The 144179-nt window shown below is 49.6% G+C and overlaps 1 protein-coding gene, 1 long non-coding RNA gene and 2 other non-coding genes across 6 annotated transcripts; 2 read left to right on the top strand and 2 right to left on the bottom strand.

Moving 5' to 3' along the window:
• Window positions 1-34011: 34011 nt before the first annotated feature.
• On the bottom strand, window positions 34012-138173 carry SYNDIG1 (synapse differentiation inducing 1). Of its 3 annotated transcripts, XR_009496793.1 has the most exons (5): window positions 137902-138173; window positions 88281-88838; window positions 67260-67397; window positions 34924-35161; window positions 34017-34812 (listed from the first exon to the last, which is right to left on the bottom strand). XR_009496793.1 is itself a non-coding variant. In NM_001076263.1 (4 exon segments), coding segments are annotated over 3 exon segments (777 nt in total). In that variant the 5' UTR covers window positions 88761-88838; window positions 137412-137711; the 3' UTR covers window positions 34012-35002.
• Window positions 35521-38400, top strand: LOC112449290 (uncharacterized). The gene is made up of 2 exons (XR_003037796.2): window positions 35521-36164; window positions 38137-38400. It is a non-coding gene; the product is annotated as an uncharacterized lncRNA (long non-coding RNA).
• On the top strand, window positions 108978-109050 carry TRNAC-ACA (transfer RNA cysteine (anticodon ACA)). The gene has a single exon. It is a non-coding gene; the product is annotated as a tRNA-Cys (tRNA).
• TRNAG-CCC (transfer RNA glycine (anticodon CCC)) lies at window positions 110325-110397 on the bottom strand. Its single transcript has one exon. It is a non-coding gene; the product is annotated as a tRNA-Gly (tRNA).
• Window positions 138174-144179: the final 6006 nt, after the last annotated feature.

Genomic DNA, 144179 nt, shown 5'->3' with positions numbered 1-144179 from the left:
TGGAATGGTTTCTGAGCTGGGAGGTGGCTGGCTCTGGACTCCTGTGGCTGCACCAGGTGTGATTTCAAAAGGAAAATCCAACAAGCATCTCTGTGGTCGTGGGAGCTGGGGCTCGTGGCTGTTCAAGCAGTTTCTGGAGAGGTTTTTTTTTTTTATGATCTTTTGATTTTGCACATACATTCAGGCCATCACGTTCAAACAAGGGCAGTAAGACACATTTCCAAAGAAATTGAGGCCTGTGTCTGGTGGGGAGGACAGACTGGCAGATGGAAACCTGCTGGTTGGGGTCTTGTGTGCCCAGACTTTCTGCAGCAGGACAGCAGTGCCAGGGGTCGTGTCGCTCGGGTGTTTCAGACGTGTTCAGGGTGACACCGAAGGGGACGGGCTGGGGCGTGTGGGGGAAGGCATTCACTGTAGCAGAGGTGTCCATTTACATTTACGTGGTGCCTGCCGTGGATAAGACACGTTGACTTCAGTGTGTGCAGGGCTCTGCTTGAAAACATAGTTCTGCAGCTGTAACAGTAGAAAAGCACTGAGGTCATGTCCTCCTCTCCCTTCATACCAAGGAACCAGAGGCAGAAGAGGCTCAGCTAAGCATATCACCGGCCGGCCGGAGAGACGGCGACAGACATCGGCCTCATCCATGCCAGTCTGGCTGTTACTCCGCCAATTGATTGTCTGATTAAAACTCGGCATGCTCACTTGAAATGGGACATTGACCCCCCAAAGACATACTGTTCAGAAGGCGTGTTAGGGTCAGGGCTGGCCTGGAGCCCCACCGTTTCTGACAACAGGGTCTGTTCTGTCCTCTGAACTTTCCATAAATAGAAATCTGTCCTTTTTGGACTTTAGCCTTTATTTGTTTGAAATGAACTGGAAACACCTGCTGTGTCTTTTCCATCATCATCACCAGCTCGTTTGCACAACACCTTAAGGTTTGGAATGGCTCTTGCAGGGATGACCCCTGCTGGGGTTAACAGCTCCACGATGCAGGTTGTTAGGGCCTCAACGGAAAGAGGTGGAATCCAAGGTGACTTGTCTAACTTTTCTCCACCTGTCAGTGGTGGGGGCTGCTGGGGTGGAGGGGGTGGCGTGTGCCCTAGATTTATCCCCTGCTCGATCCACGGCCAGCGGAAAGCTTGCTCCTATAGGGTTGGCTATTCCTGTTGGTTCTAAATTCATCAAGTTATCTCTGGTGTGTCTGTTCCATGTGGGCAATCTTCCAGACACCAGGGGGCAGCAGAGGACAGAGCCCCCGAGCCCAAGGGTCTGGATGCACCCAAGGGTCTGGATGCCGAAGTGAGGGGCGTGGTGGGGGCGTCTGATCATCAGAATACCTGGTTGCCTGTGTGGATACCCACCCACATTTAACCACCAAATTCGAGGCCCCAGGGTGCCCTGCCGTCTTTTCTATTCCACTTACCTTGCTATGGAAGGTCCCCAGGGGCAACTCGTCTCTCAGGATGGGTATCTATAGTTTCTTATGCTTTTGGCCTCACTGCCTGTCTGTTTTACTTGAATTTTAGAAATCAGAGAGGGTAAAACAGCTCTTGCTTTCTTCACCAGCTCCCCCTTTGCAGACTGTAGGTAACGCGGCAACACTGTTTCAGGGGGAAGCCAGTCTCATCTGTCTTTGAAAGACAGTCCCCCAGCTGGACGCCCGTCAGCAGCTGAGCGCTCGTCTGTGTGCCTGGGATGCCACGGGGGCTCCTTGCTGCTGTAGGATGTGAGGCTGGTGGCTCCCGGGTCAGGGGCTTCAGAGCTGATGACACCAGCAGGAGGGGATACATCTGGCCAGGCAGAGGAAGGGTGCTTGCTTCTCATGGAGGGTGAGGTGGCTAAGCAGGGATCTGGACAGAGGCTGGGGGACCCTGAGTAGCACAGCAGCTCAGCCTACAGTCTGATGGCGAGGCCCTTCTGGTGAAATGTGTGTGGCTGAAATCCAAGACGGTAAACCAAACAGGAATTTGGTTCACTTCACGAGTCCAGATAATTGTACTTTGAAAAATGTTTCCAACATAACGTTAATTTTGACCTATATGTGAAATGTGACATAAGTGTGTTTTTAAAATGGATATTCATGCATGACACATTTCCATTAGCACCTTATCAGATTTTCTGAGTTGCTGCTGCAATAGATAGGTTAGGTGTTTAAAATAAGCAATCAGTTACTTTTATGCTTCTGCAAGGACAGGTTATGGTGATTGAACAGAATTTGCTTTTTCTTTTTTCCCTTCATGGAGCCTCAAAACAAAGGCCAGGGGAGGGTGGTGGGTCCTGCCACCTGGACCACTCGAGGCAGGGTGGGGGATGGAAGGGTGGAAAGTGAGGGAGGGGCCTGCAGGTACTCACTCCTCATGTCTGATGGGACTGGCAGCTCTTTCCTATACCCTCTGACCTTGAGATCTCCCTGGGAAATACCTAAGACCCAGGCTAAGATTTATCTGTGGATTCCCATGGAAGCCACCGGCTTCCTGATTCAGAACATCTTCCCTTCTGCCAGCACCATCCCGGCCGAGGGGCGGAGGGGCAGGGAAATCGGGCTATCTCCCCCATCCCCCGTTTCTTGTTGGCTAAGGTCTGCTTCTGGGAATCCACCCTCTGTCCCTTCCTGCTGGGCCCCATGACAGGAAAGCCCCTAGGCAGAGTCTCTGGGCCACACAGGGAACTCTGTGGATATGCCAGGAGCCCTGAGAGCTGGGGTCTGTGGCCAGGGCGCCCAAGGTACCATGGTTTGCATTGGACAGTTTGGGAATATGGTAACCAGTGTAAAACTTTTTGGAATTAATAGAGAGGAGAATCTATTTAGGATGGGAAGAAGTATATTGCCTGTGCTTCTAGTTAACTGGGGGACTCAGGGACTAGAGGATGGGATAAAGCTGTGTGATCTGGATTCCCATTTAACAGAACAAGCTTTCGTAGTGCATTATTCTAGCCACCACGTTCATTTTTCAGAATCACTTAGCAGCACTAATACCCTTAATTGCTAAATAAATATGGTTGCTGAAAATCGAAAATAATACATTATAAACTCTATTTAAAGTGGTAAAAGAATTCACACTATTAGGAGCTTGGGGGAAATCAGCTATCTTTAAATGCCTCGGTAAACAAAGACTGTGCAGCACTTTGTAGGCACAAAAATTGCAAGGAACTGCTTGTTTGTTTCAGAGGAGAGACACGCAGCACTGTTTGGTATTCAGGTGTTTGCCCACAAGTGTTTAGTTGCTTTGTGGGAGGGAGAACCTGAGATCTCTCCACTGAGAGGCAGTTCTGGGTCCGGCGCATGCCTGGAGGAAAAGAACAGAGCTGGAATCCAGTGAGAATTCTTTCCGTCTTACATCACTGTGTGCACTCGTGTCCCTCTTTCCGTCCTTTCTGCACCCTGGTTTCCTTTTCAGGAACTACGTTTTCTCCAAAGGGCTGGCGTAGCAGACAGTTCAGGCCAAACCACCAGGTATTCCCACTATGGTGTTTGCATCTCGTGCCAACAGTGGCTTCTGGGAGAGACTGCCCACTGCAGTGAGTTTTCATTTCTCTCCTGGTCTCTGAGGGACATGTCCCCAGTCTTGCTCCTGGATCTATGGGCTTCCTATACGTTCTGGTGAATTCTCTGGGTTGGAGCAGTTCTTATGAGCACAGTATTCTAGCTGATATACTTCCCCTCCACCAGCTGCTCTTTAACTCATGCCGTGAGTTAAAGGCCCTTCCCTCCTCCTCACATCTTGTCAACAAAGTATGCACCGTCTGTGACTTACTTTTGAGGACTCATGTTGTGCCAGAAGCTGTTGGGGGCCTGTCCTTACCCCTGCAGCTCATGCCAGCCAGACTTCATGGTTAGCATCTGCATCTCTCGGTCGCCCCGATCCCAGGCACCCCAGATGATGTAGGGCAGAGACAGCCAGCCCTGCGGTGCCCTTTCTGAAGTCCAGGTACTAAGGCACCACAGAGGCCATCCTGAAATTAATGGAGTGAAGCATGATGGAGTGGTGCTTCCCACCGTTAATTTCAGGCTGACTGCTGGGCTGCATTGGCTACTGGAACGAGGGTAGAGGGATGGGAGCTGGGAGCATGGAGGGCACCCTTGATTCACCCCAGGATGAGCCAAGGCCAAGGGGACATGGGACGGAGTGGAAGCCCCTGGTGGGAAGTGGCCAGGCTAGACTGGGGCTCAGAAGCCACCCCAAGGCATCCACAGGAGTGAATGCAGTGCCAGCTCTCTGTGCATTTAGGCTGTTGAGAAAGACTCTTACGACCTAGGTTCTCATGAACAAGTGGGTTAATAATTGTCCCCAAGCTGCAGGGTTGCTATGGGGCTTCCACTGAGTGACAAGTCCTCCGGTGCACGGTGTGGGTGATGGATGTGGCCATCCTCACTGGTGGTTCCCTTTCTGCTCCTTCAGTGATGATGCGGGTGTGATTTCCAGACACTCCCTGCAGAGGCAGTGCCATCGACCCTGGGACCCTGGAAGCAGTTTGGGAAAGAAGGCTCTGCCCGACTCCCTTGTAGATGAGGGTGGCAGCTCATCTACACAGAGCACAGAGGTGAGGGGCTGGCCCCAGCACAGGGCTGGGGACTGAGGTTTCAGGTGTTTCTGAACAAGGGCTTGTTCGTCCTGAACTGTGAGCCGAGAGATGCTCAGAGGCTGGGACATGACAAGCCCTCACTGGGTGGAAACTGGCGTGGACTCGCATCCTTAAAGTCTCCTCCTCTGGGCTGAAGGGTTGGCCTTTGATAATGTGCAAATTCAGCTATCTTCTTTTGTTGGTACCTAGTTTATCCATTCGTGCAAATATATATTGGGTAGTTCCTAGGGGCTAGGAAATTTTCTGGGTGCCTGGGGAGAAAGTGGTGAGATAAAGGGACAAAATTCCTTGTCCATTCAGAGTTTCATCCCAGTGAGAAAAGAGGAAGGCTGTGGACAAGACAGGCAAGAACATGGCACAGGTTGTTGGGAGCTGGTGAGTTTTAGGAAGGAGAATGAGGAAGGAAATGAGACCTGATGATGGGGGGAGGGCAGATGGGGGAGGGACAAGGGTGAAGGATGCAGTCCAGGCCATGCAGCAGGGATGCAGGCGCGCCCCGCCCCCATCCACTCCCCCAGCTCTGAACAGAAGTTTGGGAAACTTCTCCAGGGAACTCCAGGGAATGGACCACTTCCCCCTGTTCATGGGGTGGAGATGTCCTAGGAAGCTGAGGGATGGGTTTCAAGTCACCACTGGCATCCACCTCTCACCCAGCCGGGGTGGAGAGAAACTATAACAGCCAGGACAGAAGCTCAGCAAAAGCAACCAGAATTTTGATGTAAATGCCATTTTGGAGAACTGATTAATATGTCAAAATATTCAGCTCCCAAGGTATGTGATAAAAATAACCAATTTCATGATTTAACATTCAAATGAATGATTTAAATTCCATTTCATCAACTGCTTTTCAAACCTGTCCCCTCTTTCCAGGGGTTTTGGGGTGGCTTCTCTGCTGGACTCTGAATTGATATGGGCCGGAATTTCTGGGGAGGGGGAACCACAGGCTCTGGAGAACTGGGGTGGGGGGCTGTCTGTGGGTTATCCTGACGGGAGCGATTTGCCTTTGTACTGGCCTGGCCTTTGTGTCCAGCAGGGGGACACAGGAGGAAGCAGGGGATGGAGGGTGGGGGACAGTCATAGCCCTGTTCCTGGCAGGAAGTGACTCCCAGTACGGGGTCACTTCTTGGTGGCGCCCATCCTGGCCTTGGCTCCCTAGAAAGCAAAGCCTGAGACACACAGAGCCTGTGTTCCCCTTTTACAGGGAGAGGATTACGGAGGGGTGGAGTGGCGGGCTGGGGAGTGTGATCCTACAGGAGTGAGGCAGTCGGGGTGAGGAGGGAAGGTGGGGAGCAAGTAAATGGACCACTGGGTGGGTGGACACCTTCAGAGAGGCCTTAGAAACTGCGGGGAGGGGTGTGTACCCCATTTCCCACTGCCCATGGGTCCAGTTACCGTTCTGTGTCTTCAGGGAGCCTTGTGAGCCTGGGAATCAATACTCCTTACTCTAGCCACCCCGCATCTCCAACCCTGAGCCTCCTCGCCTGGCAGCTGGAGAGGGGGCGGGTGTGGGTGCCAGTGCTGCCCCAGAGCTCCGGCCAAGGAGGAACAGGGGTCCTGTGGCAGCCTAGGGGGCTGGTCCAGGTCCACCTGGCCGGAAGCACACAGTCCAGGGGCGTGAGGCTGCTGATACGCGACCTTAGAAGGACTCGTTAAGGAAAGGTCAACCCATTGTAAAGTAAAAAAAATAAAATAAGATAATAAAAAAATAAATAAAAAATGAAATGAACTTCAAAAAAAATAGAATAAAAACAGAGGTAATAAAAAAAAAAAAAGAAAAGGTCAACCCTCAGGATGGAAGGAACTCCTGTGAATCAGCACCTCCCTGCGTGGCCCACAGTGGGGTTGACATGGATGCTGTGAGCCTGCACGTGGAGCCATGGGGCGGGGCCAGGGGTGGGCAAGGCCCTGTGTTCCCTTCATCTCTGGGAAGCACGGCTGAGGCTGCGTCCCAGTCAGGGAACATGCTCTGCACACAGGAGGCTCACCCCCATACTTGTGCTCATGGAAGGCTCGGGTCAGGGTCCTTATTTAATCAGCCAAGGCCACAACATTTTTCCAGGGACTTAGGGGCTGAGGGGAGAAAGGGTGGGGTGCTCTCTATGGACCAGCCCCCTAAGGAGGCTGCAGGAACCCCCGAGTGGTGGTCCTTAGAGGGTCCAGGTTTACTGCTGAACTGATTGCAGAGGCTGCCCTGGGAGAAGTCTGGGGCTGAGCACGGCCTCCGATGCTAGACTAGAGCTGGGTGATGTCACCCTCTCGCCCGGGGCTGGCGGAGAGGGCCTCTCCCCCAACTTTGCCAGGCCCCAGCCCAGAGGCTGCTAATTTTTCACTCTATTTTCTTGCTGCCCAGGTGGCCTGGGGTCCCTTTGCAGCAGTGCTCCAGGTGGCTGGCATCTGTGTGGCTGTCAGGAGCCTGGGCTGCTGTCTCTTAGGGAAGCTCTTGTTGTCTCTTAGCCAAGGAAAAGCCAGAAAAAGCATCCATGAGTCAGAAATAGAAATTGAGGCCATTAAGCAAATGTCCAATTATCTTTCGAGACGGGGCCTAAGGACTGTCTGCCTGTGGCTCGGCAGGCTTTTGGAGCAGCCAGCTGCCGGCCCAGGCAGGGACTATCTGGGGAGGGCGGTCTAGACAGAGCCCTTCTCACTGTCCTGGCAGGTGTACATTTCAGGGCGCTAATGTGGACACAGGCGCTTGCTTCCACATGCAGCCAGACACGTTTTATCAGCATCTCTCTTCCTGCAACAGCAACATTCCGGTCTTTGTAGACCCCAGCCTGCACATTACGAGGTGATTACCTTGCAAAGCCAGGTGGAATCTGCAGGAAGGCCCATGACCCGCCCGTATCTGGCTCTGATGGTGCTTCTGTCCTTTAGATGTGGCCATTAGATGGCCATTTTGTGGCAAGCAAGCACTCTCCCAGGAAAACCAGCAGAGAAAATAGGCGGCATCACGCTCGCTCATCACTAGCGAGATGGGGAGGCACAGGGAGGCTGCTTCTGGGGGACAAGCATGGTTGTTGGAGCCTTCAAGTGGTGCCACCAAGGCTGACCTCACAGCATCAGGACGCGGGCTCAGCGTCCTTGCCTGCAGGGACCTCGGGCCAGGCTTCTTCCTCACCTGCTCAGAGAGGTTGCTGCCCTTGCCATGTGGCTTGTCCAGTACCTACTGTACAGCAGGTGGTCAGCTACGGTGGCAGTGGCCCCAAGGAATGTGACTCTTCTGTTGGGGTCCTGACCCCAGCCTGGAACACGTCTTATAAAGGAGTTTGTGTGGTTTCCCGAGTTCAAAGGTCTGTCCGAAGGATGCTGTTTGGACTTCAAAATATTGGTTAAAATTTCTGGGAAAATGGAAGATTTGACACGGGGCCTATTTTTAAAAGTCCGAGCTGACTGCTGCTATGTACACATGACCCCTGTCATCATTGCTACAAATAATTGGTAAAGCAAATAGCCAATGTTTGTTGAGTACACACAAGCCAGCCTGGGTCACAGGCCTGGCTGAAGTGGCCTCATCTGAATGAGGCGTTTACTGTGTAGGTGATGAAGCTGAGGCTTGGATGTGAAGTCATGGTTCAAGTTCAACCAGATGTGAGAGGAAGACCTGGAGTTTAACCCAAGTGTCTGGCTCTAAACCCAGATTTTATCATCCCATTATGAGATCCCTTTCCTTCCAAGAGTCGAAGGTTAAAGGAATCGGTCCACAGAAACCCCCTGGGTGCTGCGTTTCACAGCACAGTGGAAAATAAGTGCCAGCTGTTTCCGTATCACTGTCACCATCGCTGTTTCTGGAGTAACTGAGGGGGCAGAGAGTTAAACCTGGGCATTTTGCCACAGGGGAGGAGAGTCTGGCTGAGAAAATGCCAACACAGATGGACACAGAATTCTCCAGGCAAGAATACTAGAGTGGGTTGCCATTCCCTTCTCCGGGGTATCTTCCTGACCTAGGGATTGAACACAGGTCTCCCACGTTGCAGTAGATTCTTTACCGTCTGAGCCACGAGGGAAGCCTCCTCATAAGCCTCACCCATCCAAAAAATGAAAAGACAAAGGAGCTTACTGAGTTCCTAGAGGCAGCCATGCCTGGGATATCCACTCCTGGAGTTTTCAGTGCTGTGGGCCACTGCATGTGTGCTAAGTCACTCAGTCATGTCTGACTCTTTGTGACCCCATGGACTGTAGCCCACCAGGCTCCTCTGTCCATGGACTTCTCCAGGCAAGAATCCTGGAGTGGGTTGCCATTCCCTTCTCCAGGGGATCTTCCCGACCCAGGGATGGAACCCTCACCTCTTCCATCTCCTGCTTTGGCAGGCAGGTTCTTTACCACTAGCCACACCCTGCGGAGCCCAGGTGATATAGCCAACTTGACTTGGGGTCCCTTCACTTACAACCAAGAGTTCTAACACGTTCAAGCAGGAACAACCTCATCTTCCCTACAATTCCCACAGCCTATGTCTGTCATATATCCCTTGAAAAGCTGGATTTTCTAAGTCTGAAATCATGATCGATGCTTTGACACAGAGTTTCTTTTCCTGACCTGAATGTTTCATTACAGGAAATTAGTGGTTTATTAAAAAGTCACCTTTCTGAAAGAACCACTGTTCGCTGAGTGCGCGCACTGCAAACCCAGAGCAGCTTAGCGCCCCTCGGCCACAGTCATCGGCTCTCTCTACATCCCCCTGAAGGGACCCGTGTGCCGGCTGATTTTACCTTCCTGGCTGCAGGCATTGCACTGGGGTCTGCGTCTGACTGATTTCTGTGTTCCCCATGGTTACATGTAGTCCCCTAAAAGGCAGGTTTTTGGTGAAAGTATTGATGTACAATGTTGGTGTGGTTTTCTGGGAACTTCTCTTAAAGCACGAAGTCCAAAGACATCAGTAGATTTTTTAAAATCGGCTTTTCTAGACCCTAGAAACACTGAAAAATTAATTAAAGGGGCACAGTTCATGTTTCCCCAGCTGGCAGGAGCCTAATGCACAGCTTAAGCATCTGATTTGGAGCCAACACCATTAACCTCTAATTAACTTCTATCCTCCTGACAACCATAATGATGTGATGATGCTAATACGTGAGGTTATTAATTATACCTAATTATTCAATTAACGAATAGCAAATACCAGTGGAGATGAAAGTTTGTTAATGATTAACAAGATGATTCCAGTTTGACAGGCTATGAGCTGCTTAGCGGCAAGAGAGAGGATTTCTGGGGCTCTGAGTGGCCTTCAGGGGAGGGAAGGGTGCTCACCTGGCCTCCCTGGAGACGGAGATTTGAGGCCTGGAGACCCAGGCTGTTTGTGGGCTCAGAGCTTGCCCTGCCAGGCAGGGTGTGTCTCTCTCTCTCTCTTAGCTAGATCTGGGGTGCCCTGGTCCCAGGCCAGATCTCCCTGGGGGTGGGCAGGGCTTTCTGGCCTCTTAGCAAGTGGGGCTTGTTTTTAATACTCAGTGACTCTGCACACAGTCCCTGGATGCTGGCTGGGCCTTGAATAAGATACTGAGAAAGTCATGGCCCAGAGGGCAATGCGGACTCAATGTTAATTTGGGGATAAGCAGCAGATGTGAATTCTCACCTGGGCACTTGCACCCTGGGGCACATAGACACAGAGGAGAGATTCCCAGATCCTTAGCCTCCACATGCTGGCCTCTTAAGTTGACTGGGGGGCACGCAGGGCCCCTGTCCCATCCCCCACTCATGGTGCCCACTGATACCTCATCTCTCCTGTTCTGGAAATCAGGGCTGCTGGAAGATGGCACGTGAGTGTGGGGACCCTTCCCGCATGAAACTTGCTCTGTCGGGAGAAGTGCTGGAAGGGTCTGCACCCAGAGATGCAGGCAGTGGAGCAGGGGCTCTGCACGTATAGCCAAAGTCAGCATTGCTTTCAGGGAACAGTCACGTGGGAGTGAGGCAGAGAGATTACAGGTAAGAAGCACTGAAATCAACTTCTTTCATGAGTTTAAAAATATCAGCTTTCTCCCTGACTTTGTCAGTGCTTGTCATCTGGATATGTCATTTGGCTGAAAGACAAGTATCTTTGAGCAGTGGAGCAGGGATGCTTATAGCTTAATAAGATTATGGTTTTAAATGTATTTTGAGTTTAGGGAGCAATAACCATGGTTTTCAATATAAACACAGGCTGAAATTTGCTGATTAAAATTTTGTGTGCATTATTTTAAAGGAAGCTAAAATCCATTTTTTCAAATCATAGAATGAAATGTTTATTTGAATTATAGTCAATCCTCATCTTTATCAAAATAAATATTTACTAAATTTATAAATTCCTGTTTTCATAAAAAAAAAATAAAATTGTAAGCAACCAACAGACCCTTAGATTTTTATCATTTTCACCTTCTCTTTTTCTTAAATATAAAAAGAAACTTGGGTTACTATGTCGCATAAGGTAGATAAGGCTATTTATGATTTTAATAGATTGTGCTAAATTATTCTTAAGGATTTTATAATATATTTTATTTCATAAATAGTAATTTTTCCTACATCTGACATTATGACATTGCATATGACAAATCCAGTTATGAGAAACAGCCTTTAGACTTATTTTCACAATCTATCATAATATGAATTAATTGTATTAGTTTTTGCATTGTTTTTAGATATACTTTCAAAATATTATACATTATACCTAAAACATGCATTATTTGTGTATCATGGTGAAACAAATGTAACATAAAGTTTGCCGTCTTAACCCTTGTTCAGTGTGCAGCTCAGGGCACAGTGACACACGTTGTGCCACCATCACCAGCATCCATTTCCAGAATTTTTTCCATCTTGTAAACCGGAAACTTTGCACCCATTAAACTGTCTCCCCGGCCCCTGATCTCCAGGCCATGGCAACCACCATTTCACGCTCTAGAAATAGAAAGTGAAAGTGATTCCGGCTACGGGCACTTAGTGTAGTGACGTCACACTACCTGTCTTTTTGTGGCTGACTCATCTCACTTAGTGTAACGTCCTCAAGATTCACCCACGTTAGAGCAAATGGCAGAATCTCCTTTTTTATAAGGCTGCATAAGTCACTGTATGTATGGACCGCATTTTGCTTCTCTATTTACCCATCAATGGACTCTTAGGTTGCTTCCATGGTTTTGCTCTTATGACTCATGCTGTTATGAACGTGGATGTACTAATATCTCTAGAGGTTCTAAGAGATTTCAATTCTTTTGGGTATAGACCCAGAAGCAGAATTGCTAAATTGTATGATGGTGCTGTTTTTAATTTTTTGAGGAACCTCTATACTGTTTCCCCCAACAATTGTATATTTCACAGTCCAACCAATGTGCACACAGATTTCAGTTTCTTCACATCCCTGTCAATACTTGCTTTTTTCTGTTTCCACCCCTCCAATACTAGCCATCCTAATGGCAGTTTTGATTTGCATTTCCCTAATGATCAAAGACTACAGATCTCTTCAAGGAGATCCCTCTTCAAGGGAACATTACATGCAAAGATGGACTCGATAAAGGACAGAAATGGTATGGACCTAACAGAAGCAGAAGATATTAAGAAGAGGTGGCAAGAATACACAGAAGAACTGTACAAAAAAGATCTTCTGGAGAAGGAAATGGCAACCCACTCCTGTATTCTTGCCTGGAGAATCCTATGGACAGAGGAGCCTGGCAGGCTACAGTCTGGGGTCGCAAGAGTCAGACACGACTTAGCGACTAAACCAACCAACCAACCAAACTGAGATGAAAGATTTAAAACAGTCATTTCTATGTGGTAGCATTATAATAAAGTTATTTTTTCCACTTTCTGTTATTTAAAAAAAAAAAAAAAGATCTTCATGACCCAGATAATCACGATGGTGTGATCACTGGCCTAGAGCCAGACATCCTGAAATGTGAAGTCAAGTGGGCCTTAGAAAGCATCACTACGAACAAAACTAGTGGAGGTGATGGAATTCCAGTTGAGCTATTCCAAATCCTGAAAGATGATGCTGTGAAAGTGCTGCACTCAATATGCCAGCAAATTTGGAACACTCAGCAGTGGCCACAGGACTGGAAAAGGTCAGTTTTCATTCCAATCCCAAAGAAAGGCAATGCCAAAGAATGCTCAAACTACCGCACAATTGCACTCATCTCACACTTTCCTGGAGAATCCCAGGGATGGGGTAGCCTGGTGGGCTGCCGTCTATGGGGTCACACAGAGTTGGACATGACTGAAGAGACTTAGCAACAACACATGCTAGTAAAGTAATGCTCAAAATTCTCCAAGCCAGGCTTCAGCAATACGTGAACCATGAACTTCCTGATGTTCAAGCTGGTTTTAGAAAAGGCAGAGGAACCAGAGATCAAATTCCCAACATCCACTGAATCATGGAAAAAGCAAGAGAGTTCCAGGAAAACATCTATTTCTGCTTTATTGACTATGCCAAAGCCTTTGACTGTGTGGATCACAATAAACTGTGGAAAATTCTGAAAGAGATAGGAATACCAGACCACCTGACCTGCCTCTTGAGAAATCTGTATGCAGGTCAGGAAGCAACAGTTAGAACTGGACATGGAACAACAGACTGGGTCCAAATAGGAAAAGGAGTACGTCAAGGCTGTATATTGTCACCCTGCTTATTTAACTTCTATGCAGAGTACATCATGAGAAATGCTAGACTGGAAGAAACACAAGCTAGACTCAAGATTGCCGGGAGAAATATCAATAACCTCAGATATGCAGATGACACCACCCTTATGGCAGAAAGTGAAGAGGAACTAAAAAGCCTCTTGATGAAAGTGAAAGTGGAGAGTGAAAAAGTTGGCTTAAAGCTCAACATTCAGAAAACAAAGATCATGGCATCCGGTCCCATCACTTCACGGGAAATAGATGGGGAAACAGTGGAAACAGTATCAGACTTTATTTTTTTGGGCTCCAAAATCACTGCAGATGGTGACTGCAGCCCTGAAAGTAAAAGACGCTTACTCCTTGGAAGGAAAGTTATGACCAACCTAGATAGCATATTCAAAAGCAGAGACATTACTTTGCCAACAAAGGTCCGTCTAGTCAAGGCTATGGTTTTTCCAGTGGTCATGTATGGATGTGAGAGTTGGACTGTGAAGAAGGCTGAGCGCTGAAGAATTGATGCTTTTGAACTGTGGTGTTGGAGAAGACTCTTGAGAGTCCCTTGGACTGCAAGGAGATCCAACCAGTCCATTCTGAAGGAGATCAGCCCTGGGATTTCTTTGGAAGGAATGACACTAAAGCTGAAACTCCAGTACTTTGGCCACCTTATGTGAAGAGTTGACTCATTGGAAAAGACTCTGATGCTGGGAGGGGTTGGGGGCAGGAGGAGAAGGGGACAACAGAGGATGAGATGGCAGGATGACATCGCTGACTCGATGGACGTGAGTCTGAGTGAACTCCAGGAGCTGGTGATGGACAGGGAGGCCTGGCATGCTGTGATTCATGGGGTCGCAAAGAGTCGGACACGACTGAGCGGCTGAACTGAATGATCAGTGATGTTGAGCATTTTTTTACATGCTTATTGGACATTAATATGGCTTCTTTGGAGAAATGTCTATTCAAGTCCTTTGCCCATTTTCCCATTTTTGAATCAGGGTTTTTGTTGTTGTTGAGTTTTAGTTCTCTCTATATTTCAGATATTAATCCCTTATCAGATATTATCATTTTAATCTTGACGGTTGTTAGTAATCTTTTTTGTAAGATACATTTCACAATTTATTTCTCAATGATTTTCATACTGTTTCTTGAAACACACATTCACACGCTTGTTTGAGTTGAGAAATGTCTTACGCCATCACTGGGAGAAGTCCTGCTGGCAGTTCCTTGAGCTGTTTGAAGCCACAGCGGCTGGCTTTCTAAGCACCTGTGGGTGGCATACCCGTATTTGGGTTGGCTGAGAGATTTAAGCCTATGATAAAACAAAGTCTAACTCTTTCTCGGTGGCTTGGACCAAGCGGGCAGAACTGATGGCCCCCTGGGAGTCTTATAATGGGGCTTTGGGGCAGACTTTCCAGAGAAGGAGTAAGAATGATTTCACTGTCAGGCCAACAAATCCCTCTCTAAGGCAGGTGCTTTCTGATTCTTGGCTTCCAACAAAGTCAAAAGGAGATTTAACTGCTGTAACCCAGAAGGGGTTCCAAGCTGGGTGATGCTGGTGGGAGAAGGAGGTGTGAGTACAGTTCCTTGGTGCTTACAGGTGTAACATAAAACCCTGAAAACAAAAGGTGACGATAAAGGGAATGCCAAGCCTGCCCTGCTGATTCCAGAATGAAGCAATATCCGCCTATAGTGAGGCCTCAGCTGGAAAGACGACGACAGGACCCCCAAGAAAGTGGATTTGCATTGACATGAGACACAGGAGAAGATGCTCGAGGGGCTTCTCCTGTGTCTCATGTGCCACTCCTGGCCTCATCGCAGTGGGTACAGTGGGCACTGCCTCCAGAAACAGAGCAGCAACTACAGAACCACCATCTCGTTTAGAGACGTTTTCCCAGCACAGCCTCACTTTCTCCATGTAATCACTTATCAAAATCTCTACTGTCTTGACTTGCTCAGTAATATCAATAATAATCATAATAAAACTCAAGGAAAACATTTAAAACACCTAGACCTTTTTGATCATAAGAAACCAAAATAATTTCCATTTATACATGTGTTTCTATTGCAGGATTTTATGAGAATGATAATAAAGCATGTTCAGGCATAAAATTCTATAATATTAGGATAAAATTCTGTGAGAGCAATGTAATGAAACTATATTTAAGGAGACAAGAGGAAGGGGTAAAAATTCTAACTCCTGGAGTAGAAATTGCCTGTGTAGTAGTATTTTTCTCATGTATGTTTTTTAATACTTAATGTATTTATTCTTAAGTATAATCTTCTTTTTAAAAATTATTTAATTATTCTCACTGTTATTTTATTTACTTTTATATTTTGGCCATGTGGGATCTTAGTTTGCAGACCAGGGATTGAACTGGAGCCCCTTGCATCAACAGGGCAGAGTTGTAGCCACCAGACCACCTGGGAAATCCTGCTCATGTATGCTTTATCTTTTATTTTGTTTTATTTTTTGGCATTACTGACTCGATAGACATGAGTTTGAGCAAGCTCCTGGAGTTGGTGATAGACAGGGAGGCCTGGGGTGCTGCAGTCCATGGGGTCAAAAAGAGTTGGACATGACTGAGTGCCTGAACTGAACTGATTTTTTGAGTCTTTGTTGCTGTGTGGGGGCTTTCTCTAGTTATGGCGAGTGGGGGCTACTCTTTTGTTGTGAAGCTTCTCATTGGAGTTGTTTCTCTTGTTGCAGAGCACAGGCTCCAGGCTGGAGGGCTTAGGAGTCGTGACTTGTGCGCTCTGGAGCACTGGCTTCAGTAGTTGTGGTGCATGGGCTTAGCTGCTCCTTGGCATGCGGAATCCTCCCAGACCAGGGATCGAACCTGTGTCCCCCGCACTGCCAGGTGGATTCTTATCCAGAGAAGTCCTCATTTATGTTTTATCAATCGTGGTGGGTCTTACATTGATGTGAAACTTGTTTTCTATGATGTACATTCTAAAGAGATTTGAGAGTTTTACATGGAAATAATTTATAATATATTAAAATTTTTTTATATTTAATATTTCTATAATATATTTGTATGTTTTATTTAAATATTTATAATTATAATATATTATATTTTATATTTACAAATATGAAATATAAATATACTTATACACTACGGTGAAAAGGCACATGTAATCTTAAATGTATATGAGGGGAGCATCACAGTTTTGTTAAGACAGTTGAGGAGCCAGTGCAGCGGCAGATGCACTACCATTGTGGAAGCTGCAGCATGGCCTGGGTGTAGACAGTGGGGTGTCCAGCTGAGGAGGGGAATGGGGAGCCCTGGGGGGGGAGGGGGGAGTCTCTAAGTCCTCAGTGAGGAGCCGTGGGAGTGTCTGGGTGGCAGGCTAGCGATGGTGGAGGCCATGGCAGGCAGTGACCGACCGCGTGTGGGGAGGACGGCGGATCAGGCCCCAGGGGCTGAGGGAGGTGGAGGACCCAGGCCGGGGCGGCAGCAGCAGGAGGGAGGTGGCAGCATGCATGTTTGGCAGGCAGAACTGACAGGTGCTTGTGACTCACAAGGAAGAGGTGTGGGTGGGGCGGGTCCAGCCTCAGGCTCGTGACTCATCTCTGGGCACAAGTGGTGCGGGGATGGTAGCACAGCCGGAGTCCTCAGGTGACACCTCCAGCTCTCCTGGGCCTAAAGAAGGATGAGGTCTCATCACAGCCACCAGCATTTTGCTGAATGTATATGAATGTTCTTTTTGGTCTCTGAACTCTACTCTCAGTGATGGAAGTGGGAGGAGAGGGCTGGACAGGTCCCTGCCTGGGCAGGCATGCAGGTCTCATTTGCAGGTGGGCTTGTCAAAAGAATAGCAAACATCCATCCAACTTCTTATTTTACAAAGGAGGGAGCTGAGCCAGAGGGTAATGTGATGGGCAAGGTGACCAACTAGGTGGGTGGCAGTTTTCTTGAAGATGTCTTGGCAAAGGAGTAGAACAGGCAATCGTTTATGCTTCATGGGCAGAAGGTAAAGTAAGGCCCCTCTTCCCGTATCTCCAGTTGGAGACAGATTTGTAAATGGGCCAGACGTTCCAATTAAAAGGCTGAGATCGGAAGAACAGGACAAAAACCATGTTCCAGTGATATGATAACTAAGAAAAGACACACTGGAGATTTCAAGACACAAATCGATTGAATGGGAAAGGATGAGAAAAGAGATTCCCTGGAAACAGCCACCCAAAGAGAGCTGGAGTAACTGTACTAAGAGCAGACAAAAAAGAGTTTAAGGCAACAATTGTTGCTAGAGAAAATTAAGTAATTTTATAATGAAATAGAAAATCCATCAAAATGACACAGCGATGATAACAACAGAGTCCCAGATATATGAAGCCAAACAGGCAGATGTAAAGAAGAAATAGGCAATTCAAAATAATAGCTGGAGACGTCAATAGCTCATTATCAATAATGTATAGGATAGCTATACAGACATTAGCAAATAGACTTCCAACATCAGGAAACAATGACTCCTCACAATTGTCTGTACAACACCCCACCCAACAATCGTAGAAGACACATCCTTTCCAAGTACATTCCCCAGATAGACAATTTATCAGGCCACAGAACAAGTCTTTGTGCGTTTAAAAGGACTAAAGTCATACAAAGGATGTTCTCTGATCACAATAGAATGAAATTAGGAATCGATACGAGAAGGAAATTTGAGAATTTCACAAAAATGTGGAAAATAAACAGTATACTTCTAAATAATCAATAGCTCAAAAAGAACTACAAGGAACTGGCAAATATTTTAAGATGAATGAAAATGAAAACACAACATACCAGAATTTATGGGTACGCTGAAAGTAGTGTCAGAACAAAAATTATACCCGTAAATGCTTACTTTAAAAAAGAAATATCTGAAGTCAATAACCTCACCATTCATCTTAAGAAACTAGAATAAGCAGAGCCGCAGTAGGAAGTAAATAAAGCAGACAGAAACACAGGAAATAGAGGATGGGAAAACAATAGAGAAAATGATGCACAAACCCTCAAATCGGTTCTTTGTAAAGAAGAACGAAATTGACAAACCTGTGTAGCTGGACTGATCAAGGAAGAAAGAGAGATTCATATACTAGATCAGGGATGAAAAGGGACGTTGTTACGTGCCCCGGAGAATAAAAAGGATTGTAAGGGGACACTGTGAATATCTGTGTGACAACACATTAGGTGATTTATAGGAAATGGACACATTCCTAGAAAGACACAGACAGCCACAACTGACTCGAGGAGAGACAGAAAATCAGTCAATTTATAACTGGAGATTGAACTGGTAATAGAAAAGCTTCACACACACAAACCCCAGAACCAGATGGCTTTCCTGGTGAATTGTTGACAAGTCTGAAGAAAAATAAACAGAGTGAGCGTTCATTTTAGGCAAAGAGGGGGAAAAACACCGAGCAAGACAGGAAATTAAGAACAATAAAAGCAGGAACTGGTGAATCTGAAAATAGAAAATGAGAAGTGAAAAATAATCTTAAGTTGAAGATACACGTGTGTGGCACTCACAAACTCTGTGTCTGCCACGCACACATATGTACACGTGCAGACGCTCGGTAAACTCAGCCTCAAAGGACAATTCAAGATAAGAAAGTGTAAGAAACCACAGATGCAGAAAAAACAGTCAGATTCAAATGGAAAAGGATACTTTGCTTCACTCTGTGGATTAGATGACTGATGCCAAGAGACCCAGGAAACTAAAGGGTCAGTGGCCACGTCTGAAGCTGAGCGGTCCTTCAGATGACCTTCAAGAGAGGGGCTGTGAGAGGGGGGACCATGGCCAGGACACATCTCCAAGGTGCCCTGTGAGCTGCGGTAACACGGCACACTGGGGAACGCCCACGTGTAGTGTGTGCGGCCACGCCTGTAACCTGAGTACACGGGCACGCTGGGCACCATTGTTTTCTGGGCACCCAGGGTGCAAGCCTGGCGTATTGAGCTGGGGCACTCACATGTGCAGGTGGGAAGAAAGTGATTTCCACTGCACATCCTTTTGGTCCAGCTGGCTGATTTTTACCACTTCTTATCATTTACTAATGCAAAAAAAAAAAAGGGGGTGGGGGGAAGTTCCATGGAACAATGCCAAAGAGATCTCTCCATACCTTTTTCTGATAAACACCCTCAGATACAAGCCTCAGGGGAGCTTGGGACATCAGCTGAGGGTGCAGAGTGTCCTGACTGGAGTGTAGATGTTGGTCTCCTGTAATGACCGATGTGTCTCACTGGCCAAGTACTCTGTTGGCATTGGGAACACTCCAGGCTTGTGGCCAAGGTCTCTTGGCCAGTAGCAGTTCTAACCCATCCCTTCACGGTGAAATGATAAAATTGGGTTGGCAGAATGGTTTCTGAAATGAGAACGGTGATGAATGCCCACAGTTGTCAGTCTTTAAAAGAAATTTGTCATATTATACACAGAATTAAATCCATCCTCCATTAAAAGTATGACAAAAAGAATTAATTCATTTTCAATGTAATGACTTAAGCAAGCAGATCTTGCATAACAATGAGGGTTTCTGAACTTCTAATGAACTGTTTAAAGCGTTCAAGCTGAATTTGGTTCTCTGATAATAATTTCTAAGATCCAAGACTCCCCAGTTGGATGGCATTGCCGATTCAATGGTCATGAACTTGGGCAAATTCCAGGAAATGGCGAGGGACAGGGAAGCTTATTGTGCTGCAGTCCATGGGGTTGCAATGAGTCGGACATGACTTGGCAACTGAACAATGAAAAACAACAAGACTCCCCTAAAGGAGCTGTTTGGTGAGACACTGTCCAAGGGAACTGGTCTGGAGACAATGAACACAAGTGAAAAACTCAGGGACTGTGGCAGGCTGCTTTATCTGTGGCCCCCATGGTGGCCTTACTCCCTGTTGATCTGGAGGCTGCCCATGTGGTTGTTCAGGGTGAGGTATTAACAACCATGAGCTTGCTAAGTGCCATTGTGTTGGGGTCTGTGTTCCTGGGACACTGTTTTGTGGAAGTCACCTGCCATGTGCCAAGGCCAGTGGCCTGAGGCCACCTGCTGTCAGGAAGCCCAAGCTGCCCTGTGGTAGGTCACACGGAAAGAGCTCTGTGCCATCAGCTCTCGGCTGGGTCAGCTGGTCTGGCCGAAGCCCCACAGCCCAAGTGTGTTAGTTGGAGGGAAGGACTGCCCAGCTGAGCCCAGGTTCAAATTTTTACTGTTGCTCAAGCTGCTAAGTTTTGAAGCATCTTGTGCAGCTTAGGCAAGGGCTGGGGGTCCGAGGTGAGAGGCACCTGGAGAAAAGGGAGCAGGTGCAGGAAATAAATGCACCAAGAGTGATCATCTGTTATCGTAAGGCGGTCAGAACTCTGCTTGCTTCACAAGGACTCTCTGGGTGACAGCGTAGCCAAGATCCATGTGACTCAAGTGTGGTCCCCACACCGTAGCGCTGACGTGCTCTGGGAGCTTGTTCATTTCTTAGAAAACCCCAGACCTGGGGCCCTGCCACGAGGAGGTTCATGTCTCAGAGGCCTGGGTTCTGGGGTTGTGAGCCCCGGGGTTGCCACACTCTCAGCAGTGAGCAGGTCATGATCATCTGCATGCAGATGGATTTCAAGATGTCCATCTCCCTGGAGACCTTTGCGAAGGAGTGATTCATCCACTGAAGGTCTCACAACACCACCCCCCACACACCCCCCGAATAATCAGCCTTCACGTTCCCAACCAGAAGCACACGTTTCTAGGTCATGTGGCCATCCTCAGAAAAGATCAGTAAGAGGGGGCTTTGTTCACTGCCAGTGCAGAGGCACTGTGTCGGCCGGGAAGGTGATGACCTGTGAGGGGCCTTGGGGAGGCGGGTAGATGGCGAGGGTTCCACGTCTCTGAGCCGCTGGTCACGCAATGGAAAGGCTGGCCCAGTGGCCCCTGGAAGTCTCATCGCTGGTCAGAACCCAGAGGCCAGGCCCTGCCCCTGCACCGGGGGCTGGGGTGGACCCGAGACTGGGCCTGCAATCTTGACAGGCAGTTCCGGGACCATCCTTCCTAATGTAACCTGAGCAGTAAGAAGGAGTGTGCTGTGAACCGGCAAGGCGAGATGGAAACAACCCACAACCCCGCTGCCGAGCAGTGTCCCCTGATGTCTGCCATGTGGACACTCTGACCAGCACAGACTCCAAGCCGCCAACAGCTTAACCACCAGCTCCCTAAACCTAGCCTGTCAGAGCCTGGGAACCTCGGTTGGATGCTCACAGAGGGGTGGGGGTTGGTGGGGGTTGAGGGGTGTTGAGGGACTGGCCCACCCCCTTCCCCTCCTGACCACAGCTGCCGGGCAGATGGGATGAAGGCAACCGAGGCTAAACTCCCACCCAGGCCCGGGATGGGTGTCTGGGATGGAGCCCGGGGCCCCGGTGGCCCTGGCCTAGGGAAGATCCCCGGCACATCTTTTCCCAGAGCTCTAGCACCACCTGGTGGCGGGGTTCCCAAGTCCGGGTGCATCTGGGATCCAGATGGTACCAACTTGGGCATGTCCTGGGTGAGCTCGGATCAGCGGGAGAGGGTCCCAAATAAGTCCCAGGAGGCCTGTGCCCCCTGCCCAGCCTCAGGTCCCACTGCCTCACTGCTGTGTCCTACAGGCGCATTTCTGGGGAATGTATCAGAGTGAGGCTGTTGTCCCAGGCTCTGCTTTACAGGGACAGAAATTGAACCCAGTCTTGGTCCCCGCTTGTGCCCCTGTGCTGCCTCCCCTCTCCCCAGTGGTGATGTGGGGCGTAGGGTCCAGTGTCCTTGCCCTGGCCAGACATCCGGGCCTGAGCACCCCGTCCTGCGGCCTGACCCGCCTCAGGCAGGATGAACTCCAAGAGCCGGGCAGCAACAGCCCTGATCATCCTGAGAGCCCAGGGTTAGAAAAGTGACCAAAACAGGAAAGTTTTGCTTTCTACAAACCTTTTAACATCTTCTCCAAATCCAAAATTCCCATATATATATTTATTATAATATTAACATGCAACATATTCATATATTATATAAGGTTTCCCAGTGGCTCAGTGGAAAAGAATCTGCCTGCGATGGAGGACACACGGGAGATGTGGGTTCAATCCCTGGGTCAGGAAGATCTCCTGGAGAAGGGAAATGGCACTCCACTGCAGTATTCCTGCCTGGGAAATTCCGTGGACAGAGGAGCCTGGCAGGCTGCAGTCCATAGCATTGCAAGGAGCGCTCTGTACCCTGTTACCTGCCCTGAAAGGGGCGCTCTGCCTGCCTTTTGTTCCATTTGGCACGTTGGCTGTTTGGCTGTTGTCGGCCATCAGGGACTCTAAAGCCACCTGAGAAAAGCCCCTGTGATGTTTGGACCAAGAGATGTGACATAAGGGGGGCCAGCAGAGGCTGAAGGGTGAACTGCTGCCCCCGGCCTGTAATGCCTTCCTCACCCAGTGTGTCCCCACAGGCTTTGAGCTCAAGCAAAGTCATCCTTGGAGACACACCCGTTGTTTCAGTTGCTATGGCTTCACAACAAACCAGCCCAGGCCTCAGCAGTTTTAAACAACAGTGTTTGTTGACCTTGAGCATGTGAGTCAGGAATGTGGACAAACACAGCGCTCTGCACATGGTCTCCAGCTCCGAGGTGGAGGGGGCCGGCCCCCATGTGGAGGCCATGCCCCAGGAGAGAGAGGCGGCTTAGCCTCGGACGTCAGCATCATCTCCTGTGAGGGGCACTGAGGTCGGATGCATTTCACAGCTGCCTTTAGAAATTCATCATCCAGGCCTCCGTTTCACAGAGATGACCCCAGCAGCTGTGCAAACTGGACACTCAGGGACCATGTTGCTGGGCTGGGATGGAACAGGCTGGGGCCAGGGACTATGCAAAGGGAGGACCCAGGGTGTCTTGGAGAGGCCTCGGCCCACCCAGGCCCTGGCGATACCCCAGGGGGATACCAGGGGGATGACTGGAGGCTCCAGGCAGGGGAGGAAGTGGATCTTGGTGATGAAGGGCCCCCTGTTGCTTGTGGATCATCAGTCAGCCAGTGGCAGAGGATGAAGAAAGGGAGTGGGTAGGGAGGGAACCACACCACCAAGATTGCAGCCAAGCTCTGTAGCTGGACGCAGGCAAGAGGCAAAGTTTCCATCAACCCCGTCTCTTAGCCCAGGGAGTCTCCCCACACCAAGAGCCATTCAACAGTGAGCCTGAGGCCTTTCTGCTGGGAGGACAGACTGGGGCCTCTAGCAGCCCTGTTGGGTGGAGAAGGCTGAGGCTCTCCTACTTGTCTGGCGTCCAAGGAGATGGTCATCTCTCAGATGAAACTTGGGTGGAGGTAGGGTTCCTGAGACTACAATCTCCCCCGCTCAGATGTGGCTCCCAAAGCTAGGGTTCAGGGCTTTTTCCTGAGATGGGACAATAAACATCCCAGGATTTCCGCCCCCCACCCCCATTTTTCCCTTCCTTCAGGAAGCCCTCCATGACTTCCTGCAAACAGGGTTCCGGCCTCTGCCCTGAGCGCCCACTGTTTCAAGGTGAGCATGTGGTCAGGTCCTCCAGGCACTAAGTGCTGTCTGGTCCACAGCGGAGCCCAGACCCCCGCACAGGCCTTGCTGGGTGGAGAGTGCAAGACTGTGGTTACCATACCACAGTATGGGGGCGGGGTGCTGGGCGTGAAGGGTGTTGTGTCCTGCACACCGGAAGGGAAGGGGTAACGGCACGTGTTGGGAGCCCGTCTGAGCCCTCGGCCCCTGGCTCTGGTCCTGTGGGCAGGAACACGCTCATCCACGTCCACCCAGGGACAATGGGGCTGCGGGCTTGGTGGCTGTTACCCCAGCGCGTGGGAAGGAGGCTTACGTAACTTGTAACCTCAGCAGGGCAGACCCTGGTGGGGAGAAACTGTGGCCTGGGTTCGGAGGAATAGCTGGGCTGTTTCCTCCTGGGGGAGCCCCATTCCTGGGCCAGTTGCTGCTACTTACAAGGGTACCAACCTGCCTGGCTCTTGCCCTCGCACCCACTGTCCCCACAAAGAGCTGCCCTGCTGGAGCCATGGGCATGGCTTCGGCTTCCCAGTTGGAGTCTGGGGTCCAGGTGACTCCTTGGAAGCCCCACCTGCATCCTCAGTGTCACCCTTTGATTCTGGTCTCCTCCTCCTGGGGTTCCACACGCCCAGGCTCACTGCCATCGTTTGAGGGGGTTTTCTGGGGCTTAGCTTCTCTTTCCACTTGTTATGCATCCTCAGGTGACTAAAAGGGACTCTGTCTTGGAGCGGGTTTTGTTCAAACAGAAGGTGACTCTTGTTCGTGATGGAGAGATGGGGGCACCAGCATGACCTTGAGGCGGCAGTTTGGAGGCTGAGGTAGGGGCAAGAATGCTGGTGGGAGGCGGGAGGAAGATGGGGGCATGTTAATACAAGAGGGCTTCTGAGTGCACCCCATGCCCCCAGTGCTCAGGAGGCTGGGAGCAGAGTCAGAACTCCACCCTCAGGGTCAGCCTCCACCTAGCACCCAAGCCCCGAGCTGAGCCCAAGAGGCTGGAAAGGAGCCTGTGTGAGCCACAGCCCTCTCTGGACATGGCTCGGGGATGTTTGGACTCTTAATTAGTGTGAATGTTCTTTAATCATCCTTAGATGGAGCTCCTGATGAGGGTTGCCATGGCCACAGGGCTCTGGTGAGTAAAGGGCCCTCCACACTTTCACATCAGTCACCTCACCCATGTGGAGCTCAGGCAGCTCTGCTCCGAGCCTTGGGCGCCTCCAGGAGCTCCTGGGAGCTCCTCCTTCTGTGGCACCCGAGGTCCCTGGGTGCTCCTGGTAGGAACACATCACCACAGGCTACCACATGGTGTGTCCTCTGGGCCCTCCCAGTAGTACCACCGGGGGCGGTGGAAGAGGAAGCAGGTTCACAGAGGGCCAGTGACGTACCCAAGCCCAGTGATGACTGTCCACGCCCTGTGCCGGGTGAGGACGTGATGACAGTTCCATGGCATCAGGTGAGGGCTCGTGGCCTGAATACCAGCAGCCTGTGAAGTAAGTGCAGGTAGCCATCCCTGCTTTGTAGGTGAGGTGAGCGGCTCGGAGAGGCTGAGTAACTTGCCCCAGGTCACGGAGCAAGTGAGAAGGTGAGGTGGGCTTCTGGCGCTGCCAGTGTCTGCTCTCGGTAGCAGAGGCAGGGCCCAGGGTTTGCTGTGGTTCCTGGGTCTTCCTGGAGCATGGAAGTTATCCCTTCTGCCCCCTCCACTGGCCCTGTGGTGGCCCCGAGGGCCATGGCACCATGGCATGAGGTGGGGAAAGTGGGGGTGATGGGGTGCTCCATGCATGGGCACCTGCAACCCAGGGTGGGTTTTAGAGTTCAGTGTCCCATGGGGACTGTCCCCAGCCTCAGCCCAGCAGCTCCCACAGTCTCCTTCAAAGGGGGCTGATTCTTCCTGGCTCCTGCCAGCGCACACGATGGTCTGGGGGCCAGGCCAGATATGTGACGCATCCCATGCCAGCTGCGGACAAGCCAAGGGCACGCGGTGGGTGGGGAAGCGAGCGCCTGATGCCCTCCAGAGGGGTGCTGACAGCTGGGTCCCTGTCCTCGTCATGAATGTCCTGAATGCAGGCTGCCCTGCTGTTCCTGGTCTCCTAATTAGAGTGAGACGTGGTCATGTGCATCCCCTGCAGCTTTTCCGGATTGTTTTTCACCCAGCTGAGCAGAGGCAGGGCTGTTAGTCCTTGTCACGGTAGATGATCATGGGTCACGCGTGGTCAGATGTTTGTTCTGGGAAGTTGGGTCTTCAGAGTATGAGACTGTCACCTCTCCCCCTTTTCCATGTTCTGGAGGCTCCTAACCCGCAAGACTTAAGGAGGCCCCAGCGCCCTGGAGGGCTGCTTCTCCTACCCCAGGCGTGTGCCTTCCTGGACTCAACCTGGTCGTAGGTGTGCAGTCCTCTCTCCTCTTTTGAACGCCTGACTTTGCTCACACGGGTGGGTCTCGCGACAACCTTCTCCATGAGACACTCTGCAGGTAACCCAGGTCTGTCTCCGTGGGGGGCTGTGGGCTGCTGCAGCAGAAAGACCAACGTCCAGACTCTTAAGCATGGACGTTGGTGCTCATTCACTGAGCAGGTTGGCAGGTGGCTGCCTCCATTGGGAGGCCCCTCCTGGGGGTGCGTTCTCTGTGTCCTTTGCCCCTTCTGTCCCTGGATCCAGTTGCAGGTGGTGAGGAGCGTGGGGAAGGTACAGCCACTTCCCAAATCCTGGACCAGGTGCTGGCCGGCCTCGCTGGCCCACGTCTCTGGGGTGAGGATGCAGCCGTCACTGCCACCTGCAGGGAGGTGGCAGGTGGTGCTCTGGGCGCCGGGAGGAAGAGGGGACGCAGCCTTGAGGGGCCTCGGGAGCAGGTGTGAGTGAAGAGGGGGACTCCTGGGGCCCGGGGCAGGCCTGTCCTCAGCACCTTCCTTGCATGTTCTCCTTCTTTGTGACCCGCTAGGAGCTCGTCCCAGACTTGGCCATCTCCCCAGATGTCTGGCCATTTCCAAGCTGGTTGTGCGTCAGAATCACCACGGTTCTCTGGAGACACGGACGCCTGGCCCCAGGCCCCACAGTGCTGCTTCACAGGCCCAAGGTAGGACCTGGGCGCCTGCAGGTAAAAAGGCCCGCAGGTCCAGTGGTCCCAGCCCCTACGCTTGGCCCCGGTTCTGCCCCAGGTCCAAGGAGAGGCATCCACGGCCCATGTGGAGGCAGCGCCGTGGGTTCACTCCCCGCCTGGCTCCCGCAGGATCTACGAGGGCCCCAGGGCAGAGTGGAGAGGACATGCCCGCCTTGGGAGACAGGAGCTGGGAGATGTGATGTCCCCGTCAGGAGGCACAAGCTGCTAATTGCTTTGTTTCGCGTTACCAACATCCGCGGGGAGAGAGCAAATGCCGCCACTTGCCCAGCCTGCTGTCCCCAGAGGTGACCACTCTGTGGAGTCCAGGGCTCTTGGCACAGAACCTGTCAGACCACAGCCGAGCACCCTGTCCGGCTGCCCCCGTGTCCTTGCTGCTAAGACAGTCGCACCCACACGCTGCCCTGAGAATGGGCACTGTGGTGACTGCCACTCCTTCCTGCAGCAGCACCAGGAGCATACTTCTCTCTCCTTCTCGAAGATTCCAGGCGGAACCTCTCAGCTCGGCGCCACAAACTGAACGGCTCCACCAAGGTTTCTCTCTCTAATTTTAAGGGCACCTTTCCCCCCAAGCTGCAGCTCTGGGCTCTCAGAGGATGCTGGAGGGCCAGAGCACGCAGGGGCGAGGGGTGGGGGAACGACTAGGGTCTCCCTTACAGAACACCTTGAATGTTTCTTTTTAAGTGGGTGGGTGGGTTCTCAGATGCAGAGAAAACCCACATCTTGGTTCAGTGGCCGTCCTGTGTCCCTTGTAGGAAGAGGAAGTGCCTTGTCTGCTGAGAGGAGCTCCATTCAGCCTCTGAGCCTCCGTTTCCCTGTTTGTGAAACCAAGAACTAACCCCCCTGCAACTGCATCATAGGGTTTTCTCAAGAGGATCAAATTTAATCAGGTTCAACAAGCTGTGTATTAATACAACATTTAAACTGCTTCCCAAATGACTGGTGCTGAGGGAATACACGCGTGCATAAAATGAGATGTCGTTCTCAGAAGAAATGGAAAATGCAGAGGAAGGCACACACATCAGCAAGCAGGATGCAGGGCTGAATTAGTGATCATGGTTGTCCCCATGGCAACCACGGCCCCAGGACCCCTGTCTCCATAGCAGACTGTGCCCTTGCTGGCCTGTGCCCACCCTGCCCCCAAACGATGAGGGTCCATCACATGCCCACAAAGGGGAGAACCCAGCCCGTCCTGTTGGGAGTGGAGACGGTGACCCCTGGGCACAGGGGCTATGTCTTTTGAACCTCCTGGTGCTTCAAGCCCAGCAGAGTACCTGGCACAAGCTCAACCTCTGAGCTTTTTTTAACCATGAAACAAACTAGAGGCACAGTGACCAGTATAACAGTTTGAGAACAACAGCCCGCCCCCGCACCCCACTTGCTTCCCATCTTCTTCATCACCTAAGGAAGCGTCACTACTGTTTGGCTTTTCTTCCTTTGAACCAGGTCTAAATGGATGTCAACAGGCATCTTCTGGGACGTGTGTTTCTGCTCTCCACCGTATTGAGACTCAGTTAGTTAATGTCCCCTCTGGGGCAGGACTGATGGTGGTGGGTGCAGTCAACGTTGCTGAATGCAGGCAGGGGCTGTGAAGGCAAACACCGTGTGCCTAGCCGAGGAGGAGAGAGTTGGGAGCCCGCAGGAGACTGAAGGCCAGGCTTGGCAACAGCTGCACTGCCTGGACCCTGGAGGGTGTGCCTGTCTCAGCTGGGTGCCTGTGTGGGTGGAGCCGGGGGGTGTGGAAGCCGGGGCCCTGCCCAGATCGGGTGCGGAATGCTGGGGTATCAGCAGGCAGGGGCAGGGATGGGCCTCCTGGGGCCGAGGCCGGAATCAGTCCCTGAGCACACGGCTGCCCCCACCTCTCATCCTCAGAGGAGGCCTCCACCCGGAGTAAGGGCTGAACTGCCCATGCCCACTCCCCTCAGTGAGCTCCGCATCGCTGGATCACAGCATTTCTAGGTGGGGCTCGTCTGGCTGTCTGCTTGGCCTGGGTCGTGTCCAGGTCCTCGGCCTTTTCCCATCTAAGACCTTTCCAGGATGCATGTCCACCAGATACAGATGGACAAAAACTGCAGTGGGCCTGGTCCAGCTAGACCAAGCATATCCCTAGATCTGACCTCCTTCTGCCTTGGTCCCCTGAGGGCTCCTCGCCGTCCTTGTACGTGGTAGGTGCTCAACAAACTCCTGTCTGGCAGCCCTGAGATGCTGCACCTCGGGTTCGGTGCTGAAGCGATGTGGAAGGACCCAGAATAGATACGTCCTGTGCTGACCTGCTGACCCGCGTCCAACCTGGTTTTCAAACCCCTCCCCACTCTTCCTGGAGTGGGGAAGGGATGGCACTCCATCAGGGCCAGCTCTGGTCATGGGATCTGACATCCCAGCTATGAGCTACGGGTGGAGGCGTGTGGCCCCAGGCCACCTGCCTGAGCCCGAGGCCAGGTCTGTCCCCTCCCCGCAGGTGACATTGAGGCCAACAGCCTCCGTGATCTCCATTTCCGTCTGAAACTGTGGATCTGACGGGCCTGGCACAGGACTGCTGTGGGTACAAAGTTGAGTCTACTTGCCACGCCCTCTTCAAATGTAAGGGTCGTGTGATTTTTAAAAGACCTGGGATCTGAGAGCCCCCAAAATGCCAGATGGAGGGCTGCTTTGGGAACGGGACCAGCTGGGCTTCTCTTTGGGCCTGGGGAGCTCCGCCGTGGGGTCCTAACATTTCTCCCGTATGGGCCAATGTGAGGGCTAGGGAGGCTGAAGTGGCCTGAATCTGTTTCTAAATCTGACACTGTTGTTGGACACTGATCATTTCCAGCTCCTCTTTCACAGGCCCCTATGAGTGAGAAAATGTGGCTGAGCTGGGAGGTTTTATAGCCTTCACTCACCTCATTCCTGGGGCAAGAGCTCCATCCACTAGGAAACTCTGCTCCCAAGGCCAGAAAACACACACCTTATAGAAAGTGCTGCGGCCACATCCAGGGAACAAAAACGTCACACTAGGTGACTGAGAAGGTGCTCAGTCTTCCCCAACTTGTCCCACCTGCGAGGAGCTGGAGCCCAAATATGGATTCTCTGGTGGCGGTAGACAGACAGCAGCCCGATCACTGTACGCTGTTCAGCTGAGTCATAAGCTGGACTTTGGTGACCTGAGGAGTCACAACTGAAGGCCTGAGGGAATGGAGAGCCGCGTGTCATGCTAGGATTTTGTGGGACCCCCCCCCCACCAAAGACTTGCAGGTATTTTATGTATCGTCTATCTACCTGTCGTTAAACTGGCCCCAGATGACCTGGCTCCAGTGGAAACTCAGGTCCCCTAGAGGCCATGGGGTAGTGAATACCCTCTCTGGCATTTCCATGGCCCCCATCGAGCACCTTGAATTCAATCAGTCTCTGCTGGTCAGTAGGGTGCCTGGCGGAGGCGGAATTCAGACGCATGAACCTCTCTCTCTCTCTGGCAGGGACTCGCAGCCCCCCTCACTGACTGCTGGCAGGAAGTTCACCCCTGGGTGACGAGGATTCTGGTCTGTGCTCAGTTAAAGGGACAGTCATCTTGGTGGCTGGGGGCTGGTGCAGAGGCAAAGAGGAATCGTGGCCCAAGGCAGGAGCAATCTGGAGGCTGCTTGCTGCTGAATTGGGAGGGGGCGGGAAGCCAGAGCCATTTCAGATCAGTATACCTGCCCCCTGGAGAGCCCGGGCCACCCCCTACCCCCGCCTCTGGGGGTGTCCACCTGGGGCTTCTCCTTGGAGGTCCCCACATTCCGCTCCTATCACCCCAACCACACTTCCTGATTCCCATGTTATCTTCTCCATCCAGCAGATTCGGTCAAATCTTTAGAGCCCGAGGGGCTTCCCTGCCCTGTGACTCACTCAAGACACCTGCAGGGAGCCCCACTCCCAGGGGTCACCACATCCTGCTGTGCGGGGCATCTGCCCTTGTCATCCACCTTGGAGCCTGTGTTGAGCTGCGGCAGGCAGACCCCACCTGTCGTTCCTCAAATGCCCTGTGCATGCTCACCCATGTGGAACTCCGGCCCCTTCCCTTGGGTCAGTGAGATGACAAATTCTTTACTTGAGTTGCACCCGTGTCTAGTGGGGAGCCAGCTGTCTGCAGGCCCAGGTGTCTGTGGGTTTGGCATCTGCCTTTGCTTTGCTACCAGAAGCAGAATCTTCAGGGGGTGAGAATCCCAGGAGGTGAGACCCCTGACCCCTGGGGGGAAGCTCAGCTGATCCTGAAGACCAGGGAGGGGCTCTCAAGAGGTCAGGGGGAGTCATCACAGCCCAGGCCTCATGCCACTTCTGGCGCTAAGGTCATCGACAGCAGAGCACCGACGTGAGCGTGGTCTCTACTTGGTCAGAGATGGGACAGCTGCCTTTTGGAGAGGTCAGCCTTAGCTCAGGGTCTGAATCCACACTTAATTGTTTATTGACAAAGTGGGCCAACAGATGTCAATATCCATGGCGACAAAGGCAGGTGGACTTTGAGGGGATAAAACGAAACTGTCCTCAGGGCTGGTGCTAAAGCTAGTCTGCAGAGCCCCTGAAGGCTCCTACAAAGTCTCAGGGGCCCCAGAAAGGCAGCTTAATGCAGTGGCCACTGGGCATTCATGTCTGGAATGGACAGCATCTGTTGGTGATGATTTTAAACCCAGAGTCTGCCCCAAATGAGAGGTGGCCTCTGGCATCTGGAGAGGTGCAGGATGACTGGCAGGGCTGAGGGATGACCTGCCCAGCTCTTGGTGTCAGTGGGCCCTGTTCCCAGGCAGCTGTGTGGCCCCACTGTGGCGTCTCTGGCTAGTGCTAACGGCACAGTGACAGAGGGGCGTGGCTTCCCCCATAAGGCTCTCCTTGGGACCCAGGCTCGTTCCCTGGAGAGAGTTGGAATAACTGGGCAAGCGGGGAAGCCTGGTGAGGTAGGGGCACCTGGTGAGGTGGGAGCACCTGGTGAATCAGGATGACCAGGGAAACAAGGGAGAGAGGGGCCTGGGGCAGCAGGAGACCAGCAGGCCACAGGCGTCTGCAAGGATGTGGGAGGGCCTCACTCATGCGAAGATGACATTTCCATGGAGGTCACCTAGGCTCCTGCCCGCCCTGCCCCACTCACTCCACCACCACTGCCAGAGACATGCTGAGAACATAAACCAAAGTCTTTTCGGATCCATAAGAGTCCTGACCCACTAACATTTGGGCCCAGATGAGATTTCACTCTTTGAAAACCACAGCTGAGGCCACGTGCCATAAGAGGGGTGACCGATTAGGATCTGGCTGTTCGGGGGCAGCCTGACTTTGCTGTTTCCGGGGAGTGTAACTTTGGGGAGATTACAGGCGCTGGTCTCTGTTGCAGAAAGGGTTTTGACAAGAATGCAGTGAACTAGCCAAGGGGAGGCTGTGCCCTCAGGGAGACCGAGGAGGTGGCTTCCACCGGGCACTTTGTGGCCTGCAGGGGCCACCGGGGTGGGCCTGTCCCCGCTCTACAGCTGCCACGTAGGTGGTGCCGGGCGCATCACCTTCTCTGACCCTCAGCTCTGACTCCCATCCTCTGGCGCTCTCAGGACTCCATGGGGAAAGGGCCCAAGGGCTGGGGTGAGGCCTGCCTGGGCGGTGCCTATGGAGGCCGCCGTGATTGCAAGTCAGCTTGGGTCTAGGGAGGCATGGCGGCCTCATGCTTTTAGAAGATGGCGTGTGGGCAGCAGCGACTGACACAGTCCCCTCCCCAGCAAGGCCGAGAGGGCCGCGGGGGCCACCCTTAAGTGAGCTTCAGGCCACACGCGGCCGGTCATCAGTTGTCCTCTGATGGTTTGGCCCTGACCCCCACACCCTCAAGGCTACAAGGCACCGTGTGTGGTCATGATGCTGGCCCTGGGAAGGCCTGGAGGAGCTGAGGGCACGGGGAGGGCTGAGCGTTTTAGACAGAGGGCTGAGGGGACAGAGGGTAGAGGTGTGCACAGCCCTGAGGGGAATGGAGCCCCCAGTGGTGGCAGGGCAGGTGGGTGGGAGGGACATAAATCCAAAGATAGGCAACTGTGGGCACTGCTTGAGTGAAAAATGGCATTTTAAGACAAGTACAAAGAAGAACACTTCACACAATGCCTCACAGTGAATGAACTGGAGAGGCTAAGTAAAAAGGACGGGAGGGTGGCACCAAGCCTGGGGACGGGTCCTCGGGGCCTGTGACCACCCATCTCTGTACCTGGTGGCTGAACGTGGCCTCCAGCCTGTGTTCACCAGCATCCTCTCTCATCACCCTCACCGAGAGATGAGGACCAAGAAGTGTGCCCACCTGCCCAGGATCACAGCTGAAACCTGGGTTGGTTAGGTCCCAAATCCAGCCTCTCTCATCAGGCTACTCTGACTCTTCCAGAAATCTCTGGGCTTCTTCCATATATCCTGTTTTGAGTGTGGTTGGTTTGCTGTTGGTTTTTATTTATTTTGGCCACGCCGTGTGGCATATGGGATCTTAGTTCCTCGACCAGGGATTGAACTTGTGCCCCCTGCGTTTGGTCCACGCTGGCTGGTGGACCACCAGGGAAATCACTAGGATGTGTGTCTGGAGCATCCATAGATTCAAATGCCTGATGGAGCTCAGTTTTGACCGAGAAAGGCAGTGCTAATAATTTTCAGAATGGGTGCATGCTAAGTCGCTTCAGTCATGTCCGACTCTGCGACGCTATGGACTGTAGCCTGCCTGGCTTTCTGTCCATGGGATTTCCCAGGCAAGAATAACTAGAGTGGGTTGCCATTTCCTTCTCTAGGGGATCTTCCTGACTCAGGGATCGAACCTGTGTCTCCTGCATTGCAGGCAGATCCTTTACCATTGAGCCACCAGGAAGTGTTTAAGGTTGACGAGAAGAGCAGCAGGTGAGGGGATCAAACCTGATCCCTTATCCCAGGACCGTGGTTCTTAATTTCCACTGCACCCTGAAATCACCAGGCTGCACCCCTGATCAATCACACAAGATTTCTGGGGCTGGGACCCAGGAAGCAGGGCCCTCCTAAGCGCCGTGGGTGGAACCACTGCCCTGGAGCGATGGCCTCCGCATGCGTTGAAGTCTCAGGATAAAAATATTTACGGACATGTTCACGTGGGAACCTCAGTGCCTCATGCTGTGACCCTCCTGGAACCCCCAGGACGCCCCGCTGCTGCTGCTGGTGGCTCTGCAGTCACTTTAACAACAAGGAAGCTTTGGTGAAACCCAAGGATTGGTATTAATCAGAAAGAAAAGGTCTAAGCAAAAAAAAAAAAACCTAGAAGATAATTTTTGTTAAATAATGAACACTCGTGAAACAGCCATGAAATGGTATTAAAATGTCTGTGATTACTTATTTCTCAGCATTCATCTGATAACTGAAGCAGCAGGAAGCAATAGTTGCACTTAAAAAATGACAAGAAAATAGCTATTCATTTAGTCGTGTCCTCAGTAAGATCACTAGTGTCACCGTCGTCACCAAGGTGTCAGCAGGTGGGGAGAAGCGTACCCCGGGGTGTCCGCGGCTCCTGGGCCTGGAGTTCCTGGAGCAAACCTGCGTCCTCCAGGGAGAAGTCTGGGGAGGGGCCGGCCTGCCCCGGCCCCAGATCAACGAGGACCCCAGGACTGCATATTGCTGCATGGTGGCTGCGGAGGTGGGACGTGTTCCAGAGGAGGCCTGACATTCCTCGGCCGGGGACAGCGTGGAGGGAGCGACGTTCTGGGCCTGGGGGCGATTCTGGTTTTGCATTCTCAGGGCTGGACTCGTCTGAAGACCTGTGACAGCTGGGGGTCCTTCCAGCAGCTTCTCTGTCTCTCCCCCTACCTGGCCTATTTTCTTCCCGCAGGGAAGGTGCGTGGATGGAGGGGGCGGTGCTGCCAGTGGAGTCAGGCAGGGCCACCAGCAGAAGAGCATGTGTCCCCTGCCCTCTTCCTGTTGCACCATATTCCAAAATAAATAAATGAACACATGTTCCTGTTTGTCTGTTGCTAATGCTCTGGCATCCTGGGCACTGGCCATTAATCCACCAGGATCCATGCGGAGACAGCCTTGAGGGTCAGGATCTTCGGAGCATCCACTGGGAATGGGTCAGCGGTGCCTCATCTGTCCCAAGCTCTACACAGTGCTGTGAAAACGATATGAAAGGGTGAAAACAAAGGGAATCCATAAATCCCAGGGCTTCGTGGCGTCATTGGCGATGACTTACACTGTAACAGCCTCACACAGGTATATCCACCTGTGTGTCCACCCTGGCCAGCCCTGCTCCTCTGCACCCGCACACAACTGGCCCAGGCTCCTCGTGTGCCCGGGGAAGCTCATAGGTGGTTGCTCTTGGAGAGGTAGGCGATGAGGGCCACGGCCACGCCCACGTAAATGCCGGTCCCTATGGTGATGGAGAGCACGGCCAGGAAGAGGGCCCGCCGGGAGCTGGTGCTGGCCTGGTGGAAGTCCCCCTTGGCCACGGCTTTGTTCGTCTGCAGAGGGAGGAGGGAGAAGAGAAAGGGAGCCAAGATGAGCGAGGGGAGCAGAGAGCGGACTGGCCAATGGGAGGCCATGCGCGCTCCCAGCCTATGGGAGGGAGGCAGAGGTGCTGTCACTCACCACTGTTCCACCCCCGCTCCCCCACACTCCGCCCCTGCCCTGCAAGGCAGGCAAAGCTTAAAAGAAAGAAAGCGAAGCCCCAGGGATGCCCAGGCCGGCAGTGGTCAGCTGACCACCAGCCACTGGAGTCCTGGATCTCGGGCACCAGGATGGAGGGTGGGGACGTTACAAGTTGGTGCCTCCTTCTGCCCTGTAGACACTCGAATGATAGTTCTACAGTGTGTTCACATTCACCTCCTCTGGTCCTTACAGCACAGGGGCCCACAGGGAAGAAAACTGTAGTTCTTATACCTGGAGGGGAATCTGCCATCTAAGATTGTCCAGTCCACTCCTCAGCCAGTGTCCGGGGATCTGTGTACCCCAAGCCCCCTTTCTGCCATGGAGGGGGTGGCACCCCTCCCACCAGAAAAATGACTCTGGGTGAGACCAACACCTCTATTTCTGGTCACCCAGTTGCACGTTGGTTTCACTAGATCCACGTTCTGCGGGGCCATGAGTTGGAGGGGAGCATGGAGGCTTTGGGTGTTGTGTTGGATTTGGTGCTTTGTGGCGGTGCCCACCTCTCCACCGCCAGCCCCATCCTCCTTGTCCCCTTGACCAGGGAGGCACTGGGCTGTGGGGACTGTACATGATTCAACTGTGACATCATGGAGGGCCAGCCCCCTGAGTGATGGCAGGTGAGGGTGGAGGCCCCCCAGGGCAGGTGCCCCTGGAGCCCCAGGGGATGGCCAGGAGGGCTGACCCCAGGCAGGGGGCAGGGGTGTCCTCATCAAGGCAAAGGTGGAGCCTGCTCCTCAGGTGGGACATCTCGACTCCCTGAGGACCCATCTCCAGAGACCAGCCTCTCACCAGATCACACTTCCGTGTGTGTTGCGTGTATGTCTACATCTACATTTTGTGGGCAGGATGGGAGGTGGCATACTGTTTACTCAAACAGTAAACTTGATGTGTCAGAGGGCAGACTCAGAGGTCACTAGGAAATGGCTTTCTGTCCTCTGTGGTCCTCCCGCACCCACTCAATGAGATGTCGGCTGGAGAAGGGACTCCTTTCTTCTCTAACTTCTGGATCTTGAGATTTTATGTCTTCTTTCTCAATCTGGGGTCTTGGAAATGAGCCTGAGGACTCCCTGTGGATGATCTTTGATGAAGTGGAGCGAAGGAAACGCGGAGGGAAGCTCCCAGGACAAGAGTGACCCTCTTGGGACTCTTGGTGGCGAGCCATCCCTGCTGGCATGCCTCACCCCAAAGGGGCAGACCCCACGGAGGGAGGCCGGGGGTGGGGACAGACCACTGTCCCAGGAATGGCTCAGGTTTGCCCCACAGAGTACATCATAAAAGAACAGAGCCACATGCCACCCCTAGAATGGCTGCAAGGGAAAGAGACACAGCGGAAACCCATACTCTCATTTGATCCCATTGAAAGTGTGAATTCCTGTAGATGGAGAAGAAAACAAATGAGAAGTTGAGGCTATTGTCATTAAATTGATTAAGGAGGAGTAGGCTTGTGGGCTGATTAGACTACTTGGGAAACGGAGCACTTGTTATAGCTGGATGTATAGACACACACATGACACAAGCGTTACCCCTCCTCCGCCCTCCCCGGCAGGCGCGCAAGGGAAATGAGGCGTTTGTGTACCAAAGACACCTTCAAGAATGTCTGTAGCTATACTGACCATTATAGCCCTGACCTGGAAGTCATCCCAACATCCAACCACAGCAGAAGAATAGATAGCAATGATACCTGATGCAGGGGGCTTCCCATGTGGCTCAGTGGTAAAAAATCTGCCCGCCAAGGCAGGGGAGCTCTGTTGTGATGGAGGCGCTTAAGTCTGTGCCACCCAGCCTGGTGGCCACAGTGATGGAGGTGGTTAAGTCTGTGCCGCCCAGCCTGGTGGCCACGAGCCACCTGCGGCTACAGAGCAGTGGGGTTGTGATGAGTGTGACTGTGAGTTTTTAATATCATCCGATTTAAATTAATTAAAATGTAAATAGCCAAACGTTAGAGGCCACCATGTTGGGTAGCAGACACCCAGAAGAAATGAGTGGAGGGTCCCACGGGGAGCAGGGAGGAGAGGAAGCCCAAAGGAAGGGGGCAGGATGAACCCAAAGGAGGTGGAAACCCGGGAGGGTTGGTTCAGGCATCAGTGCTGGGGAGCTGTGGGGGGTGGGGTGTCCTTGCAACCAGAAACTGTTCCACATACACATGTGCCTCTGAATTTACCTGTGTACTTGTTTTGGTGGCTCAGTGTCAGGTGGAGATAATGAAACAGAGGCAAGATAAAGGAGGCTGGGGTGACCCTGTGAGGTGGGAAAGCCCATGAAATCTCCAGATGATGGGGGCCTCAGGACCGGGGCGTGGAGTGAGCATGCTGGCCGGAGCCCACTGGCCTTGCTCCCAGATGGAATCTCTCAGGGGCTGATGCTGGTCTCCAGGTCTCAGTGACACATGGCAAAGCCCAGAGCTCCATCTCTGCTGGGGGATACCTCCCCTGAGCTCCCTACCCCCCGGGTGATGATGCTCCTAGGGTCTGGCACTGGATTGATTTTCCCATAAGCTTTTGCCAAAGTCCTCATTTTCTTTGGCTAAAAAAATACCTACTGTTGTTTGAGGTTCAGGAAAAACATGACTTTCTCTGCAATATATCCCTGCTTTGATTTTCTTGCTTTCTTTTTTTGATCACATGGGTTGGGGGATCTTAGCTCCCCGACCAGGGATCAAACCTGGGCCCTGGAAATGAAAGCATGGAGTCCTAAGCACTGGACCACAAAGACGTTCCCATTGTTTTGTTTTTCTTATGGTATTTTGTATTCTTACTGTTAATGTTATTTCTATGGTCTCTTATTTTAGGGGCAAGAACTGCTAAGGTTGGATGAGTCCACATCCACGTGGCTCTCTGCTCGGGTTGAGGGGCCGGGTCCAGGCACAGCTGGGACAGACTGGGCAGCACAAGGCTGGTGCCAGACTCCCACCTCCAAGGAGCGTGAGGGACGCACTCTCTGCCTCCCAACCATCTCTCTGGAAATTTAGAGCACGCTGGGCACTTTATGGCTCATTTTTCCTCTAGCACCAATATCTGTCTGGCTGGATTACATTTCTTTGCATTATCGCAAAGCTGATTTCCCTTATTTATTATTGTCTCCTGCTCGCTGTGCGCCAATGGGCACTTGGAGCTGTGTTGGGGGAGGAGGTGATTGTGTGGCGGTTTAACAGGCTCCTTTGGGGAGGGAGACCCTCTGCGGCCACGCCTCACTCAGCCCCACACACGCATTTCTTATGTGTGTTCAGTTCCATGTGCATTGCTATGACCCTTGTCTCCTGCTTTTATTTATTTTTAAAATTTTATTTATTTTAAATGAAAGGATAATTGCTTTCCAGTATTGTGTTGGTGTCTTCCATTCATCAACCTGAATCAGCCATAGGTAGACATATGTCCCCTCCCTCTTGAACCTCCCTCCCCATCCCACCCCTCTAGATTGCCACAGAGCTCAGGTTTGAACTCCCTGAGTCATACAGCAGATTCCCATGGGCTATCTATTTTACCTAGGGTAATGTCTGTTTCCATGTTACTTTCTCCATATATCCATATAAAGCAACTTTTCTATTTTAACCCATTAAGAAAAATAAACCTTGTTAGTTAGGTCTGAATGGCAGATAGATCAGCTATGAAACAAATGTATCCGCCATGAGTGAATGAAACCTGATGGGAGCACAGCCCCCCTGCCCCCAACAAGGCCGCCCCCCAGTCTGGCCTTGGCTTGGGTCACAGATGGAACCCAGGCCTAGGACCAGGGCGTGGAGTGGGCATCCTGACCGGGGCCCACTGGCCTTGCTCACAGATGGGATCTCTCAGGGGCTGATGCTGGGCTCCACATCTCAGTGACACGTGGCAAAGCCCAGAGCTCCATTCCTGCTGGGGGATACCTCCCCCGACCCCCCTACCCCTGGGAGATGATGCTTCCAGGGTCTGGCACTGGACTGAATTTCCCACAAGCTTTTGCCAAAGGAGGGGCTTCTTATGGTGGCATCTGAGGGCCCCTGTCAGGAAGGTCGTTTTGTAGGGAAAACGACAAAAACATCAGCAGGAGCAATAGCCCCTGTGCCGTCTTATGTGGACGCCTGAGTGGCCTTGTCTCCATCCTCCATCCTTCAGCTGAGCTTGGAGGAGTCCCAGACCTCATGGCTCCTGAGAGGCACCCCCTCCCTGTGCTGCTCCTCCCTCCCTGCAGGCCTCTCCCCGTGCTGGTCACCGGGCCCTGCTGGACAGAAGCCCGCCTTGGTTTTCCCTGATGACGAATCATTATGAACTCGTGCTTAGCTTAATATAGGCACAGATGGATACATACAAAAATAATTTTACAAATAGACTATTTCTATATACAAAGATGTTGTCGCTGTTCACTCAGTAAGTTGTGTCCAACTCTTTTGTGACCCCATAGACTGCAGCCTGCCAGGCTCCTCTGTCCATGGGATTTCCCAGGCAAGAATAATGGAGTGGGTTGCCATTTCCTTCTCCAGGGGTAGACACATGTATTTCTACATATAGAACTAATAACATGTGAGTATACACAAGTGTATTTCCTATTACCTAGCTCTGTTACCAAGAAAATCCAGAACCAATGACACGCCAGTAGCAATAAGCACACCCAGTGCCTAGATTGCGGTTTCTAAAACCATTTTTCCAAGAGAAGGGACTAGACCTCCATGGGGAAGTGGCTGATTTTACAACTTGGGCAGGAAATACATGAGATGAGCCTGGGGCGGCATTTTAGAGTACAGAAAAGGAGAAATACTCCAAGATCAAAAGGAGAGGGGCATGTCAGGGGGACATAGGAAATTCTCCTAATGGCCAAGGGACAAAACATTGGGTTGGCTGAAAAGTTCACTTGGGTTTTTCTGTAAAGTAGTATGGAAAACCCAAATGAACTTTTTGGCCAACCCAATAATGTAGTATTGGATTATAAGTCAAAGTGTAAAATAAACATCCATACTGATATTTGGTATGGCTGGTTGATCCATACTGATAAATAAATGATCAGATGGATCAGTTCACTGGAGAGAAGAGACAAATCTTCCATACAGACAAATTCCAAATCATCTAGGTAGTTCCTCTACCTTCAGGGAAGTAAAGCACAAGCCCCACCCGTGGACAGAGGGTGGCACAGTGACTTCCTAGGGCTGAGGATGAAACAGAGAGGGGAGGAAGAGTGACCTCGAGGTGGAGAAACCCAACAATCACAACCCCGACCAGGTGACCAAGGTCAGCATCTTCAGTGACAGGTCATGTTGATGGGGTACAGCCCTGACCTTCACCTCTGTGCTTCTCTCCAAACCTGTAACCCCAGTCTAAGCAGGAGGAGCGCATCCAACAGCATCCCACGCTGTACCCAACCAGGGCTCCTCGCAGCTGTCAGTCATCAGAAACAAGGGACACCTAAGACATGGTCACAGCCCAGAGGAACCCAAGGAGGTCTGACCACCCAGTGCTGGGTGGATCCTGGATGGGACCTTGGGGCAGAAACAGGGCACCAGGCAGCTGCTAAGGCGATCTGGACAGGGCACTTAGAGTACGATGATGTGGTAACACCGGTCATCACCTGGGACAGACGAGCCCCACGTGAGATGCTGATGAGGAAGCCGTCAGTTCTGCACCACCTCCGTCCATTTCCTGCAGAGCTAAACTGGCCTAAGATAAGCCGTTCATTTAAAAGGCAGGGTATGGATGGGGCAGGTGAGAGGCCTGACAGGTGCACGTTCCCCGGGCTCCATCCTTGAGAACCTGGGGGAGGCAGGGGGAGCTTGGGACAAACATACCTGCTCAAATCCAGCCCTGGTGGGATCTTGCTCAGCCCTTGAACTAGTTACCATTTCTCTGAGTGTCTGGTTCTACTTCTTCCCTAAAGCAGAGTTATAACACCTGTCTAGTTGGTATGTGATGATGTCAGCACAGGACAACCTGACTTACTGCTCTGCGGAAGAGCCACACAGACAATTTACTTGCCTGGTCTCACTTCCTCCTTCCTGACACCACAGAGAATGACTGTTGTTAATATTGGTTTCCATGAATATACCTTTAATACAACAATGAATTATGAAGATGTTCAAACACACAGAAAAGGGAAGAGCTCAGCTGAGGGATGGAGGATGGAGACAAGGCCACTCAGGTGTCCACACAAGACGGCACAGGGGCCGTTGCTCCTGCTGATGTTCTTGTTGTGTTCCCTACAAAATGACCTTGCTGACAGGGGCCCTCAGGGCCATAGAAAGCCCCTCCTTTGGCCAAAGCTTGTGGGAAGTTCAGTCCAGTGCCAGACCCTGGGAGCATGGTCTCCTGGGGGTAGGCAGGTGAGAGGAGATTAAAGATCTTTAAAACCCAAGAGGGGAAAATCAGGCCTTTCTCTTTAAATACCCCTTGGGGACAAGAACAATTCTTGAGAACAAAACCATCAGAGCCAGGAGTTCTGGATTCACACCTAAACCACCGTTTATCTTGACGCTGCCCTTGGCTCTCTAGCTCCCTTGGCTGGTCTGTCGGTTGGTTTGTTTTCAGCAGCCATCACTTTTGCAGATTTTCATCCAGCGGCGAATTAGAAAGACATACACTTCTGTTTTTACCTTCCACCATATTGCTGCTTTAAACATAGCTGCACGTTTATCAGTGATTGTGCTTCCTTTAAACAATCCACTTTTGCATCTGCAGCCAGAGGTGAGGGCTACCAGCCGGGTCCTGAGGCCCTGGGGGCAAAGTCCTCGGCCTTGGGCGGCGGGGCAGTTCTGCAGTCCCACTGGGATCGCTGTTCCCTTGTAGAGCCTGTGTTCCCAAGGCAGGTCAGGAGGGTCTGTTTCTCAGCCCTTTGATGAACGCTGGCAATGGCTTCCACCTCCTGGTCACGGGAGGGGAAGGGAGGGCAGGTTCTGTCTTTTCACTCAGGAAGCCAACTCCCCCGAAGTCCCCTCTTCCCGGTGAGTGGTCGCACTGGGAGTCTGGTTCCACGCCCAGCTCTTTGGCCGAGTCTTTTCATAGTGACTCGTGTCCACCTCTCTGCCCAGTCTGCAGCCTTCCCCATCTGCCTGCAGATGCAGGGCTTACATCCCCTTCCCCTCCTATGGGATGGCTGGCTTGTCCCACTGCATCCCAGCCTCTCTGTCACAACCTGTCCCTCTTGGCCTGTCCTAGAGGTGCTCAGCTGGTGAGCCCTGCCCTGCTGGTTGCTGGATCTCTGGACAGTGCCTGCCGGGGGGACATGTGCTCTGTTTTTTGCTGGTTTGTTTTGTTTCTGGAACACATGCTTCTCGTTCCCTTGATTTGAAACTTAGTGACTTGGTTGGCACCACATCTAGGAGGTAAGCATTGGAGAAGACTCACCCCATGGCCAGAGCCCACATCATGGTGGAGTTTTCTAGGTCAGTAAGAGGGTTCACGAAGAGGATCCAAGGGTCAGATGGGATCCCGAGGACAGACCTCTCTCAACTGGCAGGCTCACCTTACCCATCTCGCCAGCATTGTTGCTTGTCTCAGGGGAGAGATTGTTAGAGTGAAAGGAAGGGAGCGTGGGGGGACTCCAGGAAAACCCTGCTCTGGGCAGAAGGGGTTTTATGTTGCCTTATATTTAACTGGTATCTCGGGCTTCCCTGGTTTGTATGTAGGGCTGCAACATCTGTCCAGACCGAAGGAAAGGTGTGCTGGCTCTGTCTGGAGGTGAACTCACCAGACAGACCATTTCCAGGCCCGCCTCCTTGGTGAATATTTACAGTGGCAAGGAGCTTGCTGCAGGCCCCCGAGCATACCATGTTCACATTAACCTTGGCCCATCCCTCACTCCTGATTTCCTGGGGGACGAGGACTAGAGCAGAAATACGAAGAACCACCAGAAATGATGGGAAAGATTGTTCTGAGCTGTGGATGCCAATGGCAACTTTACTGACCAAGAAGAAAACAGGAAACTTCACAAGAGCCACGGTGTACACTCCAGGACCTTCCAACATACCATAGCTTCTCATGGATTCATTCCAGAAGTGGGGAGGTGGTCGTGAGCCCCTGTCTCTGGAAGCCGGCTCATCTCTCCCAGACCCTTATCCTCTCTCGGCTGCAGGAGACCTGCTTCCTCCCTGAGGCACTGCTGTTTGCTGTCTTCTTTCCCCCAAACACTCGTGAACTATCCAAAGGAAAGGGCAATGTCCCGCCGCTCTTCCCAGGTCATTCCAAATGTCAGTTTGAAGCTACCACACTACATCTCAAGGGCTTCCCAGGTGGCTTAGTGGTAAGGAATCCGCCTGCCAAAAAAGGAGACTCGAGTTCAATCCCTGGGTTGGGAAGATCCCCTGAAGGAGGAAATGGCAACCCACTCCAGTATTCTTGCCTGGAGAATCCACAGACAGAGGAGCTTGGAAGGCTACAGTCCAAGGGGTTGCAGAGTCGGACATGACAGAGAGGCTGAGTCCATTGCCCACTACATCTCTTCCTGGGTTTCCAGCCTTCCTTGACTTCACATACACAGGACCCCAGGCCAGCCTTTAATTCTCAGCCTCACCCCCGTGGATGACATGGGGGTGACTGTGACATTCCCCAGTAAACCTTCTCCCCACTCATCAGGAGCCTCAGTCATTACTCTTCCAGATCTCGCTCACTGCTCCATCTTGCTGTCCTCTATCTCTGTGGAGTCTTATTCTTTGTTGCTCTTTATGGCTTTTCACTTGAATTCAGTGTGTGTAGTAGTAAAATAACTGCAGCTGATTGTTTCGGAACCACCTACCTTCTGGTCAGGAGATTCCACAGCTTGGGGGTTCTAGAAACAAGGGGTGCTAGGAGTGGTTCTAGGAGTAGGTGGTGCTCAAAACTGGTCCCAAAGGCTCAGAACAAGGGGGATGATCCCCACTCATGGCCCTCATCAACACACAGGCCGGGGAGAAGGGCCACGTGGGGCTCCACAGGGAAGATGCTCCAACCCACCCAGACTCTAGGTTCACAGCTGATGTTTGCTTCAGAAGAGCCCTGGCCACCCCCAAAAGCTTCCCACAAGCCCTGGTGGCTGGGGCGAATTCCTCTCCTTTTTCCCCCACAAGGGATTTTTTCCATCGGAAGGGGGCTGAGCAGCTAAGGACGGCTCGGGAGCTGGAACAGGGAAGCTGTGTCCATGATTCGCCCACATCCACCGCCTTCACTCATTTCCCTGGTTCCCAGTGGGGACCTCTCCCCTCTCACCCGAGCGCGTTAAGTACAAATGATCGAAAATGGTTTAATATCCACATTGTACACCCAGGGCATGAATAAAAGATCTAAAGATACACCACAGCGGAGAGCGCTGTTCTTCCATTTTTTCCTCTCCACCTCTGCTCTGAGCCTGGAGGATCTCCATGCCCAGTGATGGGAGCACTTTATCCTCTGTGAGCATGTATACTGTCGACTGGGGTCCTGCTCCTGGGGAAGATCTGGAGTCCTGAGGGGCCCCCTCCTTACGATTCCTTCACCTGGACATCAAACACAAGCTCACAAAGGTCCCTTCTACTTTGGGAGCAAAGTATCTTGCTGTTGAGAATTGAAAGTTTTCCCATGTCTAAGGATGAAGGTGAAAACCAGTGTCAGCTCCAGGCACTGGGATGGGGGAGACGTCACACTTTTTAGCTGTTGGAAGACCGACCAAGAGAAAGACTTTCTAAGAGCAGGGAAACACCATCTTGCTCAAAAGACTTCAGGATATGGAGACGCCTGAGTGTCCTGGCCGCATGTAGACCCCATCCCAAATACATAAAAATGTCTAAGACGGGCCCAGACGCTGAGAGCTAGTCAAGGTTTCCAGGTGATTCCAATATACAGCCAAGGAGGGAACCATTGTTTGCACAGAGAGATGGCAATTCAAGGGGAGTCAAGTCTCCTTGCTTTCAAGGAATTGGTCATTTCATCTGGGTTACTGAATTTATGGGCACAGAACTCTTCAATCTGTTGAAATCTCTTATTCTTCTCTTAAAGTCCAGGGCATCAGTAGTGACAACCCTTTCTTTCCTGGTACAGGTAATTTCGTTCTTTCTCTATTGGTTAGCCTGGCTAGCAGTTTATGAAGAAGGCAATGGCACCCCACTCCAGTACTGTTGCCTGGAAAATCCCATGGATGGAGGAGCCTGGTAGGCTGCAGTCCATGGGGTGGCTAAGAGTCGGATACGACTGATCGACTTCACTTTCACTTTCCACTTTCATGCATTGGAGAAGGAAATGGCAACCCACTCCAGTGTTCTTGCCTGGAGAATCCCGTGGATGGAGAAGCCTGGTAGGCTGCAGTCCATGGGGTTGCACAGAGCCGGACATGACTGAAGCGACTTAGCAGCAGCAGCAGCAGCAGCAGCAGTTTATGAATTTTATTGACTTTTTCAAATTGCATTGATTTTTTTTTTCCTTTTTGATTTCTTTCAAAGAGCTGGGTTTGGATTTTGTTGATTTTCTCTGTTTTCCCATTTTCAGTGTTAATTGATTTCTCCTCTAATTGTAGCTATTTCCTTCATTCTGTTTGCTTTAATTTACTCTTGTTTCTGTAACTTCTTAAGGTGGCCCCTTAGGTTATAGATTTTAGATCTTTCTCTTTTTCTAATATATGTATTAAATGCTACAAATTTCTCTCTACATACTGTTTTAACTACATCCCACACATTTTAATGTTTTATTTTCATTTAGTTCAGAATATCTTTAAATTTCCCATGAGATATCTTTGACCCACGGGTTATTGAGAAGCATAGTTTTAAAGTGCCAAGTATTCAGGAAATCCCAGCTACCTTTCTGTTATTGACTTCTATTTTAATTCCTGTGTGTTCTAGAATGAACTTTATATTTTTTTCTTTAAAGTTTTTTAAAAATCAATTTTAATCAGAGAATAGTTGCTTTACAATTTTATGTTAGTTTCTACTGTACAGAAAAGTGAATCAGCTGTATGTGTACATATAACCTCTCTTTTCTGGATTCCTTCCCATTTAGGTCATGACAGAGCAGAGTAGAGTTCCCTGTGCTCTAAAGGAGGTTCTCATTAGTTTTCTGTTTTATGCACAGTACTGTATATGTGTCAATTTCAATCTCCCAATTCCTCCCACTCCTCCCTTCCTTTCCCCCTTGGAATCCATACATTTGTTCTCTACATCTGTGTCTCTACTTCTGCTTTGCAAATAAGATCATCTATATTTGTTGGGGGCCAGAGTGAGGTACTCCGCCCGTGACAAAGGTCATGAGGAAGGAGGCTCGACATACGCAAAGGCGGGATCGAGCCTCAGGAGTCCCCCTGGAACTCCTCGAGCATCTACCCCCATAACCAGAGCCTGCCTACTTTACTACTTTGTGCTCACCTACACCTCTGACTTTACGGGGGGCTGTCCCCCACCACCTCTTTTGGAGAAGGAGTTAACTTAGAGCTCCAGTTTATAATAATTCTTGGGTGTGACAAGAGTGTTTTAACCTACAAACTCCTCTGAAGGTTCTCTAGCCTGCCTGACAGGCTCGTCCAGCCACATGTGATTGCTCACAGCCTCCTAACCGTGAGAGGCACAAGATGCTTTAAACCCTCTAAAAACAGGTTCTTTAGAGAAGTTAGAAAACTATTAGTATAAGTATAATGGGCTGATTAGAAATTGTGTTGGTGAAGGGTTTTTCATTTGTTGAGCCAATGTTTGTTGCTAAGTCTCCATATCCCCTGCCCTTACACACATTAATGAATATATAGAAGAAATAAGTATTAACCTTTGATATTAATCACGTTAGACCTTAGGCTAAGTAAATTCTTTCCTTAGCTAAAACCCACTACACCCTCACCCTGTAGGAATGTAACTTTACTTGGGTGGCGTCTGTTTTGAGAATAATCAGCCCTGGAGAAATAAGTGTTCTGATTGACTGACCGCTGTCACAAGGAGAGGGTCGTAAATTGTCAGCAGGCCCCCCTGGCCAGAAGATGATGTAACACCCCTAAGACCTCTGTATACATTTGTGTGAAGCACCTGACTTTAATAAAAGTCAGGACTGCTGTCCCCACGTGACTTTTGTATAACATCTCAGTGTATAAAAACAGACTCTGGAAAATAAAGAATTGGGATCAGTTTCTCGAAATACTGGTCTCCCCATGTCGCTCTCTCTCTCACTCTGGTTGAGTCTCCATCTGGAGCGCGGAACCCACCATGCTTACTAATTATGCCTGGGCTTCTAAGATCCGACCGGGGAGGCCTCAGTGTCTCCTCTCCTTTGGGAGAACGGAAGGACGCCTGCGGCCTACGTAAGTGGTGCAAACTTCTTGTCTTGAAGTTTTATTGGTCTCCCGCGTAAACCAAGCTACTCAGCCTCTTTTCTCCACTGAATTTTCCTACTGAGCTATCCTTATTCTATTACTCTTTATATCTTTAATTAATACCTAATTGAAGCTATCGTATCCTGATCCTCGCCTATGCCGTCTCTCCTTCGAATACCCTGGATCAGCCGGGGCTGGTCCCCGGCATATATTATTTTTCTAGACTCCATATGTATGTGTTAATATATATTTAACAATGTTTAAGGACTGTTTTTTGGTCCAGGGTACAGCTTATCCTGGTGAACGCCCCATATGCTCTTCAGAAGCATATGGGTTTGGCGGTGCTGGCTGACTGACAGAACTGTTTAAGTTGTCTATATCTTTACTGATTTTCTGTCTACTTGATCTATCAAGTACTGACAGAGGGGACTGAAGTCTCCAACTATAATTGTATCTATTTCTTCTCTCAGTTCTGTAGTTTTGCCTCATATCTCAACTCTGTGGTTAGTGCATTCACTTTAGTTTACAATTGTTATTTCTTCTTGGAGAATCAATCCCTGTATCATTATGCGACATAACCTGTTTATTCTCAATAATCTGCCTTGTTCTAAGGTCAACTTTGTATGACATTAACATAAGATACTCCAGATTTATCTTGATTTTTGTTAGCATAGTATATACCTTTTCCCATATCATTGCGTTTAGTATTTTCAATCTGTCTAGGCTTTATATAAAAGTTTCTTTAAATGTAGACTGCATATAGTTTACAAGTAGACAGCATATAGTTGGATCTCATTTTTTTAAAACCAATCTGATAATCTCTGTGTTTTAACTGGCGTGTTTAGACTAGACAAATCATTTAACATATACATGATTATTAATATAATTGAGGACTTCCTCAGTGGCTCAGCGGTAAAGAATCTGCCTCAATGTAAGAGCCACAGATGACACGGGTCGGTCCCTGGGTTGGGAAGATCCCCTGGAGGAGGGCATGGCCTCCACTCCAGTATTCTTGCCTGGAGAATCCCGTGGACAGAAGAGCCTGGTGGGCTACAGTCTATAGGGTTGCAAAGAGTTGGACATGACTGAAGTGACTTAGTGCATATGCACACACACACACACAATATAATTGAATTAATTTATCATCTTTGTATATTCTTGCTTTGCTTTATTTCTTTTTTCATTCTTTTCAGTCCTGTCTGGTTTTAACTGAGCATTTTGTGATTCCATTTTACCTCCTCTATTGCCTTATCATTTATACTTCCTTTTAAAATTCATATCTCAGCTGCTAAGCCTACTATTTGAAACACAGCACCATGTTGTTGCAAGTATAGTGCTGGTACCTTATGATGGAATATTCCCCAAATCACTCCTCTCACTCTCTCAAAACCATTGTCACTTTTTAACTTTTACATGTTCCCTAATTGCCAGAGTATGGTTACTATTACTGCGTTTTTTCCTATTCTTGCTTTAAACAGGCAGCACTCTTTTAGATAAATTAAGAAAAATAAAAATAAAAATTATATCTCACTTTTATTTATTCACTTTCTGCTGTTCTTTTTTAAATCAATGTAGATCCGGTTTTCTGACCCATGTTGTTTTCCTGATGCCTGAAGACCTTGACTGTTTTTCTAGACCTCAGGTCTGCTAGCAGTGAATTCCCCCAGTTGTTTATATGAAATCATTTTTATTAATCCTTGACTTTTGAAGGATATTCTCCCTGGATATACACCCAGGTTGGCAGGTTTTTGTTTATTTGTTTTGTTCTCTCAACACTTTCAAGATTGAGTTCATATTCCTAGTTATGCGGATTTTGAAGAGAAGTCAGCCACAACTTTTTTTTTTCTAAAGGAGGGATTTTATTTTTTCAATTTTTACTTATTTATTTATATGGCTGTGCCAGGTCTTAGCTGTGGCAGGCAGGATCTTCAATTGTCATTGCAGCAAGCAGGATTTTCAGTTGCAGCAGGAGAACTCTTAGTTGAGGGCTATGAGATCTAGTTCCTTGAGCAAGGACTGAACGTGGGCCCCCTGCACTGAGACTTCGGAGTCTTAACCACTAGACCACTAGGGAAGTCCTTTGGCCACAATTTTTAATCCTTGTTTCTTGGTAGGTAAGGTGTTTTATTCTCCTTTTTGGGAATCTTCAAAAATTTCCCTTTGTTTTCAATTTCTTACACTTTAAATATAATACATGTAGGTTTTGTTGTTGTTGGTTTTTGCTTGTTTGTTTAATTCTGCTTGATGCTCTCTCTCTGCCTCTTGGAACAGTGATTTGTCACTAACATTGGAAAACTCTTGGTATTATTTCTTCAAATACTACTTCTTCTTTTGGTATTCCAATTACACGTGTTACACCATTTCCTGTGGTCTCACAGCCCACAGTTCTTGGATGTTCTTTTTTCACTGTATGTTTCAGTTTGGGTAATTTCTTTTGGCCCATCTTCAAATTCACTGATTCTTTTCTCAACTGCATCAAGTCTACCAACAAAACATTTTCATTTCTGTTACTGGTTTTCACTTCTAGCACTTCTTTTAGCTTTTATCTCTCTGCTGACATTACCCAGATATTCACGCGTCGTCTACCTTTTCTTTTAGACCCTTTAACATATTGGACACAGTTATTTCAAATCCTCTGTTTGATAATTTTAACATCTGAGCCATAATCAATTTGATTCTAATGATTGCTTTGTCTCTTCAGACTTTTCTGGACATCCAGTATGCCTTGTGATCTTCTGTTGATAGACATCTTTATAGGGAAGTAGATATTAAAGCAAACAGGCCTTTTGAGTGAGTGTTTATGTTAATCTGGCCAGACGTGGAGCGTGTTTGACGTTTGTCATAGCTCAGAATTTTGTTGTACCAAAAACTTCACAGTCTTCTAATGTCCTTATTAAAATTGTTTATTAATTTTTTGATTAACTTGTTTGACCGTATCAGGTCTTAGTTGTGGCATATGAGATCCAGTTCCCCAAACAGGGATGAAACGCAGGCCCCCCGCATTGGCAGCTGTGTCTTGGCTACTGGACAACCAGGGAAACCCTAATGTCCTTATTTTTGTCTTTCCTCTTGGCTTTGGGACTTCCCTGTGTCCTGCTCCTTAAACAGAGTATATGTCTCATGCCTCCCACTCACATCCATGGTTATCATGCTGGAAGCTTAAATCCACAAGATGGAAAGGTGTGGGGGAGGGAAAGCTCTCTGATCTACTAAGTCTTGTAATTGGAGCACACAGTTGGTCAGGGGTGTACTCCACAAAGAGGGATGAACTCGTCTTGTAACTAGAGCACACAGTTGGTCAGGGTGTATTCCACAAAAAGGAATGAATTCCATGATCTTTCTGTCCCTCCTCCAGAGTAAGATCGCTCCCCACATCAAAAGCCTGCCAGAGACCACCCAGCATCAGCTATGACTACAAAGGAAGTAATGAGATCCCAGCAGACCCACCAACAAAGGGAAATGAAGCCAAATCACAAAAGAGTTATTTCAAAATATGAATAAGCAGGATGCCGACTTAGAAATGCAGTATTTGAGTAAATCTGAGAGGATACATCTTGTAAATGGCCACTTAACAGCACAAGGGAACCAAATCGGTTTTACTGGTGTGCTCAGCCAAGCTCAAACCTTTGAAGCACAAGGCACTTATGATGTAATAAATTCTTTACTTAAGTGAAAAAGTAAATATAACAAGCTTTCCTAGTACTCTGCTTTTAGAATCACAAATGAGATGCATGTTGAAGATAAATAAACGCTTTAACATGAGTGTCTTTTGTTGAGACGGTTTCTATTTCTTTCCCTACACACACATACTGGAAGGCTGTAGATATCTGAAGAAATATGTTAACTTATTTTAAAAATCATGTAGAGACTTCCCTGGTGGTCCAGTGGTTAAAAATCCACCTGGCAAAACAGGGGATGTGAGTTCAGCTCCTGGTCTGGGAAGATTTCACGTGCCACAGAGCAATTAAGCCCCTGTATCACAACTACTGAGCCTGCCTTCTAGAGCCCGTGCTTCACACAAGAGAAGCCACCACCCCGAGAAGCCCATGCCCACAACTCGAGAGTAGCCCCTGCTCGCTGCGAGCAGCGGTGAAGACCCAGCACAGCCAGAAGAAATCATTTAGCATATTTAATACTGTCATTTAGCCTTACCAGCATAGTGCTGTTTGCTAATTGAAAATTCACAAGATTCTCAGCCCTTCTGTCTTCACTAGGCAAAGTGTTTATCATCAGTGTCATGCGTGCCAACTTGCATTTGATAAGTATAATTGTGTTGGAGTAAAAATACCCTTTACTTTTTACTGTAATAATGCCATGACCTCATAAACTAGAAGGCATTTTAGGTTTCAGAGGGTTTGCTAATTTCATGTGTTCTTTCTGAATATAGTATTTAGGAAAGAAAGCTGTTCTATCCTTTTTCATTTCATTTCCTGTGAACCGAAGAGTATCACAGTGTTATGTATCTAATTTTCTTCCATCCCTGTCAGTGCAGCTATGACAGACTGTATTTTCCCCAGGGTGGTAGCTGCGATGTTTTCCATTCCTCACAATCTTCTAGAGTTGTGACTCTTATGTTCCCTCCCACCAGTCTGGGTGGACCATTACCAAGGCCTCGGCCGGCAGCGTCTGGTGGTGGTGATGCGGCATGGCTTCGGAGACTGGGTCTTACCAAGGTGTCGTGCTCTGTCCTGGTATTGTGGGACACTCACTTTGGGAGTCCAGCTGCCACGCCATGAGGAAGGTCAGATCAGCCAACATGGAGGGACACATGGAAAGGCCGTGTAGTGGGTGCTCCTGTGGACAGATGTGAAGTCCCAGCCAACAGCTAGCATCAGTGCCCAGACGTGGGTGTGACGAAGCCACAGATGTCCCGGCCTTGAGAGACCCCAGACACGATGAGCAGAGACAGGCCTTCCCACAGTGCATCCTGGATTCCAACCATGAGCATGGTGTTCAGTTCAGTTCAGTCACTCAGTCTTGTCCAATTCTTTGCGACCCCATGAATCGCAGCACGCCAGGCCTCCCTGTCCATCACCAGCTCCTGGAGTTCACTCAAACTCATGTCCATCGAGTCAGTGATGCCATCCAGCATCTCATCCTCTGTCATCCCCTTCTCCTCCTGCCCCCAATCCCTCCCAGTATCAGAGTCTTTTCCAATGAGTCAACTCTTCACATGAGGTGGCCAAAGTACTGGAGTTTCAGCTTTAGTGTCATTCCTTCTAAAGAAATCCCAGGGCTGATCTCCTTCAGAATGGACTGGTTGGATCTCCTTGCAGTCCAAGGGACTCTCAAGAGTCTTCTCCAACACCACAGTTCAAAAGCATCAATTCTTCGGCGCTCAGCCTTCTTCACAGTCCAACTCTCACATCCATACATGACCACAGGAAAAACCATAGCCTTGACTAGACGGACCTTTGTTGGCCAAAGTAATGTCTCTGCTTGTGAATATGCTATCTAGGTTGGTCATAACTTTCCTTCCAAGGAGTAAGCGTCTTTTAATTTCATGGCTGCAATCACCATCTGCAGTGATTTTGGAGCCCCCCAAAATAAGGTCGTTTTATGCCTAGAGGCGCAGGGTGGTTGGCTTTGCAGAAATGACTGGATCGGCACCCAAAATAAAAGGCAGAGGCTTCTCAGAAAACCAGGGGCAGGTGTGGTGTGTCAAACACTTTCACTGCAGAACCAGGCAGGGGGCATGGAGACTGCGAGTGTTTGAGGAGACCACACCAGCCTCCCTGAGGCAGCAGGACTCACCCCTTCTGTAGAAGTCTTGGGGCATTTCTCTGGGGAGGCTGGGGTTTGTACCTCGTATTTCTTGGCGCACGTCTAATGAGTCCACTTAGACTTGGGGGCCTCAACTTGCCAGTGTTCTGTGGTCCCTGCAGGGTCTGAAACCCTGCAGAAGGCTCAGGGTCATGTCTCCTCTGCCCTAGCACTGGAAACTCCACCCTCTGTGAGTTTAGACATGAAAGTGTGGCTGGGTCACACCGCAGGGATTCGGGGTCAGGCATGTTCTGGTCACTGCCCGGGATATGGTCCTTTTATCTCTGGAGCTTTGTAGTCAGATAAGCTCATTAAAATAAGAAAAGTTAGCCAGTAAGGGCTAGACTGGGGCTTCCATGGTGGGTCAGTGGTAAAGAATCCTCCTGCCAATGCAGGAGACACGGGTTACAGTCCATAGTGTCGCACAAGAGTCGGACACAGCTAAATAACAACACAATGACAACAAAGGCTAGACTATTACACAGTGACAATATGATATCTCTCTGACTTTACAAACCTTGCAAGCACAGTATATGGGTAAGGTCCTTAAACTCATGTGTGTGTGTGCACATGTATGGCCCCATTTATGCCTCGTAAAGGCCAGTTCCTGTGAGACTGTCGGTGGACATGAGCACAGGAAGGGCAGATAGAGGAGAGAGGGGAGAGCTGTCTTGGGCCCACAGACTTTCTCTCTGTTCCTCCTTTTTTTAAAAAAAATATTTTCACTTTATTTCTTTTTAAGTCTTTATTGAATTTGTTACATATTGCTTCTGCTTTTTGTTTTGGTTTTTTGGCCCCAAGGCATGTAGGATCTTAGCTCCCTGACCATGGATCAGACCTGCATCCTCTTCATTGGAAGGCAGAGTCTTGACCACTGGACTGCCAGGGAAGTCCCTCTGCTTTTCCTTTCATTGGTGTGTCTGCCCCTTTTGGAAGCAGTCTTTTTCAATAGTCTCGCCACCCTCTTCTCCACTCTCCATTGTAAGAAACAAGAAAAATCTTTTGGAGGAAAGTGCCTTTCTGGCGGAGGAATCAGAAACAACAGGCTAGTCTGAATGTCACTCTTCCCTGTTGCCCACCCCTTCCAGACAATTCCTTTTGCTGGGTCCCACCTTTGGGTCAGGTACAAACTGGCTGACCTCTGTCTTGCTTTTCTCATCACCTCCTAGAAGCCGAGGAGGAAAGGACACCGATGAATGGCGTGCATGCAGGGACCTGCCACCTTCCGTTCACTTAACGACAGCTTCACTGAGAGGATAGTCTGAACCCTGACAAGGGACCGTGGACCCCGGGGGGCCCGGGGTGGCAGCTCAGAGAGGCCCAGCCAGTCCAGGTCCTTCCCAGCCACCAGGAATGGTCAAGTTCAGCTAAGGGTTCCAACAATTCAGATGCCTGCTCTAAACACACACTTTTCCACTTTTGCAGTGTAAGTGATATATTATACACCTTAAATTTTTGTCAGTTATACCTCAATAAAGCTGGAAAAAGTGATAAACCTAAGACCACAGCCTCCCTGTAGACCCTCTGGCAGTTCTAAGTTACAGGGGCTTCAAACAAGGGCCCCAGGGCTCAGGTGTGACCTGCACCTCCAGCTATGCCCCCAAGGTCTGCTCCTCCTCCTGGAAGAATCTGGGACTTTGCAGAGGCCGTAACTGGGGGAAAGGAGTGCTTCCTCCATGTCATTTGATGACTCTCTTTGCTGTTGTTTCTGGAAGATGCTCCTGAAAGCTGACACGCAAAAGCTGGGCGCCGGTGGGGGTACGGGGTGGAAGCAAAGGAAGAGGGGAAGGAGAGAGAGGGAAAGAAGTAAGAGCGTCTTCTACAAAGAAGAAAGGTCACTGCAGCTATTTCCAGCGTGTAACATATTCCATTAGCTTTATTATGTGGAAGACATTAGCATTACGCACGGCGGGAAGGGACATTTTCATACAGAGCATCTTTTGCCAGCTTCAAAGATGAGAGCGAAATATGAAGATAATGGGATGATGTCTTTCTCTCCTCGGGGCTTTTGGGCTGGCAGAACAACAGGCTGGAAGGAGCATACTTATGTGGGCCAGAAGTGACCCTGGCAAGAAAAGGACATTTAGGCTCAGCCCTCGATTCTGTCGTCCCGGTTCTGACCCGCAGCCATGCTGCAGGACCACCTTTCTGGCCCCTCTGGGAGCCCCTTCAGGGCTCCACCAGGACCATCTCGAGCTAGGGGCCATTTTCACAATGGGGAGAAATGCTAACTTTCAGTTGGAAGTTGGTGAACATCACTATGAACTCATTTCCCACAAGCCCATGGATGACCCTGCTGGCCTGTCTGCCTGCCCTGGTGGGATCTAGGACCTGCCAGCCCCCAACCCCTGCCCCCGCCAGGTGACACTACTGGTAAAGAACTCGCCATTCAATGCAGGAGATGACAGGGACATGGGTTCGATTCCTGGGTCAGGAAGATCCCCTGGAGGAGGGCATGGCAACCCACTCGAGTATTCCTACCTGAAAAATCCCATGGACAGAGGAGTCTGGAGGGCTACAGTCCATGAAGTCACAAAGGGTCAGACACAACTGAAGTGACATAGCGTGTACGCATACACGCGCATACTTTCCACTAGGGGAAGAGGGTGGGGAGGGGAAGACCACCCAGCTGCCCATACTTCCTGAGCTGAAAGAGGATGTCCAGGACTCTGGGGAGAGGAGGTGGTGGGGACAAAAGTGGGTGCTACCTCAGGGATGGTGTGTGGGGATGACAGCGTCCTGTGTCCCCAGCAAAGCCACCTATGAGGGGAGGCCCTGGAGCGGAGGACCTCGATCTGTGGGTCCATGAACAGGACAAGCGGGCTCAGGGGGTTCCCGGTGCTCGGCCTCTATGGGAGTGTCCCCCCAGGCTACATCCCCCGGTGTTAGGGTGTCCATGTTTAAAGGAGTGTCACATGACTGTGGGGAAGCATGATGGACAGAGCCAGGGGGGCTGACTAAATGGATGTTAAAATATCACAAGGACGCTGCTCACCTACTTAAGGTACTAATGTCATTAAGACTTCGATAAAGAGGCCACTGAAAGAACTTCTTCAAAAAATAAGCCACTGACTTCTATGGGACAGAAGAAGACGTTGGGGGCAGTACTGCTGCAGTGGAAATGTCTGAGCATCCATGCTTTCTAGGACTTTTCTCTTAAGGTATCGTTACCTTCTGTTCATTTCTTTCCCCGACACGCCTGTTGGGCTATACTCATCTGCCTGTAATAAATAACTCTATTGCGAGCATTTAAATGGTGAGCAGGACTCCTCCTTGACAACAGCTTGTCAGCGAGGACTTTAACCATGTGTCTGTCTTATCTGTTCATGGACTGCCTCCAAGAAGGACTGAGGAAGCCTGACTGTCTCCTGAAGGCCAGTGGCCCCTTCTCATCCCGTTTCCCAGCTGTTTCCCAAGGTCTCAATGAATTCACTGTCCCCATCAGGGCATCGCCTCAGCTCAGGAACTCATTTCAGTTAAGGAGAGCGGGCGACTTGGGGAAGAGCTCTCTCATTCAGGCCCCTTGTTCCTGGACCTGCTCCCCTGTTTCTGTCTTCACACCAACCAGGCAGACAACTGGAGTGTGTTTACTAGACTCCTATTTAGGCCACAGACCACAAATAGCACACCCTGGAGATGCAGCTGACTGGACAGCGAGGCAGCCCCCCATCCGTCCACAGCCCATTGTGAGCTGAAACCCTTCTGCCACGATTTCTGACGACAGACTATCATTATAATTCTATCCTGGGAGCTAAGGGGAAGAGCTCTGAGTTTAGATAAATTTAGAAATATAGCTAAGCCCGATTCTGCTTGAAGCCTTCCCCTGGATTTTGAATTCTGTTAAGTTCCTGGGAAATAAAGTTAATCATCTTGCAGGTTCATAAAGGTTGTGCCAAGAGCACTTTTATGTCCTGCCGCCCGGGCCGTTCTTCAGTTTTATGGCTTGTGGGGCACCCGCGTTGTGCCTGGGATGTCCCATTTCTCTGCTGGGAGACAAGTGCAGCAGATGGGCTCTGGTGGGGGTCGAAGTCTTCGATTAGATGGCTGGGGTGTTTAGGGCACACCCGATCCTGTCCTGGCACCAAAGGGCTAAGTCCTCTGTCCTGAGTAAAGGCAGCCCTCCCTAGTCTCTTGGCTGGAGCCAGACAGCTCCTGTCTGCTGGGGAAGTGTTGCTATCTAGGGAAATAAACCCAGTCACTCTGGGTCTCCCTGGTCTCAGGGTGATGATATAACAGGGAAATTTCAGAAAGAACTGGCCTTTCTCATGAAAGGCTCTTATGCCAAGAATGGAGGCAAGTGGAACTTGTCTGCATTTAAACAGTCAGGTGCTTATCAGCTTGATGATAAACAGATGTAATATCCACGGGGCAGTATTTCCTTGTTACTGATATCAAGCGGCCTTGCAGCTGTCAGCACAGATGTGACAGACTCGGACAAAGCAGGGGGACCCACAGGTACATCTGGTTACAGCTCAGAACTCCTGAGTTACAGTCCTCTCTTCCTAGACTGTATTTCTTCAGATGCTGGTGAAGTGTGGGTCTGGTCTGATTCTCTGTGAATCCTGCATTCAGAGCCGGTCCCCACACCAATGAGGTGGGAGCCATGGAACAAAACAGCCAGAAATGCCCAGCACGTTTCCCTGATGGTCCCCCTTGCATATCAGGGTCACAGTGTGCCCGCACAGAGCTGTGAACACTGAGGGGTCCTCTGGGCCAAGAGAGGCCTCCTGGGAGGTGCTGGGCCCTGGTGATGCTGTAGGGGTGGGTTGTGGGGTCCTGGGGGTCAGACACCTAAGTCCGGGCCCAAGGGGCTCTGGGCTCCAGGTGGGGGGCACTTGCTATTCTGTGGGCTGCGGAGTCACTGAGGCCTGTGAGCTCGGGACCAGCCTGGGCCCATCCGCACATGGGGCCCCGAGAGGAGAGGCGCTGGAAACAGGGTCCTGAGCTGGGACAGCGAAGGCCTCAGAAAAGGGGCCATGAGATCAGGAATTGGGTGAAGGGGCTGACAGGAGAGTGGTGAGGACGAGGCTGGTACCCGGAGGGTGCGAGGAGTCAGAGCCCAGTGAATGCAGTGGACGGGAGGCAGACAGGGAGGCCTGGGCATCTGTGTGCTGTTTGCAACCTTGAACGTGGGCCAGTGCTGCATCTATCCACAGAGGAAAGAAAACACTCTCCGCTGGCATCCAGAGCACCCTGAGCACCTCCAGGTCTGGGCCTGGAAACAGATTCCAAACTCTCCTCCTGGACTGGTGATGGGAGCCGACCTGGGGCAGAGACAGCCCTCGGACCACGGAACCAAGCCACCTGCTCCTGCACCTGCTGCCGCAGATGAACACACGTGCCTCCAGAAGGCCAGGCTGCAGACGGCGCTTCCCTGCACCCGGGCCACCCGCCTCCCCGGGGAAGCCCCAGGACAGCTTTGGGAAGAGAGGCCACGCACCCTGAGGGGACCTGTCGCCCCGGGGGCTCCAGCCTCCTTCAGACTCCAGCGGGTCAGCCGAATTCTGGCCCCCCATGTCCTGATTTGAAATTCATGCATAATAAACTGACTTTGACAGTGAGCGGTCCTTGTGAGACACCTTCAGTTATCTGAAAACCAGCTTAAGGGTCAGAGCAATCAGGTGTATTCTCTGAGTTGGATCAGCACGCATTCCTGTGCGACGTGACGGGCACAGATGCACTCCCAGTGCCCCCGACGGGCGAGGCCCAGGACGTCTTACATGGACACGGAGGGCGCTGGACGAACATTCGTTGCTTATAAGCTCCACTGTGGTTCTGAAAGGCTGCCTGTCATTTCCAGAGGAATGCAAGGCACTTCATACACCTCTAAGGACCGGGCAAGATGATGCAGTCATCTCAGGAAGGCAGAGACTGATTTTAGAACTGAGTTCCAGGGGGAGGGTCTCAAGATGGACTTAACATGACTTCACTGTGCTTAGATTCCTGGGATTACCACAAAGTACTGCCAGTCTGTTCTCAGTACTTTCTCCCCTTTTAAAATATTTATCTATTTATTTTTATTTGTTTCGCTGCACTGGGTCTTAGCTGTGTCGTGTGGGATCAAACCAGGGATGGAACCCGGGTTCCCTGCATTGGGAGCGCAGAGTCTTAGCCACTGGACCATCAGGGAAGTCCCTATTCTCAGTATTGTGTGCCCGTAAACCTAGCCTGGAAGCTTCTGAGGCTCTTAGTGACCAAAACGGGACCACCAGAGACCCGGTCTGGTGGTGGGCAGTGCAGGCCTGGGACAGGGCAGAGGTCGTGGCAGGAGGGGGTGTGGTGAGGGCAGAATGTGGGTAGTGGGGAAGCTTTGGGGTTAAAGCTGGCTTTCAACACCTCACTCAGTTTGGATGGAAAGGGCAATTGCTGGGGCTTTGATACTATCCACCTGGGACTGAGATGAGCCAAAGTGGCCCCAGACCGTGGAGCTGCCTGAAGAACCCCAGCTGTGCCAGAGAGGGGATGGGAGGGGCCCAGGGCCACATTCATCACCTGCATGTCTCTGCCCCCAGTGCAGGGCCAGTTCTAAAGGACACTCTCCACCTGCACATCTTGCTGCGTCTTGCACCCCCTAAGCCATCTGCATCATATCACCTAAGAACTCCCTGCTTCTTTATCTTTCCTTTACTTTTAAAGCAGCTGGCCCCACGGCTCTCCCCGACCAGCTTGGGCTGGGCACACAGGGCTCCTTCGATCCCGCCCTTGTATGTGCATGGACATGACTGTGAGGCAAAAAGCTTAGACCCATGTAAACACAGGCTGCAGTTTTGTTTCAAGGACTCCTTCCTATTTATTTGTAATTTAAATAAAATTAAAGGTTAAGGATGAAGAATCCCCCATCTAAAAGGAGAGAAGGAAAAATAAGAACGAGGAGTGCTCCACACACGCTCTGCAGGTCACAGTACGTGCTGTGCTCAAGGTAATTTTCCAGCTCTAAATTCAGCATCCTCTAAAGCTCTGTGTCTGGGATTCATGCAACTCTCAAGCACCAGAAAATGCCAAAGCTCATCAAGGAAGCAAGAAAAGAGGAGCCCTGCTGAGAGCAGCAGCCCCAGCCCAACCCTGAGTCAGGGGCCGAGGTCCCGTCCTCTCGCTGCACCAATTCCTACGCCCGAGGTACCCGTGTAACGTCATCAGGACCTTTAACATCCACGTACAGCCGGCCTCCTGGGTGACGCAGCCCAGTGACGGGTCTTTCAGTGCAAAAGGCTAAATTCCACTAATGGCAACATCACAGCGTCAGAGATGTACCAACAATGGCCCTGATTGCCACTAGAGTCCACTCGGCGGACTTCACCGAGCAGTGAGTCATCACAATGGCCCCCAGATTTCTATGTCCTGCTGACGTCACTGTATCGTGAGTCCAGACACAGGAGGTACTGTCCAGTCCGTTCGTGCTACGGACTGTGAGATGGCTCAGTGGCCTAGCCACCCCTGTGGCTGGGCCTGGAGATGCCTGTGCTGAGACTGGCATCTGTCACAGACCAGGGCCCTCTTGGCTGAATGTGGCTGGACTGGACTCAGCCTTCACAAGCTGGGCCATGGAGGTCACGGGCCACTGCACGGAGGCGAGACCTCCTGAGACCACAGCTGTTTGGTTTGTTTATTTCTCAAGTTGTCACAGGACACATGCAGAGCCTCAATCTCAGAAGAGAGGTGAAAGAAAAGACCAGCCTTTTTAGAGGCTATGTCCTCAGAGCTTTCGACACACCATCCCAGAGTCCCAAAGCAAAAAGATCACGCATTCGGCAATGTAATCGGAGGTGAGCATGAGGCCAGAGGGAAGAATGTAACACCCGCTGTGCGCTTCACTCCAGGTTGCCGTGCACTGCAGGCGCTCTGCCCTTGGACAATCAACACACGGGGTTCTCTGCTCCGAACAAATAAGCACAAAATCAGGACACTAATTACTGAGACAGTACATATCCTATAACTGAAAAAAAAAAAATTCAGCTAACCCACTCCAGGGAACGGAACAGACAAGAGCGTTTGTTCATTTATCCACCAAAACAAGCTGAGATCAGTGACTCAACTCCAGCATGCATCCCAGAGGAAGAAAAATAGATCAGAAATCTGGTTTGTCTTGGCTGCACCGGATCATTAATATTTATAAAGAATTGTTTAGATCCAGAAGTTGCAAAACAGCTCTCGGAAGCTACAATCAGCATATTAAATATACATACAGAGATGGAGATAGCGACAGAGGAGGAGAGCTCGGGAAGGAGGGAGGAAGAGAGGGAGGGAGAGAGGAAGAGAGAGAAAGGGGTGGACGGGGAGGGGTGGAGGGGTGGATGGGGGGAGGGGTGGAGGGGGAGATACAGGTTAAAATATATCCGTCTGATATATTAGGCTATCTTTCTAGCCATGTTTTCACTCCACTTCTGCAAAGTCAACACCAATCCCGGGCCTGGTGGGACTCCTGCAGCCCCAGTAGTTCCTTTACCATAACCTTGGTGGTTGAGGGGAAGAGGTTGGTCTGTCCAAATCCTTCCCACCCCTTCTGCCTTCCTTCCCAGGTGGTCTGGTCACTCCTGCTTCTCCACACCTGTTGAGACTGGAAGGGGGTCTTGCCAGGTCCTTCCCTGTGACTCTAGAGGGTTCACGGCTTTAGTATTTAGTTACCAGTGCTTTGTTGCCTTGCTGAACCAGATGGTAGCTCTGTTAGAGGACCTGGGACTCTCATATATGAAACCGGGTCTTGTGCTAATTCCGAGTCTGCTAGAACTTACCAGTGCAGTCACCGGCGGTACTCTACTTCCTATAAATCAGAAGGCATTTGGGAATAACGAACTTGAGGACAAAAAAAGGGACATGGTGACATACATAAAGCATTAACTCCAGACCTGTGGATGATAATAAACCACAGCACTCAGTGCAGGGAGGACATAAGGGTCCAGTTTTACGTGATGCACCTGTTCCAAGCACACAGCTTTGAACAAACAAGAGCATTTCAAAAACCTGTCCTTGTTTGTGACAGGGTTTAGCTGGGAGAGCGTGGAAATGCCGGTCCCTCTGGTGAGATGAATGGCTAGAGATGGACAGGTGACAGCTCCTCAAAACACCTGCGGCATCTGCCAGTCAAGACTCTGCTGGAACCAAGCTCCTGGCTGATGTGGGGGTGGAGGGAGGTGAAAGGCCCCGTCTCCCTCCATCTGTCTCCAGCGACCCCCAGGGTGCAAAGCAGAAACCCACAGAGGCCCACAGTGCCTGACACATCTGCTCGCTTTCTTGTGGAAGGATTTTCTGCTCTGAGTTGACTATTCCAGAGCATTTTGCTTCTGGGTGGTGCCCTCTGACACCTGTTTTATTTCCCATCTTTATCCTTTGGTTTAAAACCCTCAGTTAACAGACCGACTGCAGCGTGGGTTCAAAAACCCTCAGTTAACAGACCGACTGCAGTGTGTGTTCAGGGCTCTTGGGCACTGCCCTGCCCTGCCCTCCCGGGTCCCTCAAATCACTTCTGTCTTTGTGGCTTCCTCCAGTGGGGCGCCCTCAGTCTATGACTGATGGAAGCCTCTCCTTGTGGGTAGCTCAGAGGATGGCACTGCCTCCAGGGGGCCCGAGGTGGGGGGTTTGTGTTGGCTCCCACAGACCTGAGTAGGGCGTGTGCCCAGAGTATTTGGTGGCTTGACTTGATCTTTGTCATGGCATACTCCTCCTGGTTGTGTCTGGACACCCTCAGGAGACACCACATTTGTAAGCCACGAGGTTCATCTTTAGGAAACGACCAAACAGAAAAATGGGTGTGCATGTGTTTGTATCAGACACACATGCGAGCCCCTCGAAGGGCCGGGCCTGGGGCTTTCCACCCGTTATTCACATGGCGGTGCCACTTCTCTGAGTCTGAATGAGGCTCTGATGGGCTTTGTTCTGTATGTCCCAGTGCACTTGACCACTCGCCCGAAGAGCCAGGACGAGTTCCAATTGGTGCCGGAAGGAATGGGAACTCAGATGACAGATAATCTAAGTTCCTCAATCAAGCCTTCAGTTTGCTAATTAAAAATATTCCTGTTGTAAGAGGAACACATTCTCTGCATAAGTAATTAAGGGAAGAGAGAAATACAGATTTCTGCTTCTGCTGATGCAACAAGTCTTCTGCGGAAGACAGCTACAGATTCTTTATGAAATATTAAATAATACTTTTAAGCACTGGTGCTATTCATAAAATTCATAATCTGGCTCTTAATTCCCTTTTCTCATTTAATTAATTATTGTTATAATAGTGCAGATAATAAAGGAAAGAAACATTTTGTGAAATGAAATGAAATCAGGACGTGATAGATGCTCAGTGTAGACAATGCCTGAGGCAGACACAGCGCACGGAGCCCTCAGGCTTCCCTTGGCTCCAGACTCAGGGCCTCTGGGTGGTGGGGGGACGGAAGGGTCTTCCAGCTCCAGTCTCAAGCTCGAACCTGCCACACAGGTGAAGGCACCTAGGTAAACGCCCAGTCCCTTCTAGAAGGGTTCTTTTCCTCACTGTAACACACTCTAAGCAAGTGGGGACGATGGATTTAGACATGAGAACTGTGCTTTTATTTTTTGTTTGCAGATAAAAGTCAAAGTTATACTGCGGTAGGGGAAGGAGGGGACTTCCCTGGTGGTCCAGTGGTTAAGACTCTGCGCTTCTACTTCAGGGGTGTGGGTTTCATCCCTGGCTGGGTAACCCGCATGTCTCATGGCCAAAAAATAAAATAAAAAAGTCTTAAAAAGTTATATTGCAGGAAATTTGATTTTGAGGGTTAGAAACATTGATATATGCATCATGTACCATACTTGCTACATCTCTGATTTCAGGAAATTATTTAATCCCTTGAAACTTCAGCTTTTTCACCTATAAAATGGGGATAATAAATTCCCAGCTTTCAGACTCATTGCAAAGATTAAATAAGACAAAGTGAGCACATCAACTAGGTCCTAGCATCGCTCAGCAAATTTGGGTTCCTCTCCACCCTCAACATCACTCAGAGCATCGGTTCCTTGGTGAACCCACCCAAACTACACATAACATTCTCCTCTCTCCTTGGTGCCTACGCTGGGGGCTGGATCAAATGATAAGCACTGGAGCAAATGAAGTTGTGGACAGATACTACACTTGGGCCTCCACGCCGAGTCCTCCACACTGTCAGTTCCAATTCGCTGCCTCTTCCGGGTGTGGCTCTGGGCCAGGCCCACTGCCAGCCAGGTCTTGCCTTGGGATGCCATCACCCTCCCTGATCCCATAGCCACCAAGCGATGTGAGGGCAGTGCCCTGTCACGGACTTCCCGAGAGAACATGCGTGTGCAACAGCTCAGACTATAGCAGCCTCAGGAGCGAGGGAGGCTTGTTCAAATGCAGGCTCCACACCCCACCCTGGTGGCTCTGATGGAGCAGGTCGGTGGAGCCAGACAACACGACTTTCTAACCCCGCTGAGGCTGTCGACACTGTTGGCCAGGACTGCCTGAGAAGGCAGGTGTAGGGTGTTTAACCCGGACAGGGACCTGGCAGGTACAGACGCTGCCCACCTCACTGATACTTTCTTACGGCCTTTTTCAAATCATAAAATCTGTTGGAGAAAAGACCCCACGTCTCCATCCAGCTGCCCCTTCATCCGGGGACTCAGGTGTGTGCTGACAATTCCCATTTCCAGTGTCTGCAGTTGGGCTTTAGAGTTAGGGGCAGAAGGCCTGGGGCCTCAGGGCTGGGCTGGAGCGCTGGGTGCCTGGGGCTGCCTGCCTCCCAGGCCCGCAGTGCCCGGGTCTCAGCCACAAGCTCCCATGGAACCATGTTCCTTGAGGGGCAATCCACGCTCACAGCACAAAGAGAAGAGGGGCTGAGAGCGGGGGACCTCGGAGCCCCTCCTCTTATTCCAAGAGTGAAGACAATCCCTCAGGCCTCCAAACACTTGCTCTTCACTCCAAGAATGTGGGCAGCACATTTGCTGTTAATAAATGATCAGAATCCTTTCCACTGAAGGTATTAAACATCCTGACTGGTCAGGCCTGGGTCTAGGAGGTTCTTAAGGTGTGAAGGATAACATTACTCTCTGAGAAAGTGAAAGTGAAGTCGCTCAGTCGTGTCTGACTCTTTGCAACCCCATGGACTGTAGCCTACTAGGCTCCTTTGTCCATGTGATTCTCCAGGCAAGAGTACTGGAGTGGGTTGCCATTTCCTTCTGCAGGAGATCTTCCCAACCTGAGAAGAAGGATCTAATGCCAGTCTCCACAATTGTGGCTGGATTTTTGTTGTATTTACCATCTTTCAGACAAAGATGCTATGCCTGCCTTGCCCTGCTCCAGAGACAGGCCTCCCCCAGGGTCAGGGAGAAGCGGAGATCAGGAACGACCTGGACCCTACCTCTGCTTACCCAGGGTTCACCCAGCCCCTGCTGGCAGGTGACACCAATGTCCACTTGCAGAGTAAAAATATTGGTCCCATTCTACAATTTGGCAATTAAAACACAGCTCTAGTGTGGAGGGCACCCTCTGCAGGGGATAGGGTGAGTCAGCAGGCCAGGACAGGAGGCTGGCCTGGATGTGTCAGGACTGAATGCAGAGGGCGCTGACGTCACACCCGGCTTCCCTTGGCTCCACCCTCCTGGACCTTCCTTCACCTGGTGGAACCCTCTTGCCTGTTTGTAACGCAGGAATCAGGGTGCTACTGACACGGAGTGGTGGGCTCTGAGCCTGAGGTCTTCTGGAGGCCCCATCTGCCCATGTGCCTTTGTCCAGGTCCCACTGTGTGTCCCAATCCTGGGCACAAGCAGCACCCATGGCCACTGCTTGGGCCCAGGAGCTCCCAGACTCACTCCACTCACCACCCCCAGGCCCCTGATGGCCGGGAGTCTAGTTCTACAGCCTGGGTTTGTGTACCCCAGAGTAGGGGCCTCTGGCGTGTATAGAACCAACTCACCAAAGAGATGCTCAGACAGACCCTCCAGGCCAAAGCTGGATGTGGAACAACCACTGGGCACAACTCTGGCCAAGTAGGACGGCTCCATCACCCTTCCCAACATCCGTCCATCCTCTGCGACCAAGATCTCAGAGCAGCGGCCGCACCACGCTCCCCTGGAAGGGCCTCTGGGGCCTCTTGGTTTCCTTGCTAAGAGGGGCTGCCCTTGGGGGCCACTAGTGGGTTCTCCTCTCCCTCCTCACTCCTTGTAGGATCAGGGAAGCGGGGTAGGGGACACAGGAGCACACAAAGGCACTCTCACCCAACACACTGAATTGGGACAGACAACAGCAAGAAGCAGTGAGAGGCCAGGGTCCTTCTCAAAGCAAGAGGAATGAACGTTTCCAGCATAAGGCCTGGGTGGACGGCCCCAGAGCCACGGACACTGGAGAGGGAGCCCCAGGTGCCCTGAGGACGCTGTGGGCTCTGGAGCAACAGAAGGGGCTGCCTTTCTCCCCATCTGGTGGGGATAACGCGTGAGGCTGAAACTCCCTCTTTAATTGACAAGTACATGTCTTCCTTTGATTAATAAGAATGGGAATATAGATAGTTTCTGAGTGACAGGAACACAGAGGAAGTATTTAAAACCTGGGCTCCATGAAGGCACAAGGAGAAGGTTGGCCATGAAAAAGGGCCAGGAACTGACTCTCTTAGAGCCTTGCCACTGGACAGAGGGCCCAGTTACTGGCCGAGACAGGCTGTTTGGGATGCGTGCACAGGCGCCATGCCACGGGACTCTATTTTATGTGTGAGCCTTTCACAGAGAAAACAGAACCCACTTTGCCTCTGTTCCAGTGCCCCAACGGACTCTCCCAACACAGGGTCGGTCCTGCTGGCACCCCACGAGTGTCTGCTCGGAGGCCCGGATCCCAACCTGCCGCTTCCCCCCCGGCCGCCCTCTGAGGATGAGCCCGGGTCTGCTGGGGTGAGGCTGGGCCCCTGAGACCAGGTTTCCCCCGCAGCAACCCCACCCCGTCCTCGCCAGCCTGGGCGCACTGGCTGCATATGTGTGGCCGACGGGAGGCCTTACCTCGTGGGACAGGTAGAAGGCGGCGATGCCCAGCGGCCAGAAGCAGCAGAGCATGGAGAAGACGCTGAGGCCCAGGTGGTCCCGCGGGGGCATCACGAGGAAGTTGTCCTCGCTCTCCGTGTCGCTGGAGTAGTCACTCTGCCGGGAGAGACGGACGGGAGGACGAGGGTCAGCATGGGTCTCCCACCATCACTGACGTGGGGGTCAGGCCCAGCAAGCCTGCCCGGCAAGTGCCATCCCCCGTAGGAAGAGAAAGACCCAAGGATGGGCTCTGGGCTGTTCCAGGGAGATTAAACCCACAGCCCAGTGGACCTCTGGGATGGGGTGTGGACAGCGGGGTGTCCACTGGAGACTGGGGCTGGGGGGAGCACACAGGCGGGGTGTGGAGTCCACTCCTCGTTCTAGGACATCAACCTGGTTTCAGGACGAGGCAGGACTGGTGTTGGGGCCAGGACACTGCCTTGAATGCCTTCTTTCCTTAGACTGTGACCTAAATAAGGATGTCGTGGGCCTGGTCTTGAGCCCCGGTGTCCCTCCTGTTTTGGTTAATCAAACGCACATAAAACTGCAAATCGGAGCCTCCACTGCGCCTGTGTAGGAAGCTTCCTGCTGCACTGTTTGTGTCTTGTCTGGGGGGGAAACAGGCACACGGGGAGGGGCTCACCCCGATGGCAAGGACTGACCTTCTCCCGGGCCCCCAGGGTGGGAGCGGGTGACACATTGTCCACCCAGCACCCAGCTGCCCTCCACGCATACAGACACATGTGCACACACAGACACACAAACACACACATAGACACAAACACACACAGAGATATACACAGACACAAGCACACACACAAACACACATCCAAACACACACAAACACATGCACACAGTTACACACACAGGCACACAAACATACACACAGACACATGCACACACACATCTGAACACACAGAGACACACACAGACACATACAGACACAGACACACACAGACACACACACAGTTACACACACAGACACACATACAGACACATAAAGATATACAAAGACACACGCACACACACACATCTAAACACACAGAGACACACACAGACACACAGTTACCCACATACATGTAGACAAAGACACAGATACACACAGACACACAGTTACCCACATACATGTAGACAAAGACACAGATACACACAGACACACAGTTACCCACATACATGTAGACAAAGACACAGATACACACAGACACATGCACACACACACACAGTTACACATGCAAACACACAGACACATACAGACACACACAGACACATGCACACACACAAACACACATCTGAACACACAGAGACACACACAGTTACACACACACACGTAGACAGACATACACGCAGACACATACAGACACAGACACATGCACATGCACACACACACACAGATACATGCACACACACACGAATACATACGCACGGTTACAGACACACAAACACACGCAGATACATACAGATACACACAGACGCATGCATACATACACAAACACACCCAGACACACATCCAGATGCTCACACACACACACCTCGGATCCCCAGTACCCCTCCCTTTCCCCTCCGCTGGGCCAGGTTTGCAGAGCTCCTGCCTTTCCTCTGTAGCATCGCCTCCCAAAGAATAAAGGGAAGGGGGGACACCCATCCTCACTCCTGCAGAGGTGGAACCAGCAGCCCCACGGAGGCGTCACATGTGGCGGGGTCTGGGACTGAGGGCTGTGGGCAGATGCACATGTGCCCCCCTGCAGGGAGGCCAGGTGGGGTCTCCAGGAACCTCAGCACTGGGCTGGAACTGCCACGCTGCCCTTGATGGGCCTCTGCATGGGGTCTGGGGAAGGGACCCCACAGTCGGCAGGACCTGAGGGCCAAGGAGAGACACAGAGGATGGGGCCGAAGGACAGATCCAGAGAGGATGCGCGTCACGTGACAGGTCAGTCTATGCAGGTGGGAATCCTGGTGCCTGCGTGACATCTCTGATTGTGGGTACTTGTTCAGGGTTTGGGCTTCCCTGGAGGTTTTAGGTTTTGTTTTAGTTTACTATGAGTTTTAAATATGTGGGCTGGCTGGATTCTCACAGCAGCTCTGAAAATAGCAGCTGTGGCTATTTTTCTGGTTATTTCTATTTGGCAAAAGACACCCTGGCCTCTGGGAGGTTACAATGTCCCTAAACAACAGAACTGGCCAGCTGGCCAGGTCACCCTGGACCTCTGTGCTCTCCACTGTCTGAACAGCAGTGTCTGGTCATCTGCCAACCCTACTGGCCTCAGTGGCTTCTTGTCTGAAGCTGGGGTGTCTTCTCCACACCCTTCCGCCCTGGGATTCTGATGACCACTTCTTGACTGCTCAGTTTCACGGTGGTGATGGGGAGGCCAGCGGCCAGAGGGGTCAGTGGGAAGTCCTCCAATCAAAGAGTAGTGCAATGCAAGCTGTGACCACAGACCCCACAGAGATGCCCGGGCCTCAACTCCCCTCTCTGGAAACAGCTTCTGATGACAAGACCATGTAAAGGGTCACCCCTCAAAATCTTCCCAGAGTTTTATTTAGAGTATAAGGGAGCCACTTCTGTAAACTACAAAGTTGTGGCTACATGGCATCAAAACAACTAGTCAATTTTGATTAAAATTGGTTTTTAAAAACTCAGATAAATTACAGGGCAGACAAAAACAGCCCAGCTCTCTGTACATTCTCCCTCCCATCAGCAGCACTGCTGTAGATACAATTGGTCCTGGGCATTGTGCCATCAGACGGGGGTGGGGGTCTGGGGCGGTGACAGGGACACCCACAAACCAAGAAGAGAAAACACACAACTGCCACCACCAAGACACGAGCCACACACAGCAACTGTTTCTGAAAATCCTCTTCACTGGTCATTAGATTAGAGTATGTGCAAGGCAGGATGCAAGCATCCAAAGGCGTTCACCATCCACATGGCTGGAGGAACAGATGTTTCAAGTGGGCAGAGCGGGTCTGGACCCCCTCCCCGTGGCCAGGCAGTCTGCCTTCAGCCGTGACCTCCATGCAGAGAGCTGGTTCTCTGCCCCTGAGGTTTCTTCCTTGGGAAGATTTCATAGGATAATCACAGAGCCCGGCTGGACACGTATCAGCCCTGTGAGCATGGACACGAGGGTGCAAGGGTGCAGGGGGCTGCACGCCTTGTCACTCATCTCTCTCAAGGCCTCACCCCCACAGTAGCTCCCTGGGCCCCCACTGCCCCCTCATCCCCTGGCCTTCTCTGCTGGGGAGAAGCATCTCTGCTGGGGGGAGCATCTCTGCTCGGGGGAGCATCTCTGCATGGCCTGGGTTGGGAGGCAGAGGCCAGGAGACACTGGGAATCGGGAATTCCTGTGAAGTCTGCATGGTGCTCCCGACAGCACTGCTTCAAAACAGCAAAATCAGAGGACTCCATGTGGACTTTTCTACGCAGTCATGGAAAATGGTGATGTAGGTACTTATTCACTGCCCTGGAAAGACGCTTGTAATAACCGAGGGAAAGAAAGAGGTAGAACGTGGAACAAGTCATATTTCCTCCAAAATGTCAGAAATTAAGCTGCTTCCAGACGAGGGGGCACATCAGTGGTTTTTTTTCTTTCTTTTTGCATTTCTAGTTTTTCCTACAAGAAGCGAGGTTATTGGTGATGAAACTTACAAAGGAGACGACGTGCTGACAGGTGGGGCTCCCCCGTCCTTCATCCTCACATGGAGCACGTGGGATATGGCCCACCTGGAGACACTGCATCGGGGGCCCAAGGAGCAGCCAGTGGAGCAGATCAGAACTCAGCACAGCACTGGAACTCCTTGAGACGCAGGTCAGACCCACCAGGCCACGGAGGGTTAAGACCACCGAGGTGCCCAGGTCTACACTGACCAGCATGGCACCACTGCCCCACGAGTCTACTATTGCTGTTATTCAGTCACTCAGTCGTGTCTGACTCTTTGCAACCCCATGGACTGCAGCATGCTAGATTTCTCTGTCCTTCACCATCTCCCGGAGCTTGTTCAAACTCATGTCCATCGAGTCGGTGATGCCATCCAACCATCTCATCCTCTGTTGTCCCCTTTTTCCTTCCTTCGATCTTTCCCAGCATCAGGGTCTCTTCCAGTGAGTCAGATCAGGTGGCCAAAGTATTGGAGTTTCAGCTTCAGCATCAGTCCTTCCAATGAATATTCAGGACTAATTTCCTTTAGGATTGGCCAGTTTGATCTCCTTGCAGTCCAAGGGACTCTCAAAAGAGTTCTCCAGCCCACAGTTCAAAAGCATCAGTTCTTCAATGCTCAGCCTTCTTTATGATCCAACTCTCACATCCATACATGACTACTGGAAAAACCATAGCTTTGACTAGATGGACCTTTGTTGGCAAAGTGATATCTCTTTGGAGGACATTCTGTGTGCCATCTGCTATGGGCCATTTTCTTTGCCTAGTGACTAGTGAACTGCATTCTTTGTCTAAATACTGAGTTTTAGCCCTTTGGTTTTGTTTAAATACTGTGTCAAGTGCAAACTTAAATTCTCCCCATTTAGCTTTGTTTGTTAAACTGAAGTTCTCTTAAAAACTTCTTGCCTTTTGAAAGGTACTCAGATGTGTGTTTAAATATGTATTTTGAAATGGGTGTAATTTGCTTTACCTACTAGATGTATAAATATAACTTTTGTAAGTAAAAAACAATATGCTCTCTAGGTTTGTCATAGCTTCCTGCCCAGTGTGATTTTCTGCGTGTGTGACTTTCTGCACGTAAGAGCTTCATGTAATTGCATAAAGCAATGCTCATCCCTTTTAGATCTTATTCTTCCCCTTTATGTTACACCTGTCAGAGAGATATAACACGTTACCCACTGGGTTCCCTACTCTTTGCAGGTGGAAAGTCCAAGGTAGCTTTGGCACCATGGGTTGGGATTGGTTTGAACTAGGACTTGACTCTCAGAGTCACATGAGTGCAGGGTCAGCATCTGAAATTCCTGGCCTGGGTGCTCTGATGGTTTCGTCTCATCCAAGTGGAATGATGTCCATCCTCGCTTGAAGAAAGGAGAAGCCAAACCTCATGAAGGTACCGTGTTCTACCTAAATCAGCCAACCTGTCTGTTAGGCTGTGGGGACACAGGCTGGCTGAATGCAAATTGGTGCCACCTTAGGAAGCAGATCTGTTAATGTGCAGCACAATTAAATACGTGCTGAATTTTGGCCCAATAATCTCACTTCTAGGTTATTTATCCTGAAGATTCACCTCCGATAATAGAAAAATACACATGCTCAAGGTTATTCATTGCAGCCTTGTATGTAATTGCAAAATATTGGGAATGACCTAAACGCTCATTCAAAGGACAGTGGTTACATAAACGGTGAGGCGTCCAGCCCATGGGATAAAGAGCAGCTGAAAAAAGAGTGTGTGATACTGATGTGAGCAGACTGGATTAGACTGAGGATGTTAGTTTCCATCTATCTATAAATAGATTAAAAAAATAAGTATGTCCGTGTACACAGGGACTGTGTACACATACGGTTACACAGATGTGCTTGTGTATGTATGTGCTACATGTTTCTTCCAGCTCAGTCTGTGGAAAGGGCCTGGGACAACACACCCACTCCCAGGTGATGAGCAGACCCAGTACCTAGACATCGGTTTCTAAACACGGTTCTCCAATATGTGGAACCAGGGCACTTTGAAGAAATGACCGATTTCAGGGTCAGGGCTGCCAAATCCAAAACAGAGCTGGGACAGCTCGCTGCACAGGAAATGATGATAAAATGGGTAAGAGATGATGAATTGTGTCAAAAGGACACAGAGCCAACCAGAAGGGGCACCTGCTGTTTAACCTGTAACAAAGAGAATAAACACACCATGAACACTGTAAGGATGGACAGGAACCTATAAACTAACAATCAATGGTCCAGTCTGTATGAAGCAATGAATGTGTAAATAAATAAATATGGGGGAAGGGAAAACTCTACCCCATGGATGAATGCCCAGCTAATGAATACGAAAGGAGCCATGAGGTTAGGAGCTTGTAAAGAATGTTAAAACCAGTAAGTGAACAGCTAGCACTAAGTGGGGTGCTCCATCCTCGCATAGCACCTCCTCACAAGATGTTTATTAATTCCAGAGAAATGCTGTTTGGCTGGGAGACACCTGGCAGATGCCACTTGCAAAAGGGGATGGGATCACCGCTTGTCAGGTGTCCCACGGAAATGCCAAGCTGGTAACAGGACATGTGGAGGCAGATGTCTCCTCGTGGGGGCCCTGCCCACAGCATCATCACCTGAATCCAACCAGCAGGAATCACCAGATGACCCAGAAGGAGGGCTCCCCTGAGAAACAACTGATCTGGACTCTCGAAACATGTCAAGAACATGAAGCTGATGGCAGAAGAAAGGTTCCAGATTATAGAGGGCTGTGATCAGAGAACAGCCTCAGGGCTCCCTGGTGGCTCAGTGGTGAAGAACCCGCCTGCCAAGGAGGAGATGTGGCTTGGATCCCTGGGTTGGGAAGATGCCCTGGAGAAGAGAATGGCAACACACTCAGTATTCTTGCCTGGAGAATCCCATGGAGAGGGGAGCCAGTCCATGGCATTGCAGAGTCAGACACGACTTAGCAACTAAACAACAACAACAAAAAGAGAAGAGCAAGAAAATGCAAGATTGGGTCCTGACCTGGGTCTGATTGTTTTCCCCTTTTGCTATAAGAACAGTATTGAAAGAACTGGAAAAATGTACATAAGGTCTATAGATGAGATGACAGTACTGGAATGACTTTAATTTCCTGACTTTTACAATTGCACTTGTTTTTAGAAAACATACCTCACCCATTTAGGGGTAAAAGGCCATCTTGTCTGATACTTTCTTGCAAAGAACTCAGGAAAACATATGCACATTGAGAGAACGGTAACGTACCCAACGGTAAACGGTTAAGACCAAAGGAAACCGGGTGACAAGCATATAGGGATTCTTCATACCATTTTTGCAATTCTTCTGTCTGAAATTATTTCGGAAATAAAAAGTCAAAAAATCCCTCACACGTGCCATTTTAGGAGGAAAAAAAATTATACTTTAAATTGAATTCTTTCTTTTGGGGATTAGGCATTGCATTCACTTTTCCCTCTTTTTTCATTACACTTTAATGGAAACACTGTGAGAGTTATGGGGGGGAAATGAAAAAAATATTGAATTCACTCTTTTTATGACACATGAATAATTCATTTTACACTGTGATTTGGCGTTTCATCAAGTTTGTCCTTTTCGTGTTTCTGCAGAGAAGCCACTTAGTGTCAGTGTCACACACTTGCTCTCTCAGGAGCTCGGAGACGCGTGGAGCCCAAGGCGGCTCTTGGAACAAAGCCCGGCCACCGAGCCGACGGGTGGCTGCACGTCCACCCCCGGGGCCAGTGACAAAGGGCTCCCAGGTGAACCTGGGGGCGGACAGCTCACCTGGGCCTGTGAGGATGACACTACCCTCAACCAAGAGGCGAGGAGGGCAGGCAGGGAGCGGGGGCCCTGGTGGAGCGTTTACCTCCTGGGAACAAGCTGTGGGGACACGCATCCATCCAGCCATCCTCACCTGTCTGTCTGCCCAGAGAGGTGGGGTGCACATCTCCTGGGAACGAGCTATGGGGACATGCATCCATCCAGCTATCCTTACCCGTCTGTCTGCCCAGAGAGGTGGTGAGCACACCTCCTGGGAATGAGCTGTGGGGACACAGCATCATCCAACCATCCTTACCCGTCTGTCTGCCAGAGAGGTGGGGCGCACACCTCCTGGGAATGAGCATTGGGGACACAGCACCCTTTCAATTGTCCTCACCCGTCTGCCCACCCACCACAGAGGATCTGCACCCTGAGGAAGTGCAGGAGCTACTTGTGCCTCAGGAGGGGCCAATGAGAACCACAGGGCCTTCCTCTGAGAGCCCAGCCGCCCCTTCCCTCCTGGACCCCCCACCTGGCCAGGCTCCAGAAGCCTCTCTGGCTGGAGTGGGGGCCACAGCTGTCATGCTCTGGAGCAGGCTGACTGTGGACCTCTTGCCTGTTCAATGCCTTCTTCATCCTCTCGTAGCATCAGGGACTGGCCAAGGTTGCCAGCCCCTGTGCAGGGTGAGGTCCTCAGAGCCCATGCCCCACCTCTGCAGCAATGAGAAAGCTGTCTGTCTAGGAGCAGGGACCCCAGGGCCTGCCTACCTGGTGTACCTCAACCCCTTGCCACTGAGCATGGCCACCGCCCCGCATGTCTGTGTGCACCTGTGGCAGAGGTGGGCTCCCTAGTTTGTAAAATGAGAGCATTTTCTAAACCAAGGGATGCCTCTGTGCAAGATCCCATCACAGTAAACCTATGGCCATTTATCAAGTCACTGGCTGGGCTGTTCAAAGTCATCAGTTACCAGAGGGAGGTTCAAGAGGGAGGGGACATATGTATACTTCCCCAGACCCTGATGCTGGGAAAGACTGAAGGCAGGAGGAGAAGGGGACGACAGGACGAGATGGCTGGATGGCATCACTGACTCAATGGACATGAGTTAGAGTAAGCTCTGGGAAATGGTGAAGGACAGGGAAGCCTGGTGTGCTGCAGTCCACAGGGTCGCAAAGAGTCGGACATGACTGAGTGACTGAACAACAACAATGGCTGACTCATGTTGATGTTTTGCAGAAACCAACAAAATTCTGTAAAGCTATTATCCTTCAATTAAAAAATAAAAAAAAAAATCACTCATTTCCCAAGTTTCTTTACTGTTCTGAAATACTTCATTTTATTGAAAGGAATGCATGTATTTAAATTGTATTTTAGTTAGTTTGAAGGTTATAGAGTATTAAAATTCATCACAGATGGCCTTGTACAGTATGTGTATGTATGTATATGAATAAATTATTTCATTTGCTGTGTCTGTGTGTGAGGTCACATCTAAAAACTCTTCAACTAAGTCTAGTCACAGAGATGTATATGTGTATACACACACAAACAGACATACACACACACCCTTTGAAACAATTTTAGACTCACATAAAAGTGTCGAAACTAGAACAGAGTTCCTGTAGGGACTGCAAAGATAGAACGCATCCCCACATCCATGACCGCACCTCTTACATAAGCGTGGCCCAGAGCCTAAACTAGGATACAGCTCTGCCCAGGGCAAGACCCCTGACCAGCCCCCTCAGCACCAGGCCCCAAAGGTCACCCAGGCTGCCGGGGGTGTCAACAGTTCACTCCATTTTATTCCTGAGTGATTTTCCACGATAAGGAAGTGCCGCTATGTGTCCATCCGTTCGTCCACCGAAGGCTTTTTATTTTCAGTTTTTCATTCTTACTAATAAAGGCTGTGAGGCACTCATGCAAGTTTCTGCTTGAACATAGAATTCGTGTCTTTAAATACCAGGAATGGGGTTGCTGGGTCACACGGTGTTTAACTTTACAGGAAAACGATCAGCTGTCTTCCGGGGAAGCAGGCTGGCTTCTGCATCCTCGCGGCGCTCGGTGGTCGTCGGTTCCCGGCGGCTGCCCTGCGACGCTCTGTGCGGGGCTCACTTGTGCTGGCTTCAGTTCGCGCTTCTCCGGAGGTGGTGATGTGGACATCTCTGCGTGCTTACTTGCCATTTGTATCTCTTATTTGGGGAGGCATCTGTTCTCTCTTTGATGTGGCAGCTGGCTCCTTCCACACTCTCCTCCAAGTCCCTGGCATCCTTCCCTTAGCTTTTGCCTCCCAAATGCAGACGTCCTGCCTGCCAGGTGGACCCGGGTGCTGTGAGAAGGCACTCAGAGCTGGTGGATTAGAGGTCAGCCTCCTGTCTGACATTCTCCTGTCTGCCAGGAGTCTGACATTCTCACACCTGACCCCCAGCCCATGCTAAGGACAGCAGACAGGACGTGGGCGGTTACGTGGAGGGCGGTGGGCAGTTCCAGCTGGAACAGAGGGCAGAGCTGCGAGCCCCTTAGGAACACACTGACCTCCAGTGGACACTGCCTGATGCCAGGACCCTGCCAGAGCCACCGGCATCCACCCAGCAAGGAGCTCACCTGCTTCCTCCGTGAGGCTGCACCAGTTCGTTGCTACATTTCTAGAAGACATATGGACAGGATTCTTAGCCATCCTCACTGCCCCCTGAGGCTAAGTGTGGGCAGCGAGGACTCGTGGAAAGAGCCTGGGGAGGAAGTTCCTGGGCAGAGGCAGCGAGTGAGGCCAGTGCCACCTGGAGGTTCTAGAAGGAGGGGCAGGAGCTCCAGTCTGCCCCACACTGCACAGATCCCTCTGGGTGATCTACTTCTCACCTCACGTCAAGAAGGATCCAGAGCAACCAGGATGATGAGGAGGGTCAAGTGATGCCTTACTGGGAACAGGGTCCTGGGGCAGGGAGCTCAAGGGGTGAGCCTTGTAGATGGGTTAAGGGCCCTCCTTAGAAGAAGGAGAGAGGGGCCCTCAGGCATCCCAAGGAGGCACTGGGGGCAGCCCCTCTTTAGCAAGAGAAACCTTCTTGTATCTTCTCCATGAAGTGGCTTAGAAGCTGCCTGGACCACCGACCAGTGATGCTCTCTGCCCTCACTGCTCACAGTGCAGTCCAGGGGCAGCAGCATCGGCCTTGCTGGAAGTTGTCAGAGATGTAGATGCCCAGGCCCCACCCTAGACAGCTGGGACCTACCTACATAGAGGCTGCTGGGCTCAAGAGAGGTGTTTGGATGGGGAGTCATGGGGATTCTGTCTTGGGGGCGTCTCTTCACCGTCACATGTCAGGACTGTCCCAAGTTGTCTGCCCTGATACCTACCTCCGGACCAACGTCTGCTTCAGCAAATAGGCAGCAACGACAACAATGACAGGCCCACAGTCACTCATTCTGTTCTCTGTCCTCAGTTCTCCTGGGTTCTTCAGCTTCCACGAGGCTCTTCATCTTGTTCCAAGATGGACAAACTTCTGCAGGGGACAGCGGCCCGGTGGCCATGCCGAGCTTGTCCACATGCACCTCTGACTCCGTCCTCTCCAGAGGGACCACAAGGCTGTCCCTGGGAGCTTCGATCTTGCTCAATCCCATGGACACTCTAAGGATGGGCAGGGGGCTGAGTGGAGTTGGTGGGGCCCCCCTACTCTCTCCTCTTTTCTCTGCAGTCACGGGGAAGGTCTATTAGCTAGAATGACCTTGGGATTTCTCTCTTCTCTAATGAAATGCCAATAACAGTCTTCATGTTCTGCTTTCTCCTTATTCCTTGTTTGGAGCCTGTCTCTGTTTTTGTGGTTTGCGGTAAACAGTCTGCTATTGTGTCTCAGCACCAAGCCAATCACTGCCTGGAGGCCCTGGGGCCACCACAGGCCCTGTGGAGCGCTGTTCCCACATCTGCCCTGTGGACTTGACTTTGGAGACTTTTTAAAGCATCCCCTTAAACAAAGTCCAGGTCACATAAATGCTCACCAGGAGCATAAATGCTCAAGGAGCTTGGGTGCTCACACAGGGAGAGTCTGGCTGCATTTTGATTATAAAAAAGGATGACATTGACCTGGAGGCCCTTGGACAGAGTCGTTTATTCACTGATAGACCCATCACCGCAATGGGTCATCAGGCGCCTACTCAGTGCTGAGTTGGGGATGTATCCAGGAACTTTGCCTCCGGTCCTCACCTTGGAGGCTAAACTCGACTCACCCATGGCCTGCTCCGTCCATGGTGTCCATGGGGACACCACCCCCATCCCCGGTCCTGCAGCCAGGCCGGGCGCCTCTGTGCTTTGAAGCACATCCCTCCTGGATGCCTCCCATCTTACTCCCCCTGCTGACCGGCTGGTCTTCAGGGGGCATTTCCCAGTAAATCAGGTGCTCATCAGTCCTCACATCACTGATCGCTTCTGGGAAACTCAACTTAAGTTGGCTTGGCGGTGTCCAGTGTGACAGAAAATAAACAAGCCAAAACATAGACTTTGTCAGCAGGGGCACGAACACTGTGACCTGGATGCTGACGAGAAACTAGCTCAGTGAAGGGGAGGAGAGAATATTCTGGGTGCAGGAGGGGCTGCAAAGCCAGGTGGGGGGCTGGGAAGTTGAGGGGATCAGGAGTCGGGGGTTGGGGGAATGAATGAGAGGTGAGGTGATGGGGGAGGGGACTGCTCACAGGACCCTCAAGTGTCTGCACTTTATTTAACTCGGTTTGGGTGATCTGCTGCTTACTGACATTTCAAAAGGGATAAAAACAAAAGGACTAGAAGAGGAGACTCAGGAATTGGCTACCCTATTGAAACCTAGATCTTCCTCCTATTTCCTAGAAGAAACACAAGAGGAAAATCCACCCAATGCCATGCTGAAACATATGCAGACTTCACCCAGCCTGGGCCAGCAGAGCACTGGATGGTGTGCTGGAAAGACCACTGTCCTCTGGGATCTGACCTCAAGCTACAGCTGCTCCCCCTTTACAAACTGACCCTCCTCCACCAAGCCTCCCCCAAACACCACTGCTTTCTCTGCTAAATCCTTTTTGAATCTGTATTTCACGGTGTAGACCTCCATGAGCAGCATCTTATGTAAGGTTACTGTTCCAAGCAACATGTTCTGTTTCTAAATATACTTCTCTCCACTCTGAGGAGTGTCCTCCAACTTCTCAGGTTCTACCTGTTTGAGGAGGACACTGGCCATCCCCCAGACCCCCTGGTGGCTTTCACTTTTCCAGGCTTGAGGTTTCTGATGACTCATCTGCTCAGCACCACTGCAGGCTGGCAGATGTTTTGCTGACAGATATCAGGTGGATATTTATGGGCACCTTGGGTGAACCATGCAAAGGGGACATTTTCCTATGTTTTCCTACCTACATGCCATCAGCAGCATGCACCTGTTGCTGTGTGGATTTGTTTTTTAACTGAACAGAGGCTGTTTTCCTAACTCAGTTTCGCATTTCTCTAGTGACAGGGGCATGATATGTGGTGTGGTTTTCATTATCAAGGAGAAAAGATCCTTCCTTCTGGGACCCTCAGCTGACATCCAGGACAGCCACGGTGGGACCATCCCAATTCCGAATGGGGACAGCACCCTCCCTGGAGACCAGCCAGACAGGAACCCTCAGCACTTTGCACAGTGAGGCTTCTCTCTTGCCTTCTCTATGTCTGTTTCCTCCTGGTGAGTATGAGCACCACGGACCCAATGCCTGGGACCACAAGGACAACATGCAGGCTCTTTGTCCATAAGGATGGAGTCTCTCACACCTGCTAATAGTCTGAATGATCTGATGATCCTTGCACTGGCCAAATGCCTCTTCTTATAGAAATCTAGCATAACTCCAGCACATGAGGGCCAGCCACCTGCACTATTTCCCCTGTGTCGGTTTCTTTTTGCGTCTCAGAATTCATAGTATGTCTGTGAACAACCATCTGCATGTTAGCCCTGTGAGCTTTTCCTTATCTTTTTAGGAAATGCTGTGAAATGGCTTGCCAAGGGAAAAAAAAAATATTGGCAATTGTGAAGCTGGGCTCATGCTTGATTTCTCTGGTTATTCTCCCATTGTTCCGCAGAAGCATGATGGACAAACAGCTGAACAGACCATGATATAGGGGTGATGCTTCACATCATTCCCTTAAGGGCATTGTCAGACTTCCCTAGTGGTCCGGGTTTAAGACTCTGAGCTTCCACTGCAGGAGGCATGGGTTTGATCTCTCGTCTGGGAAGTTCTGCATGCCTCACAATCCAGCCAAAAAAGGGCGGGGCATGCTGTCATCACCAAAACTTTAAATTCAAAGGATGCGCTTCTTCTAACACAATTGAATGTTTATGATCACTTTCCTCTTCTGAAAACATTATACTGTAGTAAGTGGAAGATGAGGTTTTTATCAACATGGGCCAAGGTTAAATGGCCTCCCCAGGGCTCCAGGCTATGACGAGTGTTTTCTGCATGCATGGTGGTCACTGAACATGGGTGTTAGGGGCACGCATTGAGGAGAGACGTTTAATGAAGCATTGAGCAAATCTGTCTCTCAGGGACCCCAAAGGATGCTCTTGGTACTGGGTTTTGTTACATGAATATTGCTTAAAATAGGTGGACCTTTGGTTAAGCTTGGAGAAATTTTATTAAACTCCAATGTGATTTAGAATCAAATTTTACTGGTGTTTGTTCAAACTGAGTATGAAAGAGATTCACCAAAGTCATGGACTCTCCTTTCATTGTCATTCAAATCACATTTATTGTGTTAGTGTTTGACTCACAGCTATCTGTAATCTTATGAAAGCTGATTTCATTAGAATTGTTGTTTAGTCGCTAAGTCGTGTCTGATTCTTTGCGACCCCATGGACTGCAGCACACCAGGTTTCCCTGTCTTCACCATATCCCGGGACTTGCTCAAATGCATGTCCATTGAATTGGTGATGCCATCTAACCATCTCATCCTCTGTCACCTTCTTCTCCACCTGCCTTCAATTTTTCCTAGCATCAGGGTCTTTTCCAATAGGCTGGGTCTTCGCATCAGGTAGCCAAAGTTCTGGAGTTTCACCTTCAGCATCAGTCCTTCCAATGAATATTCAGGGTTGATTTCCTTTAGGATTGACTGGTTTGATCTTGCTGTCCAAGGGATCCTCAGGAGTCTTCTTGAACACCACAATTAGAAAGCATCACTTTTTTGGTGCTTAGCTGTCTTTGTCATCCAACTCTCATATTCATAAGTGACTACTGGAAAAATTGTAGCTTTGACTATATGGACCTTTGTCAGCAAAGTGATGTCTTTGCTTTTTAACATGCTAAGTTTGTCATAGCTTTCCTTCCAATGAGCTAGTGTCTTTTAATTTCATGGCTGCAGTCACCATCCACAGTGATTTTGGAGCCCAAGAAAATAAAATTTGTCTCTGCTTCTACTTTTTCCCCTTCTATTTGCCAGGAAGTGATGGGACTGGATGCCATTATCTTAGTTTTTTGAATATTGAGTTTTAAGCCAGTTTTTCACTCCCTTGTCTCACCTTCATCAAGAAGTTCTTTAGTTCTTCTTCACTTTCTGCCATTAGAGTGGTATCATCTGCATATCTGAAGTTGCTGATATTACTCCTGGCAATCTTAGAATAGCTGTAGTCTTTTTAAAAAATTTTTATTTGGCTGATCTAGGTCTTAATTGCAGCATGTGGGATCTTTGAACTCCGACGCGGCATGCGGGATCTAATTCCCTGACCAGGGATGAAACCCGGGCCCTCTGCGTTGCGAGTGTGAAGCCTCAGTCACTGGACCACCAGGGAAGTCCCAGAATAACTGTAGTCTTACAATGATGAAACATTCTCCTTTGTCAAAACAGATAAACAGTTTTCTCCCAACTGTGATTCTGAGCAGGGGCTCAGAAGCCATGGATGAGAGATCTGATCAGTGTGGGCTTGAAAAAGTAAAAAGGTTTTATTTCCTTGGCATACAAATTCAATCTGATGCCCCAATCCTTCTGCTTATCGTAAAGTATTTCAGAGGAACATGATGAACGATCTCCTTGTGTTCTTATGACAGATGGATTTATTATCTCAGAGATTCTCCCCTCATCAAACGGCTATAATTACACACTCCAGTGCCTTTTACTGGCAAATGTAAGATGAGAATATAAAGATATTGATTTTTACTTTTTAAGAAACATGCTGAGAGTACCACATTTAAATGAGAGTTTCCCTTGACACAGAAAATGAAAACAGTAAATGGCACACTACTATTCCGATCATGCTTACATTGCACATGATATTTTTGAATTCGTCTTTGGAAATTGTCAGTATGTAGGATGCCCTCAAAATATTTATTCCATAAAGGTAAATTTAATTTCCAGATAGGAAGTTATTCACATAGGCCTGTTTACAGAAAGAGGAGTTTGCTGCAGGTTGGATAGCACTAGATCAGATGTGACTATAAGGAAAGTTAAGACAGATCTCCTGATCATTTTGAATGATTTTCAGATCATTCATCTAAGGGTGAATGATCTGCACTTAGAGCCATATGAAACTGGAATGTCCAAATATATTTTTTTTATTTACGGAAAGATTGAAGGCAGATGGAGAAGGGGACGACAGAGGATGAGATGGCTGGATGGCATCACTGACTCAATTGGCATGAGTTTGGGTGAACTCTAGGAGTTGGTGATGGACAGGGAGGCCTGGCGTGCTGCAGTCGCAAAGAGTCGGACACAACTGAGTGACTGAACTGAACCAAACATACTGTCTCAAGGGAGGAAAATGAGTAATTAAATTTCCTAATGTTTTAAGTGGATACATGTCAGATTATTTAAAGATAATTAACTTGATTAATATTCTTAACCTAAGCACAAGCCATCTGTGGACATATTCTTTGCCCACATCTAGTGCCTGCTGGAAAATGCATGTAGCACTTCAGATAATATCCTGTAAGACTTCTGGTATGACAGAGCCAGGAGGCAGGCAAATCCTGTCCCTGAAAATGACTGAAGAGAATTTTCAAAACAGCCTCCTTGGAGGGCTCAGCAATGACCCTGGGTCAGTGATAAATAGAGGGGTGTTTGCTTACAACCACTGCTGAATCCTGAGTCAGAGTAGTGTGAGTCTGTAAATGTATGCAAGACAGGAAAGGAGACACAGATATAAAGAACATGGACTCTGGGAGAAGGCGAGGGTGGGATGATTTGAGAGAATAGCATTGAAACATGTATATTACCATATATGAAATAGATGACTAGTCCAAGTTCGATACACAAAACAGGGCACTCAAAGCTGGTGCACTGGGACATCCCTGAGGGATGGGATGGGGAGGCGGGTTGGAGGAGGGTTCGGGATGGGGGACACATGTACTCCCATGGCTGATTCATGTCAATGTATGGCTAAAACCACTACAATATTGTAAAGTAATTAGCCTCCAATTAAAATAAATAAATTAATTTAAAAAAGGAATATTATACACAAAATCATGGAGTACAAAAAAAAAAAAAGAATAGTGTGAGTCTGGTTGATCTTGCCCTGAGCTCATCCAGACCCATCATCCGCTTGGCCATGAAGTATTTCTGCTAGGGAGGGGCTCCTCTTGGAGACCAGATTCTCTGCTGCTAGATGGAGCTGAGTTGACTGGGGAGCACAGGGTGGAAGCTCCATTCCCAGCCACAAATGGGAAACCTTGCAGTTCTCCCAACTTATGGCTCTAATCTGTTTGGGCCAAGTGGCAGAAAGCTGGATGACCCAGGAATTTAACCAGGAGCTCCTGGAAGGGAGAGGACCACAGCGCCTGGGAAGCTCTCCTCACATCCTAGTTTGAACTAAACAGGAAATGAAAACACAACATATCACAGTTTATAGGAGGCAGTTGAAATAGTGTTTGAAAGTTATAGCTTTAAATACATATATTATACAGGAAGAAAAATCTCAGAGCGATAACTAAGCTCCAGCCTAAAGAAATTAAATAAAGAAGAGCAAATTTAGACTATAGAAAACAGAGAGGAAAATATCATAAATATCTGAGTGAAAATCACTGAAATGTAAAACTGAAATGAAGGACCAATCAGTGGAACCAGATAACAGATATTTGAAAAGATCATCAGAATTTATAAACCTTTGGCTAGGCTGAGCAAGGAAAAAATGGAAAAATCACAAAATTAGGCAGGAAAAAGAGGAAACATCACCAACTGTGCAGAAAGCAAGAAGATTTAAGTGTACTATTACGGACAACCTTATGCTGACAAGTTAGGTAACTAAGATAAAAGGGGAAAATCCCTAGAGTGGCACAAATTACTAAAGCTGAGTCAAGATGAAAGGAAAACCTAAAGATTTTCTTTCAAATCATAAGGAAATCAGGTCTGATCAGTAGTAAAAAAAAAAAATATCTTCCCACAAAGAAGATGGTGGCTTCACTGTGAATGACTATCTGAGAAGAAAAAGTCCCAGCACAGGGCAGCATCTTTCAGACAGAAGAAGAAGGAACACTTCCCAATTCATCCTTTGTGGCCAGTGTCACCCTGAGACCAAAACCAGAAGACACAAGAAAAGAAAACTGCAGTTGTCAAGGACCAAGGGTCCTCATGGACACAGAAATAAAAATCTTACCAAATTGTTAGCATGTCGAATCCAGCAATATTTAAAGAGGCGCAAACACCATGGCCAATTTATCCCCAAACATACAGGATTGCTTAGTATATGAAAGGATAGTTCAACATGTGAAAATCAATTAATGTAATAGGTCATATCAATAGGATAAAGACGACCCCCACAACACACATGATGATCTGAATGGACATTTGGCAAAGTTAAACACCTGTTTTTTATATTAAAAAACTCTGTTCAACCACATCTTGACAAAGACCACTTTCTACATCTGATAAAGAGCCTGAAGAGCTTGGTCATTCATTTGAGAGTCTGAGCACTGCCCCTGAACCAGTAGTGAAGGGAGGACCCCCATTTACCACCCCTGTCATCACTGCGTGTGAGGGTCCAGCCCGGGGCAGCCAGGCAAACCAACCAAACTGCATCCTGCTTCCTCGCCCCACCCCAGATCAGCCTCTCCCAGCCTCAAGGGACATCAGATTGTGTTTAAAACACTGCCTGCTTTTTTTCTGAGTGATTTCTGTTTCCTCTGGGTCCCCTCTTCTATTTTTGTTGTTCTTTCTCATTCTCGCTTTGGGGTTCTCGTCCAGTGTTTGCACGTCCTTCTAGCTGTTCTCCTGTGTGTGAAGAAGCCTCTGCAGGTGCTACCTGTAGTGTGAAATCCTCTCTCTCCCGACAGGTTTCCGGGACTTGTGGTTTTTCATGGGAGAGAGGTCCAGCTGAGGGCTCAGACGTAAGGAGGTGGCTGTATCCAAAACAGCCGTTTGGGGACCACACAGCATCGCCGTCAGGACATAGGCGTATGGAGCCAGCAGAGGCACCTGGGAGCCCTCCAAGCTTCCGCCTCCCACATGCAGTGGCAGGGACAGAGCCTGCCACCTTCAGGCTCTGGGGTCAGACGCGCTGGTGAGAGGAGGGAGGAGGGAAGATGCTCCAAAAATGTGCATCTCCTTCTCCTTTGCTCTTGCGTCACTGGTTCCCAGTGATGACATTCCACGGGCTCTCTGATGGATGCACAGACTTGGCTTTGTCACAAAGGGGCGGCAATCAGCCTTTCAACACGTGGCGAGGCCCTCCAGTCCTGACCTGCAGCCACTTCTTTTCACAGCTTTAAACCCGAATTTGACATTTTGCAGAACTGCTTTATTAGGTGTGCCTGAGTCTCTCAGTTTAAATTTGTCTGTGTGACAAGGAAATGTGATTTCCAGCAGTTGGGGTCCTGGAGATGAGGTTTAGCTGTTGTGTCCGGGAACCAGGAGGAGGTCCCAGGGCTGCAGGGCCCCAGCCTGGTGATCATGCACCTGGAGAATCCCCAGGGCCCCCGCGGTGGCCTGCTTAGCCACCCTCCGTCCTTGTGTGCCTCCAGAACCCCCAGGACGACTCTCTGCTGTGAAACAGTGCAGGGCAGATGCTATGGCTGAGGCCCCTCTGCGAGATGCTTATAATCAGCTACAGATCTGCTTGCTAACACCGCCAACCCCAGACCCCAGAGGACGCAGCCACACGAGCTTCAGCAGACGCGTGCCTGGCAAGCAGACCTATCTGCACTAGGACCGCTCTGCTGCAAGTGAAGGACGAGCCCAATCAGGCAGGAAATGAGAGCAGAGTGGAAGATCCTGTGACAGACCCTGCTCCTACCTGGGCAAAGCTCTCTGCAAACTGCGATTTCCTGTTTGAAATCGCTCTGCCGTAGACTGAGTGATGCTATGGCATTGCCCAAGGATGCAAAACCACGTTTTCTCTCTTGTCTGAAGTATAGCTGCTTCCTGGGAAGAGCCTCAGGTCAGTGTGGACTGAGTTTTTTGTTTCATTCACAATAGGAGCACGACTGTTCTCATTCCATTCAGTTTGACGATTAAAGAGTGATGGTGAGCGGTCTGCACCCTTGCTCATTGGGGGCTGCTGCCGTCCTGGCCCCCAGTTGAGATGTTCCTGTCCCGTCACCCTGAGCAGCCCCTTGCACACCAACTTTGGTCTTGGCCACATGACTTGCTTGGGATGGTCAGATGTAACGTATGCTCCACACACAGGCTTGCAGAGCTCTGGCTTGCTGGACTCATGTGGCCGCCACATGATGACAGGTGTGTGGTCCTGTCTCCGGGGCCAGTGGCCAGCCGGCATTCTCAGGCTCAGGCCAGTAGGGGAACCTGGCAAGCCCAGTGGGGCAGCCTTCTTCCAGCCATCCCCACAGCCATGAAACGACTGCCCCCCAGCCTCGGTGCTGGTCTCCTGGGCTCAGACCCCTATGGCATTGCCCTTACCCCGCCATGGGGGCAACAGTGTGGCACACCATGGCCAACATGCATGTTTCTAAGACTGGGATCTGATGCCCGTGCCCGCCCTACGGGAGATGGGACTCCACAGTAATTCAGCTTGACTGCCCCTTATGCTATCAATTTCAACTATTTCTTCCAGCTGGTTTTAGGTTTCAGCTGTTCCAACAATCCTTAGTAAACACTCCAGAATGTCAAATTAAGGAAACCACATGTGGCAGCCAAAACATCCCCAACTGTCCCCAAGTGTACACTTCCAGGCTCTTGAGGAACCTTCTTCCCCTGGGGGCTCTGGCCAGTGGCCACTGTTCCCTGGGTCAGGAAGAGTCCCTGGATGAGGGCATGGCAACCCACTCCAGTATTCTTTCCCGGAGAATCCCTTGGACAGAGGAGCCTGGTGGGCTACCATCCATAGAATTGTACACAACTAAGCCACTTAGCACAGCACAGCACTCTCCCCTGTGGCCAGGCAGTCAGCAGAAACCCCCAGCCCCCTGAGCTGCCAGCACGGTCAACCCTTAAATGCATCTTAGTCCCATCCTGATGGCTTCGACCTGTGTCCCCTAAGCAGAATCCCCGCTGAAGCCCTAGGTCCCAGACCTCACCTCCTTCTCCATCCCTGTATCTCTTACACAGATTCTGAGTGAAGGGCACCCAGGAGGCTGTGTGGTTTCCTTGCACTTTTGCTCACTGGCTTCATGTCCTGACTTGCACCTGCCTGGCTCTCGTCCCCCCAGAGCCCCACATCCCACTCCCGATGGCCTGTGACAAACATATGCTCTGACCTCCAGCTCCTGGAACTCCTCCTCCTCCTCCACGTCGTAGGATAGCGTGTGGATCTTGATGTCTTCGGGCGAGAGGTCAATGAACTTGCCGTCGGGGTACTCCAGGCTCTCCTTGGTGGGTGAGCGGTCCTCGATGAAGGTAGTCTCACAGCAATCAGCTGCCACGCCGTCCCCCCAGGGGCGCAGCACACTCTCCGAGTATAGGATGAGGTTGGGTCGGTAGCGGGACTCCACTGACTGCTGGAGCGTGCTGGGGTCCAACAGCTGTTGGAGTGGTTCATTCCTGGCGCCGTCTGGGCCGGCCGATGCCACGCTGCCCACCACTCGGCAGCTCTGGTACTGGGGAGCGGGGTACACGGACACCAGACCATCCCGGCTCTCGGCCACCAGGCTCCTCGTGTTGATGAGGCCGTTCCTCTTGCTGGCCTCACCGAGCTTGTCGCGCACCAGCCCGCTCTTCTGCTCCACGACTCCAGCCATGGTGCTGTCCTCCCGGCTGGTCGTCGGGCTGGCGGGCTGGACTCGAGGGTCACACTTGCCTCACAGGGCCCATTTCTCCTGGAGGAGGAAGAAACAGAGATGAGACAAGGAAATCACACCTGAAAAGCTCATTAGTCAGACCCTGGTTGTCCCAGTGTGTCCTGGTCGCTGGGGTGAACAGTCACTGGTCTGAGCCCACTTACCCTGATGGTTTAGATAGGCTCGGTGGGGGCAGTGGCCAGAGGGAGGCAGAGATAGACCCTGAACACCTTTGGACAGACTCTGCTTCCCAATGAAGGAGGCTGTGCAGGAGTTAGGACCACTGTCGCCCCAGAGAACACCAGGATTTCAGCTGACTTCTGAAATCCACAGGCAAGCCCACCCACACCAGCCTCGACCACGGGGCAAGTGGGGCCATTCATTCAACTCTCCTAGGCTCCTCATCCCAGCAGAAAAACTCGCACCAAGGAAGCAAGGGCTGACTTACAAAGATCTTGTGACTTAGTACTGATGGAACAAAGGAATAAAGAATTATTTTAGCTTTTGATCTTTTCAAATAGATTTTCAACAAGCAACCAACCTACAACCTCTTGTGAATGAAATTTTAACTAGAGGGATTTAAAAGCTTTATATACTAATAAATTCAAAATTTTTGAGTAATGTATTTTTATCTTTATATTTTCAGATGTTTTGTCTAGTATATCTTAAATATTGATCTATTTTATCTTTTCTTTTTTCTGAAGAACTAAGTTGCTTTTGCTTATAACTTATCATAACATGCCTTTGTATGATAAAAACAAAAAATAAAAATGCCCCACACAGATTTAGAAGGTAAGTGATAAGAAGACCTACATGTTAGTGCTGTACATGGACTAAGCTCCCCAGCTGAGAAAATCTTACATGCACATTTTAGTATGTTCTACACACATGTTAGAATTAGTCTGACATTCACACTAGCCTTCAGCAGGGTCCCAGGAAGTGGACTGAAAATTTTCCTGCCTCAAGGGTGCTTGGCTTAGAGAAACACCTGTGTATCTGGGATACAATTAAGAATTCTTCTAAACTATTTCCCCCTAGTTCCTTTCTAGAGTTTCAAATGTTAAGAAGAAGACACCAGAGTTTACGATTTTGGGGAGACAGCTTTTCCTCTTTGCAAGTTAATAACTATTATGTAGCAACATTCCATCTTGAGGCTTTTGCTGTTCTGGCTTTCTAGGAGATTTAAGAATCGTCTTACATTATAACTGCTTTGTTTGGAGGTAGCTACAGGAATCTAAGGTGGCACTAGTGGTAAAGAACCTGCCTGCCAATGCAGGAAACATAAGAGACTCGGGTTCAATCCCTGGGTCGGGAAGATCCCCTGGAGAAGGGAATGGCAACCCGCTCCAGTATTCTTGCCTGGAGAATCCCAGGGACAGAGGAGCCTGAGGGGCTACAGTCCACAGGGTCACAAGGAGTCGGATACAAGTGAAGCGACTGAGCATGCACACACACAGGAATCTAAAATTTCACACCGAGCAGAGGAGAGAAAGAAGACACCCTTGCGATTAGTGGGAAAATAGCAGTTTAATCATGTTGACAGAGACTGGTTGAGGGCAGGGTATGCACTGAGAGGTGTGGGTGTCACCAGCTTGACACCGTGACACATGTGAGAGAGGTCAGAACACAGTGGCAGCTCTTGCTCCTGGGCCTCTAAGACCTCAGCCCCGGGGCCCGGGAACAACCAAGAGCTAAAACCAGGAATTCCGAGTGCCTGTGAAGCACATCATGCATGTGAGCGTCACCTCCACACCTGGTCACCTTCCCAGCTCCTCCAGGTGTTTCTGGTCCAAACATCCAGCCTTTCTGATCTTCATCCTTCCACAGAGAAGCTGATGGGCCCCTTGTGTAGGGCTGGATGTACCACCAAGCCCAGAAAAACCTTCCTGAAGCTCAGATCTGCTTCTCAGACTCAGCTCCTTCTGCCAGGATCTGCAGTGAGTATCTTACAAATAACATGTTGCATTTGTTTAAATTCCTCTTCTTGGATGGAGTCCCTTGTTCCAGCGCAGCCAGTGTGACCCTCCCTTTTCTGGTGCGTTCCTGGCCGCTGGGCTCCGGTTTCTCCTACAGCTCCTGGTTTATCCTTCTCTGCCAATGTGACAGCTACTCAACATCACCGCCTCCTCAGCCCTGCCCTGCCCAGAGTCTGAAACAAAAGGACCACAGTTTCCTCCCTGTTCTCGCCCTGGTATACAGCCGGTGTTCAGTGAATGTCTGTCAAAAGTAACAGCCTGAAGGGTTACAGGATTGGACTAACGCTACTTAGGGATCTCCTTGCCTTGCACCAATCCTGAAGTCGGTTGAAATTGTGGCATTTGGAGGCAGGCACAGCTTACATCTCTACCACCCAGAGTTGACTGAGAACCTGCAGCATTAGCACCTCCTGGGATTCAGTCAGGAAGGTGGAGTCTTGACCACCTGGAGCTACTGATTTAGATCCAAACAAACACCACCACAAGGGCTATTTTGAACTTTTTAGGGAATGCTCTCTAGTGAATTGCTGGGAGGAATATCAACAACCTCAGATATGCGGATAATACCACTCTAATGGCAGAAAGCAAAGAGAACTAAAGAACCTCTTGATGAGGGTAAAGGAAGAGACTGACCTAAAGTTAAATATTAAAAAAACCTAAGATCATGGCAAATGGAGGGGGGGTGGGGAAAGGTGGAAGCAGTGACAGATTTCCTCTTCTTGGGCTCTAAAATCACTGTGGATGGTGACTGCAGCCATGAAATCAGGAGATGATTGCTTCCTGGCAGGAAAGTGATGACAAACCTAGACAGTGTGTTAAAAAGCAAAGAAAAAAAGAAAAGATGCTCCAGCCAGGAAGAGAAACAGGTGGGATTTGAACCAGGTACATCTGACTCCAAGGTGTACCATCTCCTCGCTCAGCTGGAGTGACGCCCACGTGGGGAAAGCTGGGGAAGCTTGTCGGACTGCGGACCTCACCGTCAGCCCTCACAGCTGAGGGGTGCGTGCTGTTTCAGGAAGATCCCAGTTCTGTTGTTCTCTCGTTTTAGTTAGTAATTTCATTCATTAAAAAATAACAACATTATTGGGATATAATCTAGAGACACAGGTTTGATCCCTGGGTCTGGAAGATCCCTGGGTTAGGAAGACCCCCTGGAGAAGGAAATGGCAACCTGCCCCAGTATTCTTGGTGGGAAAATCCCATGGACAGAGGAGCCCATGGGGTTGCAGAGAGTTGGACACGACCCAGCGCACATGCACCAACATCATAATGTTCACCTGACTTTTACTTTTTTATTTTTAAAATGAATTTTAAGATATTAATTTATTTATTCGGCTGCACGAGGTCTTAGTTGCAGCCCGAGGGATCTTGGCTGTGTCTTGCGGGCTCTTCCGTTGCAGTGCACGGGCTCTCCAGTTGTGGCGCACAGGCTCCGGGGTGTGGGCTCAGTAGTTGCGGCACATGGGCATAGTTGCTCCGCAGCTTGTGGAATCTCAGTTCCCCGACCAGCGATCGAAGCCACACCCCCTGCATTGCAAGCTGGATTCCTAACCACCATGGAAGGCCCCGCCTGACTTTTAAAGTGTACAATTCCCAGGGCTGTAGCATACTCACAGCAGTGTGCAGTCTTCCTCCCATCCAATTCCAGAATATTCCCATCACTTGTTACACAGCAAGCACTGCCCTCTCACCCGGCCCCTGGCAGCTGACAGTCTGCCTGCTGCGTGTATGGGTTTGATTACTCTGGATGTTCCACATGAAAAGAATCATGCGTGTGGTCTCTGCGCAGGGCTTCTCTCACTGAGTGTCGTGTGTTCAGGGTGCCTGGTGCGTCCGTGTCAGCGCTTTGTTCCTCCTGGCCGAGGGGTCATCCTCTGTGTGGCTGCACGGCATTTTGTTGGAGGGAGCGGTTTTCTCCTTGAGATCCTATATAATACTGGATTAATTACGACTGCACCTCTCCTCTTGAGTTGTTAATACAATAGAGCTTTCTTTTTCTGGCAAATGCGCAGTCAGAATGGAGTTGACTGCGTTAGTTGCTTAGTCGTGTCCGACTCTTTGTGACCCCATGGACTGTAGCCCGCCAGGTTCCTCTGTCCATGGGGTTTTCCAGGCAGGAATACTGGAGTAGTTTGCCATTTCCTCCTCCAGCAGATCTTCCCGACCCAGGGATCGAACCTGGGTTACATGCACTGCAGGCAGATTCTTGACCATTTGAACCACAGGGGAAACCAAGTCAGAACGGAAATGTCTTCAAAACAGAACAAAGCAAAATGAACTCTCAGTCTGTGCCTCTGGAGTGCAGGAAAGGCATTTCACGTACGGCCCCGGAACATGGAGTGACAGATGCCCTAGGACTGTGGAGAGCAGAGGCAGGGTCTCCCCGATCTCAGCTGGACCAAAGAAAGCCCGTGGACAGACAGGCCATGTGACCTGCTGACGGAGGGCACACCGCGGGCTGAGCCTGCCTCCTCATTGGACAGAAAGCTCCAGCCCCAGCGCAGCAGGGGTTTCAGAACAAGGCGGCCGGGACTGCGAGCCCAGCCTCCATCTCCCTCACCAGCAACAGGGTCTGAGCGATGCTGAGCTCTGTCTGCATCTGGCCCCACCACACACGTGCACCACCAGGACCCTTTATTATGAATATGGCAGAATCATACATGGACCTCTCTGTGGAGAAACTGGGATTACGTATTCCAGGTTGTGTTTCTCTCAACCTTGTTTCCAATATTTCATAAATGTTTTGCTCTGAGGAAGTAACTCCGAAAAAAAAAATCTAAAGAAAGTTTTGGGAGCCAGAGTTGTAAGTGTAATAGTTTCCAGAGGTATGAGCAATGAAGTAAACGCAAGTGAAGAACTAAACCGTCTTCCTATGAGTTGTTCTTTTCTCTGAGCCTGTACATAATTCTAGATTTTGAAAAAAAATCTATCTCCCCACCTCCTCTCACTCACTCCTCCATCCCCTGGAAGACAGAAGCATCTGCACTGTTAATGTGTGTCTACTGGGGGAGGAAGGAATTTTGTAGAGTAGTACTTGATATCTGTGCCTCTGTGGCTGATTAAGACCCTTATCTGTGCCAGATTTTGTGCAGCAAGAGTCACATTTAACACGTAAAACTACCTTTAGAGCAGCGTCTTTGAATCAAAGGAGAACAGAGCAAACTAACTAGGCAGTCGATGGGGAAAACAAAACTAATTAGCAGATTCGTTTAGCATGACGCTTGGGCCCTGTGACAGGCCTGGACTGCTCCTCACACAATCTGCCCTCACATGGCTCAATCAGCAAAGTGTTAGGAGGGCACCAGGTGCGGGGTCTTCCCTAAACCCCAACTCTGTCAGACGCCTCTTGTATCAACAGTAATACTTCCCTCCTGCTAAGTAAATAATAGATGCATTCTCACCAATATGCCCAAGTGTCGAGAGAAGAGATCTGCTTGCAAATCCTCATTAAAACAATTAAAATCTGCCTTTAGCATAAACATACAGAAAAGCCTGTGATTTGGCAGTGGAGAAAGTTAATGAAGCATTAGAACCAGATCGGTTATTGTTATTTAACGTTTAAATGGCACATTACAATTGCAAAATGCTGCATCACCCAACTCATCACTTCTGGTGGCTGGGGACTTTCTGCTCACACAGCTGATTCAGACTCCTGTGGGGAGCCAGGCTCTGTCACAGCACCTCTGGGAAGAGCACAGGAATCTGAGCCTGATTCAAGACTGTGGAGAAGAAATGCTGTGATATTGGAAGTGTGTAAACCTGTGTGTCAAGGACTCTGCTGTCTGTGAAAGTTGTGCTAACTTCCTTTAGCTCTGTGGGTCTCTATCTCAGTCTTAAGTAAGATGTTGTGGGAAGAGTCTTCCTTTCCAATAGTACCATCATGTCTACCTTTACCACCTCTAGCTTTTAATCACCACCATCTCCACCATCACCATTACTACCATCATTAACATCACCCTCACCACTATCATCACCAGCTCCACCGTCACCACAATCACCACCACCACCATCTCCACCATCATTACCATCACCACCATCTCCACCATCTCCACCATCATCACCATCACCACAATCACCATCTCCACCATCATTACCATCATCACCACCACCATCTCCACCATCATTACCATCATCACCATCACCACCACCATCACCATCATCACCATCATCACCATCATCACCATCATCACCATCACCACCATCTCCACCATCATCACCATCACCACCATCTCCACCATCTCCACCATCATCACCATCACCACCATCTCCACCATCTCCACCATCATCACCATCACCACAATCACCATCTCCACCATCATCACCATCATCACCATCACCATCTCCACCATCTCCACCATCATCACCATCGTCACCACCACCATCTCCACCATCTCCACCATCATCACCATCACCACAATCACCATCTCCACCATCATCACCATCACCACCATCTCCACCATCATCACCATCATCACCATCACCACAATCACCATCTCCACCATCATTACCATCATCACCATCACCACCACCACCACCATCACATCATCACCATTTTCACCATCATCATCACACCACCACCACTATCATCACCAGGAATTGGCAAACTATACCCCATCAGACAAATTCAACCCACAAGCAAGAAAGATTTTATACATCTTTAAATGACTGAAAATAAGAAGTATATTCCATGATGCATGAAAACTGAGAAATTAAAAACTCCTCTGTCCATGAGATTCTCCAGGCAAGTATTCTAGAGTGGGTAGACATTTCCTTCTCCAGGGGATCTTCCCAACCCAGGGATTGAACCCAGATATCCTGCACTGCAGGCAGATTCTTTACCACCTGAGTCATCAGGGAAGCCTGTCAGCATCCATAAATACAGTTTTATTGGACCCCATCCACATCCATTCAGTCACATATGCCTCTAACTGTTCTGCACTAAAAGAGCAGTTAAACACCTGTAATAAGAGGCCGTATGATCTGCAAAGCCTAAAATAGCTTTTATCTGCTCTTCACAGGAAAAGGTGACTGATTCCTGACCATAATCCCTCCCATACCACCACCACCACTACCACTAACATCACCACCACCAACAGCACAAGCCATGTGGACACTACCGCCACCATTGATAGCAATGACACCTCACCCCACACCACTCTGTGGTTCAGAGGTATGGAGGCCGCCTGTGCGGTCAAAGGGTTCCTCGAGAGGGCTGTGAGTGAGGACACAGACTCAAGCTCCTCCTCACCAGTGAGTGACAGAGACAGCAGTCTTGCAAGTAAATATTCTTGTCCCTTAGATCTTGCAAGTGACCTGTAGCTTGGGGTGACTTCAACTCAGAGAACCTGCAGCCACAAGCCTGAACTTGGACCCCAAGCCCTCACCCTTCGTGTGCCTGGATCACTCAGTTTGGAGTGTCCAGGGCTGGGAAATCCCACTCACCTCTGCTCTGATTCTTGGCAGGAGTAAATGAAAATCCCCTCTGGAAGAATGTGCTAAAAAAAACAGATCTCAGAAAATGTCCACAGATAATGCTGTGGACCTCGAGTCTGGGATTAAGCACTTGAGGAAACAAGTCCTAGTCATCAGGGGTGGGTAGCTCAGTTGGTAAAGAATCAGCCTGCAATGCAGGAGACCTGGGTTTGATCCCTGAGTTGGGAAGATCCCCTGGAGAAGGGAATGGCTACCCACTCCAGTATTCTTGCCTGAAGAATTCCATGGACTGTAGAGTCCATGGTGTTGCAGAGTCAGACATGACTGAGTAACTTTCACTTTCACTTTCAGCAGAGGTGAGCGAACACTGCAGAACTGGGGCCACACATGTCAGACACAGGGACAGGACAAACATGCTTACTGTATTTAAAAATGAAGGACTTAGAACCTTAAAAGTAAAAAAACTAATTTGTGAAATTAAAATCTCAACAGATAGACCATCCCTTCTGACTTTAAAGTTGACGACATGCTCCAAGGGTTTCTCTTACTGCAAAATAAGACCCAGGATTAGGACACACCTGGAGACATGCTGGTTGTGGAGGAAAATCACCAAAGACCACTGCCTTTCCATGAAGAACTACTGGGAGGGGCCAAGTTGCACTGATGTAGGATGCCAACTATAATAGTGATGGTGAGTTACGCAGCTTTGGTAGAGACATAAGACAGTGAAGTTGATCCCTGATCCCTAATTCTCAGCTGAGAATCGATGGAAGTGGCCTCAGTGTAAGGACTAGCATCGCCAAGCACAGATTCCCAGGCCCCCAGCAGTTTCTTATCCAGTGGGATATGGATATGCAGATCTATGGACCACACTTTGAGACTCACTGTTCTACAGATTCTGACATAGTGTCAAGTAACTGATGACCCCTGGCTCCAGGCAGAACTAGAATCAAAGCTCTGGGATGGAAAGCTCTCCTAATTTAAGCATATAAGAGAGTTGGACCATAAAGAAGTTTGAGCATTGAAGAATTAATGCTTTTGAACTGTGGTGCTGGAGAAGACTCTTGAGAGTCTCTTGGACAGCAAGGCGATTAAACTGGGCAATTCTCAAGGAAATCAACCCAGAATATTCATTGGAAGGACTGATGCTGAAGCTCGAATACTTTGACCACCTGATGTGAAAAGCCAACGGATTGGAAAAGGCCTGATGCTGGGAAAGACTGAGGGCAAGAGGATAAGGGGGCAACAGAGGATGAGATGGTCGGATGGCATCACTGACTCAATGGACATGAGTTTGAGCAAACTCAGGGAGATGGTGAAGGACAGGGAAGCCTGGTGTGCTGCAGGCCATGGGGTTGCAAAGAGTCGGACATGGCTTAGTGACTAAACAACAACAACAAAGTATCAAACAGGGACTTCTCTGGTGGTCCAGTGGTGAAGAAACTGCCCCGCAGTGCAGGGGACACAGGTTTGATTCCTGGTCAGGGAACCAAGATTCCACATATCCTGGGGCAACTAAGTCGTCACCTGGCAACAGAAGAGCCTGCATGATGCAAAAAGATCCTGTGTGCCACAACTAAGGCCTGACACAGCCAGAAAATACAAATATTAAAAAAATAAGATCAAGCAATAAGCTGACAGTTAAGGTTCCTCCCACACAAAGACTTCATGTCCCTGTGAGTGAGAACCAATAGAAAAAAATAGCTTTGGACAATCAAGGATTTCAGATATTAGATAGTAGGAATATAGAACAATTGTTTACAAAATATTTATGGAAATATTTATAGAAATAATTTGTGAAATATTTACAAAAGAAATAGAAATATTTAAAGATGAGCAAGTAATAAGAGACTATCGGAAATAAACAGAAAAAAATAAAAAGTTTGAGTTTTAAAAAGTGAAAACATTTCAGTTGTTAGAAAAACTCAACAGAATTAAAAATAGCAAAATAGACACAGCTGAAGAAAAAAAAATTAACTAGAAGATACTTTTGAGGAAAATATCCAGACTGCACTATTAAAAGAAAAAGAGACAGAAAATATAAAAGGTTGGTTAAGAGTGTGGAGTACAGAATAAGAAGGTTCAACCCATTTCTAATAAGAGTTCCAGAAAGAATGGAGAGATAAACACAGGAATGCCTCACGGACATGCTGTAGTCAAGCTGATGAACTAAACTTCATGGAGACCTTATAAGTAGTCAGAGGAAAAAAGCAGATAATTTACTCAGCAACAAACATCAGAATGACAATGTGTCGAGAGAAAGTAGCTGCCGACTTAATTTTTTTGTGTGTCTTTAAAAAAATTTTATTGGAGTACGGTCGCTTTACAGTGTTGCCTTCATTTCTACTGCATGGCAAAGTGAATTGTTTATATGTGTGCACATATTCCCCCTTTTTTGGATTTTCTTCCTATTTAGATCACCACAGAGCACTGAGTAGAGTTCCCTGAGCTGTACAGTGGGTTATGTTACGTTACGTTAAACATTAGTTACGTTAAACACAGTATCAATCAATAGTGTGTACATGTCGATCCCAGTCCCCCGATCCACCCCACCTCTCTCTCCCCCTTGGTGTCCATACATTTGTTCTCTACATCTGTGTCTCTGCTTTGTAAATAAGATTGTCTACACCAGTTTTTTATTTTCATATTCCACATATATGCATCAATGTACAGCATTTGCTTTTCTTTCTGACTTACTCCACTCTGTATGACGGTCTCTAGGTCCATCCATATCTCTAGTTGCCAACTCTGAACGCAAGCAAATTGTCTTTCAAGAACAAAGTGAAATAAGATAGATTAAGAAATGAAGAGACTTGAGCCAAACACATTTCTAAAGGAGGAAGAGAAACGATGCTGGTGGGCAGCTTAGGGGGCAAGAACTGGTGAACAGAGAAACCAACACCTTGTTCATGAATCCAAACAAATAACAAGGCTATATGACCCCTGCCCCTAAACTGTGAGGTTCATTTAAAAAAATTAAGCACTGGAAAACAATAGTATGTAAATCAGGAGGTGGGTGATACTAACATCTTTTCAGTGTTCTAGAAATGTGTTAAATTATTCAGTTTTAGGCTTAGGTTAAATACGCCTGGGTAAATTTCAAGGATAACTACCAAATGAATAAAAATACTATACACATTTCAAATTAGGAGAGAGAAAAAGGGAGTAAGGCTGAAAAAAAAATAGAGCAGGACAAAAATAAAAATAAAAATTGAGGTAACAAGTAAAAATAGATCAGCACTCACAATCGCCATTAATTAGTTGAAATTGCTAGTTAAAATTAATTTTCACTCTGGGTTTAAAACAGTATCCTGACATATGTTATTTATAAGAGACATACCTAAAGCATAAGGAAGTGGAAGCTCTGAAAACAGAAGAATGGAAAACATGTATACAAGAAAAATCCTAGGCAGAAAATGAAGCTGGCACAGCTTAATGAATCTAAAACAAAGTAGAAGGGGCTTCCCTGGTGGTTCAGTGGCTAAGATTTCACCTTTCAATGCAGAGGATACAGGTTTATCCCTAGTCAGGGAGCCAAGATCTCACATGCCTCAAGGCCAAAAAACCAAAATGTAAAACAGAAGCAATATTGTAGCAAATTCAATAAAGACTTTAAAAATGGTCCACTGTCCAAAAAAATCTTTAAAGAGATAAATAAAACAAAGTAGACATCAAGGAGTAAAAAAGCTACCACTTAGTAACATAGATGCTACATAGTAGGGGGTTCAATCCACCCAGCTCATTGCTTGACTTCCCGGCACACAATCAATTCATATCACGGTCTCAAAGCAAAACTGGTAGAATTACAGGAATAATGGAATATCTTCACCAGCAGAACAAGAAACTTGAAAACACTCTCTAAACCATGTTAAGAAATAAATAGACCAAGAATAAGAAAGATGTGGAATATTCAAAAAGCAACAGTAGCAATTTTAAGCAATGCGTACATAGAAAATTCTGCATCCAGCAATTATAGAATAGATTCTTCCAGGCACTTGTATGCTGTCTTTTTCTCTGTTTCTCCTAATCTTTCCTTCCTTCTCTCTCTCCGTTCCCTTCCTCTCTTCCTTCCAAAAGTGGATCAAGTACTAAGCCATGAAGCAACTACACATCTCATATCATTTTGTATCTTACAGATTGTGTTTTGGAACCACAGTACAGTTGATATAGAAGTCAGTACGTTTAGGAAACTTCCCAGGTGGCTTGGTGGCAAAGAATCCACCTGCCAATGTGGGAAACACAGGAGATGCGGGTTTGATCTCTGGGTCGGGAAAATTCCCCTGGAGGAGGAAATGGCAACCCACTCCAGTATTCTTGCCTGGAAAATTCCATTGACAGAGGAGCCTGGTGGGCTACAGTCCATGGGGGTTGCAAAGAGCTGGACAAGCACGCACGGTGGTCCAGTGGTTAGGACTCTGTGTTTTTACTGCTCAGGGCCCGGGTCAGGTAACTAAGTGCAGCAAAAAAAAAAAAAAATCAATACATTTAGCAAAAGCCACTCTCAGTTAGAAGTGAAGAAAAAAACAAACACTTTCTTAATAATCATTGGACCAAAGAATAAAATTATTTAGAACTGAATCCTGTTGAAAAAACTACGTATTAAAGCAAACTACATACCAAAACCTAGGCGTGCAGGTGAAGAGGTACTTAGACAAAACAGCTTTACATGCACATATTAGGACAATAAAGGTTAGAACATAAATGAATCAACATCCAAATTGATAAATTAGCCAAAACAATAATAATGAAGGGAAAAGATACATGTGACAGGTAGAAACAAAGATAAGAGCAAAAATAGTGAAACAGAAAGCAGAGACTTGACACTGGGAACCAGCAAAGCCAGTCTGTTCTTTGGAAAACAAGCCTCTGGTGGCCCGGATGAGAGGCTATGATGGAGCTGGGCTTCTGACTCCGGGAGGAGGATTTGGCACATTGATTGTCTTCTGTGTCTTGAAAACCTCATTAAAATACTACTGAAAGAATGAGAAAGATCTTCTAGGCAGGGATAAACTGGGAAATTGACATATGCACACACATATACAGAACAGATAACTAATATGGACCTGCTGTTACAGCACAAGGAACTCTAGTCCATACTCTGTAATGACCTACATGGGAACAGAATCTAAAAAAGGATACACGTGTATGTACAACTGACTAATTTTGCCATGCAGCAGAAACTAACGCAACATTGTAAACTAACTACACTCCAATAAAAATTTAATTAAAAAAAAGAAAGGCCTTAGTAAGGCCTGGAAGTACCATACAAGTGCCTGGAAGAATCTATCCTAGTAGGAGGATAGTAGTAGGAGAGAAAATAGTAGCAAATACTGAAAGGATGAAAAGCCACAGCAAAATTTCCTCTTCTTTCCTAAAGAAGGAAAGTACTAGAAGGGACGAGATGGCCCCAGCCTGGAATCTGAGAGGAGGTGAGTGGCAGCCGGGGAGACAGGCACACAAGCTGACATCTGACTTTCCATTAATACAGCACACGCTGAACAGTGGGGTCGTGCCTTCAAAGCTGGGAGACAAACTTTGAGTTATGCACCTCACAAGCGATCACTCAGTGAGCAAAAATAAAAAGGAAGCCAAACAACAACAGTAAATATTTTCAGCACTCAGAAAATTTATCTCACTCACACCCACTCTAAATAAGTAGCTCACAAATTTACTCCAGGAAAAAAAAAAAAAAAAAACAGACAGTGGAAAACCAAAAAAGCGGGTAATCAGAGATAAAAGAAACAGTGACTATCCAGAAATGATAAAAAGAAATCCCTGTCTAGCAGCTGGCCTGCAGCAATCTGTCCAATTTATAACGAACATCTGTGGGCTTCACAAAGGCAAGTTGTGTTCGTTGTATTGTTTCCGTCAACAACAGGAAAGAGAACAGAGCACTGGAAGGCGTCAGTGATGCTGGAAGAAGGCACAGGTTTCTTCCCTCAATGTTAAAAGAAGGTCATTCAGAAACTCCAGGAGAAACGCACAGCCAGAAAGACTGCCGGAGTTCCGTGAGTCTAAATACAAAAATCCACTCCCCCTCAACTTCCCATTATTTTAAGCAGCTATGGAATATAAAAAGGCAGATCCTGTTTGACCTGGACACTAAGAATATTTCTTCTCCCAGTACATGGGGTCTGATACTGGCAACTAGTGTAAAGGAAACAGTATTTTATCACTACACCTTGGGTTTACAGTCAACGATGTTTAAAGAATTATGATGATAGCTTTTATAATTCCACATTTGGAATCTACATAATTAAAAAACAGATTTTAAAGGTTACCAGTCCTGACAAAGTTGTCATCAGCAGTATCACCATCATCATTTTGGCCAAGAAGTGCTGGGCATTTCCTAAACACCAGGCACTGTGCTAAGGTATTTATAAGGATCAGTCAGTCAGTCAGCTCAGTCACTCAGTCGTGTCCAACTCTTTGCGACCCCATGAACTGCAGCACGCCAGGCCTCCCTGTCCATCACCAACTCCCAGAGTTCACCCAAACCCATGTCCATTGAGTCAGTGATGCCATCCAGCCATCTCATCCTCTGTCGTCCTCTGGATTATCCTGTTTAATTTTCAAAATAACCCTTTTGAGGTAGGTATTACCATTATCTTCATTCCACTGACAAGGACCAAGAGGATGAGTACCTTGCTTCCTGCCATCACCTAGGAGCAGAGCCAGAATCACATCCAGGAAGCCTGATTTCAGGGTCTGACTCACAGCCATTAAGTGAGACTCATTCATTCTGGTGTAAACTCAGGACACAGCTGAGCTCATGGGAAGGCACATGGTATGAGGGAGGAGGAGTGGGCAAGCGCACTGCCCACAGCCTTCTCTTGCCTGGTAGGAAGATGGGAGATGGGGGTTTAATCAAGTCCTTTTACAGATACAATAGTGATGGATGGAAGGACTCAAAATTATACACCAGAAAGCTTGGGGGAAGGAGATGGGCAGTAATTCTAGTGATCTACATTCTAGCCATAAGTAAGTGAAACTCTCCCCTTTCAAAACAAGGGGTTTACTGGACAGAATATAAAGCCAATGGAATAAGAAAAAACTAGATGCACCCAGCAGTCCAGGCGTGGTGCTGGCTGTCGAGAGGAACAGGTGGCCTCTGGAGAGCAGGTTGGGGATATGGCTGATACATTAGGACTCAAGGTGAGAGGTCTGAATTTTTCACCGCTATCTTTGTCTACTACTTAATATCTTGCTGTATCTTTGTTATCCAAGTCAAAACAACCACAAAAATAATTTTCAAGTCACTTATTGTGGAGGAATTGGAACCCTTGTACATGGGTACTGGCAGTGTACAATTGTGTAGCCACTGTGGAAAACAGTTTGGTGGTTCCTCAGAAATTAAACCTAGAACTAGCAGATGATCCAGCAGTTCCACTTATGGGATTTACCCAGAACTGAGAGCAGGGTCTCTAGGAGGTATCTGTACACTGTGTTCATAAGAGCATTATTCACAGCAGGCACGAAGGGGAAGCAACCCACGCACCCATCAATAGATGAAGGATCAGCAAAATGTTTTACATTCATTCAGTGGAATATTATTCAGCTTTCAAAAGGAAGGAAATTCTAATAACACAGAGGAGACCTCAGAACATCATGCCCAGTGAAATAAGCCAGACACCAAAGGACAAATACCATATGATTCCACTTTTATTAGATACCTTTTGGTCAAACTCGTTGAGACAGAAAGTAGGGTGGTGGTTACCAAGGGCTAGGGGAGAAGGATGAGGAATGATTATTTAATAAATATAAGTTCAATTTGGGATGATGAGAAAGTTCTGCAGATGGATGAGGTGATGATTATACAACAGTGTGAAAATACTTAACATTACGAAGCTGCATATCTAAAAATGGTCAAAATGGTAAATCTTAAGTAATGTGCATTTTACCATATTAAAAAAAATGACTTTGGGGACTTCCCTCGTCATCCAGTGGTTAGGTCATCCAATGCCCCTTGCAGCAAGGGGCACATGGGTTCAATCTCTGGTCGGGGAACGAAGATCCCACAAGCTGTGGAGCAGCTAAGCCTGTGCACCACAACTAGAGAGGCCCCGTCCTGCAGCTACTGAGTCTGGGCACCGCAAAGTCCATGAGTCCACTGACATCCGTGGTCTCGCGCGCCTCCCACTGCTGAGCCTGCAGGCCATAACTAGAGAGTCCGTGTGCTACAACGAAGATCTGGTGCACCCAAATAAATAAATGAAGATTAAAAAAAACTTTAAAAAATTGCTTTCTTCAAAACAAGAAGCAGTGACTTTGGTGTCCTAACCAATAAGATATGGTATATTTAAAGTTATTTGAGTTTAAAATAAATTATTTCTTTTATCATTTTCTGGAAAGTACAAGAATTCTAGAACATGTTAATTCTGATTATGACCTCCCAATTTAGTATTATGATTGCATTATTTTAAAGTGTATATATAATATATACAAAATATTATTTTAAAACATATAGTTATATGAAGTACATATATTTTAAACCCTAAATTATTTTATTATTATTTAATGAGGTCAATATTCACTTAAATTTGCCCACATACATAAAGATATGCTCAGGGAAGATCCTTGTCATAACTCAGCAAGTCTCAGTAGCCATGGATTGTAAAACACATCCCTATTTCAGAATTTCAGAAAAACATTGAAGTGTGAAGACTGCGCATGCTAGAACTGAAGAAATAAAATATTAAACAGAACCTCAAACTGCAACATCTTCCCAGAAAATCCTTCCACCTTGGTCAGTTAATAAATGGGCGTCACCTGCAGGAGTTCCAGCTTGTGCTTTGAGGGGTGGCAGGGGTGTGTGTGTGTGTGTGTGTGTGTGTGTAAGAGCGTGCACACAGGGGAGACAGACAGAGGGAGAGAGAACTTGACCATGCACCCAGCAGACCAGAGTTTGACGAGGAATAAAATTACCAAAGGATCAAAGCAGCAGCACAGCAGCCCATCCATAACACAGAAAAGACGCACTGAAGTGGGCTGTGGATTGGCTGTTGCTAGGATCCATTTCATGGAAAAGGGTAAAAAGAAGGCTGCAACGATGACATGCTTCTTACCTTCCCAAGTTCGCAGAAATAAATCCAGAAGGAGAACACGGCCAGCTCCTCCTTCACACCATAAACTGGCTACTAAAAGACACCTATAGGACAGCATACGATCTTAGGGACCCATGAAAACAGATGGGGTTTGCTTTTTCCTGTACAACGAGGTTTTCCTAAACCTCAGATTTGCTAAAGTACACTAAGAGCCTAAAAACTAAAAGTGATATTCCCTCACATTTTCCTCATAAGGAAGGGCTTCTTCAACCCAGAAACATACTTTATTACAAAGATTCAGAAACGGAAGCACCATCTCATGCTGCGTCTCTGGCCCACCTTCTAATTAATGGACACAGTAAACATTCAGGTACCTTGGACTTTCATGGGGGAAGCACTGACCAGCTCATCTGTAGCTGACGTGCACCTGCCAGAGTATGCCTTAGAGATAGAGAGCCACCTTTCAGCCCAGCCTTCCCAGCCGACGTCTCAGGTTTTTCCCTGCCGTGTATTTTCAGCCTCTCTGCCAGTTTGGCATCTTCACAGACCTGGCAAACACAACTGGAGTAACGGACCGGTCTGGACCAATGGCAGAAGGTGAAGACCTTAGGAGGCTGGCGGCGGGGGGGACATCCTCATCGCAGCTCACCTGCTGCTTCGTCAATCTCATTAGCTTTCAGCAGAGCAGAACCAGCTATTTCCCAGGGGAATTCTGCAAAGTTCGATGGCTGAGACTTTACGGAGTGAAGATGCAGAGCTCCCAGTGGGTCACACACAGAACGTAGCAAGAACGAGAGGCAGGGACACAGTCAGGGCCAGGAATTCAGAAGAGCCGGGCTTTCCTTCAGAACAAGGAGTTTCTCTTTGTTGAAAACATTTCCCTGAAAGGCTAGCTAAGTCCCAGGAAGGGAGAAAAGGAAAAACCAGCCCTGCTGGTGGTAACAATGTTTCTACCAGGACAGGGAGAAATCCTGCAAAAATTCTTGTTTCTGCATGAGAAATCCACTGCAGACACAACATTGAACAATATACATTATCAAATGTAAAACACAGCCGTGGGAGTTTGATGTATGATGCAGGGAACCTGAGCTCTTCTGACAACCTGGAGGGATGGGGTGAGGAGGGAGGTGTGGTGGGTAGTTCAGAGAGAGGGGACACAGGTATGCCTATGGCTGACTCACGTTGATGTATGGCAAAAACCATCACAATATTGTATATCCTCCAGTTAAATAAATTTTAAAAAGATCGACGTATATACACTGCCATGTGTAAGATGTATAGCTCATGGGAAGCTGCTATATAGCACAGGGAGCTCAGCTCAGTGCTCTGTGACCTAGAGGGGTGGGATAGGGTGGCGTTGGGGGGAGGTCCAAGAGGGAGGTGATGTATATATACACACAGCTGATTCACTTCATTGTACAGCTGAAACTAACAAAACATTGCAAAGCAATTATACTTCAATAAAAATATAATAATGTAATCTAAAAAAACCCAAAAACCTGCCTCAAGCTTTGCTTCTGAGTGACGCCCTCTCCCACCACCCAGCCTGGCTGCCTGGACACAGATTACAGTCCGAGCTTCTCTGCAAAGTCACACCCATTGCTGCCCCCTCCCCAATTGCTCCTGAGAATCACTGAGCACCGACCCCAGTCCTCAGGACCCTCCTCCTCTGAGGGTGCCGCCACCAGTCTCTGCAGCCCCCTTGACTTGCGGCAGTGGCTGAATATGGCCAATTTAATTTGATCCCAGGCTGTGCTCCTTCTGGCCTTAGCTGGCGGGCCTGGACATAGTAAGCCTCAAAGTTAGAAAAACAGGCACCACAAGAGGCTGGCTCACAGACGCCAGCACGGAGACCAGGATGTATTCCGAGTGATAAACCAGAGGCTGAACCCAGGGCACTTGCCCCACCCTGTTTCTGCCTATTTCAGTCCTGGTGTCACCAGATCACTGTTTTTCCTGGGAGAAATCTGCTGTGAGACAGACCGTGCGTGCGACGTGTAACCTCCTGTGATAGAGCCTCTGACCAGGTTGCGTAGCAGCAGATGCTGCCAAAGGCAGAGCTGAGCGCATGAGAGAGCAAGGGGAACATTCCGGGGCAGAGATGTTAAAGACAGACACGAAATATAGAGCCTGACACCCGAGCTGAGGCTACTGCCTCCCTGTGGAGAGGTCAGTCTCAGTAAACGAGGCTTGGGTTGTAGTGGTCCCTCCAGGAGGAGTAGGAACGGATGCCCCTCATTAAGATGGGACTCTCAAAGGATGACTTGTCCGGTGAAAGTGTTGCCTAAAATCACTGTTCATTGGCACAGGGAAGGGGACAACGGGGGTGACCCTCTGGGCCTGAGACTGGGGCATGTTTTCTGCCGGAAATTTCATGTCATGTGGAACTGAGGTCTGAGATGTTAATATGCATGTGGTCAGGAAATCTCTCAAGTTGAGAGATTCACATTAAAAAAACAACATGGTCTCAAGTCAGGGATCCCTGGGGCACCCACCAGACACACCTTCCCATCAGGAAATTCTCAGCTAGAATTTTCAGAGTTCCACAGAGAAGGATCACAGTATAAACATTTACAATTTACCAAGAAACCACCCACCATGTGTCTATGTCAGTGGACAGAGCTGCCTCCCAAGAACTTAGGAACAGTAAGAAGTGATTTGGTAAGTCTCTTTCAAGATGTTCAAGGCATGCAAGGAGGAAGCATTAATAAATCATGAAGGGGGAAGCACACTTTCAAAAGAGATGAGGCAAATTGGAATTTCCTAAAGTAAAAATATGCACTGAGTTTAAAATAAGACAGATGAGTTAATGAGCAAATTGAATGTATCTGATGAGAGAATTAAAGCACAGGAGCATGGCGGTGCTGACACTGCCTGCAGTCAGCATACAGTGGGAAACGGGAGGCACAAGCAGAAGGCAGGAAGATAAAATGAGAATGTCCTTTAATCAACTGATAGAAACGCTGCAGGGAGAGGGTGGGGTTCCAGCATGAGGGAACACTGAGAAAGGAAGAGGCAACGTCTAAGGAGATTTGAGATTTTCTCAAAACTAGTGGCGGAGAAGGAAATGGCAACCCACTCCAGTGTTCTTGCCTGGAGAATCCCATGGACAAGAGGAGCCTGGAGGGGTACAGTCCATGGGGTCACAAGGGTCGGACATGACTGAGTGACTTTCACTTTCACAGAACTAGTGAAAGAAGCATATAATGCAGGTGATTCCACACCTATACATCTTAGAGAAAAACTACACAGAAAGATGATCCTAACCAGAGGAAAATGTATAGACTGTCTCCAAGAAAAAGGCAAACCAAGAGGAGATGTCTCACCAACAGTCATAGAAATCATAAAAAAAAAAAAAAAATCAACAAGATGTCAGAGAAAGTGAGAAAACACACTGGACCTAGAACTCAATACCTAAACTATTCTTCACAAATGAGAACATACTCCATTTGGCCAAACACTGAGAACCACCAACAGACCCTCACTGAAAGGGCTACTGCAGCATGTCCTCCAGCCAAAGAAAACTGATCACAGAATGAAGAAATGAAATGAAGGTGTAAGGAAGGGAGAAATGTGGTCAATCGTTAATAAGCATTGACTACAGAAGATGACCGCAACCATGCGGCAGTAATGACGAATTCTGAGAGGAGTGAGAGGGAACAGAAATTCTGAACAATCACGCAAGATGGGAGGAGAATTCTACGATCCTTACATCATTAAGGACTTCCCTGGTGGCTCAGACGGTAAGAGCATCTGCCTACAATGCGGGAGACCCGGGTTCGATCCCTGGGTTGGGAAGATCCCCTGGAGAAGGAAATGGCAACCCACTCCAGTACTCTTGTCTTGAAAATCCCATGGACAGAGAAGCCATGGACGGATGCTACAGTCCATGGGGTCGAAAAGAGTCAGACACGACTGAGCCACTTCACTTTCACTTACATCATTAAGGAGCAGGATGATGGCAGCACTAATTAAGGAGTACACATAACATTTTAAGAATCACATCTAGCAATGTGAATAAAAAGTATACCTTCTAAATAAGTTGAGGGCAGAAAAAAAAGAATAAACAGTTCACAAGAATCCAGAGACCCAGATTTACTTTAAAATGACAATGAGCTGAAGTTGCGTGTGTCTGTGTGTGTGCACCCACGTGCACTCGCTGAATCCCTGAGTCCCTCTGGGACTGAGTACAACATGCCTGCAGCCCAGTGGGTCATAAATTCTGAGTGACTGGTGTCTGTGCCAGGGGTTTCTGCAAAAATTACAGGGACCCAGTGACATCTTACAGTAAACTGATATTCACTCCAGAGAGAGATTTACTCCTCAAGGCTGTGCTGTCCTTCATATATTTTATTTATGGTCTTTTTATGCTGTGTTACTTTCTTAAATCACAATGAATGCATTCTGTTGTAGGCCCCGGTGTCCTGGCAATTGTGTTTTTATTTCTTATTGGCCTGGTAGCAGTACTCTTTAGTTAATCTGTAGGTTCCTTATTTCTACCTCTATTTTCTTTTCCCTTCAATTCTCACAATCATTCCAGAGTGCGGGGAGGAGGGGTTGGGAGCTGGAAAAATCATGTCCTTTTAAAAAATTTTTTATTGTTTTGAAGAACTGTATCTATTTAGCTTTCAATTTCTATTCTTGCTTTAGCATATGTTTGCTCATTTGTTTTTTGTTTTTATTTAAAATTTTAATCTTTAACTTTTGGCTTTCCTCTTAGTTTTGTGCCTGTATTTTTTTTTATTTGCTTGTTTTCACATCTATTTTCAATTTTTTTTAACTCATTGCCTTTTTTTTCCTTCTTGGAGCTTTAAGTTATCTGATAGTTAAATATCACCCCTGGTTCTAACTTTCCATTTCCCCATTGTTAATATTGAGTCAACCCTTAACCTCCTTCTCATTTCCTTAGTCTGTTGTTGTTGTTTTTTAATTTCCCCAAAAGGTAGATTTATTTATTTTAAAAATATTTATCGATTTGGCTCTGCCGAGTCTTAGCTGCAATATGTGGGATCTGGGATCTTTGATGTTCATTGAGGCACTTGAGTTCTTTAGTTGTGGCATGTGGGATCTGGTTTCCTGACCAGGGATTGAACCCAGGCCCCCTGCATTGGGAGTGCAGAGTCTTAGCCACTGGACCATCAGGGAAGTCCGGTAGTCTGTTTTATCCCTTTCTCTTCTTAGGGGGTTTTCTTTCCTTCATTTCTGGCCTTTGTTTTTAAGCCCATATGTGCCTTCAGGAGACCCAGACTCTTCTCTCTAGTTATACCTAAATGGCCCCTTCAGGCCAGGGCTCTTATGAGGGACCATGGTCAGTTGACCGTCCTGCTTGGGGCTTCCTGGGTTTGTGGGAACAGTGCTCCAGATAGACCCTGGGATCTTCTTTGCAAGGTCATACCTGATGGAAGGGGAGTTCTTCAATCCAGTCAGTCAGTAACAGCGGCAGACGCTGTCCTTGGTGCTGAAGGCCACATGTGGGGCCGAGTGAGGAAGCCCCATTCTTGTGAAACCCACGCTCTACCTGAGGGTGGGAGGCAGACTTGAGTGATGAGGCTGTGAGCTGTGGGCAGTGTGGAGTAGGGCAGGGGGCCTGGGAGAGGGGTGGGGAGGCACCCGGGGTGTTCGGGAGATGCTGTGCATCGCAGTGTGATGTTGCTTCCAGGACAACTTTGCATCTCAACACAGGAGCAGAAATAGACGATTCTCGCATGAGTCCAGGCTATTTTTACCACCTGGACACTGTGAGTCATGCTGCTCACAGTGTCTCCCTCCTTTGCACTGTGGCTGTGAGCTCTCGGTCACTTTGGATACCATGATAGGATGTGGGGCGTTGACCTCTCTCCAGGTTCTGTCTCATTTTTTCTCCTAATCTTTTCTCTTTACCCATTAGTATCACCTATGGATTAGCTGGATGGTTGGTTAACCAGTCTTGTTAACTGCCAAGCATCCTTGTCATGCCCAGGTGATTGATAACATGCATGACCCATCTGGTAGATTCCTGGCCATCAGCAGCAGGAAAGCCAGCCCCACTCCATGGCCCACAGGGAGGAGCAACTCAGAGGAGGGATGAGGGTGTTTCACGGACCAGCTTTGCTTCAAGGCCACAGAGCTTCTGGGACCCCGGCTATGAATCTGGGGCAAAGGATGGATCCTGGACGAGACTTCAAGTGGTAGTCTTCTTTACCTCCATGGGTAACTTGGAGCACAGGGTGTCATGCTCAATGTCATGACTTCTGAATCAGCGCAGAGTGGATCTGTCAGAGTTAATATCCAGAGATGACCTTAACTAGTCAGAATTGAAAGCGGAATAAACACAGATACAGATAAAACTCTCCGAGGTGCTTTCCAGACATGTTGGAAGCTGATGCTTTGCAACACGGTTGCTGGCACTCTCTTCTTTCTTCTATGACCTTTGGTTTTTGTCACCTTGGATGGTTGAGGACAGCCTGGCAGGCCTTCATGCTTTCCTAACCTGAGGACAAATGGTCCTGCACGTAGGGATGTGGTTTTGATCCGGAAATGCAAGTTACATGTTCTTAAGGGATTCTGGCTGGGCCATCCATGGATTGATGCTTTCCCTTAAAAGTCACTGAAATGCCTGCAGAGGACAGGGAATAGTTGTTTCACAGTCATGTTGGCTCTGCAGGAGAAGGCTCCTTTGTGGGGATCTGGAGAGGTTCTGTCTCCTCCAGATCCACTCCTGTCTGTGCCCGGGAGATGATTCATCCTGAGAGGCTGTGATGCTCTGTGAATCAGAGCAACAACACCGTGCACAAGCAAGGCTGCTTCCCAAGGCTCACTGCCTTCCAGTGACACACCAGCCCTGCCCTCACCGGCCCGGGACAGAGCTTACCTCCTGAGCAGCAGAGAAGCACAATCTTGGCAGGACCACCATCTTAGTAGGGCTATAACTCCACATCCACAGTGATGCCCAAGTCTGCTGGGCAGGCTGGAAACAAGGACTGGCGTGTAAAGGGTTTATCAGGGAGGAGGTTCCAGAAATGTGGAGCAGGTAGAGGGGAGCGAGGCAGAGGGCAAGAAGGTGTGCATTGTTAAACTGTTCCTGCCGCTGATAGCTGGACCCCATCTCACCAGGGAGTCCAGGGATTGTACAAAACCTGCAGGTGGAGTTATCCCACCTGAGGGGCCTCTGCACACTGACCCTGGTCCATCACTGGTCAAGGGTCACTTCCAGCCCTTGCTCCCTGGCCCTGTGAGCCTGCAGGCTGAGGGCTTCTATTGCTGGACAGTTAGGAAGTGGCAGGTGTTTGCTCTAAGGAGCCTGGACTCCCAGAGTTGAAGGTTCAAAGGCACCTGCACACGAGACTCCTGGATGAGACTTCGAGTGGTCGTCTTCTTTACCTCCATGGGTACAGCCGAAGTGTGGTGGGTGGTAACAGGAGGATGAAGTGGGCAAGCTCCTTACAGCCTATCTGTCCTGGACATCCTGTAAATGGCCTATGTGGCCTCAGAGCCTGTCTTCATCCTCTTCTCCATGCAGATACCATGTCAGGAAGGCAGCTGGACACAGACATGGACCCGGCTGGGCTGTGCACAGACTTGTTTGGGGCCTGGAACAAATACGAAGGCTGGATGATATCTTAGCTGTCACCCAGGGCTGGTGTCAAGGGCGGTACAAAGTCAGCTGAACTGCCATTAAAGCACCAGAGACAGGGCGGCCTACATGACTGACATGCATCCTCTCACAGTTCTGGAGGCTGGAATCTGAGATCAAGGGGCCAGTGTGGTGGGTTTCCAGCGAGGGTCTCTTCCTTGTCTGCCATGGCTTCTTCCTCCCCGTGTCTTTTCCTGGGTGCCTGTACTACAGAGGGTGAGACCTGCTTCCTCCTCTTCTTTTAAGGCCACTAATCCCATCATGAGGGCCTCCCAGGTGGCATTACTGGTAAAGAACCTGCCTGCCAATGCAGGAGACATAAGAGACCTGGGTTTGATCCCTGGGTCTGGAAGATTTCCCTGGAGGAGGGTAATGGTAACCCACCCCAGTATTCTTCCCTGGAGAATCCCATGGACAGAGGAGCCTGGCAGGCTATAGTCCATGGGGTTGCAGAGTTGGACACGACTGAAGCAACTTGGCAATCCTGCATTGCAGGTGGATTCTTTACCCACTGACCCAACTGGGGAAGACCTCATCCCTCCCTGATTACCTCCCCAAGGCCCCACCCACCAATTCTATCACATCTGAAGTAGAGGCTTCGAACATGAATTTTGGGAGGGATACAAACACTCAGCCTGTACCACCATTAAGTAGGAATGTTCAAGAGTTTTAGTATATTATCTATAAAACTATATCTAAAGCAAAGCATAGATATGACTATTTAAAGTATAAAATAAATAACATACTTAAATATATGAAATATGCAAATACCCTCAGTACCTAGATCAGGAGACCTAGATATATTTCTTTTCTTAAAAGCTGTGCCAGATTATTCCAGATGCTTGCTAGCTTGAGGAAATCTCATTTTTTCCCCGTGTTTTTAGTGTTTGTATGGTAGAGTTGGTAAGCCATCTGCTTCTGCTTTCAATTTTCTCCACTAATTAAAAAACGTTCCCGTGGGCCTCCCTGGGGTCCTGAACACAGGTCCCCACTGTGCGTGGCTTATTCTGCTTTGTGGGAAATGGATCTCCCCCAGCAGTGGCTTCCAAGCCGCTGTCCTGCGCTCCTCCCCGGGCAGCGCTGATGTTAGATAGACACGCTGATCTGTGTCAGCATCTTTAAGGCCGTGCTTAACCAAGCGCCTCACAGAGTCAGACGGTGAAGCCATGTGGGAAACACAGTGCCCTGCGGGGCCTGGATGTGAGTGTTGCCCTGGATTTTACGTCCTGTAAAAATTCCACGCTTCTGAGAACACGTGAGCCAGCACTGAGGTAGTAAACAGAGGAAGTTGTATTCGTGCTACTTGGAAGAGAGAAAATTCTTTAATCAGCCCATAAAAGCTGGATCAAGGGCAAAAATAAAATTAAAAAAAAAAACTCAAAGGGATTTTTCAGGAGTGGGAGATAAAGAGAAACCAAATCTTAGAAATAGATAAAAACTTTATCACTCAAAAGAAAAAATGAAAGAATGTTTTAAAATATCTAAAGTACAAGTAGATGTTTTTTTTCTTTGACTCTGTTGGGGCTTTTAATTTAGCGTATGGGGGCAAGATGTCATACGTAGGAAAAAAATCATAATTTTTACCGCACACTCAGTAAAGGAAGGATACAGCTAGAATTTACTTGTTCGGTGCTGAGCACTCTCGCGTTCATTACTCTGGGTCATCACCTTGCTGACCCCACTACTAATGGACCTGACTCTCACTTTATGGAGGAGGAAGAAGATGTGAGAGAAGCTGTCTCAAGCTGCTGGTCAGGAACAGGGGCAGAGCTTACACCCAGGTCTGTTGGAAGCCTACCCTCATACCATCACACACAACACCATGCTTTGAGAATCAAGGATAAAATACATTTAACAAAAGAAGCTGAAATGTGTTCACCCAAAACTCTCGAGACACCATTAAAGCAATTACAGAACTAAGTAAAGACAGAGACACTCTGTGTTCACGGACTGCAAACTGCATGGTCGGAAGGGCCCGCAGGTCAGCCAGCAGATTCTGGGCAACCCTGTCAGCATGAAGCAGGGTTTTGGGCGGAAAGTGACAAACTTACCCGAAAATGCACACAGAAATGCAAGACATAGGGTTCCTCTCCTGCTGCTCCTGCAGTGTAGGGCAGCCTGATGGCTACCGAACACAAAACAGTAACAATCCCACCTACCGGAGAGTCACTGTTAGGCTAGGGGTTCATATACTTCCCCCAGGTGATCTTGTTCAATGCCCTCAAAAGTTTGGGATTACTCAGAATCGCTCCCATTTTAAGTCTGAAGAAAGTGAAGGCCAAGTTTTAGGATTTGACCTTAGGTCTGAGTAAAACCCCACTGGTTTGTTATAAAGGAAAGTTCTTCACCGTGTTTGTTCCAACCTAACCAACACTGTCGGAGGCTAGGATTGTCAGTGAGGTGAGTCTCACACAAGCTGCCTCCCGTCCCAACCCAGGTGACACCCCAGCCTCCTTGCCATCACCCTTCATAAACCAGGTAACCAGGGGAATGGAATGACATGGGTTCAGATTATACACTGGATTAAGCTCAAGACATAAGTGGGGTGAGGGCAACAAAGGATGAATGTTTGTATCTCCCCAAAAGGCAGCAATGTAGAGGGTACCCCCAAAGGGTGGTCATGTAGCTGACCTCCAGTAAGGTGGGGCAGCAGGCAGGTGGGTGTGAAAGATGCTTCCTGCCCATGGAGGGCAGGCCTGTCACCTGAAGTAGCTTAGAGAGACCTGCTCTCCCTGGCCTCAGGTCATAGAGTTGAGCTGGCACATCCCATCTTAGTGGAACTCGGATACATGTGTTCTTTGCCAGGCCAGATCCTTGCCTTACCTTATTCAGGGTAAGTGTAATAAGTACAGTGTCAATGACCACAATCATAGTAGGTACAAGAGTGACTGTCCCGATAAATAGAAATTCTTTCTAACTGACTGATGCTATGTAACAAATGAGAACTGGCATTTCTGGGACCTTGAATTGAGCAGTATAAATCATTCCTAGCAGGGGCACCTACAGAGACACTCTGGGAGGGACCTCACACCCACCTGTGCGATAGAGGGCATCTGGGGGTCCACCTTGGAGGAGGAGGAGGGCTGCCAAGTGCCTCCCACCCTAGGGGTTCCTGAGAGCCAGAACCATGTGGTGCCCTCTCAGGGTCCCCTCCCCAGCATGCAGGGGCTCTGCTGGGCAATCACTCTGGGCTTCTGCACAGCAGAGGGAACAGTGACCACACTGGAGCCCCGGGTCCTCCCTGTGGCCGGTCCTGGCAGCCCCTTCCCTGCCCGCTCCCTCATCCCACCTGCAGGAACACTCACAAGTGGGCGATGTCACACCTGCCACCAATTACCCCTTATGTCACTGTTCTGTGGTTTCAGGGTTCACCCAGCTTCCTGGCTTCTCAAGGGGTTCCCTCCCCTCTCTGAATTCTCCCTCCAGAGCATCAAGCCTCCATCACCGCCCCCAGCGCTGAACTCCAACCCAGGGACCGGACATCTCTTACTGTCTGATCACCTCACACCCCAACCCCACAGTGTGATCTCTGATGCACCATCACAAACCACACTCACACGCACAATTCCCTCACCTTCTTGGAGAAGCCTCTGTTCCTCTCCAGCCTCCCTGGCCCCAATACTCAGTAAATGAAGGGGGTGATTGAGCCCCCAGCCTGGGCCCCTGTGGCCTGAGATCTCGAAGGGCGGAGCCTGAGGACTCTGTGGCTCCTGATTTCTGTTTCCTGGGCTGATCCTGGGTCTCCAGGATTCAGACTCTACAAGCCAGGAGAACTCTAGCTCCTTCCTTCATCTTTCCTTTCTTCCCTCTCCTCCGGGGAAGGCTCAGCCAGTCCTTGGGCTCAGTACCCTCCTCTGAGCCTGGTGGTGCTGGTGGTGTCCACACTGGCAGGCAACATGTCCCTTCTGAGCTGGCAGCCAGCTGGGTACCCCCTGGTAATTCAGGGGATCAGCCCGCCTTCCCTGTATTCCTCCCCCACCTCCGCACAGCACAGAACACCCTCTGAATTTCGGGCCCTGGACATGGGGCAGTGAGCAAACAGGACAGGAGCCCAGCCTCGAGGGCATCCAAGTCTCATAGACATCCAAGTCTCGTGGTCCCAGACCTGAGCCATCCTTCACTTGCCTCTTCCTGTGTGACACCGGCAGCCCAATCCCAACCAGGCATCCTTGGCCCTGCCCCACCCACCTGCTTCCCCTTCATGGTCAGAGTTGGACCACTCAGGAACCAGAGCCTTTTTCTCCTGCTCCAACCGCCCATGAGGGTCTTGATGGACTCAGAACACAACCTGGGTCTGGCCCCTCCGCCTGGAGATGCCATGTGATCCCACCTCTTCATCAGTGAGGCTAGCTCTGTGAGGTCTGCTCGGTCTCATCTGCTGTGCCAACACCCTCGACACATGTCTGGTTTTGGCCAGATCCTTCTTGTCCTTAGGCTCTCAGCTCCAAAGTCATTTTCTTACAGATACCATCCATGGCCACTATATAGATACCATTCCAATGGCCTGTCTGTGGTGCTGGAGAAGACTCTTTCAAGTCCCTTGGACTGCAAGGAGATCAAACTAGTCTATCCTAAGGGCAATCAACCTTGAATACTAATTGGAAGGACTGATCCTGAAGCTGAAGCTCCAATACTTTGGCCACATGATGTGAAGAGCTGACTCACTGGAAAAGACCCTGATGCTGGCAAAGATTGAGGACAGGAGGAGAAGGGGGCAACAGAGGACGAGACGGTTGGATGGCATCACTGACGTGAGACTGAGCAAACTCTGGTTGATAGTGAAGGACAGGGAAGCCTGGCGTGCTGCAGTCCATGGGGTCACAAAGGGTCAGACGCAACTTTGCAACTGAATAACAGTGGCCTGTCTACCTGTCATGTGAACCTGCAGACTTCTTCCACAGTCTACACTGCTTATCCAGCCCCACGCCGCCTAGTGGCTGACGCCAGCCTCACTCTCTGGTCGCTCACATCATAGCCTGGCCCATAAAAACGCTCAGTGGTCCACAGGATAGAGAAGTGGTCTTTCTGGAAGCTTCCAGCCCACACTGTCCCACGTGCCTGCTTCATGTCCATGATCATTCACACCTGAGAATTTGCTTGAATCTGCTTGTTCATGATTCACCACCAGACCAGCCACTGCTGGGCCTGAAAGAGGGCACTGGTCACACTCAGCCTGCTCTGACCTGGTCTGGTTGTGAGTGGGCAACGTGCCTCTGCTGCCAGGCTCTGGCTTCACCCTGTCCATGATATCAGACTCAGCAGTGACTAGGAAATAGTGCCAGCTCTGGGTCCCTGGTCAGCAGAGTGGCCTGAGGAAATCAGACCAACCACAGCTCCACATGGAGACTCTAGGGAAAGGCCATCTGAACACCTCCAGAACTTATATTAATACAGGAGATGTGGCTCAGCTGGTAAAGAATCAGCCTGCCATGTGGGAGACCTGGGTTCGATCTCTGCATGGGAAGATCCCCTGGAGAAAGATCCCCTGGAGAAGGGACAGCTACCCACTCCAGAATTCTGGCCTGGAGAATTCCATGGACTTTACAGTCCATGGCATTGCAAAGCGTCAGACACAACTGAGCGACTTCCATTTCACTTCAAGGATAGTTTGGATTTGGAGGAAAATATAGCAAAAATAAATACACTAAAATTAGGAACCAAACTTCAAGAAGTGTGTACACATGTGGGCTTCCTGCCCCAAGGGGAACTCGACCTAGGAAGTGAGTTCATTTAACCTTTAACAAGGTTTACAGATAATTATGAATGTACAGACTTTCTGAGCAAGGAAGACTGTGTGGTCAGGTTTGCTGGTGTAATTAATTCTTCCAACAAAACTGATTTCACAGCAACTGGAAAGGGAACGATATTTACAAAATAGTCAGGGTTTCCCTAACTTTCGTGAGGACTATGCTCCCATAGCCTCATGTTACACAGGACTCCACCTGCCCTCTCCTGGCGTGTGTGCGTGCTAAGTTGCTTCAGTCCTGTCCGACTTTTTTGTGACCCTATGGATTGTAGCCTACCAGACTCCTCTGCCCATGGGATTTTCCAGGCAAGAATGCTGGAGTGGGTTGCCGTGCACTTCTCCAGGGGATCTTCCTGACCCAGGGATCGAACCCAGGTCTGTCTCCTGTATTGACAGGTGGATTCTTTACCACGAGTGCCACCTGAGAAGCCCTCTCCTGGCACTTGCTCTCAACAGCCACCCTCACCTGCATGGCAGTCAGGCTCTGAGGAAGTCCAGGGCCATCTGTACTGGGCACCCCCTACCAGGCCTGGGAGGTGGTCAGGATCCCCCGGGATTCGCCTTTTCCCTGGCTCAGCCCCACACAGATGGTTCAAGTTTACAGAGCATCTGGAGTGGCTGCTGATTGGGCATCTGTCCTGCCTTCCTCTGTGCCCACCTGGGCCCTGGCTGTCCAGGTTTCCAGAATGGCCTGGCCCCCTGTGCAAAGCCTAGCCTTGGTCAAGGCCCCATATGAGGCAGTGCACGCCCCCTTGAGCTGGCCCTGACGTCAGCTGACATCACTGAGTGCTGCCTCATCTCAGCTTACGTAACAACCCCAGGCAGGACAACTGGGGCCTCCTCTTCATTCATAGGAAGACCGAGGTACAGAGAAGTTGAATACCTTTGCAAAGGGCACGGGATAAGCCAGGGCTTAGCCCCGGGCAAGTGGATCACAGAGCCCCCAGCACAGTCTCTGTGCACCCCCGCCTCCCCACCACCGCCCCTCCAGCCCAGCCTCTCTCCAGTTTCCAAACACCCCAAGCAAGCCCCATCCCAAGAGCTCACAGGCAAAGCATGACTGCTATTTTGGGTGCAATAACTCTCTCTATAAAAATCAAGAAGCTGCAAAGACAAGCCTTACATAAACTCCTCTGGGAACTGTACTCTTCCCCCAACCCCAACCTCAATCCCATGCGGACACAGACCAGCCACAAGGAGGTCCAAGCACAACAGAAGAGACCCCCTTGCAGACTCTGCCTGCAGCTGCTCATCATGGGGGGAGAACGGAGAGAATCCGTTTACCTAAAAACCTGGGCCCCAGATCCACCCACATCCTTGCCTGACATGTGCGCTCAGGCTCCCACTGCCCCCTCCCTCCTACCATCCCTCTGCTGTTGTTTGCAGGCACTCACCCCTGGGGGCCACGTTCAGATCTGCCAGCCGGACGAGCCAGGAGCTCTGGTGCCCTGGAGAGAGGGCTGCCTGATGAGGAATCGAGTAGCCCCGTGAGGCGTCTCTGTGTCCCCCAGGACTGTCCTCTGGCTCGCCCCCTCAAAACAGCTCTGTCCAGCAGTGATGTTCACATGGTGGAGTTTACTGCTCAGGGTGCGAGTGTGTGTTTCTGTGAGTGAATGTACCCGTTTATGTTGGTATGTTATGTGTGTGTCTACACGTGTGTGAATATGTCAGTGTGTGCATATGCAAGTGTGTGTGTGTGTGTAAAAGAACAGGGAAGGAACGTGACCTTTGTCTGCCAAACATATTGTCTTCTACGAGGAGCTGGACGTCCAGTTCTAGGTAGGGCGCCGGCAGGAATCTCAGCCTCCACAGGCAGCTCAGACTTGCCAAGACCATGGACAGGGCTGAGTCACCACCAGAGAAATGATGACAACCCAGGAGGCTTTTTACATGTCACCCCCTTTTGTCCCAGAGCCAGCAGAGCCCGGGCTCAGTCCTGGCTGACCCAGACCCATGCTTCTAGCTGAGGATCCCGGCAGAGAGAGTGTCTCCGTATTCAACTCTTGTTCTGCAGACACTCACACCTAGTCCCACTCAGCTTGTCGGTAAGGCATGTGGGCCCAGGATGCAGAGTCCTCAGCGAAGGCCGACCCAGGGGGATGCCACTCTCTAGGCAGAGCCAGTGTGCCCACGGGGTGGGCTCCCTGCACCCACATCCTTGGGTCATGCCACAGAAGACACTGGTCCCCGCTTAGCTGGTCCTGGAGCCCAGGGGACAGTCTGGAACCTAGATGATTATCACCACCTCGCTCCAGTACTCATCCATCTGGTCTACCTGTTCTCAAGCCACCCCGGGGCAGTGAAGCCACAATTAGGTCACTGACAGGGAGGTCAGTCCACACGGCACTGTTTTGAGCACTTTGTGGGGGTGAAGAAGGAGTGATGTCTGCCTGGGATGCTAGGTCCAGTTCCCCAAGGAGGCAGCAGCTCACGTGGGGCAGGTCCTCTGCAGGGGCTCAGGGATGCCGGCCGTGTCACTTCCCACCTTTCCTCTCTGCAGGGTAGCGAGTGGCATGCTGAACTCCCATCTGATGTTCGCTCAAGGGCTGCAGTATTGGGAGCTTCCTGGCAGTCCAGTGTTAGGACTCAGCCTTTTCATTGCCATGGCCTGGGTTCAATCCCAGGATCCTGCAAGTTGTGCAACATGGCCAAAATTTAAAAAACAAAGAACAGGGCTGCAGTATTGAATGCAGTTCAAACACATATTTTTATGCAGATATATTTCCAGCCCAGGTTTTTCTAGCCACGGGCATCAGTCATTATTCACTGTGTAACAAACACCCCAAAAGTTAGCAGGTTAAAATGGCAGCTGTTTTATTTGCCTCTGGGTCCTCTGGGTGACCAGGTGGGCTGAGCCAGGCTCCTTGGTTCTTGGCTGGTCTCTCCTGGGATCACTCAGGAGGCTGTGATCGCTGGGGCTCCAATGGGACCGGGAAGCTGTAACCCATGTCTGCAAACAAACTACTGTACCTCCCACGGGTCAAGATATTATGGAAGGAAGGAGACATGCATGATTCACACATGTGCACATATGCACACGTGAACACATACCCACTGTGGGTGTCTACACACTTGCATTACTGTGTTTATTTAGCCCCCCTGCGGCCAAGGAGTGCCCTGGAGCCTTTGTGAGATAGTCTATCACGTTCTTAGCACCAACAGCACTGGTCTCTGGTTTGGAAGTGGAGAGAGCAGAGCACAGATGTTAGAGACTGTAGAATGGGGGGACAGCCCCCCTGGGCTTGGGCCATAGCCATGCGACCTGCAACACTCACCCCAGTCAACCCAGAGGCACAACAATTGCCAACTCTAGCATTTGTTTTTAAAAAAATATTACACAAGATACATTTTAAATATATATTACTTCTTGACCCTAAATCCAGGCTCTGCAAGTTTGTTGTTGTTGTTTAGTTGTTCAGTCTTGTCTGACTCTTTTGTGACCCCAGGGACTGCAGCCCACCAGGCTCCTCTGTCCATGGGGTTTTCCAGGCAAGAATCCTGGAGTGGGTTGTCATTTCCTTCTCCGACCCAAGGATCAAACCCATTTCTCCTACCTTGGCAGGTGGATTCTTTACCATGGAGCCACCAGGAAAGCTCCATGTAAGTTTACATACAGTGAATAAGCCCACACATAAGGGTCAACAGCATGCTGGCCTCACCCACTACGCAGCTGGGACCCTTCCTCAGCTCACACCAGGCACAAGGGATACGGTCCGCCTCTTCTATGCCCCCACCCTCTCCCACCCTCTCAGCCCTTCATCACCTGCTTGCAAAGGGGGACCTGGGACCAGCAGCAGCAGCATCAGAGGGCACTTGTTAGAAACACAGATTTCAGGCTCTGACCCAGACTTGCTGAGCCCCGCTCGGCCCGTCTGCAAATCCCTGAGGGTTTCGTGTGCGTTAGAGTTTGGCGAGTGTGGCTTTAACAGGTGTTTCGGTAAGAAAAGCCGACTCAGCTGCTCCTTTAAACATTATTGAACTCAATTTGTATTCTGTACATTATTTGTGTATAAACCAGTTTTCAGCATCCCCTGGTGAATCCACTGTGCCACCAACTCTGAGAACCACTTGGACCTGGGCCACTCAGAGGGAGGCAACAGCATCAGCTCGGTGCCTGGGGGGGACACAGGGTCCCCTGCTCCGATCTGCTGCCCCAGACCCTGTGTTTACCAGCCCCCAGGAGATGCATGTGGTCACTTGGGCTGAGCCAGCTCTGCTCAGCCCTGGTCCTGTCTGCTGGGCTCAAGCCCAAGGTTTGTCACCTCCCTTGTCTCCACCTGCCTGCCATCACTCCCTTGCACACTACACGCGAGTTGTCACCAGCAAACCACCGTGGTCCCTTGTGTTTACACGTACAGTAAGTCTCCTACACATGAACCTTCAAAACGCTCCCTTTCAAAGAAGCAAGTGTGCATTCGCATGTCCAGTCACAGAAGTTACTTCATGCTGTCTGGTGTACATTGTGGCGTGCATGCATCCCCTACAGGTGGTCGGGCTTGTGTGCGCTTTACTGTATGTTACAGAGTACAGTAATATGATATCGTTATTTCAAGTCCAGGACGTCTGAAAGCAAGCATGAAAGCATGATGTAGCTGGTACTGCTGTACTTTTCAAGGTACCGTATTGTAAGATTTAACATGATTTAATGTCTTTTTTATGCATTATTTGTGTGAAAAGCACCATAAACTATTACAGTACAGGACTGTGCAGCTGATTATGTCAGTTGGGTACCTAAGCTATGTTTGTTGAACTTATGAAGAAATTGGACTTACAACCGCACTATTGGAATGGAGCTTGTTCATGTGTACACGCGGTGTGGTCTTCCCGTCCCACTGCATCCCAGAATACCCCTTGCCACTCCTCTTGTTGACATGGGGATGACAGTCACTGGCTGAATGGAGAACCCGCCACAGGACATCACCTTCGCCCACCTTCACCTGGAGGCTGGAAAAGTTAAATCCTCCTCCTTACCCCAGGCTTTCTTATAACCGAGAGTGGTCACACACACAGCTTCAGGCCCAAGACAGCTGTGGGCAAATGTCTTCTGGAGGGGCTGTGTCCACCTTTCCCACCTCTTGCCCTGATCTCAGATGTGATGTCTGGAGCTGAAGCAGCCACCTGGGAACCAAGAAGTGGGAAAGACATAGCCCTGACTCCACTGAGTTGCCAAGTCACAACCTCCCACTTGGCTTATATCACATCAGAAAAATAACCCCTATAGTTCAGCTCCCATGACCCTGGTTCTCTGTTATTGTTGCTGCTTCATTTCTAACCTATGGACTCACACAATTCTTCAAACAGGTCTTTTTATTTTGCACACAAATAAGGAAAAGGAGAAAACAAGACATGTAAAGGCAAAAGGTTGGATCCAAATCAGCGTTGCCACTGATTTCTGCGTAAATTTGGAGAAGTTGTTAGACCTGTGAGGACATGAAACTTCTGTTTTTCTCACCTGTCCCTTTTATCTCTGGAGAACGATGGAATTGAACAAAATCCCCAAGACCAAGAATTCAATCACATAATAACGAATGCACCCACATAATGTGCAAAATCGCTGCTATTAATCTTTGCCCCAGTTTCTGACTATGGGCCTAAGATAGCATCACATTCTAGAAGATACTTTTGAGAAACAATGTGACTTGTGACTCACACATAATTGATGAGATGTGGCAGGAGTTACTCCTGAGGCTATATCAGAAGAGTCCACATCAATTAGTTGCTAGTAATTAGAACCTTAGAGCTCCAATTAATATGAGTCTTTTTTTATTGTGGTAAAAATACACAACATAAAATTTACCATCTGGACTATTTTCAAGTGTACAGTTCAGTAGTGCTAAGGGTATTCTCATTGTTGTCAAACAGATCTCTAGAACTACTTAAATTTTTTTTTTTTTTTTTACGATCGAACGTCCTCAGTTCCAAACCTCCCCAGTTGCCTACCTAAGTTCTCTCTCCACTTCATCCTTTATTTGCATTTTCACAGTAATTCCAAGAAGGCAGTGGGGAAGCATCTTCATTTTACAGCTGTGAAAGCAGAGGCAGAGTCAGGTGGCCTCACCCGCACCCCCTGGGCTTCCGGGTCATCTGGTACCCACCTCCACTCGTGCCCAGAGACGGGTTCTCCTGAGTACAAGAAGCAGCCAAGCAACCCTTGCCATGGTTGTGCCTTTGTTTTACTGAAGCATAATTGACATATAACATTATGTCACTTTCAGGTGAGTGGCATATGATCATTTGTATGTATTGTGAAATGATCGCAATAGGTCTAACTGACATACGTCACAGGCATAATTACAATGTTTTTCTTGTGATGAGAACTTTTAAGATCTACCCTCTGAGCAAGTTTCAAATATGCAATGCAGTAGTGTTAACCACGGTCACCATGCTGCACAGCACATCCCATGACATTCATCTTATAACTGGAATTTGTAACTTTTGACCCTCTTCACCCATTTTCTCCACTCCTCCACCACTGCCTGCCTATGAGTTTGGAGTTTGTTCATTTTGGTTTTTCTTTTTTTTTCAGATTCCACATACAAGTGAGATCCTATGGTATTTATCTTTCTCTGTCTTATTTCACTTAGCACAGTGCTCTCAAGTTCCACCCAAGTTGCTGCAAGGGGCAGGATTTCCTTCTTTTTATAGCTAAATAATATTTCATTGTATATATGTGTGCACATATTTATAGCTATATATGTGTCTATAGCTCTGTCTATATCACATCTTCTTTATCCGTCTATCAATTGCTTCCATATCTTGGCTATGGTAGATAATGCTGTAGTGAATACAAGGTGCATATATCTTTTTGAGCCACTGTGTTCATTTTCTTTGGATAAACCCAGAAGTGAAATTGCTGGATTGTATGGTAGTTCTATTTTTATGTTTTTAGGAATCTCCATTCTGTTTTCCATAGCAACTGTACCAATTTACATTTCCACCATCAGTGCACCAGTTCCCTTTTCTTCAACAACTGATTTGTTGTCCTTTTGATAAAAGCCTTTCTGATAGGTGTGAGGTGATGCCTCATCAGTCAGTTCAGTCCTCAGTCACGTCCAACTCTTTGCGACCCCATGGACTGCAGCACGCCAGGCCTGTCTGTCTATCACCAACTCCCAGACCTTACTCAAACTCATGTCCATTGAGTCGGTGATGCCATCCAACCATCTCATCCTCTGTCGTCCCCTTCTTCTCCCACCTTCAAACTTTCCCAGCATCAGGGTCTTCTCAAATGAGTCAGTTCTTCCCATCAGGTGGCCAAAGTATCGGAGTTTCAGCTTCAGCATCAGTTCCTCCAATGAATATTCAGGACTGATATCCTTTAGGATGGACTGGTTGGATCACCTCACAGTCCAAGGGACTCTCAAGAGTCTCCTCCAACACCACAGTTCAAAAGCATGAATTCTTCGGTGCTCAGCTTTCTTTATAGTCCAACTCTCACATCCATACATGACTACTAGAAAAACCATAGCTTTGACTATATGGACCTTTGTTGGCAAAGTAATGTCTCTTCTTTTTAATATGGTGTCTAGGTTGGTCATAGCTTTTCTTCCAAGGAGCAAGTGTCTTTTAATTTCATGGCTGCAGTCACCACCTGCTGTGATTTTGGAGCCCCTAAAAATGAACTCTGCCACTGTTTCCGTTGTTTCCCCATCTATTTGCCGTGAAGCAATGGGACCGGATGACATGATCTTAGTTTTCTGAATGTTGAGCTTTAAGCCAACTTTGTCACTCTCCTCTTTCACTTTCATCAAGAGGCTTTTTAGTTCCTCTTCACTTTCTGCCATAAGATTGATGTCATCTGCATATCCGAGGTTATTGATATTTCTTCTGGAAATCTTGGTTCCAGCTTGTGCTTCATCCAGCCCAGCATTTCTCATGATGTACTCTGCATATAAGTTAAATAAGCAGGGTGGCAATATACAGCCTTGACATACTCCTTTTCCTATTTGGAACCAGTCTGTTGTTCCATGTCTGGTTCTAACTGTTGCTTCCTGACCTGCATACAGATTTCTTAAGAGCCAGGTCAGGTAGTCTGGTATTCCCATCTCTTTTAGAATTTTCCACAGTTTGTTGTATTCCACACAAAGGCTTTTGCATAGTCAATGAAGCAAAGAAGTTTTTCTGGAACTCTCTTGCTTTTTCGATGATCCAGCAGATGTTGGCAATTTGATCTCTGGTTCCTCTGCCTTTTCTAAATCCAGCTTGAACATCTGGAAGGTAATAGTTCACATACTCTTGAAGCCTGGCTTGGAGAATTTTGAGCATTACTTTATTAGCATGTGAGATGAGTACAGTTGTGCGGTAGTTTGAGCCTTCTTTGGGATTGGAATGAAAACCGACCTTTTCCAGTCCTATGGCCACTGCTGAGTTTTCCAAATTCGCTGGCATATTGAGTGCAGCACTTTCACAGCATCATCTTTTAGGATTTGATATAGCTCAACTGGAATTCCACCATCTCCACTAGCTTTGTTCATAGTAATGCTTCTTGAGGCCCACTTGACTTTGCATTCCAGGATGTCTGGCTCTAGGTAAGTGATCACACCATTGTGATGATCTGGGTCTTGAAGATCTTCTTTGTATAGTTCTTCTGTGTATTCTTGCCACTTCTTCTTAATATCTTCCGCTTCTCTAAGGTCCATACCATTTCTGTCCTTTATTTAGCCCATCTTTGCATGACATGTTCCCTTGGTATCTCAAATTTTCTTGAAGAGATGTCTAGTCTTTCCCATTCTATTGTTTTCCTCTATTTCTTTGCACTGATCACTAAGGAAGGCTTTCTTATCTCTCCTTGCTGTTCTCTGGAACTCTACATTCAAATGGGTATATCCTCCCTTTTTTCCTTTGCTTTTCACTTCTCTTCTTTTCACAGCTATTTGTAAGCCCTCTTTAGACAGACGTATTGGTTTTTCGCATTTCTGTTTCTTGGTGATGGTCTTGATCACCGCCTCCTGTACAATGTCATGAACCTCCATCTATAGTTCTTCAGGCACTCTGTCTGTCAGATCTAATCCCTTGAATCTATTTGTCACTTCCACTGTATAATCATAAGGGATTTGATTTAGGTCATAACTGAATCGTCTAGTGGTTTCCCCAACTTTCATCAATTTAAGTCTGAATTTGGCAATAAGGAATTCATGATCTGAGCCACAGTCAGCTCCCAGTCTTGTTTTTGCTGACTGTATAGAGCTTCTCCATCTTTGGCTGCAAAGAATATAATCAATCTGACTTCAGTATTGACCATCTGGTGATGTTCATGTGTAGAGTCTTCTCTTGTGTTGTTGGAAGAGGGTGTTTCCCATGACCAGTGCATTCTCTTGGTAAAACTCTATTAGCTTTTGCATTTCTCTGATGACTGGTGAGTAGAGCACCTTTTCAGGTACTTGCTGGCCATTTGCAGGTCTTCTCTGGAAAAATCTTTACTCAGATGCTCTGCCCATTTTTAATAAGGTCATTAGTATTATTATTTGCTATTGAATTGTAGAGTATTTATCCATTTTGGATATGGACCAATTATCGATATATAATTTGCAAATATTTTTCCCAATCAGTAGGTCAGTTGTCAATGAATGGTCTGCCTTGCTGTGCGGAGGTTTTTAACTTTGGTGGAGTTCTACTTGCTTATTTTTGCTTTTGTTGCCTTTGCTCTTGGTGTCAAATCCAAAAAACCATCACTAAGAGTGATGTCATGGAGCTTAGCACCTACATTTTCTTCTAGGAGTTTTATGGTTTCAGGTCTTACATTCAAATCTTCAACCCATACTGAGTTACTTTTTGTGTGTGGTGTAAAATAGTGGTCCAGTTTCATTTTTTGCATGTGACTATTTAGTTTTCCCAACACCATTCATTGAAAAGACTGTCTTTTCCCCATTGCATTTTCTTGTCTCCTCTGTCATACACTGATTAACCATATACACATGTATTTATTTCTGGGCTCTCTCTTCTGTCCCATCAATCTATATGTCTGTTTTTATGTCAATAAATACTGTTTTGATTACTATGGCTTTGTAGTATAGTTTGAAATTAAGATGTGTGATGTTTCCAGGACAGTTCTGCTGCTCAAAGTATGAGGAGGGTACAAACAGTGGGCTCCTGCCAGTCTCACCTGTCCTGGCCCAGAGGACCTGGTCAGGGAATCTAAGGAGGTCAAGGTGGGGAAGGAGGATTCAGAGGAAAGAGAGGTGTAGATCAGGACTGTGCTCCCAAGATGTCCTCTAAGGCTGAGCTGAACTCCAGCAGAGTCGATGGCCCTCTGATCTGTGCCCCTGAGAAACAACTAAGCTCAGCTTGGTTTTATTCTCCAAGAAAAGGACAATTGGTCTTAAGGCGAAAGGGAAGCAACAAGCAGAGTCCCATCTCACTGAAATGCATTGTTTAAACATCTGAAGCTCTGAATACAAATTCTAGGAAGACCAGCCTTTTTGGGCAGCATCTAAGGACATTTCTAACTTCTGGGAAAAGCCTTGTGCCAGAGCAGAAAGCAGGTCTTGCCGGGTCACCTCCCACACTGTTTTATGTCTCCAGACATTCTCTGTGTCATCTGGAGCCTGCAGCAATAGAGGAAGCAGCTTCCCCTCTGACTGTCGTGTGTTGTACAGGACACACCTGTTCTCTGGGACGTCTGTGGGCACGCACCCCTTGGACGGTCCACAGCTGGCCTTCCCCTCACCCCTGGTCACTATCTGCTCACCTGCATGGACACTCTTCTCCCAGGAAACCACCACCCAGCACAGAGGGACAGACGACCCAGTGATGTTTGCCCCACTTGGCTTTTATCACAAAATGGAATTGTCTGTGTCTGTCAGTCCAAGATGACACAGGACAGGCAACTGTCCTGAGCTTTACACTAAGCGCAGCACCAAGAAACCTGAGTGTGGGGGTGGGCAAACGTGACCTTGAGACAAACAGCAAAGGAACAGATCCCTGAAGGGTCCACGCACTGGGCCCATCCTCTGGCAACTGGAGGGCCAGAGAGCCAGCGGGGAACCCCCTGGGGTTCACCCCACCAAGTGTGAGAATGGGGATCTGTATAAATCCGTGTGATACACACACTTTCCATGGTCACCCTCTCTTCCTGGCCTGGGAGGGAGATGCAACACGGGGCAAACAGGAGAAGCTTCTGTGGGTTTCCCTGAAGAAGCCCCGAAGAAGCTGCTGTGCTGTGAAAGCTTCCGTCTGACCCTTCAGATGTGTGCTGATGCTTCTTCTCCAAGTGCGTGAACTCAATTTACTTCCCTAGGAAACTGGGCCATGGGGCCCCCTTAGTGCAACCAGTCCACCATAGCTCAGGTGGGCACAGCAGCTCCACCAGAGAAAAGACAGAGAGAAGGGCTGCCAACTGGGGAGCGGAAGCCAAGGGCTGAGTTCCTGCGGTGGTTCCAGACCCCGCCCCCAGGGAGCCTCTGTCAGGGGAAGTGGAGGAGGGGCCCTTCCAGGGGCTCTTGGCCTCCTTGGGCCCCGCCTCCCTCCTCTCTCCACCCCCACCCCCAGCCCTCATTTCCACTGAAGGGCTGCCAGTTCCCCTGCGTCTTGAATCCACTGCAGCCAGGAGGGCAGGGCTGTGGGACTCACTGTCCTGGCCTGTGGGTGGATCAGGGTTCACAGTCCAGAAGGCCCCGGGCACCTTGATCACTGCTCTCCTCTCAAGCTCAGCCCCACCTGGAGTAGCCTTATGTCAGGCCCACACTGCCCTCAGCCCCCACACGTGTCCACAGGCTCCCGGGCCCTCAGCCTGAAGATGGAGAGACATCCACAGGTCTGGCTGGGTTCATGTTCCCTAGAGGTCACACACTTTCTCCCAGGGACCAGCTGGACAAGCCAGGAGCATGGATTCTGAGGCGGGGTGGCTGTAAGAGCGGAGATCATTCTACAGCTGGTGCTCCCATTCTACAGATGGAGCAGGGACCCTTGATCCTGGGGGAGGGAGATGTGTCCTGGGAAGGTCCTGGGGACAGATCAGTGGTGCCTCCCCAACAGCAGAGAGGGGATGACCACAGCTCCAGTGAAGGGACAGCTGTTTGCCCCCTTCCCTTCCTCCCCCAGCCACCGCCTGCCAACGGTGTTCCAATGCCCGAGTAGAACAGAAGAGCTGACGGCAGAAGGAACAGGTGCACTCCCAGTGGGCAACATTCTCCAGTCCACAGTGTGATGGGGCTGCACCTCTAGAGTGGACTAGGTGATGACTATCTGAAAGTGACTGGACATCCGGGCAGGACCCCAGGAACCTGGGGCAGCTGCAGCATTGTGTGGGCAGGTCTAGACGGGCCATAGCTCCGGAGCCCACCCTCACCGAGGTCATTGGGAAGCCCTTTGCTCACACATCTGGGAGGTTGGCTGCCACTGTCTTGCTGTCTGTCCACAGAGCAGCTGGTGGAGGCACAGCAGCTCCAGGCGGGATGAGTTCAGAGCCCCCCGAGCTGCACCCACCAAGGAGCTTCTAAGTCAAGGGCAAAAGAAGGGAATAGGAAGAGGGGACAGTGGTGTGTCCAAAGTGTCCACTCTCCTGGTGGATGGAGCGTGGGGGCTGGGGACTTGAACATATGAAAACCTCTCTACTTTGGACCAGGATCAAGTACCTGTGGGCAGTGGGCACAGCCAAGTGGTCACAGCTGCACTGGAGCCACTCACCTTGGTGGGGGGGGGTTGTCCTACACACAAGCAAAGACAATAAGAATCTGGGCAGGAACTCATGTCTACCACCCAAGAACCTGAAGTACGTGTTCTTCCCAGAAAGGGACTTGGAAAGTCACTGCTGGAGTCCAGCAATGGAGAAGGAAAGTGCATTATTCGGCCACAGCCCATTTTCATTCGTGGCTTCAGAACAGACTGTGATGGCCAAATAAACTCAGTGGTCCTGTTCACAGCTAAGGACCCTGCAACCCAAACACTCAGATCAACAATCCTGCCAAGAACACTGTGGTTAAAGGGGGATGACAGGGTCTGGGACATGGTCACATTGGTGGTCCTTGTGTTCTGAGCCGCTGGGCAGGTGTGTTGTGCTGAGTGCAGGGGATGTTAGGGCTGATGCCAGCAAGAGCCCTGAGATCTCATTCTGGGCAAAGGGGGCAAGGAAGAGGGTCCCCACATGTCAGGTGGGACCTTCTATTCACAGCCAACAGAATATCAAGGATGAAAGGCAGAGAATGGACTTAGAACAAAAGAGATGACTTTCCTTTAGTTAAATGTTTAACAGGAATCCCTCTTAGTGATGGCATTGGGGGTATGGCCCTGCACTGAGACCTGAGCTGGGCATGCTATGTCTCTGGGTTCAGTGTAGAAAAGAAAAGCTGTGGGCAGTGAGCATGCTAATTCATCCGCTTGGAGCCTGCGTTTTGCAGCTGCTTGCAGGGAGGACATGAGTGGAGAGAAGAGAGTGGGAGAGAGAAGACAGGACGGGATTGTTTGCAGGCCAGGGGTCTTGGAAGGCCTTTCCAGGCTGGGCTAGGAGGGGTGGGCTTGCCCAGTGCGGGGTCCTCTCCACTCTCTGTGCGCACACTGGGCACAGTCTGGAGCAGACGCCTGAGCCGTGGGCATGGGCCAGCCCCTGTGCTCAGATGGTGTCTCAGACCCAAAGCACACTGTTGACCCACCTCAGCTCACCTTTGCTGCTGACCTGCAGGACACAGCAGCCTTACCCGAACTGACACGGAAATGTTCCCTCTAAAGGAAACCCGAGGGAAAGAGCCAGGGCCGAAATTTCAGATACTAAAACTGGCTACAGAAATGCAAAGACTTTACCTTTACCATTACATCTTTAAAAAATTTCTGCCCCACTCTTTTTGGGGAACATTTATTTTGGCCACATCACTTGCCATGTGGGATGTTAGTTTCCTAACGAGGGATTGAACCCGTGCCCCTGGCACTGGGAGCACAGAATCTTAACTGCTGGAGCACTAGGCAAATCCCTGTGAATATTTTATTTAAAGGTAACCTGAGACATTGCCAACAAGAGAAGAACAGGTAGCAATCTTTGGTGGCATGACTTGGACATCTGTGGGGCCCTTCTGATGCTAAAGGGAGCTTAAGCCCAGCCCTTAGTGCTGGGTTTCCCAGCCCTGCATGTGTGTATGCTGTCACTTCAGTCATGTCTGACTCTGAGACCCTGGACTGTAGCCCTCCAGGTTCCTCTGTCCAAGGGATTCTCCAGGCAAGAACGCTGGAGTGGGTTGCCATGCCTCTTCCAGGGGATCTTCCCAACCCAGGGATCAAACCCGTATCTCTTACATCTTTTGCTTTAGCAGGTGGGGTCTTTAACACTAGCATCACCTGGGAAGCCCTTCCCAGGCCCGACCTAGGACTTAATCACACTGGAATCCTCAAAAGCAAACCCTTTTATTTCAAACACTACAGAGTTGAGAGCCCATGACACCAAGGTGAGAAGGCCAGAATCATGAGGGTCACATAAAAACCGCATGTTGTACCAGGGCAGAAAGGTTAAGTTTATGTCATATGTTTGTTTCTCTGCTTTCCTGAGCAGGGCTAAAGCCTCAACGTATTTGAGGTAAGGTATTTTTCTTTCAGGAGTATCTTTGATTTAAAACTGAGGCAATGGAATAAAACCTTTGTGGCTCTAATTGTCTGAAACGTTTGTTTGCTTTTTGCTTTTGTTTTGGGCACTGATGTCTCCCAACAAAAAAAATCAAGGAAGGAATGGAAGGCAGGTTTGAAAAGTGATTACTCAATCAGGTCAAACGTTTGAGAAGTAATATGTTTTAAAAATGTGACTTGAAGCTAAGCAGGCCCTTGATGAAAGACTCCAATTGCAATCAGTTAACACCCACGTTCTCTCCCTCAGAGTCTCGGCCCCAGAATGTCACTGTAGCATTGTTAGGACCAATGTTTAAAAATGACTGTGATGAACACAAGATACGGCTGGGAGCTAAAAACTCAAAATGTTTTACATTGAACGCTGACTTGACCCCCAAGAGCAAAACTCCCACCTCTCTGGGATAATGTAAATTGAACTCGGTGGTATGTTCTTTTTAAGCAAGCCAAAGTGCAGAGTTGTCCCCTGGGCTGGTCTCTCAGAAGCACCTTTTTGTTTATTATTTTCTGTGCACACATATTGTTTCCTGGTTTTAGTTCTAATGGTTTTCTTGGGTCCCAAGGCTTATTTGTTTTTCTTTTCCTTTAGTATTTGATTTTATTCATTTCATGCAATTTAACAGGTTATCTGTCATACCACGGTTGAAGATGACTTGGACTTTTGATCGAAACATTTGTAATTAAATCATGGAGTATGATAAGCAATGTTTGTGGTTGGTTGATGATCTGCTTTAAAATGTTTCATCCTAGAGAACAAACTTCACTTTTCTAAGGTAACTTTTCTAAGTTGATGTGAGTCTAAACACAGTTGTGTTAGAGGCATCTTTCATGAGCCTTTCCCACGTGCGTCCTCTGAACCCACACAGCAGCAATGTTGACAGTGCTCAGGAGGTTCCTACTTGAGGACATGTCCCTGTGGATCGGTGGCCCCCTCCCAAACCTTATCCTGACTCCTGCCAACAAGAATTTGGAGGGCGCGGGAGCATGGACAGGCTGGGGCTCACACTATGTCCTGAGAACCACAGGGATGAGAACTTCACCCAGAGAGACACCCTAACACTCTAAGTGAAGTGCTCCTAAACCAGAGTCGTTCCCATTTAAAAAATGGTAGCAGCCTTTAAAATTTTGTTCTCAAAACCCTGGGAAGAACACGGAGGGAGAGAAACAGAATCTCAGGAAAGTTAAGTGAGCTCAGCTTAGTCAACGGGCAAACAGCAGAGGCTGTCTGGGCACAGAAATTCCAGAAGGTGTCCTGGGGCAGACCAAGCTTTCTCCCCCTCCTCCTTCCCCTTCCTCCTCCTCCCTCCTTCCCCTTTCTCCTCCTCCCTCCTTTCTCCTCCCTCCCAGACCAAGTCCTCAGGCTGTCTGACCTGAACTAAGCCAGGCTGAGGGCACTGAACTACAGTCCAGCCTGAAAGAGTTACAGCTGTTCCTGTTTAAAACATAAGCTCTCTGAAAAAAATGTGAAATGTCCTAATATCTTGCACAGAGAATGTAGAAAAATCACATTTGTTTAAACCACTGGGAACTACCTGTGTTATTCCAGTTCTGGTGACATGAGCAGGAACTGGGTCAATGTTTGGAATATTTAATATTTGAATACCTTTCATGTTTTATTTTTATTTTTGACGTGTTGGCACGAGGCCTCCAGCTCTGCGATGCTGGGTCAAAGCTGTGGCCCCAATGTCACCCCTGATCAGCCTTTTCCCTCCAAACAGCCTCATGTGACTTCCCACCGAAAGACCAGGCATTTCTGCTTCTCATTAGCCCGAGACTGTGTTGATGTTGACAAACCAACACACCATCCTTCAATCTTCTCACCTTTGCCTGCCCAGTCCGAGGATGTTGCTGTGACTACAGGTCACAGCGTTTCAACCAGCCCCTTTGGCTGTGAGGATCCCCATTGTGCGTGGGTCCCGAAAAGGCCAATGCAAGGCGCTGGGGGCAGAGGTTTTGTCTGCTGGGGGCAGAGGAATAAAGGGCTGGCCTAGGCTGTATTCACATCAGAGCAGGTTGGCTGAGGATCTGGTTCAAGAGCGCACCTTATCAAGGTGTCGGAAAGCCCGCCCAGTCCTCCAAGCGCATTATTGGCAATTTTTAGGGGCAGCTTTTCTATAAAGCCAGGTGCAGAGGCATGGGGACTGGGAAGGGTGTGCAGGTGTGGGGGCTCTCTCCCACGGTCTCTGGAGGCTGGCCCCAGGAGACCCTCTCCAGCCCACAGACCCCACACTCGGAACCCATCAGAGCAAGTAGTTTCCAGATGTGGCCAGGTGACAAGCACATGCTTTCTAATTGAGAGATGAAATGTCAGCACTCTCACGAACCTCAGAATAGCACCGACTAGTGTCTCTCATAGAAAACTTACATAAGAAAATAGCTTTTTATTCTATTACAATGGTAATCACTCCTGAGAAAATATGCATTAGAGCTAATGAGGAGCTGAGGCCAAGTCAGTGCAGCACTTTTAATGTGGGAGAAATTGCTTAATGATTCAAGTTTTTTTTTTTTTTTACCAAAACGTATTCTTTTGCTTATCCTGGTTTAACTGGGATCTGTTTACCCCTTGCACGGCCACTGGCACGAGCCAAATGCAATTGTTCCACATATCTCTTTTTTCGGCATCTGAATTTTTCTCTCTCCTCCTTCAATTCCCCTCTTTGGGCCTCCAGGAGGTTAGCAGGTTTCTTTTCTACCCCAAAATGGACATGGGGGCATCTTTGTTTCTATTTTAACATCACCTATTTCTCATAGAATCATTCGAAGAAGTTGTTTCTGCCCCAGTTAAGTGAAAATGAAATGAAACGTCATCGGCTGGAGATTCATGGGGCCGTGTTTTGCGGTGAAGGGAGCTGCGAATGGATTTCCAAACCCTTCCTCAGACATGGCCTCCAACTCGCAGGAGAGTGGTAAACAGGAGGGAAGGCAACAGGGTTGGAGGAGGGGCACTGACATTCTCCATCGTAAGAAACTTCAGACAGAGATTTCCCCAGTTTTTTCTGTATTTGATAAGGCCTTCTTGATGACCGGGATTCCATTTCCATGCAGTAGGTGGGGGCAGGGTGGGAGAGGGCAGCAGATGAGTGATAAACTAACCTCTGCTGGGAGCAGAGGGACCCCGGGGTGTTGCAGAAAGAGAGGGAGGGAGAGAGGTGAGGACTCGTCCTCAAACGGCTCACAGGCCAGCACCTGTGGTCTGATCTCCAGAAAGACATTCCACACCACCACCAGGCACAGAGCATGCAATAATTCATCCCAAACCTGCTCCAGCCACTTCCTGTCCTAGCCAGAATGGACATCAGACCACCGCCCGGCTGGCTTTGCAGTCTGGTTGCCCGGAGCATTTAGCGAGTCAAAGCCCCTCAAAAGACCACATCCCAGCACCAAGTCTGACTGCCCGGCGATCTCTCCTCAGCAAGGAAAAGTTGGCCGGCTCCCGGTTTTGTTACCGGAGGCTCACCCCACGGGCTGCAGGTCTTTGCAGCGCAGCAGCCGCTCCCTTTGGGCTCTGACCAAATACACTGGCCAGCAGGAGAGGGGTCAACAAGATCCACAGACCCGGGGGCTCACCCCACTGCCTGAGCCTGATTCTAACTAAAGCACGGAGCCACCTACTCCCGGCCCCTAAATCGGCCAAACCCTCGGCCAGTGTCTGCCGCACCGAACCTGAACCCAGGACGCGGCCGAGAAGGCGCAGACAGGAGTCCGGCCAGGAGCCTGGCGGGCGCCAGAGCATCTGACGCCGCAGAAGGGTTGTGCGCACCTGGAGTCTGGGTGACAGGCGCCTAAGGCTCTGCGTGCACGGGGACCACCCCAGGAAAGGAAGGCAACCAGAGGACCCCTTCCTCTAGTCCTTCAGAAAAGCCGAGCGACCCCACTGGCAGCCTTCCCAAAGCAGGACTCGAAGCGCCCACTCCACTGGAACCGCCGCAAACGCATTGCCATCAAAGCCCCTTCCCTAGGAAAAGTGCCCAGTTTTCCCTGTAACCCAAATCCCTCGCTCCTTACCTCCGAGAGCGCGCACGAAGAGACAGAAATCGCACCAAGGAAAATTGTGACCACAACTTGAACCCCCAAACGCATCCACTCTCTGCCCTCTCCGCGCGGTTGCTGGCAGCTCCCGGGGCTGCGGGCGGTAGCGGCCGCGAGGGGCTCCCGGGTCCCGGGCCCCAGGGCGCTCTCACCCTTGCCTTCCCTTTTCCCTCCGCTTGGTGAAGCGAAGCCCGCTTCCCTTCCCGGTCCCATATGAACCTCGGTCCGCACCTCCGCCGCGGCCCCGCTCACCAGCCCCCGACTGTCTCCTGTGAGTCACTCGAAGGGGTCTCCGGACCCGCAGAACCAATGCCTGCCGCGCGCCTCCACCGCCCGGGCAGCCCTGCTCCACCGCGCTCCCGGGTCTCGATCTCAGCAGCTCCCTCCGACTTCTCACAGCGGCCCCTCGGCGCCGCCCGGGTGCCTAGGGTGGCGAGGCGCCAGGCTGCAGCCCGGGCTGCCGGCGCCCAGCCCCTTCTTTCTCATCTTCTTCGCTTGCTCCGATTCTCCCAGGCGCCTGGCGACCCCGCGCCTCCCCGGTCCCGCCGCCCGGACCGCCCGGACTCACCCCGGCGCCACGCCGCCGCCGGTCTGCGCTCTCCGAGGCGGAGCCAGGACTCCCTCCCGCGCGGGGGCCGCCTCCCCGCCTCCCGCCCGCGGCCCCTGCCCCACTGCCGCGGACCCCTCCTCTGCCCGCGCGGCCGGGGCGGTCGGGACTTACCTCCTGGACAAGGTGACCCGCTAGTGCGCTCGGCGGCGGCCCGCGCGTCTCCGGAGACAGCGAGCGAGCGCGCGGGGCGCCGGGGATCCTGCGCCCGCCTCTGCTTCCCGCTCCCTCCCCCGCCGCCCGGCCCTTCCCTCCGTCCCCTCCGTGCAGCTCGGCTCTGCGCTCGCCGCCCGCGCCCCCGGCTGCTCCGCGCGTCCTGGAGCTCCGGGACGCGGGGCAGCGGCGGCGGCCCGGGCGGCTTGAGCTAGCGAGCGGCGGCGGCGGGGCGGAGCCCGGCCCTCAGTCCCCGGGAGAAGAGGGTGCGGGGAGACTCCCGCGGCGCGCGCCCGGCGGGCGGGTGGGCGAGGGGCACCCGGGGCGCGCCGCTTGGTTCGGCTGCAGAGCCTAGAGACACGCGTGCCTGAGGCGGCGGCCACGGGCGCGGGGGGCGGCAGGGAGGAGGAGGAGCAAGGAGGGAACGGCTCCGCGTGAAGGCTCCGCCAACTTTGCCCCGGGCGGCCGGGCCCCGCGGGGGATCGCGTCTGGCAGGTGGCCCGGGCCGGTGTCTGGGAATGAGGGTGACGGAGGCTGGGGGGGAAGGGGGAGGCCCCTGGAAACTAGTGGGGCGGATTTGCCTCCTGGCTGGGAGGAGAGATGGCTCCCCTCGGTCCTAAAGGCCTCCCCAGGCTCTGGTTCGTTCTTTTTGAGGTCTCTAAGGACCCCCTTTACAGGCCTGATCTGCTCGAGTCTTGCCCAGCCAGCCATCCTCGCGAAACCCGGCATGGGGCTCAGACTCGGGTCCCGGGCACAGCGTCTGCCTGGGCCTTGGAGATTGAGAGGAAACTAGGGCGGGTGAAGAAGGAGATGGGGGTGGGTGGGCATAATCCTGATGAAGAGAGTGGGTAGTGGGGAGGGCACCTCCCAAGATAGTCTGCATTTCCAAGGTTGAAGAAGGCGGGGGAAGTGGTGTTTTCAGCTGGGATTTCACAGAGAAAGAAGACGAAAGAAATAACCAGAAAGAGTGATTTAGGGAAAGAATCTGTGAGCCCACTTCTGTCCCAGGCACAGAGGTGCCAGGCGGGCAGGCACTGGCCACGCGCTGGCGGTCATGGTCTGTTTCGTCCAGGAGACCTGCCACGGTGCACTGTCTGTTCCTGCCTGGTCACCCCAACCCTTTGCCCCCAAGAAGGCATCTCTTCCTCTGCCAGGAGCCTAGGGTGGAGTTTCTGGATGGCTGGGATGGGAGGTGGGGCCAGAACATAGGTCTCTCCCTGAGTTCCCTTTGAGGGACTGGCTCCTGTTGGGTGCCTGGCAGCCCAGAGAGAAGGCTCAAAGTGGGCACGGGGGTGGGGGCATGGGTCAGCAGACCCGGCTCCATTTGTGCTCTGTCTTAATCCACCCGAAAGCCACCCCTCTCTATCTTTGCAAGGTGGCAAAGTGCAGCCAGGTTTCTTCCTCCAGGTCCCTGAAAGGGGTGTGGTCTGGAACTTTCTGGAAAGGGCACTAGAGGAACTGCTCGGATGGGAGGAAGATGCCATCTTACCCTAGTGAACTTGCCACTGACCCTGGATCCTTTCCTGACTAGAACGTTCTGTCATCTGAACCACTGGGCTGAGCAGATACTGTTAGACTCATTGGAGGTGGACAGGCATGACTCCTGTTTATCACCTGGGGGTTTTGCAGCCACCAAAATACAGCTGACCTGGGTTCTCACCTCTCATTGCACTTGTACTTGTCCAGGCTTTGCCTTGGCTTCGGGGGCCTGTTTTGTTTTCTGCTCCAGAGAACACCAGCATGGGGGGCGCAGCTGCACCTGCCCGTGTCTCCAGAGCACGACATACCTTTTCCACTGGACTTTTCTGGATAGAGCAGGCAGGTACCTCGTGAGTGTGGTGTAACATGTGACCCCAGGCTGTGCTGACTGCCTGCGTGGTGCTCCCTCCAGAAGTGAGGGGTGCAGAGAGCAAGGAAGGGAGCCTCTTCTCAGTGGCCTTCTGTGTGGAGTTCTGTGGTTCGCCTCTGTGTCGTGTCCTTGGTACTTTGGAACATTCCATGCCGGTGCTTTGGAACTCAGTCCCCAAGCTCTTCCAGGTAACGTGTGGAGAGTGGGTATGTGGGGTCAGTGTGGTGCATTTCTGAACGTTTTCTAAGGCTTCGTTTTCATAACACACTTCACCCAGTTTAGCATTTAAACAGTCTGATGGTCTTCTATTGTGGAATGAATATGGTGGGCCCCTTAGGTCACTATGTTTTATTCTCATACGGCTCTTGGTCCCAGAGCATCCCAGATCCTGAACAAATAGTGATTGACTGCACTAGATGGGGGTGGCATAAGTAAAATTAGATGTCTCTGAGGAAAGACGGTAATTTGAAGGAAAAGGGGAAAGTTCACGATGTGGTGAGTTATTATTATTGTTCATTTCTCCCAGGCCACTCACATAGCTTCAAGGATTCTAGAAGTATATTCTTTTCTAGATCCCACCCCTACACGTGCACAGACATCTTTTACTGTCTGCATTTCCATTGGGTGTCAGCATTCACTGCATGAACAACCTGCCAGGGCCAGGAATCTCAGATGACCAGAGGGGTGTCTCCTGCTCCGGGCAGATGTGGCCACTCGGGGAAGGCACCAAGGGCCAGGTGGGCACCTGGCTGGTCTGGAATGGTAGGCAGCCACACCTACAGGGTAGTTTCTCTTGAGCCTGGATCCCGAGGTGTTGCTCAGAATGTCGTCATCTCTGTTAACGCTGTGATGAGTGTTGAGATAGGAAGACACAAGAGGGACTGTCATATACCAAGCAGCGGGACACAGCAGAAGTCACCGGATCTCCTGGGTGTCAAGTAACCTTCTTGACAAGGCTTATCTCTTAGGAGCGATTACAGAACTTTCGGAGCTAAGAGAGGTCGGGGGCCAGTTCCTGTGCTGTGAACTGTTGCTCAGGCGCCAGCCACTGTCAGGCTCTGCATGACTTTCAGGAGAAGCTGTTAGTGCCCAGAGGCAGGCGGGAGGATGAAAGGACGCACGGACTGGAGATCTTCGGTAGGAGATATTCCTCAGCACATCTTGAGCTGAAAGCATCCAGACCCCAGGCAGAGCTTCCAAAGTGCCCTGCATGGTGCCTGCAGCTCAGCAGGCCCCTTTTAAACCACCTTTAGATCAAACGTGTGAAGTGCTCAGCCTTGTTATGTGCTGATTGTAATACTAAGGATAGAGCAATAGAGCAGGTATATCCAATTTTAAGGCAGTGTCATTCATCTTGTTCCAGCCCTCCAATCTGTTATTACATAAATTGTCTTGATAGATGACATCCAGGAATTGAAAATGTCTTGTCCCAGGAGAATCTTGTGGACTCAGAAGGACAGAAAGATGACCAGTCAGGTGTTCAGCTGCTAAGTCATGTCTGATTCTTTGCGACTCCCTGGATTGCAGCACACTAGGCTCCCCTGTTCTCCACTAACTCCCAGAGTTTGCTCAAATTCATGTCCATTGAGTCAGTGCTGCTATCTAACCATCTCATCCTCTACTGCCCTCTTCTCCTTTTGCCTTCAATCTTTTCCTAGTATCAGCGTGTTTTCCAATGGGTTGGCTTTTCACATCAGGTGGCCAAAGTATTGTAGGATTGATGGGCAAGGCTCTAAGAAAAAATGATTTTGGTATCAGAAATAAAGGGAGAGAGATTCTGAACCTAGAAAAAATTATGAGGCAACGTCGAAGTGGGCATTTAAAACGGGAAGAGATGCACCAGAACTCCAGAACATGGAAGTCAGTGGAGTTCCTGGCACTCACCTGGTATGGCCCTCTGGTCCTCAGGCGGCCTGAGTGGGGTGTGAAACCCAGGTCTAACTTTCAGATCTGTGGTCTGGCCTCTGGATCCCTCACATCACTTTTAAAAATTGGGCTTAGCTTTATTGTGCTTCACAGATTTTTTTTATTATTACAAACTGCAGCTTCGAGGAAGCTCTGCATTGAGCAAGTCTATCTGTGCCATTTCCTTGCATCACTTGGAAATGAATCAAGGAGGGCAGGAAGCTAACACATTGTGAGCCACCTCTGTGATCCAGTGGATCAGTTACCCACTGCTGCAAACAAACCAGCCCAAACATTGTGGTTGAAAATGGCAACCCTTCGTTTGCTCACATCTCTGAGGGTGGTGGTTCTGGTTGAACTGCTGGGCACCTCTGACTCCCATGGTGTCACCTGGGCTCCCGCGGACATCCATGGTCTGCTGCCCGCCAGGCTTTCCTCACCTGTCTGGGGGTGGTGACTGCAGACTGGGGTGATAGGCCCAGGCTGGTGGCGCCCAGCACCTCGGGCCCAGTGCACACGGCCTTCCAAGCTCACGTTGTATATAGTGAGGTCTCCCTGACCAAAGTCATCACATGGCCCAAGGTCGAGAGGTGGGAGATAGCCTCAAGCCTTTGATGGTGGGGCCTTGAGCTCCCACTGGAGATCGGATGCATGAGAATGGGAGGCATCTGGGCTATTTTTGCAATCAGCTGCTGTTGTATCCTGATCAGAGCATGGTGGGATGGCAGGACTGACCCCAGGAGAGGAAGAGGCTGAGTGCTGGGCACGGTGGTCTCACGGCTAGGGAGTGAAGAGGGAGCTCAGGTCAGGTCTGTTTCTGGCTCTGTGAACAGCCAACCTTCACATAGGGTGTGCCTCAGAGTGGGCTGATGGCGTACCACGGTGAGGGGCTCAGCGAGCCTGGGAGTAAGTGTCTGCCACTGCTGTTGCCTGTCCTCAGGCAGGGAGCCTGAGGTTTCCTCTCATTTAATGATTGTGGTTGTTGTATCTGCTGCCCGGCCATGTACAGATGGGTGTGTGCTCTGTGCACCGGCTGTTCCCTGGGCAGGGATGGTGGATTATTGTTCGCAAAGGCAGTTGGCAAGACTGCCAGGGCTGCTGGGGACTTTTCTCAAGGAAATCGAGGGGAATGGCAAAATCTAGATTCTCGGCACAAAGCGTGCTGCTGCTAGAAGGCCTTCAGATGCCACACGAAAGGGCGATTGATGTTTTCTTTCATCCAAGTGCCTCTTTGTTTCAAGGGACAGAGGCTGAGCGAAGCCGACACCTATCAGATCCCCCGGGTCCCTCTGCCAGCCCGCAGCTCTGTGGGCCTTGCTGCTCAGGACTCACACCAGCATATGTCTCAGTCTCTTTTCCTGGGACAGCCTTCATTTCTCCTATCAGAATGTGAGCCTGTGGGCTTCTGCTCCACTCAGCTCCAGACTTTAAAGCCAGAGCCTGGAGAGATGACCCAGTGGGTCTAGGACCACCGGACACACACGGCACTCATGGGAGGACATGAAGAGGCAGGCCTGGTGACACTGTCCATCAGGGGTCGATTCTACACCTTTCCCAGAAAACAGCCCATATGCACCCGGCAGCCAGAGACCGTCTGGGAAAGGTCAAGTTCAAGGGCCTGCCTCTTCTCTAGGCAGATATCGTGGGCCCTTTCCACTAAGAGTCTCCCACCCTCCCCCGTTCTGTCTCCTGATTTTGACACTTTAGTTCTTCTTCCTGGACTGTCACTTGACTTGAGCACAGATCTGGCCTCGCATTCTCCTGGATACGTGGTGTCAGATGATGACCCAGCCTGTCACACCTTTGTGGCCAGCAGCACTGGTCCTCTGTGCTCCCCCTGACCTGCCTTAGCAGGTGACTTCTTCATCTAGGGACTCATTTCCATGACCCAGTTAATGATCCATAACCCATATCTATTATCATGACAGAGGATAGTATCAGCATAATCGGTATCTTTCATAAAATGTATTTTAGCTGAAAGTTGGAAATAGGATTGGTTCCAGGATGATTGGACAGAAAAATAATTAGGAAAAACTGATCTTTACAAAACCTTACTATTGGGGTGGACTGGGAGGCCAGAATTTACATCAATGTGTTCAGAAACACTAGCCTCAAAATGGGGCTTCGTAAATCCACTTCGAACCATGCACCAAAGTGGACACTGCACCTCCTTCACTCAGATGAAAGAAGACTGTGTTTTTCTTGCCAAATGAAAGAACTGTGTATACCGATCTAAACTAATGAGAAGCTGAGAGGTTGGGGTCCTTGAAAACATTGCTGGTGCAGAACTAAGCACTTGAACACATTGTTAATTATTAGCATGATTTCTGGTATTTTCTAAAAGGCCTACAAACTCGTTTTTGGCTCAAGAATATATATTTATATTATTTGCTGTCTGTGCTTTTTTTTTCTGCAAAAAAAAAAAAAAAAAAAAAGGCGAATTCTGTGGCAAAAATAACCACTTCTGTAATTTTGCAGGATGTGG

This window comes from Bos taurus, chromosome 13 (assembly GCF_002263795.3).
Source record: "Bos taurus isolate L1 Dominette 01449 registration number 42190680 breed Hereford chromosome 13, ARS-UCD2.0, whole genome shotgun sequence".
Lineage (NCBI taxonomy): Eukaryota > Metazoa > Chordata > Mammalia > Artiodactyla > Bovidae > Bos > Bos taurus.
Note: the sequence above shows the minus strand (reverse complement) of the source record. Positions and strands in the feature narration are given on the sequence as shown.

Coding starts and splice junctions, on each gene's coding strand:
- SYNDIG1 (XM_010811288.3), bottom strand. CDS start 88,760: ATGGCTGGAGTCGTGGAGCAGAAGAGCGGGCTGGTGCGCGACAAGCTC. Junction 67,398..88,280: donor AGGAGTTCCAGGAGCTGGAG/GTCAGAGCATAT, acceptor CTCTCCCGGCAG/AGTGACTACTCCAGCGACAC. Junction 35,162..67,259: donor CCTTCTACCTGTCCCACGAG/GTAAGGCCTCCC, acceptor CTCCCTCTGCAG/ACGAACAAAGCCGTGGCCAA.